At 42.6% G+C, this 144,179-nt stretch overlaps 1 protein-coding gene across 1 annotated transcript; it reads right to left on the bottom strand.

The window, feature by feature from the left end:
- Positions 1-61,421: 61,421 nt before the first annotated feature.
- Positions 61,422-114,803, bottom strand: LOC147438816 (uncharacterized). The gene is made up of 3 exons (XM_086484783.1): positions 114,521-114,803; positions 61,958-62,312; positions 61,422-61,857 (listed from the first exon to the last, which is right to left on the bottom strand). Exons 1-3 carry the CDS (start codon positions 114,732-114,734, stop codon positions 61,698-61,700), a joined length of 729 nt encoding a protein of 242 aa, XP_086340909.1. The 5' UTR covers positions 114,735-114,803; the 3' UTR covers positions 61,422-61,697.
- Between the last annotated feature and the right edge of the window lie 29,376 nt (positions 114,804-144,179).

Here is a 144,179-nt window from a genome sequence, read left to right as displayed (position 1 = left end):
TCAATGAAACCTTTTAGGGGCAAGGGGTTTGGTGCATTCTCGGTGATTTCAAATTTTTGTTTTTATATGAGAAACCAACGTATATAAGCATAATTAAATGGAAAATATAAGAATCACTTGTGAAGTATTAATTGCTATATACTATCAAGGGACTGAAGCTTTGGTGCAGCTTTTCAACATGAATTTTTTCACCAATTTCAAGAATTTGTTCTAGTTGTATTTAGCTAATTTCAAGAGGAGACTCATGTAAGATATGTACAGAATCGTTGCACTAGCCAAACAAGACCAAGCATGGGCAATCATGGTAGGGCACATGATTGACAAAGTGAATCTCTTCTCTCAAGGGGGGCTTGGAAGGAGCTAGGGATTCAAAAACAAACTACTAGCATCATGATGGGAAAAATTAAGGCTCGAGGAATTACATGCAAGCTTGTGTATAAATGTGTCAGAGCTACATAGACTCTAGAATAGGGGGAGACTATAGATATTTTATGACTCCATAACACACTGGTCCCCGTGGCTCTCAAAAATGAATTAGTAGATCCATTTTGGAGAGAGATTTCTAGGAAGATCAATAACAAAGATTAAGACATCTAGCTCATTTTGGGATGGCAACATCACTAGGTGAAAAGATGTAAACCAACTAGCGACTCAATTTCTCATCAACAAAACCAAAAGCCTGTAATTAAAATAGCCATCAAATATTTGAATCAAATTTTTATGTCTATCTGTGTCAGGCTGAATTTGAGCGGAATCCTAGCAGTGGCTTGTGGGATAAAAAATTCTCTAAATTGCAAACGAAGGAAATTTATTTCAATCTAATGCTTAGAAAATATTGATTCTACCCTCTCAATAAACTATGGCATAAGAAATGGCCAAAATAGAGGTGGAAAATTGTAGTCACCAACATTTGGGACCACTCGTAGCCTAAGAGATGAAGATGTTCCTATGGAAGGTGCTGTGGGGGGGAAACTCCAACTAGAAGTAAGATTCTAGACAGATGAATTGGATCACATAGATTCTCTAGATGCCAAGGTGGCAAGTGAAGATCTCTCAAACCTGGTCAAAGATTTCCTGGCTATAAGTGGATTGGTAGGCAAGGTCTGCAAATGGATATAGATAATAGAAGACTTGTTTTACATTAGTGATGATCGCTCCTGCAATGTGTAGTTTGTGCAACATTGTTTCTAGCAGCATGATCTTTTCCTTCATGACTATCGAATCTCATACTCTTATCACTATATTTGGTCGGGTAGTTGTGGTGCACAATTTAAACTTGCCCACATTGTTGTGCCATGGCACGTGCATAATGTGAAACTAAAATAAGTACCTCACTCTTAATGCTTTTGATATATGGTGCCAAATGCTATAATGTACATAGTGTGATATATGCTATACTTATATTATATAGATATATGCTATATAGTTATACTATACTTAAATAGTATATAGTAATTTTATACTTATATACTATATACTTATACTTATAGCTATATTATAATATATATATATATATATATATATATATATATATATATATATACACACACACACACACTATAGAGTTATACTACATTATATATGCAGTTATACTTAAATACAATAAAGCTATATTATGTTATATATGCATATAGTATATACTTATATTATATAGTTATACTATACTTATACTACATACTATGCATATTATATTTATACTATAAACTTAAATCGTACATAATATATTATATATGCTATGTTATAAATTACATATGGTATAAAATATAACTTATATGTATTTTTATCATTTATATTATGAAATATATAATTTAGATAATACTATATAGTAATTATAGTTTGGTTATAGTGAGTTGGACTATTTTTTCTTTGGCTGCTTATAGTGTGAATATACCTAGTTAGGGTTTACACTTTAAAACTGTGGGAATGAAGATAATTTTTTTCTTTTGGAGCACAAATCAAATCTCACAGGTATGTCGAGAAACCCTCTCTCTTTCTCTCTCTCTCTCTCTCTCTCTCTCTCTCTCTCTCTCATACTTGAGCAATCCCATCCTCTTGCCTTGTTGCACTTGCCATCGTTAACGGAAATCGTTACGATTGCAGGTGCAATGGATTTGATGAGCTATAATTATTTGCATGGTTTCTTTTCATGAAAATTTGTTGATGATTCAACGACAATCCAAAAAATGGGAAAAGAAAAAGAGGGGGAAGACGAGGGGGAGAACAAATCCCTCCCCCTTTTTTTCCATTTTTGGATTGCCGTTAACGACATTAGAGGTTAACTTTGATTATTTGCAAATTTCCGAAGTGAATACACATCATGAACGATAAAATTGCTCAAAATGCATGTTCAATGCGCAAAACAAAAAAACTGGGAGGCAAAGCTTCCCCATCATCCACATGCGTGTGGATGATGGGGGAGGCAGAGGCTCCCCATTATCCACATGCGTGCAGATGATGGGGGAGCTCTGCCTCCCCCTTTTTTTGCATTTTGAATCTTTTTATGCTTGAAGTTTTTCAATATATAGTATGTATATAATATAGAGTATAGAGTATATATATCATATAGTATAGAATATATAACATATATGATATAAAATAGAGTATATAATATATTGTATAAGATAAAATATAGTATTTTATACAACATACTATATATAGTATTATATACTATTTACTACATATTATAGTATACCACATATAGTGTTATATACTACAATCTACATTTTATAGTATAATACATAATTATATATAGCAATATAACATGAATAGCTATATCCTACATATATAGTATATAAGTATATATATAATATGTTATCTAAGTAGTATTATATATTATATAGTCTAGTTTATGTAATATATACTAAACTCTATATTATTGGTTCTATATAAACTAAGAACTATATAACTAGCAAGATAAACTTTAAATTAAACTATATCTATGTAAAAGATAGTATATAGTAAATATATTACTTAGCAGTTCTTTAATGTTGTAAAGAGTCATACTACATGAATTATTCATCAAATAATATTCAAGATGAAAAATAATGTTGATATGTGTTTTGTAGATAATGGCACCTAAGAGAAATAGCAAGAAAAGAAAACCTATGGTCTCTCCTTTAAGCAATTTTCAAGTGAGAATAAAGCTAAGGTCTGGCTACATTTTTAAAGGGAACTATCGATCAAGAGGCATCATCACAAGTCAGACATTTGGACACTCCACCCAAAAAAAAGAACCGGATTCTCAAAAGGTGTGTTTTTATTGATGGTGACGCTCAAGTTGATGAAGACTCCAACAATGTCGAAGATGATGTAGAGACCATAGGTAAATTATAAGTGTATGTTATAAATGTATGTTGATGTGTAGTTTTTATTATAAATTCTGCAATGGTAGATGGTTTACTGTGATGGACTTTTTTTTGGTTGAGAAAGTTGGTGATAAATAACCATACTAAAAATCCTTAAATTCCATGTGGGAGCCTAAGAAAGGGTGGACCATTTTTTTAAAAATTCATTACCATTGTTAAATGTTAGTGAACATATTGAGTATTGTTTATTTTTGTATTGAAGAAAAGGTCCTTAAATCTCATGTGAGAGCCCTATATAGGGTGTACGTGTTTTTTTTATAAAAAGTGGTTTCTTTACAAAGGAGACTCTGGAATAATTTTCATAAATCTTATACTTTGACTATCTAATCCTAATTGCACATGTTTTTAGATTGTACATGCTTGTCATTTGTTTTCACTATGTACAGATCGATGTGCACATTGAAGATCCTCATAACAATGAAGAAGATGGTGATCAAGAAGGGGATGTGGAGAATAAGCATTCCAAACACCTCGTCAAGAAAATTTTGCTTGGATTGATGAAAGATGTTCTGAGTCAATTCTATGTCAAGAAGAGGATATTTCCTCCTCCTGTTCCACTTTGTCGACTCATGGTGCATGAGGCTGTTAGATTTTCTAGAGATGATGTAGAATGGCTCATTTCGTCGTTCAATTTTGTTGGGTATTGAGAAACTATGGGAAATTTTCCCGTGTCAATTGGGGATTCTACAGAAGATACCATACCCATGACCGCAATGGATTTGGAGGAATGGGGGACTAGTTTGACGAAAAAGAAATGCTAAGTTTGAGAGAGCACTTGGGAAAGAGTGGTGGGAGCTCAAAGGAAAGAAAATTGGTATGGGATAGCAACCATAGGCTTAAAATTTGGTGGAAGAGAATCAAAGATAATGAGATCTTTCACCTTTTTTTCTCTTTTATTATTAAGCTTTGGTTTTACAAATGATGATTATTTTTTTCCTATGTTAGAGTACCTGGACAATGCTCAATACCATGTTAGTGTTCGTTGCCAATTCCTTGAGTTGTACAGAGCCAAAGAAGTGGAACTGTTTCCTCTTGCACTTCACACCTCCAATGCATAAGTTTGTTAATCACATACTAACTCTCATGCTTTTACAAACAATGCTTGTGTTCAACTCTTTGTTTTCTATTTTTTTACAGCATTTCTAGGGCACATGTCATGCCAAACATCACTCATGAAGTCTATATGTTTCAAAACTTTGGTATGGCAAATAAAGAGTCAATTCTTCAAAAATTGACATCTGTATGAGAGAATGGGCTAGGGTGGAGATGACTGTGGAGGCAAGGTGTCACCATGGTGCTGCACCATGGTACAACACTCCATGTGGATTGATATCTCAACTTGTGTGGAAGGTGATACCTACAGTACATATTTCTATATTAATGTAAAACTTTTTATGGTTTCAATAAAGTGTTTTGTATTAGGATGAGTTCACCGCATTTATGTCCAAAGAAAGAACAAATCTTGATGCACTTGGACTAAATGATGTTGAGAAGAAGAAGAGACTGAACAAGGCCACAAAGGTAGAAGAGGAATGGCTAAAAGATAGGGGAAACTTGTACCTATCAATTGACAATCCTCTTAATGGTGATGAGTTCTTCAAGTTTCTATTTAGCATTAAATGGGATGAGCCTGGCATGCTAAAGATCATTAGAGATAAGCTCTATTGTTTGACAAGCTCAAAAATCACTCCCGAGAGGTAAACAAGCTACTTGTTTCTTGTTTGATAATTATGTTCGTGCTATTTCATTTTTCTATATGATTAATTGATATGATGTTCTTATTTATTGTAGAAAGAATATAATTTTGCACCTCATGAGTCTCACTAAGTCTAAAGATCCACAATATCTTCAGTCTAGTGACTACAAACTTTTTAGAAGTTACATGAAAAAGGAAACTTATTGTGCTCACTTGCATGGGGAGGCTACAATTATGATTGAAAGGCTTCAAGTAGAAGGTCCACAAATTCCAGATTCTTTTGACCTATCCTACAAGATGAGCATGAAGAATCATATTTTGCAAGTATACATATGACCATTTTTTTAATAAAATATAGACATGTTTTATTTTACACAAGATCAACTTGAGTGTATTTTTTTATTGTTACTATGTATGTAGGATTTTATTTATCTAATGGATGCGGTGAAGTCTTTCGACAAGATGTTGGAACCTATGTTGAGAGTTATTTACAGGTTTGCATCTTTCCCTTGCACTCTTTGCAAAAAAAAGAGCATTTAATTTGTTTGCCATGGTTTTGTGATAGTGAGTCATTTTGAGTATGATGGAAAATCATTTTGTGTTTACAAAAAATCCTAAATTCCTTGTGGAAGCCCGATATGGGGTGGATAGTTTTTTTGACAATATGAGCTATTTGCGATTGTAAGTATATCAAATGATGTCTGTTTTTTGCTTGCAGGTAGTCATTAGAATTGTGGCGACATAAGCTACACATAAGTACTCATAGTTTTTAGTTTTGGGCACTTCATAATTTTGGCTTTGTCTTCATACGCATTTTTTGCAAATGGGTCTACAGTGAGTAATTTGAGTGTGGAGGCTTGGGGACAGGTGTATCCTAGTGAGGGGATGGTGTTCATTAAGTATTGTACGATTTACGTATGGTTTACTAAGTTTCATTCTGTTTGTGTGTATGTGGGTTGGGTGGTGTAGTTGAGAGCACTGAGATTCTAGATTATGGTTTAGCTAGCCCTCCAGAGTGTTGTATACGTGGGATGGTCTCAGCCTCACAAGATAAAAGTTTTCCTCCATGCACCTATCATGGCATTTGTATCCTCAATTGAAATTATGTTGATCTAGGTTGTGTTGCATGCACTTTATAGGTGGTGTGATTCGCTCCCACAACATTGGCACCACTGACGGGGATACAAGGACTTAGGTAGGTATTCCTACTCGTGTGATGGTTGCTTGCTTTAGTTTACGCTAAAGAAATCATTTTTCTCAAGTGGATCTGGAAGAGGTTATTCCGAGATCAAATAGATAGCCAGGAAGTGTGTGTCTTGTTGAGGGTAAATTTAGTTAGGATTTGTAGTATTATTAGTATATTATAGTAGTTGGTGGTGGTTGAGTGGTTTGTGAGGTGATAAAAGTGTTTTCTAGTCCGTGTGTGGCATTGAAGCGTTTTTCTACTCATAGATGCAAAACCCCATATGATGTGTAGGAGTAGCTTTAAACAAGTAATCTTATTTTGATCTAGAGCTATTCATTATTGATCTATTTGCTAAGTGCGTGTTTGCATTTGAAATCACAAAAAAGACTGATTTTCAGGATAACAATGCAATAAAAAATCTTTTGAGGATAAATTTTCATGATTGATTGATTTTGAGCATATGAGAGTTCATGTACAAGGGTTATGTGAAGAAAATCTGAAATTCTATAAACTTGGACATCATATGCATAGACCAAATTTGAAAAATTTGATTGCACCAGTGTGTTCAGAAGGGGGGGGTTTACCCTAAGTACACATTGAAACTAGAGTTTTGACCAACACTGGACACCCAAACGATAAACGACAAAGTGTCTGAATTGAAAATGAGAGAAACTTGTGATCCTGAGGGTTTTTGCATGAAAATTGGTAGAAGTTCCTGAAAACTAGTGCTAGAGGCCTGGGGATGCCTGTGAATGAATCTTGTCCGAAAATTCATCAACAGACATCATACGCGTCTGTTGTCAAAGGGGTGATTTTGATAGCAATTTTAAACTTTTGCCAATAAGCCCATCTTTTGCATGTTGTGTTGAGCACACCCACCAAATTTCATGTCATTTGGACTTATAGATTGAGAGTTAAGGGGATTTTACGCTTTCAGAGGATTTCCTTTTCAAAAAGGAATGATTTTGAGAAATTTTGACACCCAAAATTTATTTTGAGCATATATTCTTGTTGTACACACCAAGGGGAACCTCTGGTAGAAACAAAACTAGATTTTGAGCACTTGGACATCATACGCATATGATGTCTTCAAGACCGGATCTGAAGTCAAAAGTTACAACTAAGTACACCCTTGTGGTCTACATCATTTAGGAAGCATGTAAGTCAAATTTCATTAAATTTGAAGCATTTTTGGGCTTGCAAAGACCACAGAAGGATCTAGGCAAAGTAAAGGCTTGACTTGATCATAAATTTCACAAGAAAGTGGTTAACTTCAATTCTAAAACTTGTTGTGATTTTCCATTGTAGTGAGGAACCTCTGGAGTGAAATTCACTTCAAAATTACTAGCTAGACATCATACGCGTATAATGTCTAAAGGACACTTTTAGAGACCAAAATTGAGATCTAAGCATACCAGGGTGTTAAGCACCACAAAGCAAGCTCACATACCAAATTTTGTCAGAATCTAAGTACAAAGACAATATACGCGTATAATGTCTCATGCCAAGAAAGTCAAATTTCACTTTTGACCACATAGGAGGGTTGGAAATGATGTTTTAAGCAAGTTTGCAAAATTCCATGTCATTTTGAGCAAGAAGACAGTACGCGTATAATGTCTTAGGGGTCAGATCTGGGTCAAGACAAACATTTGGACATATCTCTGTGTCCTAGAGCATAAAAGAAGTCCCTAGCCAAAATTTCATTGCATTTGGATCTCATTTGAGCTTGTAAAGGCCACAAGATATATCTAAACAAATTCATGCTTGTATTGATCATAACTTGCCCAAAAAATGTCCAAATTGAATTCTAAAAGTTGTTGAGAGTTGCTTGAGTGATAAGGAATCATTTGGATAAAAGTCACCTCATTCTGCCACAAAAGACATTATACGCGTATAATGTCTCAACTGTCAAAATAAAGATCAAAATCAAAAACTGAGACTTGTAGTGGTTAGAAGACATCAATGGGAGTCTACAGTTTAATTTGGAGAAAATCTGAGGTAGGAGACATTATACGCGTATAATGTCTCCAAGAATAGGTTGAGTCAGGAAAAAAATTGTTTTGGCCATAACTTGAGCTTCTAGCATCGGATTCAAAAAGTTTTTTTATCAAAACAAAGCTCCAGAGTAGCTCTACAACTTTTTGTGTAAACCCTGAACAACAATCAAGTCATTCATGTTTAGTCAGTGCCCAAAAAAAATTCGTTTAAAGCCTCAAAATTCATCCGAAAGTTAGGAGTGTCTAAAACTGACAATTTGAGAGAATTGTGAGAAAACAATCGCGGTTTTGAACATAGTGGAGTGTGTTTTATTTGTGAGCTTTTGATTTCGAGCTTTTGCAATCAAAACCAATTTTGCGAGCTTTTTGATTTTAGATTCAGAGCCTTTTCTAACGACACAAAAAAATTAATCCAAAACAAAGACATCATAATATTGTACACAACAAAAAACATTTATCATCTTGCACAAATTGGCTTAAGATTTTGAGTCTCTTTTAACGATACACACCAAAAACATGTACAAGTTTCCAAAAGCCCTAGTTTTGAGCTTGTACAACCATCTAGATAGATACCACAAAGCATGCTTCTCTTACTAACAGGCATTCAAATAAAGTCTCATGTGTCTAGAAAAGCTACTCCACATCTAATACATAAGGGAAATCTCCTTCAATCCATACCTCTACATGACATTCTCTAAGATTTAGGTTCACTACACCACAGACTTTATCTTGTGGGTTTTCCCTAATACAAATGCAAGGCCTGTGGGAGTTAGTGCAGGCTGATGGATGACCATGTGCTCTTTTGGTTGAAGCCCTAGAATATGCACATACTCATAATACATGTGCTTACCTGCCAAAAATGCTTTATGTGTAGATTCTCTCTTCTGAAAATTGGGACAGGTGCAACTAGGTTCTACCTTAATGTGTACATCATAACAACTCCCTATCAATACCCGAAAAACTATGTGTTGTTCACTTTCTGGTTTGTTGTCCAAGAACGTTGCAACCATACTTGCAGCTGACTCCAATCTCTTTTGCGCTCTTTGGAATACCATGTCTCCACTTACGCTTCTTGCTACTGGAGCCTCCTTGTGTAAGAGTAGCATTTATATTGTTCATGCATCGTAGTGGTGTTGCAAAATCTGAAAATTAAAATCCACTTTGTACCAATATTTCACTCTCTTCCTTTGATAAGTTAGTTCCAATATCCATTTGCCAGAAAGTAGGAACGACATGTGAGAATTTAACTTGCCTCTGTACTTTTTGTGTGTGGCCTACTTCATAATTGCAGAACCATATCCACTGTGCAATTGTCTTGTCTTTAAAATTTCTCTCAAATAAAAAACAGGGAGCAACCATTCCCACCTGACGGCTCTGTAATTTGTTACCACAACTTTTCTTCCCTACCATTCCAAAACATTTCCTCATGAAATTGGATGGCATCCTTCATGAAGCCCACTCTTCGTGGTAAACTTTGACCTCTTGAATACACCTTGCTGAATACTCCCAAGGCTGCAATAGAATGCTCTCTCCTACTTCACTGTCAATGACAACATATACTTCTTCATTATCCTATCTATCAAAATGTATAATGTGTGGTCTCCCTCTGTTTTTGTACCGTCTTGCTTTTATTACATATCCAGGTTCATGTGAGCTTGTACCGACTGCACTTGTTTTCTTCTTCTTGATTTATGTGAGCTCCTTGATTTTTCCTAGCTAGCTATCTCACCAATTGGCGGTGAAGGGTGAAAAAGAAGATGTGTACAAGGACTCGCCTATACGAAAAAGCCTTGATAAAGGAGGTTGAGAAGCTGCTCATGCATTTAGTGAGAAAGATGGACAGAATTGTTAACACATTCTCTTAAGAAATCTTGCAACTTGATTTGTTGAAAGTGGACAATGTGTTAATGTATCAAAGGTCGCACTAGCCACGATCACCGGTACACCTCGTTTGAGTCAATGCCTAGAGGTGTGTAGTCGGGTGGTGGCTTTGATGGCTACCTTAACATCTGTTGAGCTTGTAGAACTTGAAGCTTCCCCTTTGAATGAAGAACTTCCAAAAAGATTCTCACCAAGGTTCTATTTTTTGGAAAGGCAAAATAAATCTATTAGTCTTTATTCAAATGATTCTAATAGACATACCTATGTGTTGTTCTTTTGAGAGGTATTTTTTTCGGGGGGGGGAGGGAGAAATTTTTTTTATTTTATTTTTTTGGGGGGGGGGGGGGGGGGGGGGGGGGGGGGGGGGGGGGGGGGGGGGTATATAAGCTGTACAATGTTTGGAGGCATGACATTGAAGAAACAAAGTCTCGAGAAAGATCAGTTGTATCTTCACGTAAACTTGAAGCAACACATTTACCACTCCATTGGAATTGAAAAGATCATCTAGCTCTGTAGTTGAAGGACATGTACCTAGCGTTGGTAGAAACAGCCCAACACATCACCTTAACTTGAGTTACCACATGCCGTCAATATGCAAGCATAGGTGATTGCATTTGGAGAGATGCCCTCGCTTGTCATCCCCGCTCAAAAAAATCCCAGAGCTTTTTGGCCTCATCCCTTTAGGGCATATCCCACAATCACTGCATTTCAAGAGATGACGTTCTAGATAAGAAGCTACTCAATCACTTAATGTGCTTTCTAAATTTTAATACACTTAATATACTTTCCAATGAAAGCATTGCCAAGCGCGGCATTAATACTCAAAAACACCGGACTAACAATATCATCCTCAATATTTTTGCACAAATCAGCATCTTGCGTAGTGCCACATCCTTCAATATCCAAGCATAGATGATTTCATCTAGAGAAACACCGTTGCTTTGCATCCATCAAAAGCACTCCATAGAGTCCTTGTCTTATCTTGACAAAATGGGTGTCAGGAGATGACATCCCAGAGAGGATCCTCCGTAAGCATTCTTTGTGCTTTCTAAACTGCAACAGATTTGGCATGCAAGTCGACCATAACATTGCCAAGCATTTGCTAATTTATATATAATAGCCCCTGACAATCAATATCATCCTGGGTTCTTATGCCCATGTCACCATCTTGCCTAATGCCACATTTTGCCAAGATGCAAGCATAGGAGATTGCATTTGGAGAGATACCCTCGCTTTTCATCCCCTCAAAATAGCCTAGAGGTTCTTAGCCATGCTCCTTTAGGGTTTACCCCACAATCAATGCATTCCAAGTGACAACATTCCAGATAAGAAGCTCCTCAAGCACTTGTTGTGCTTTCCCAAAACATACATGTCAATCAAGGCATTGTCAAGCACGACGTTATTTGTCAGCAAAAACTGCCTAATAATATCATCCTCAATCCTTTTGTTGAAGTCAGCATCTTCTATGCTGCCACATGCCTTCAAGATGCAAGAATAGATTATGGCAACTGGAGAGATCCCTTCCTTTGCATACATTGAAAGGAGTCATGCCCTTGTTGGGAATATCCTACAATTGGTGTGTGTGAAGAGATGGAATCCTTAAGAGGAACCCATTCAAGTGCTTTTTGTGCTTTCTAAAATACACCACATTGGGCATACATGTCGATCCAAGGAGCGTGCACCTGCCTGGGAATTTAGCATCATAGAGCACATCAAGAACCATGACTCCTTTGCCTTGTCTCGCAAGGACTCTCTGCCCCAAAACCAAACTCCAGGCCTTGCAAATGCAATGGAGCTGGCAAAGCTCGTGCACAAATAGCCATGAGAATATGTGCTCAACTAACATATCCGGAGATAGTGAACCAATGTTGGGCAAAATAAGAAATTTTGCATCCTCTTATTAGGTTGGTTAGTTGTGTGTTTGTGTGTGATGCATGGGAATGACGAACAAAACTCATAACAAATAAAAATTTTTTAAATGGGGAGGGATTAGAGCCCTCCCATCGTCCACAGACGATTGGAGGGCTCCAGCCCCTCCCCTTTTTTTCTGCTTGGCATTAGTTTGTGGGCATCAAGCTCAGGTGTTTTCAGATGGGGAGCTCTCACGCTAAGCTGTAGACCTCGGTTTGCTACATTAGAATAGACTAGGTTGGTGATTTCTCTTTCCAGCTTCTCGCCATAGGCCTAGCAGCACAAGCACCCTTGCACTTGGCTACCCTCCATTATATAGTCATTGCAGCTGCTCCAACCTGTTGATCCTGCTGTCAAAAGGGCTCGTCAAGGTTTGGGTAACCTGCAAGAGTTTTGGTCTGCCTTTTTTTCCCTCTCAGAAGCACCAATGTGTTATTTGAAATGCAGGAGAATCTGCATTTCTGAGTTATGATAACATAGATGAATGGTTCACCGGGAAGTTCCACTCAACCAGCAGCCTGGAAGCTATGCTAGGTGGTTGATCCTGCTGTTAAGAGAGATTGTTAAGATTTGCGCTAAGGCCTCAATGAGATTATTCGAGCCAAGATGGCTGCCCCCGCCCCCCTCCCCCTCTAGTGGTCGAGGCCCTTCGATTAATTAGATAGACAAAGAGGCAGGTAAGAGACTCTGTTCAAAATGACCTTTTGAGGTCCTTCTTTTGAGATTACAGGGCTTCAAGATGCCACTACCGTTGATGTTCATAATTGTGTTGGGCTGCAGAGCACTAAATCATCAGTCTAATAAGTGGACTTTGTTGAAAATCATTGGACTAACCATACACAATTCCTTTTTATTGTTTTTGGCATGCATCTTCTGCTATATGCTGCACTAAAATAGAAACTAGCTGTGTAGCTCTCACACCCTAGACCTTACTAGATTAGTATCCTTGATGCATAGTTTATGGGACCTCTCCACAGACAAATATGCTAATTAGCTAGCCCTTAAGTCACCTCGATAATGAGCACTATAGGGTGGACACAACATGTTGGTATGGGCATATGATAGCATGGTTTCAATCACATGGCTTTAACATGGATAAAATGCCTCCGTTTTAGTACTCCTTCCATGCACGCTCCCTATCTCTCTCACGGACAGAGATCACTAGACTTATATGTCGGAATTTGATTCAGCTAGATACCAAGAACACATGGATACAAGAGAGCATCGTCTCCAACTAATAAAGGAAGGATATGTGATCATAGTGGCCTAAAAGGATACTCATTTATCCTATGGGAATGAGCTATTGCATCAACTAGACATCAAGATTAGCAAATATAGGAGAGTACCAATAGAGGCCAGTATATGCCAGTTGTGTCATATAGTTCCAGAGAAAGAGTTACATCACATTTGTCATTGTCCGATATTCTATGAGATACGAGGCCACTTTCATTATCTATTCAGAGAGGGAAATCATTGACTCCCCGGAGGATATGCAACAACATCTGTACTACAATACAGGATTTGAGCCATACTATCTCAACATCCAGAGTACAGATGAGGATGGATTCATCACCCATTGTAGCTCTCTCTTGTATTGGGTACCATTGTATTAGTGATTAGTGATCACACATACCCCACCTAGTTCAAGCTAGTAATACTTCTAGATTCAATTTAGTATCTCTTTTTTTGTACTCATACATGGTATCAAATTCACTAGTATGTAAAATATTGGTCTCATAGGTCATTTTGGCCTTTTGAAGACGTAAATATATCATTTCATTTCATTTCATTTCTCTCCCTCTCTCCCTCTCTCCCTCTCTCTCTCTCTCTCTCTCTCTCTCTCTCTCTCTCTCTGCTCATCATCAAGGACTTGTATTGTCTTCACTATAGCATCACATTTGGCATACATATCCACTAAAGCATTGCCAAGAATGGTTCAATCCCTCCCCAAATAGATCTTGTTTCATGATATTGTCAAATATTTTCTTTCCTTTTTCAAGTGGTTGAATGCTAAAAAAAACCTTTAAGAAGTGACACATAGGTCACTGCATCAATATGCTTTGAATTGCAATGCATCTACGTATAGCAATTCAAAATATCTTGATATTTTTCATGTTGATCATACCCTGCAATGAGTGCAGACTAATGGACCACATCACAATTGGGCAACTCCTTGAACAATTGTTGAGTTTTAGAGAACCATATCTCGTATACATATCAAATATTATGTTGCCAAGTATAGTAGTTTTTTTTTAGCAGTCCTTGTCTAGAAATCTATTCTCATGAATTGGAAATCGGCATACATATCAACTAACAAAAGTACCCAGCACGACATCACTTCCAAGTAGCTCTTATGTAGCTTCATATGCCTCTAAGACACCTCAGTATGATTGGTGTAATATATTTTTATGGCAGACAACATATAATAATATAAAAGTAAAACCTTACATCACATGGCCTCCTCCCTAATTTGTACACCAACTATGGACATGCTGCTTCTTTTTTTATTCTAGTGATCTGAATATTTCTTTTGCTTTTTCTCTCCCTTAAGTGCTAGAGCATATAAGACTAGCAACCTCTAGAGGCAACAACCCCTTTCCCCTCTATCTGTAACAACCCCTTGCCATACTAGATGGCTATCTCCAAAACATGTTGCTCATGAAGTTCATCTTCCAATAAACCACAACAAGAGAAATGCTTCATGTCAAACTCCTCCCTCATGATGTAGCTAGTGGCTTCTACTCAAAATATTTTTATGGATTCAGATTACCCCTTTGGAACATCTGATGTGCATTTTACACCCTTGTAGTTCACAAGAAAGTTCAGTATTGATCTTTGACCATACACACAATAATAAGGTTGAGTAAGGACTTCTTTGCACACTGCCCTCTTGGCCCTTGTACCTCCACTATGTGCTAGCTCTCTCCTCCCTCTTCGTTCTTGACCTCCCTTCCCTACAGCTTCAAACTTTCAATTGACTGACATCCCCTCTTTTTGAAAAAAAACTAAACATGATATTCACTCAAAATACTCACAATATTAAAATGATCTCTAAAGTATGTTGTTTGCTATTCTTCAGAATATGATGTTCAATCAAAACTAATTAGAATTGGTGATTTTTTTAAAGTTACATTTTAGACTGATAAGAGATACATTCCCACAAGCAAAGCCATGTATGCATGTTACATTTGTTTGTTTGGTGATTGAAGAATTGTACAATCTAATCTAGACTTTTATCATGCCACACTAATATTTGAAGATATCATTAATGTAATACAAGCGTTAAAAAGCTCAAAAAAAATGTTTCAATTCCAAAAGCTCGAAAATGAAAGCTCGCAAATATTAAATCCCCGACATAGTGTAACATTGAATGGCCTAGTAACTTGTGTGTAGCAAAAATATTACAAGAACAAAGTGAGAATTTCATTAGAATAGATTCCTAATAAGCATAACAAGAGTGCTTGGGTGGAGAGAGCAACAAAAAGAATAACACCTAGTTAGATAGCATGAACAATACTTTAAAAGAGAGAGAAATTAAGCTATTGACAACAGTTGAGGACCGGATTAATATGGAGCCAGTCCCCCCTCCAAAAGGCTTTGTATTATAGGTTTTCCCCATCAAGAGAGAAATTTTACAATACAATTCTTTGTGTTCCTTCAATAACTAGCTAGTGCAATGAAGATGGAAGCTTCAAGCACTAAGCAAAACACTTGTAAAACACAACATCAATTTCCTCACGGTCTCAGACCCTAGACCTCAGACACCTTCAAAGATGGTGAGAGCTAGCAGGGTAGGAGAGGAAGAAAGAGTAGTCTTACAGGAAAGATGTACATCTCCTCATATAATCAATCATATTAGCATAGCATAGCTTAGTAATTAGCATGGTAGAGGAGATGAGCATGCATTGAATCTTGGCTCTTGGTTGGATTTGCATCACAAAGCCAAGAGTTGTTGGTGTAGGCCTCCCTTCTCACAAGCTTAGAGTAGGTGATAAGCTTTCCATTAAAGCTTGATAAGAGAGAGAGAGAGAGAGAGAGAGAGAGAGAGAGAGAGAGAGAGAGAGAGAGAGTTTCTTGCTTCACACATGAGCTAGTGTGAGTGTGTGTGGAATAATGCCTTGAAAAATCAGCCCCCTCTCTCTCTTGGTCGACCCTTCGTGAAAATTACTCATGCTGACACCCCATTGGACCTCTCCCAGCTTAGCCAATGAGAATTAAGTAGCATAATTGATAGCCTTCTGACATGTGCCCCCCTTTCTCCTTTTGTGAGAGATTTAGGTAATTAATTAATGCAACTAAACTCTTATTGGACCCCTTTGTCTCCTGGCCAATAGGAATCAAGCAAGCCATTGGACTTTGAATGCTCAATGGACCCTTGGGAGACTGTCCAATAGTCTTCTAGAGAGCTTAATTCTTATTGGTTCTTTTATTAAGTGTTTTTAAATAAATCAAACTAGATTTATTCTACCCTAATTCTCATTGGTCCACCTCCATGGCCATCCATAAGGATTTGAGTGCACCTTGTTGGCATCTGGGCTAGGGAGTTGACATGTGTCCCTCGTTCCCTTTGTGTAAACAAAGCTTGTGAGTGCGTGTGTGTGTGTGTGTGTGTGTGTGTGTGTGTGTGTGTGTGTGTGTGTGTGTGTGTGTGTGTGTGTGTGTGTGTGTGTGTGTGTGTGTTTCTCTCTCATCTCCTACTTTCAAATATTGCCCCCTCCTTTGTAGGAGTTTTGAAGACTTTTTGCTACTCACACAAAGCATCCAATTTCCCTAGTGTTTGACCTTTGGATACACCCTTTGAATTTTGGAACCTTAGCATTTTGGAAGTCTTAGTGGGATGAACCTTAGGGTCTTTGAAGCCCATTGTTGCACATTGTTCTGTTGCAGATGGCCCCCCCTTTGGATCCCCATTTTCCCTCCTTTGGATCCCTAATGATGCCCGTCTGCCAGCTTAACCAATATTCTAGCTTTTTCTCCCCTTGCACTTCCCATATTCAATGATCAGTTTAACATGAGAAAATCATTTTAGGAGAATTAGATATTACTTATCATGACATTACCTCTCTCTGAAATCATATTTGTCCTCAACTATGGGGTAGAGAAGATAAAGCCTATTCATTAGTCTTTTTTCTACCGGGTAGAGGATCCCTATCTTACCTACGAGATCATTCTAGAATGGATGACTAATCCATTTGGTGCTTGGTGGAGTGGGCAAATGGATTGTCTCTCTCTTGTCACTCCACCGGTGTGTTCCCTGTCTCGGCCAGGTTGGTTGTGTAATCCGAGTGGTGCCCCATTGTGTGTGTGTGTGTGTGTGTGTGTGTGTGTGTGTGTGTGTGTGTGTGTGTGTGTGTGTGTGTGTGTGTGTGTGTGTGTGTGTGTGTGTGTGTGTGTGTGTGTGTGTGTGTATCATCCCAAGAGTGTGTGTCGAGTCATTATAGAGGCGTTGTGTGTGTGTCCATCCCGCTCACATTCTTTTCGCGTCCCCACGGAGGATCTTCTTTGAGTACCTTCAGCTTTAGGATTACAGGTTTCATATTGCAGACTACAAGTTACAGGTTACAGGTTACAGGTTACAGGTTACAGGTTACAGGTATAGGTGATTCACACAGGTACAGGTAGCTAGAGTAGAGTGACACTGGCAAGTGGGAGTCACTTGCAGTTGACGTGGGTATGCATCATTTGGTGCCTATTTGAGCGCATTGTCTGGTATTGTACGTTACTTGTGGATACTTCCATTGTACACCTTTGTGGAGCCATACTTGGTTTTATTTGGCAGTCCTAGCCACTTCTGAGACTTGGTTTGGAAGATAGTCATTTCTGAGACTTGACTATACAAGATTTGCATAAGCCTTCGTGAGAGGGTCGATAGCATGAGGTTTTATTGAGCTGGGGGATTCTCAAATGTGAGATCCTTTCCGTGATACAGGTGGTTGGAGCACCCTTTTTGTGACCTCGCCATAGGCTATGTACTAGTGATTCCTACTTGATGCTTCGATTTTATTGTTGGCAGGTTATGCATACATATATAGTCTATATTTTGGGTTCTTACTGCTCTACTTCTTGGGAAACTCTGTCAAAATTTTTCCAAGTTGTGATGGCCAATTTTTTGGTCTTTTGATCCATTTATGCTGTTATGATGCTGAAATTCTGGCAAAATCAGAGAATAAGTCAGGTGTGCCTTCTTGGGAGCGGCATGGTTGGCTTTAATAGATGATCAAAACAGACCTCAATTCACTCCTTTTCATTTAGCACAAAGAATCTAGATAAATGTTCATGTGTCTAGGAAGATTTTTTTCCAGCAGCGCATAGTCTTTATGTTTAGGCCAAGAAGATTATGAGAGATACTGGAATGCCCTTTGCCTGTTGTAATTCCGATGATTAACTATGAAAGCTCATTTGATGTGCATGTGTTTGTCCTTATCTAAAGCTTGAGCGCCATTGAAGTTTCTGGGGATTGAGTCAGTCAAAAATTTTGGGTTCTTGCACGTGTGTTAGAAGGGTTTCCCAAAGCATCAAAACTTGAGTAGCCATGGCTTTCTCTTATCCGAAATTTCATGGAATAAGTGATGAAGATGTGGATGACTTTTTGGAAAAGATGGAGGTTGCCTGCATTAGCAACCAAATTCATGACCCGGCGTAGATGTTACGTCTTCTCCAAATTTGTTTGAAGAGTGATGCATGAGTTTGGTCCAAAGCATTTGAAGAGGAGTTGTGTGTGGCTGATCCACATGTAAGATTGAGTTGGGACAATATAAGGCATGGATTGTAAGTGGAGTTTGTGAAGACAGAAGATCCTGACAAAGTGTGGCAAGAAGTACAGGGTTTTGTGCAAAGGGAAGGTGAGCCAGTAGATGCGTACATACGTAAGTTTTCATTGGCATGGGAGCGGATGTGCAAGCTTAGCACCACAAGTACCCCCACCTGACATGATGAAGAAGGAAAGATTTTTGGCTGTCTTTGGCAGAATATACGCTGGAGAGTGGAACTAAAGAAGCCTAGAATATATGACGATGCATTGGAGGTGGCAAGGAACAAAGAGTGGAAGCTGAGGAAAATGAGCCAGTTAGGGGTGGAGTCTTCGCCCAAGAGGCCTGAGTTTCAGCCTATGGACTCTTTACAAGGTTGCATGCCAGGGGTTCATCATGAACCAGTGGGTTCTGTTACTCCTTAAGTTATACCATCAGTGGTCACTACAACAGTGCAAGATCATGGGCTCAGCCAAGACATGAGGCAAGTGGTAGAATTAATGAAGAATCTCAGCCTCAACCTGCTAGGTAATGTGGGAAATAATCGAGGTCCAAGGAGGTTTGCAAATCAGCCAGGAGGTGAAGAAAGGCCCAAGAATGGTGTTGGACAAAGAAATGGTAGAGTCTGGAGGCAGACGCCCACATGTTATAATTGTGGAGATTTGGGACACATCATCCCGCAATGTGATAAGCCACCAAGGATGGGGGGAGACATGTATCCATTGCCAATACAAGTGCTAACTAGGTCAAATGATTATGGCATTGAAATTAAGGGAGAAGAAGGAACCAGTGGATTAACCCAAGAGGAAAAGGGAAGACAAAAGTGATAAGTGTCGTCACCTTGGAGAAGGCATCAAAGCTAGAGGATACATTAGTGATGCCTATTGGGAAGAGGACCATAGAGGACAAGGAAGGAAGAATTTCCCCAGGTACTAGAAAGAAGAAGGGAAAGAGCCATGAAGGCAAGGATGTCAAGGCCGAGAGGAAAAGAAGGGCTTGTCGCAAGTTTCATGTTTCAGATTTTCTACTAGGGGATGGGCAATTAAGCTATGACTTGAAGGAGGATCTGACAAGCAGGAAGGCAGATGCTACTTTTGGGTAGCTTATAGAGATGGTGCCTAAGCTAAAGCGACAGTGGAAGAGGATGGTCAACTCAATGGACAAAGAACCAGAGAGAGGTTCAGTGAAGGTGTTGGCAATGGATGAGTTACGAGACATTTGCCCAATAGTAGATGTGTGGCACAAAAGAAAAAATATGGGACAAGGTTATGTGGATGGAAGAGCCCAAATATGTGTCATAACACACTCATGTGTTGAGAAGATGGGTCTTACAGTGACTGGGGTGTCAGGCTTTCGGATCAGATTGGCAAACCATCAAAAAGTAAAATGTTTGGGTGTTGTAAAGAGCTTAGAAGTAGAAGCATATGATGCAAAGGCAGTGGTTGATTTTCACGTGATGCCAGCAGGGTTGGGAGCATATCCTATTATACTGGGCAGACCATGGTTACGTGCAGTGGAAGCTGTTCAAGATTGGAGACGTGGTACGATTAGCCTCTATAGAAAGACGGGTGCCAAGAAGCTATATAATATGGACACAAGAAACAATTGGAAGAGCTTTATGAAGATGAGGACGAGTCTAGTGATGAAGACTATTCCACAGTGTTTGACAAGGACAGTGATAGTACTACCAGCAATGATGAGGATGTTGATGTTGCATTTCTTCTAATGGACAAAGAAACCCATGAGTCTAGTTTAGTTGCATTTGCAACTGAGGTTGAAGATGAAAGTGAAGGGCCTTATGAAGTGATTGAAGGGCTGATGCAAACCAAGGTTGAATCGTCAAAGAAGCAATAATTGATGACACAAGTGATCAGTGGAGACCTCTCAGCTATGGAGAAGGAGATATATTTGCACATGCTGGCTAGTTTCCTTGATTTGTTCATTACTTCATATGAAGAGATTAGAGGGTTCAAGGGAGAAGAGATGCATATAGAGCTGAAAGAAGGTGCTAAGCCAGTGCGGCAAAGGCTAAGAAGGATGGTTCAAGAGCAAATGGAAGCCTTGCAGGAAGAGGTGGACAAGTTATTGAAGGCAGGATTCATAGTCCCACTGGAAACCATAGAATGGGTGAGTCCAATAGTAGTCAGTCCAAAGAAGGATGGGAAGTGGAGAATTTGTGTAGATTTTAAACCCTTAAATGTAGCCACTAAGAAGAACCCATATCCTCTCCCATTTATCGATCAGATCTTGCATTCAGTGGGCAGGTTATGAGAGGTATAGTGTGTGTGATGGTTTTTCAGTCTATTTTCAATTGAAGATTGCTCTTAAAGACCAAACAAAGACAACTTTCATTACGCCATGGGGCTGTTATTGCTGCTACATGGTATTGCCATTTAGGTTGTCAAATGGACCCAAGAGAGAGCAAATTTGGTATTGGCATTATTCATTGGTACTTGTGTTAAAGCTTTTATGGACGACTTCTGCGTCTACAGCAAAAGGGCTGAACACCATGAGAAGCTACAGATGGTATTGGCTTGATATGATGAATGTGGAGGACAACTAAATTCAAAGAAATGTCATCTAGCACAGCCAAGGGTGAAGTTATTGGGCCACATGGTGTCAGAAAATGGCATTGAGGCTGATCCAGACAAGGTTAAGTCTATTATTCTTCTTCCATCACCTAAGAGTACAAAGCAATTGGCAACCTTTATACACAAAGTGAAGTACATGGCGCGATTTATTCCATTGTCTTCACAGCTCCTTTATCCATTACAACAAGTGGCAAAGCATGACCCATTGCAATGGGATGACAAGTGTGAATAAGTGTTTCAAGAGGTAAGGTGTGAGGGGGTATGTCAGCCATGCAGGCTCCTGATTGGGAGCAAGTGTTTTATGTAAATCCATCAGTAGGGGATGATGCCATTGGAGCCATGCTATTGCAAAAGGGGAAAGGCAGCCATTATATGAGGCCAATGTATTGTGGAAACCGAGTGAAGATAGTAGCAGAGAGAAAATTCTCGCAAGTAGAGCTAGTGATGGCCAGTGTAATATTTGCTTTGTCGACGATTTTGTCATTACTTGCTACCACGACATTTTGTTTTCTTGATAAGTTACACCTTTTTTCCACAGTTAATTAATGGCACTAACATGTCAAATGTGTCAAGAAATGGGTAATTGAGCTTCAAGAGTTTGAGTTCTCTTTTCTAGTGGAAGACAGTACAAGAGCTACCCTAGCCGATTTGTTGACCTACAAGGAGAATCCCCTTATTGTTAAGGAAGAGGCGGTGAGAAAGGTAGTCGAAGAGATGCCACAAATTAGCAATGCACATGTGTTGTTCTTTGATGGCTCATACAAAAAGATCCATGATGTGGCTTCAGGGGGTATAGCACTGTATGATCTAGAGGGGAAGCTAGTATGCAAAGAGGGTTCAAATTGGATGCTCATAGTAGCAATGAGGCTGAATATGCTACATTGGAAGCCGGATTACACATTTGTTTGAAGCATGGGATTAGCAGGTTGAGCATAAAAGGTGATGCCTTGTTAGTTGTGAAGCAAGTGTTGGGTGTGTGGAAGAGCAAGAACGCCTCATTGAAGGAAATGTGTTTCAGAATTAAAGGTCTGTTAAAAAAGTTTGAAGCATGGAGCATTAAACACATTGAACGTGCTCTAAATGGAGAGGCACATGAAGCAGCTCAAAGCACGATTGGGGAGCTATTTGTGTTGAGGACCAATTTACCTCTTTATCATGGCCGGGAAAGTTTGGCTCAGGAAGAGGAGTTTTTGCTAACAGGCATCATTCTAAAGGACATTCACAAGTTTAAGAAGTATGGTTTTGTGCATAGAGCATCCAGGTACAAATTGAATGGTGATGTCTTGTACATGAAAGGGGTTGATCTCGTGTTGAGACGTGTACCTTGGCAGGAGGAGCTTTATAGATTGTTGGAAGAGAATCATGAAGGCGCATGTGGCGGACATTTTGCTCTAAAGATCACCTTGCATAAGATCTTGTAAGAGGGGTATGTATGGCCTAGTTTGCACAAGGATGTTCACCATTGGTTTAGGTCTTGCAATAGGTGTCAAGCATTTGGGAAGAGAGTGTTGAAGCCAGAGCTACAAAAAACCATTATGGTGTTTGATGTATTTGAAAAGTGGGGGATTGATGCAATAGGCCCATTACCTATCACAAGCAGGGGCAAAAGCTATATTTTGACTACAGTGGACTATCTCTCTCTAGATGGGACGAGGCTACAGCAGTAAAACAAATCATTGCAAAGGATGTGGAAAAATTTGTGTATGATGAAATATGTTGTAAGTTTGGGGTGCCATTGGAGCTACTTTCAGATAAGGGGCCAGGATTTCGAGCTAAACTGCATGCTAGACTTTTTATGCGCAAGGATAAAGATTAGGCACCAGCATACAACTCCTTATTATCCGTAGTGTAATGGCTTAAATGAAAGATTCAATGGTGAGTTGGTACAAATTCTTTCAAAAGTGACAGAGCACCAAGGAAAGAATTGGGATTTGGAATTGCCTAGTGCATTATGGGCTTACCGTACTTCGGTGAAGACAGGTACAGGGTTTTCTCCATTTTATTTGGTGTATGGAAAGAAATCACTATTGCCTGTGGAAGTAGAGTTGCTTGCGGTCAAGATGCTAGAGAAGTTGCTTGGGCCGCCTGGTGATGCATTCAAAGAGAGGCTCTTACAGTTACAAGAGGTTCAACTGGATAGGATGAGTGCATTGGAATATTATGGGCAGATGCAGGATAAGGCTTTGTCAAAGATAAATAAAAAGATCAAAAGTAAGGGTATCAAGAAAAATGACTTGGTTTTGTGCTACAACAGTAATCTGGACAAGACATTCCAAAAGAAGTTTCAAATTAAGTGGGAAGGCCCTTTCAAGGTAGTGGAGTGTTTTTCGAATGGTACATATCAGCTGGCTAACCTAGATGGGATTTTTCATAAGATAAGGGTAAATGGATTGCGTCTTAAATTATATCATGCCAGGTTAATGATGGTGGAGCAAGATGAGTTGTCTATGGAGCAAGTAATGTTGGTGAGGGATGAGGAAACTTGTGACGCGGCGAGTCTCATATCTCTTTTTGCTGCTACTGATCATGAATGATCTAGCAGGCTAGGGGATGGGCAAATTATGTCAGGAGTTTTTTGGAAGAAGTGATTGCGCATATGTACATACACATGCATGGTGCATCAAATAAAGGATTGCCCATTTTCCAGAGCCAGGTGGTTACGTCGGACCCACATGTGTAAAGGTAGGACAGCATGTACATAGTGCATCGATTTTCATCATCAACAGTATCAGTGTGTTTTTTCTATAATAATGAGGAGTTGATAGTGCGTAAAACTTCTCGAGGAAGCTATCCGGGGGCCGATGACATGAGGTAAGCAGGTGCGTTAGATGGCATCTAGTGGCGTCAGGAGGTCGAATGGGGTCAAGACTTGCACGTGGAAAAGTACGGACACAACGTGGGTGTTTTCTTGTGATAATTGTGCAAAAAGGCCATCATGAGAACTGTATTTGGGTGCCACTTCGCGTGGGTGCGGGATGCTTTATTGGAAAAAGTCAAGTGCCAGGTGTGCGAATGAATGCAGCAGGGTGACAACTATGCACTACGAGGCCACTTTTTGGCCTGTTCGGGTCCGTTTGAGGTCAATTAAAAGGCCAAAGGTTCCCAAGTAATAAATCTAAGTGTGGGAACTGAAAAACCTGAGATAAGACCAGAAAAAAGGTGTAGAGAAGAGGAGGAACAACCGCAACTGTGTTTTTGTTGTTTTTGGAGTCTGTTTTGGCCATAAACTGCTCATCCGAGGTCGGATTTGAGCACTTTGACATTGTAGACTGGGGTTTAGTGCTATTCCAGACGCGATGGCGCTGTCCATTTTGCCAAATTCCTCACTATTTTTCTACTGTTTTGGCCTCTGCTCAAATTTGTGATTGTATTTGGCATATTTTACCCATATTGTGTGAGCTATTTGCCCCATTGGTGTTGGCCCAAGCTCAATTGTATCTAAACATCATAAATTATCCTCTTTTGAGCTGAGTTTTTTGGGTGTGTGTGTGCTCTCAATGTGGAGTGGGCAAATCGATAGTCTCTCTCATGTCACTCCATCGGTGTGTTCCCTTTCTCGGCCAGGTGGGTTGTGTAAGCGAGTGGTGCCCCACAGTGTATGTGTGTATCATCCCAAGAGTGTGTGTCAAGTCATTATAGAGGCGTTGTGTGTGTTCCCATCCCACTCACAACGTCTTCTTCGCAAACTTGATTCTAAGCATGCATACTACTTCATTTTTGTGCACAATAAAGAAAAAGAGAGTCTTATAAGACAAAAAATTTGTTCATTTTAAACATTTGTACATTTTCTTACTCTAGGGAAGCATTGTAAGAATTGACAAGGTTTAGGTTATCCTTTAATTGTATGCCTTGCATCCATCTAGCATCTTCAAAAGGATAATTCTTAAACTTAATAAGATATCGTCGGATAGTCTTACCGCCTATAATACCTTTTTTTCATGTCAAAGAATGGGCTCGGGCTGCAGCACCTCTTCTTGGTCCTCGATCTCCCAAAGGTCTTCAATAGTTGCTTCTTGAGGTGCCTCTCCTTTGTAAGGCTTTAGTAGGCTCACATGAAAATCATTGTGTATGAGCCAAAGGCCGGGCAACTTGAGTTGGTAGGCCATCTCATTGATTGGTCTAAGAATCTAGAAGGGACCATAGTATCTTTTTTTTCCTAATAACTAATATCTAATTCTCCTAAATGATTTTCTTATTTTAAATTGATCATTTAATATGGGGAAGTACCAGGGGAGAAAAAGCTAGAATATTAGTTAAGCTAGCAGACCGGCCACAGTAGGGATCCAAAGGAAGGAAAATAGGGATCCAAAGGGGGGGCCATCTGCAAAAGAGCAATGTGCAACAATGGGCTTTAAAGACCCCAAGGTTCAACCCATTAAGACTTCCAAAATGCTAAGGTTCCAAAATTCAAAGGTTGTGTCCAATGGTCAAAGCTTAGGTAAATTGGATGCTTAGTGTGTGTACCAAAAAATCCTTAACAACTCCTACAACAGAGAGGGTGAGCCTTGTAAGTAGGGGACGAGAGAGAAACACACACACGCACACACTCACAAGCCTCCTTTACACAAAGAAAAAGAGGGACACATGTCAACTCTCTAGGCCAGATGCCCACAAGGTGCACTCAAATCCTATTGGATGGCCATGGAGGTGGACCAATGAGAATTAGGCTAGAGTAAATCTAGTTTAATTGATTTAAAAACGCTTAATAAAAGAACCAATAAGAATTAATCTCTCTAGAAGACTATTGGACAGTCTCCCAAGGGGTCCAATGAGCATTCACCAGCCCAATGGCTTGCCTGATTCTTATTGGCCTGGAGATAGAGGGTCCAATGAGAGTTTAGTTGCATTAATTAATTACTTAAAGCTCTCACGAAAGGGGAAATGGGGACACATGTCAGAAGGCTATCACTTATGCTCCTTAAATCCTATTGGCTAAGCCTGGAGAGGTCCAATGGGGTGGCAGCATGAGCAAATAGCAAGAGGGATCGACCAAGAGAGGGAGGAGACTGAATTTTCAAAGCCATTATCTGACACACTCACATAGAAGCTCATGTATGAATCAAGAATAATCTCTTTCTCCTTCTCAAGCTTTAATGGAAATCTTATCACCTACTCCAACCTTGTGAGAAGGGAGGCCTACACCAACAACTCTTGGCTTTGTGATGCAAATCCAACCAAGAGCCAAGCTTCAATACATGCTCATCTCCTCTACCATGCTAATTACTAAGCTATGCTATGCTAATATAAGTGATTATGTTAGGAGATGTACATCTTTCTCGTAAGACTACTCCTTGCTTTCAATCTACTCTCATACCCCGCTAGCTCTCACCATCTTTGAAGGTGTGTGAGGTCTTGGGTCTGAGACCATGAGGAAATTGATGGTGTGTCTTATAAGTGTTTTGCTTAGTGCTTGAATTTTCCATCTTCATTACAGTAGCTAGCATTGAAGGAACACAAAGAATTGTATTCTACATTGTCTCTCTTGACGAGAGAAACAAAGTCTTTTGGAGGGGGGACTAGCTCCAAGTAGTTCCGGTCGTCAACTGTTGTCAATAACTTAATTTCTCTCTCTTTCAAAGTATTTTTCATGCTATCTAGCTAGGTGTTATGCTTTTTGTTGCTCTCTCCATCCAAGCACTCTTGTTATTATCATTAGGAATCTATTCTAATGAAATGCTCACTATGTTTATGCTATTTTCCGCTACACACAAGTTACTAGGCCATTAAATGTTACATTGGTATCAAAGCACAAGGTTTCTCTTTTCTTGCTCAAGTTGGGAGGTACTCAAGCTAGCTATAAATGGTTGGTACTATATATTGCAATTGAGTAAGTAGAATAGGGATTTTTCAGCCTTGCAGTGTGCCTGCCTTTGTGAAGATAATGGGGCATCACCATCGAGAGTTATGGTCTTAATAGTGGAGTCCTACGAGGCTTGCCTACAGCCTAACCACTATTGAGCTATTAGAAGCTTGACAGGAGCCGGTGCTGTTTTGGTGTGAACAATCCTCTCTTCTATTCCTTGCAATTAATGGTATTCGATCCACGGGTACAGTAGCTTGAGTGCTTTTTCTAAAGGGGTAAAGAGGAGTAGCAACTAGGGCTTGAAGTGCAAAAGTACACCTTAAAAGCTTACACCTAAAAGTTGTTAGAATGGCTGACAATAGTAAAGAGAGTGAAATTAATGTTGATAACTTTGATTTTGCTAATGAGCAAGCTACTAATGATGCTCCTATGCTTGTTAACTACCTTTTTTCTAGGCTTCAACAAGCCATGGGAAATCCATCCCTCCAAAGTGAAGTGCAATGGAAGCTCCATGCTCATGGGATTCTCCAAGCTCCCCACCATGATGAGAGAGCACCTAGGAAGCCTCCTTGTGAGCCTCCCAAAAGGGGTATCTCTCTAATTTGGGAAGAAGAAGAGGATCCATACGAAGGGCTCAAAAATTTTCTTCTTTATGACGCACCTTCCCAAAGGAGAACTCAAGAGCCCTTACTGAAGGACCGAGAAAGAAGTGAGTCTCTTTCCACCGCGACGGAGATGGCTCCACAAAGACGGCAGGCTAAACGCTCTCCATCACCTCCAAAATGGAGAAGACCATCGCAAAGTTCTCCACACCATAATTCAAAGAGGGATGACAAAAGGCAAGAGAAGTAAAAGGTGAGAAAGAGGACACCCTCTTCTCCCTCTTCTTCATCCTCTTCCTCTTATGAAAGTGATGGTGCAGACAAAGAAGATCAAGGCAAGAAAAAGGCGAGAAAGCGGTCACCCTCTTCGCCATTTTCCTCGAATTCTTCATCTTCTGATTGCGAGGTTTCCATTGAAGCTCAAACCTAAAATACAAGGTAGTCACTAAAGCTTACACCTAAGTGCAAAGTAACCATTAAATATTATCTTAAGAGTGCAAATCTACCTTGGAAGCTTAGCTTAATGATGCATAGATACTCTTAGCACTTAACCCTAATTGTGAGGTTTCCATTAAAGCTTAAACCTAAAATACAAGGTAATCACTAAAGCTTACATCTAAGTGCAAATTTACCATTAAAGCTTAGCTTACGAGAGAAAATCTTCCTTTGAAGCTTAACTTTATGATGCATAGATACTCTTATTACTTGACCCTAATTGCAAGGTTTCCATTAAAGCTTAAACCTAAAATACAAGGTAGGCACTAAAGTTTACACCTAAGTGCAAAGTTACCATTAAAGCTTAGGTTATGAGTGAAAATTTACCTTTGAAGCTTAACTTAATGATGTATAACTACCATTAATACTTAACCCTAATTCCAAGGTTACCATTAAAACTTAAACCTAAAATGATGCACATAAACCTTCCTAGTATTAAAACACATGGATTAATTAATCCTATTAGAAATGAAGATTACCTCCTCTAAACAAGAGGGAAATGGGGTTGAAGTCCTTCTTGAAGAGATGTGAGGCTCAAGGAGGAAGGAAAGGGATTTAGGATGAAGAGGAAGGAGAGAGGAGCTTCTTCACAAAACCCTCAAGGGTTTGGCCTTCAAGAGAGGGAGAGAGCAAGAGCAAGGTTTAATGGAAACCTTGATTTACTTAAGCATAATTTTGAGCATGGCAAGTATGCAAGTAGCTTAGCAATAATGTGTGTGTAAAATTACAAAGGAGAGGGGGTGCTTATATAGGAAATGGTGGGTATTCTTTTCTCAATTCCTATTGGACCCCAATTCTCTTCTCGAATTTCTATTGGATCCCAATTCTCGTCTCAAATTGGACCCAATTCTCTTCTCAGTTGCTATTGGACCCCAATTCTCTTCTTAATTCCTATTGGACCCCAATTCTCTTCTCAAATGCTATTGGATCCCAATTCTCTTCTTAATTTCTATTGGACCCCAATTTTCTTCTTAGTTCTTATCTCTTAACTTTATCTTTCAATCTAGTTAGTCCCTTTTTCTCCCAATTCTCGATGTAGATCAGTTCCCACGCGATATTTGACGAAGAAGTATAAAAATAATCTTAATCTTTTTGGAAAAATATAGGGATGATGTAATTTCTTATCCGAAATATCCTTGTCTTTTCATTCTGGAGTAAAGTCTCGTTGTTCGCTTGAATTCTTTGTCGGTCTTGCTTTTTCTAAATTATTTTCCAAGCTGAAAAAGTTCTGAATGGTTCTAGGGTTTAGGGAGGGACCTTACAATTCAAGAGCCCCCACCAAAGGAACGAGAAATAAGTGAGTCTCCTACCACCTCGGTGGAGATGGCTCCACAAAGACGGCAGGCAAAATGCTCTCCATCACCTCCTAAATGGAGAAGACCATCGCACACTTCTCCATACCATATTTCAAAGAGGGATGACAAAAGGCAAGAGAAGAAAAAGGCAATAAGGAGGTCACCCTATTCTTCATCTTTTTCATCCTCTTCGTTTTATGAAGAAAGTGAGGGTGCAGACAAGGAGGAAAAAGGCAAGAAAACGCAAGAAAGAGGTCACCCTCTTGTCCATCTTCCTAAAATTCTTCATCTTCTGAAGAAAGCGATGGTGTAACTTTTAAACCATCAAAAAGAAGAGGCCATAGGAAATCCGATGCCGTGTGGAAGAGGTCGTCCAGGCTCAAGAAGTTCAAAGAGGGAGGAAAGAGCATCTCTTTCCTTACCTACAATGGCACCTTTTGTACTACGGACAAAGTCTTGGCCTTTATCCAACAATTCGATGCAGTGTTTGGAGATGAGGGCTTCACGGAGTCCTCTAAGCTGTGCCATGTAGCCATGCACTTTCAAAAGTCTACCAGGCAATGGTGGCCTACCCTACGGGCCAACGGTGAAGCTCCACGAACATGGAAAGCTTTAAGAGCTTCCATCATGAAGCAGTTTTTGGCCACTGATGCCAAAGACAAAGTACTCACCGAATGGCGAAGCTTGAAGCTCTCTCCCTATGATTCCATTCACAAATATGTAGACAAGTTTTGGGATTTACATCTCAACGTCAATGTCTTCAAAAAGATGGATCTTGGAGGGCAAAAACAACAATTTTGTGCGGGCTTAACTGAAGAAATGGCGGAGTATGTCAACTCCCAAACACCACGCACCAGATCAGTGGTATACACCATACTATGGTGGCTTCTTGAATCTATTTTCAAACAAGGGCTAAGAGAAAACCTAAGCCCACAGAAAACAAGGGTTCCAATGAGCCTAAGGGCAAGGACAATGTCCAAAATTCTCCTAAGGGCAATTTCAATAACAACAAAGGTAAGGAGAAGGAAGTTTGCAAAGGCAAAAATAAACTCTCTCCTAAAGATCTTGAGTGTTATCGCAAGGATAACCGTTGTTTCAAGTGCAGTGAGCAAGGGTATGTGTACCACGCTTGTCCCCAAAAGAACACCCACCATGAGCCTCCTAGAGCTACCTTGGTCAAAATCCAAGAAGAGGAAGCTCACTACAAAGGATCTCCTCTATGCCATGCTTGGGGAAAGGTAAGAGAACATGATGCTTTTATTATCTTTGACCCTGGTTCTACTCACAATTTCATATCCACAAAGTCGGCCACGAAGCTAGGCATCCAAGCCTATGAGATGAGAGATGTCCTACCCGTAGATGGTGCTTTCAAGGGGCAAGAAGCTTCAGTCATTCCCTTAATCGGGAAATTGAGGTTCCATGTCCAAAGCTATGTGGACAAAGAGGACTTCTTTATCTTTACTCTCAAGCACGAGGATGTAATCCTAAGGGCACCATGGTTTGATCACATGGCTGCCAATGTTAAATTCCCTGAAAGGAAAATCTACTTTAAGTACACGAAAAAAGATATGAACATAGATGCTAAGGAAATGGGTAACACCATACCATTGTACATACGCAAAGTCAATAAAGAGATCTATTTCCGTGTACATGATTTTTATTAAATATTCTCAAAATGAATCTAATGCTTTAGCAAAATAAATATAAACAATCACAAGGAGTTAGAGTTATCCAATTTTCTCAAGGGGTTTCAAGATGTTTTTATTGATGACATTCCTTGTGAACTACCTCCTAAACGAGGCAATGATGACCGTGCAATTGAACTTCTTCCAGGAAGTTCACCACCTAATAAACCTCCTTATAGAGTTTCTCAAGCTCAACAAGAGGAGATTATGCGGCAAGTGCATGAGTTGGTTGAGAAGGGCATGGTTAGGCCTAGCTTATCTCCATTTTGCTCGCCCGTGTTATTAGTGCAAAAGAAAGATGGCACATATCGTATGTGTGTCGACTATAGAGCACTAAATTGGATCACTCTCAAGAATAGGTTTCCCATTCCACGGGTAGAAGACCTATTTGATAAGCTACAAGGGTTGACCTACTTCAATAGAATTGACCTAAAAAGTGGCTACCATCAAATAAGTTTAGTTGATGAAGATATTGTAAAGACCTCATTTCACACTATGTTTGGTCTTTAAAAATACATTGTCATGCCTTTTGGCTTATGCACGAGCCATTTGAGGTCCAAAGTGACGCTTGTGGTGATTGCCTTGTAGCTGTTTTGATCCAAGAAGGGCACGTCATAGCCTATGAAAGTCGAAGGCTCGACCCTGTTGAGCAAGATTTGGGCATATATGAAATGGAACTCCTCACAGTTCTACATGCCTTAGACTCATGGAAGCACTATTTATTGGGGACTGCTTTCATTTTGCGAACGGATCACCAAAGCCTTAAGTACTTCATGACATAGACCAAGCTCTCCAACAAACAAAGGAGGTGGGAAAATTTCCTTTCACAATTTCATTTTCATATTGCTCACATTGCTCGCAAGCATAATCAAGTAGCCGATGCACTCTCAAGATGGCCAAGAGTAAATGCGGTTTCCATAGCAACTCACAATGATCTATCTTCTATGATAGTCGAGTATGCTATTGATCCCGATTTTAGAGATGTGATTTCAGCCCTTGCACTAGGGAAGAAAGAGAAACCATTTACCTTACAAGATGGTCAGTGATGTATGAATCTCATGCTCCTCCTTATGTGGGGCATAGAGGGATTTAATCTACCCTAAAAGGGATTGAAACATATTTCTATTGGCCTACCATGAAAGCAAACATACAAGAGTATGTTTTTAAAATGTGTGGTATGCCAAAAGACAAAGTTTGATAGATGAAAGCAACCTGGATTGCTTCAACCTTTGCCAATCCCTAATTCACCATGGGCTACCATATCCATCGACTTTATCTTTGGAAATTGCCTAAATCTATCCATGGGAATACGAGAATATGGACGGTAGTAGACAGGTTCACTAAACAAGCTCATTTTATACCTGTCAAAAAGACTATCAAAGCCCATCAAATGGCAACCCTCTTCATTTCACAAATCTTCAAGTACCATGGCTTGCCAATGTCCATAGTGTCGGATAGAGATCCTAGAATGACCAGTAATTTCTAGAAGGGTCTCTTTGAGAATTTAGGGACAAGGCTAAATTTCTCTTCGGCCTATCATCCAGATACGGATGGCCAAAGTGAAATAGCTAACCTAACAATTCTTGATCTACTAAAAGCCTATGTAACGGAAGTAGCAAAGATCCCAATGAGAGAAGTACTTACCCTTAGTGGAGTATGCCTACAATAACTCCACGGGAAAAGCACCTTTCAAGGTAATTGAGGGAAGATCAAAAATTCCCCTGCTGCTTAAGGTACACGGGAAGATATTCGCTACAAATGAGTATAGCAGAGACCTACAAGAATCTTTCCAAAAGATTAAGGGTGCTATCTCTATCCACAGCAAAGGCAAAAGGTTGTTGTTGATAAGCACAGAAGAGTCCAAGCCTTTAAAGAAAATGATTGGGTCTTACTTAAATTTCCCAAGGCTCAATTAAAGCACACAACGGGCAAGAATCCTACGGGACACCAAAAGCACTATGCTAAGTTAGCAAAAAGGTACTAAGGTCCCTTCCAGATTCTAAGACCAATCAATGAGATGGACTACCAACTAAAGTTGCCCAGCCATTGGCTCATACACAATGCTTTCCATGTGAGCCTACTAAAGCCTTACAAAGGAGAGCCACCTCAAGAACCAACTATTGAAGACCCACCGCAGATCGAGGACCAAGAAGAGGTGATGCATCCCAAGTCCATTCTCCGACATGAAGACAAGGTATTAAGAGGTGGTAATACTATCCGACGGTATCTTATTAAGTTTAAAAATTATCCTTTTGAAAATGCTAGATGGATGCAAGGCATACAATTAAAGGATAACCTAAACCTTGTTCAATGCTTACAATGCTTCCCTAGAGTAAGCAAATGTAGAAATGTTCAAAATGAACAAAGTTTTTGTCTTACAAGACTTTCTTTTTCTTTATTGTGCACAAATGTGCAGTAGTATGCATGCTTAGAATCAAGTTTGTGGAGACAGCGTCTTCCAAACACCAAGTAGAGCTTGTCACTCTACTATGGAGGATTGATAGGACTAATGTGCAGACATGCTTGCAGCAGCCTTAGGCTCTCAAGCGCCAAATGGATCAGTCATCGATCCATTCTAGAACGATATCGTAGGGTAAGATAGGGATCCTCTACCCCCTAGAAAAAGGACTAATGAATAGGCTTTATCTTCTCTACCCCATAGTCGAGGACGACTATGATTTCAAGAGAGAGGTAATATCATAATAACTAATATCTAATTCTCCTAAATGATGTTCTCATGTTAAACTAATCATTTAATATGGGAAAGTGCCAAGGGAGAAAAAGCTAGAATATTGATTAAGCTGGCAAACATGCCACAATAGGGATCCAAAGGAGGGAAAATAGGGATCCAAAGGGGGGGCCATCTACAAAAGAGCAATGTGCAATGATGGCCTTTAAAGACCCTAAGGTTCAGCCCATTAAGACTTCCAAAATCCTAAGGTTCCAAAATTCAAAGGTTGTGTCCAATGGTCAAGCTTAGTAAAATTGGATGCTTAGTGAATGTGCCAAAAAAAGTCTTCAAGGCTCCTACATAGGATGGGGCGAGCCCTGTAAGTAGGGGATGAGAGATAAACACACACCCATACACTCAGAGGCTCCCTTTACACAAAGGGAATAAGGGACACATGTCAGCTCCCTAGCCCAATTGCCTACAAGGTGCACTCAAATCCTATTGGATGTCCATGGAGGTGGACCAATGAGAATTAGGCTAGAGTAGATCTAGTTGAATTCATTTAAAAACACTTAATAAAAAAACCAATATAATAAAGACTCCCTCCTACGTTTCTACAAACGGTGCATACTCTTGCAATACATCAACATGAAGATGATGTGTGTTCTTTCTTTGGGTAAGTGTTAAAGATGAAGGGGCTGAGGATTGCAAGTTCAAATTAGTGTTTTCATCAGGAAAAGAAGCGTTCTCCATTCCTAGAGTTGATAGACAAGAAGACGGAGACTCGAAACTCATGAAATATCTCAGGTTTTGGGAGGGAAGGCCATATTCTCAAGTTTAGAGTTGATAGAGTTCGTGTGGCTTATGTTTCTGGAGGGAACGCTTGTAAGTTGGCATTTCAAATCATTAGTCATACAGTTACTTGGATTCCTGACAAGAGAACGAAGGATAAGAATGATAAAGACGGCGGCTACCTACCAAAGAATGTCATTTTGGCTTTTTGTTGCGTAGAAAAGTATCACATAAAATGCACAATTTAACATTTTCATTTCCTCTCTCTAAGTCGATGTGGCACTTCTTACAGGGCCCAAAACTGAGTCCAACTTTGTCCTAATGCGGAGCATTGGAAGACTTAGGAATCCAAATCTCTTTATGACTTTTGAAACTCCTTTGTTGACTTTTCTTAGCTTTGAGGTCTTGTTGAGCTCTTGAGATCTTCATGCAGGTTTGGTGTAGTTGCAGTTGGCTTGTGGTTTACTGGTAGCCAAATCTTTATAGCCTGTCTAGATCCTTTGTGCAAGAGGAAGATTATTTGAAATCCATCTTTGTTTTGTATCCCCTTGAGAGTTGTGGTTTAGAAGCAGCTCACAGAGGAGGTTGCTAGTCTAACTTCCAAAAAAGCTATTAGACTTACCTCCAAAGAAGAACATAAAAGGTGCTTGGAAGCTAAATCCAGCCTCACTGAGAAATAGCTCAAGGAGTTCAAGAGGGTGAGGTTGATATCCAATGAGACCTTCCTCCAGCCAGAGGCCGCTAATCAAGCATATTTTTTAAAGGGCATTGAAAATCAAGAATAACCAGAGCTCCATCCACTCACTCACAGATGAGAATGGGAATGCTACACAAGAGCAAGATGTAATGGCTAGGATGATGCTTGATCATCTAAGCCAAATCATTGGCCAGTCAAAGACCTGCTCTCAAGAAGTGGATGAAGCCATAGAAACCTTTCTTGAGAGTGTCAATAGGAAAATTCCCCAACCTGAAGCCAATCGTCTTGAGATGACCTTTTTTTCTGAAGATGAATGCTTGCCTGTGTTGCAAGCTCTTGGTAAGGAGAAGTCCCATGGATGGGATGGCCTGACCACTAAATTGTTCAAGGATTTTTTGGATGACCGCAAGGTCTCAATCACGTGTATGGCTAACCAAGCTTTTGTCAAGGGATCATTGGACCTTAGTGAGAAAAGAGGGCTTATCCAGCCTATCCCAAAATAGAATTTTTGCTCGCATCTTAATCGCTGGTGTCCCATAACTATGATGATTGTGACATACAAAATCATTGCCAAGGTAGTATTTCTTAGAATTGTCCTCCTCCTGGACAGATTCATCTCCCCTCATTAGCACGGGTTTTTCAAAGGAAGGTCAATATATGAAAATATCTAGACAACAATGGTTGGCATTGAGTACACAGCCTTCATGAAGCAGGAATTAATTTTGCTTTAGATAGACCTAGACAAGGCTTATGATAGGATTATGTGGTCCTTCATTAAAGATGTCATGAAATCACTAAACTTTGGGCCTCATCTTTGTCAGCTTATACATATTTTGGGTGCACGCAGTCAATCTGATCTCTTATTCAATGATAGAAGTGTGGTCTCCTTTGAATCCAAAATATATATCAAGAAAGGATGCTTCATGGCGCCTCTTCTCTTTGCCATTGCTCACATACTCTAATAAAAATCCTCAAAGCTGTTGCTATGCGTGGGGAAAATCAAGGTTTAACTTTGCCTGGTAAAGACCAGCTCCTGGACAAGATGTTTGTGGATGACTCCTTCCTCGTTTTGTTGAAAGACTTTCCTCAAGTACTCAAGAATGCCCTAGAGATTGTGGAGACATTTGGTGTGGCTTCGGGGTCAAAGTGTAGTATTGAGAAGTCTAGACCAATCTCGTTCACAAAAAATGACTCGTTTGACCCATCGGTATGGTCAAGGGAGATTGTGTCTAAAGGAAGGATTTTTTGACATCAGGGATCCCCCTTGGGGTTGGAAGTTACACACAAGCAAAGGTTCCAGTGGGTCCTGGACAAGATCCATAGAAAAATGAGAAGGTTGGTCCAAGGTGGCCTTCGAATTCTCAACCCTAATGTTCATGTTGAGGTCCTGTGTGCCAAGTTTGTGGTCTCAATCGCAAAACAAGACTTATCTTGGGCTATCATGACCAAGGATATGATAGACAAGGTAAAACTTTGCTCTAAATGTGGTCAGTGGAAAGGGATTGAGGTGCATGACAAATTATTAGCCCCGAGGTGGTCTAGCTTGAGACTAGGTGGCATCACACGAGAGCTAGTGCAAAAGTGCAATAGAGCAACATGGGTACTAGAATGGGGTGAACTGACCAAATACTTGCAGAACTCCATTTGGCATCGGTCCCCTTGGCTATCTAAACCTGCAAGTGTAATCATGAACCCTTATTGGAGAGAAACTGCAAGAAGGATGAACAATAAAGGACTCCACTTGTTGGGCCACTTGCGGGATAGAAATAGCAACTGCTAAAAATCCTCTAACCAGGTGGCTACCTAATTTCAACTTAATGGCACTGAGAAGCTACTTTTGTCAACAGAGTTATAGGAGGCCTGGACAATATTTTGATGTCGGTCTATGAATCTACTTTTGAGTGGAAAGCTTGGAAATGACCCATGAGTAGCCAATTCTCTAAACCTCATACCAAAAGGGCATTTACCAAGCATCAATACACAAGGTTGATTGGTTTAACCCTTTGAACAAGAAGTGGAAGAAACAATGCTCGAAGGCTCAACGGGTTGAGGTCACAAAGAACATTTGGAATCCACAGTGGCCTTGTTTTATGAAGATATTTCTGTGGAAGGTACTATGGGGGTGGTCCTTGTTCAGGCATCAAGATTCAAGCACGTGGTATCGGGTTCAATAGATAAGTTCAGGGTACAGATTGGCTAGTGAAGACCTCGCCCACCTTTTCATGAACCGGCTATTAGAGACCTAGTAGGAAAGATGTGCAAATGGATGTACAAAGAACGTGGAAGATAGGGTTTTTCAAGAAGGATATGTGCCTTGGTGGGAAATAGTTTCAAAGTTCTGTACTTCTAATCTGTATTCAAATTGTCAGATATTATTTCTTCAGTAATATCTGGAAGGCCAAGAATTGTCATGTCTTTGATAGCGACCACTTTGCGGCTAGCTTCCGAGAGATTGTACAAGAAAGTAAGGAGATAATATATGTGGTTGGTAAAAGGAATAACTCGGATGATTGGCTTAGGGTGACTCTCGCCATCCGGCGAGAGCCTCATCCTTTAATTTTCTCCACCGTGTTTTGCATCTTAGCCATACATGAAAGTCTTAAGTATCCATGGCATAGGATGACCATCAAGGAAAGGGTTGATCAAGTGGTAAGCATGTCTTCTTATATTTAATAAGTGGACACTTACACTTGTAGAGTTTCAAATCTTTCAGTGGGGCTTCATCAAGGTTACTAAGGGCTTGCAATACTCTTTAAGTTCTTGGTAGATCTACAGAAGCCAAGTTGTATAGTCTATCATCCATGAACCATTTTGGTCTTTTATCCCAATTGGCAGCCACCAACACTCTATATAAAAAAATTTAGCCAGACCAACCAAATCGACAATCTATATTGGCTTGGTTTAAAAGGTTATCTCACCTCCTCCACTCCTTATCGAGGTTAGGGTCCAGAATTGTGGGGGCTCACTTTGTCATTTTACGTGCCTTTTTGCCTGCATTAATGAATGTTTGTCTGTATTCCAGCTCAAATTTCTATTTTGTCATTTCATCGCATTTATGGATGATTGCTCACCATAATTTGCCTACATTGATCCATAGACAACATACAACATGGTTGGATACCAATCCTTGAGAACAAAGAAGGCCTACTATTAAAAATAATAACCAAATAGAAAATCTAAGACTAGAAAACAAGTGGCACTTTGTACCACTATCATTTATTTCCATGATGATTTATCTCAACATTGAGATATTTTTCTTACCAACCAGGTACTTCATTCTCCAAGTGTTTCAGTAGTGTGTCTTTCTTAGCAAGCACCACCGCTCATGCCATACAAATCATGTCAGTGTACAATGATCCCACAAACCCTTTCTCATTTAACCTGCACAATTTGAGCCACACGGTAATCCAATAACCACAATGGACAACTAATGTGTTTTGTCTTTAGTTTTGCATTATATGTCACTTATTTAGGTGAGCAACCACTGTGAGGATCTCATTGAAATTGCTTCTTGAGGCCATGACAAGCACACCATGCTTCTTGTGGTATTTTGGGTCATGACTATGTACTAAAGGGCATCATTTTCATTACAAGAGACAAGGCATAGATCATAAGCTGATTAGGTTAGAAACTACATTTACGCTTATTAATTTTCTCCTTTGGAGCATGAAGCCGGTGGTTGCCATCCCAAATAAACAACATCTTTTCTTGAAGGTCAGAACAATATGACTCAACAAGCTCCCTCTCAAACTCTTCATTGATGTGAGCTAGATTGGATACTACTTTACGATCATTTTGGCATTCACATCTTGTGCAAGTTTGTTCTAATCATCCATTGAAAGCACAAAGAAAGACTACAAAGAGGCATACCCATGATGATTGAATTTGTCCTTTGTATTTGACACAGAAAATTCATTCTTGATGATCATGTGCCACAACATAGAACACAAGCTAAACACTTCAATGGAAAGGCGGCCATTAGGAAAAATATGGACTCTCCTAGGGCCCTTTTGATTAGGGAAGGGTTAGTGGAGGACCAATGAGAGGGCTCTTGGGATATCACCTATAGCCTAAGGAGAGATAGGGGGGTAGCCTATTTGTCCCCCTCTTCAATGCTTGATTCCTAGAGAGAAAGGGGAGGTGGACTAGGGGGGGGGGGGTAAAAAGGGGGAAAGAGGTGTCATAAAGCTTAGAGAGGGACCCTTGACAAAAAGGGACCCCAAAAGAAAAATTGCGCAGGTCAAAAAACCCTAAAAATTTGAAATTTTTGAAAAGTCTCAAAAATGACCGTTTCCCCTCCAAAATTGCCCAAAACATAACCAAACATCAAAAAGTCACTTTTTCTCTCCAAATTCCCTCTCTCCCACAATCTTCTCTCCCCTGCCCCCTCCCCTCCCCTCCCCCCTCCATTCTCTCTGTGATGTGCAGCCCACCATAGCCCAAAGCTCATCACTATCCTCCTCTTCAGTTGTCCCCCCTCCCTCTCCTCACTCTCTCTACAGTCAACCCCACCATAGCCAAATGCTCACTCTCCATCCTCTCTATCTCTCCCTCCCCTCACCCCTCCATTCTCCACAATGAAGCCCACCATAGCCCAAAGCTCATCACTATCCCACCATAGCCAAAAGCTCACCCTCCATCCTCTCTATCTCTCCCTTTCTCCCCTTTATTCTCTCTCTACTGTGTAGACCTCACTATCCTTCTCTCCAACCCTCACCCCCCTCGCCCTTCCCAATCTCTCTCTGTTGTGTGGCCACCCGACCTCTTCTCAAGCATGTCCACCCATACCACACATAGACGGCCCAAGTTGGAGATACAAAAGGTCATACTGCACAACACAAAGAGCTCGAAGGTGGAATGGATCCCACAGGTATTTAGCAAGGCTCATGGGTCTACATGCAACCGTTCAGTGTTGGTCCTCATGGAGTACAATGTCGAGGCATACTGGAACGCCATTGGAAGTGAAGACTGATGGCTTTCAAAACAAAATCTGGAATGGTGTCCATCACTCAACATGCGTATAGTGTACCTGAGATCCATTTGCAGAGAGCTTCAAACCAATTTGCACCTCATTGTAAGTCTAATGCTAAGTCATCTTATGGATATGTCCTCTTTAATTTGCATGTGTTCATATTTTTTGACAACGGTATTTGTGAACGTATTTTTTTATCCAGCTTACTTGCAAAGCAACCGCTTGAATGCCTCTCGAGTACCTTTATGGTTGTGCATGCTATAGATAAGAACTAGTCTATATAACTCAACAATGTATACTAATTTAAAATATAGTAGCTAACACCATATTTGTTGTATTACAGGATGTTATTGTAGTGGATGCTTGGGCTCAACTTGGTTTGGTGTCAAGTGGAAAGTGCGACTTCTCCAATCAGAACCTCATTCTAAACAGCCTTGCTAAGAGCATAGCAATTGCCTCAGTCTATATTCCATTCAATGTATTTGATCCAGTACATAACATCCCAAGCTATTATTGTAGACAAGCTACAAACTTTGTAATGAAACTACTTGAATAGAAAGCACTCTTGTTTCATTACATTTTTGTCCACTCTAGTTAATCTTCAACTATATGATGTTGTGCTTGTGATCAATTTTTGTTTCATCTAATCTTGTATGTGTATTGTGCTTCCTGCCAAATTTTTGGTGCTCATAAGTGATTGATCAAGTAAATTGATTTTTTGGTAGCAAGTACACCTTTGCAATGTGCCTGCATGTAGATCTAGTAAGCCATCTGACCTCAAAGGTCAGGTTTGATTCATTTTCTGTTGTATGAGCACTTAGAGTTTATCTCAAAATGGTGGCAAGCTTTAAATTCTTAGAAGAATCCCATACTCAAGACTAATCTAAGCAAGATAGAGCAATCATATTTCCTTGTGTTGCAGGCATAGACATGAACCTCCTTTGGCATTGAATAAACATTTAGTTCATGAGCACTCAGAGTTTATCTCAATATATTTGGCAGGCTTCAAGTTTTTGAAAGAATACACTCAAACCTAATCCAAGAAAGATAGAGCAATCATATTCCCTCATGTTTGCAAGCACACACATGAATCCCCTCTTGGCATTGTGCAAACACTTCATTCTACCTTTGCCATCAATAATGCAATGGCATGCTATTATGTTGTATTTGATATGAGTTTGTGTAAGTTCAACCATAAGCTTGTGTTCTTTGAAATCCCCAAGGAAAACAGAGTATGAAATCAAAATAAAGAAAAGAGAACGAACAAACAAGATAGAGATAGGGTATATATATATATATATATATATATATATATATATATATATATATATATATATATATATATATATATATATATATATATATATATATATATATACATAGATAGATGGAGGATAAAGAGACAGAAAGACGGATAGATATAGATAAATACATTAATATATAGAGAGATAGATGGATAGATAATTCGATAGATAGATACATAAATACATAGATAGATACACATGCAAATAAAAAACACAAAGATAGATACATAGATAGATAACTAGGGATAGAGAGAGAGAGAGAGAGAGAGAGAGAGAGAGAGAGAGAGAGAGAGAGAGAGACCCTTTTGGAACTCAAGGGCATTGCCCCTTTATTGAGGATACACTTTTATGATGGACAAATGACATGATACATGGATCAAACCCAAGACAAGTTATTCCTTGTATTGATTGCTAATTGAGTATGCATCATGCATACTTTGAGCCATCTGTAGTAGCAGAGAATGAGTAGAGAATGCATCATGCACATGGTGAGCCATCTATAGCCATTTGTAGTAGAGGATGAGTTTGCTTTTTCTAGATATATCATATGAGCTATAGTTTTGTAAAATGCTTCTTTGGATGGATGTTCATGGTTATCTTGTAGGCCCAAGGCCACCATGCCCAAAACTAAGCAAGCACAAAGAGTAGGAGGCAAGGCAGGGGGTGCATAGGCCTTGGGAGGCCCAAAGAAAGCCTGCCACAAGGGAGCGCATTTGGGCCTTCCATAGGTCTATGGAAGGCCCAAATGCGCTCCCTTGTGGCAGGCTTTTTTTGGGCCTCCCAAGGCCTATGCACCCCCTGCCTTGCCTCCTACTCTTTGTGCTTGCTTAGTTTTGGGCTCCATAGGCCCAAATGCGCTCCCTTGTGGCAGGCTTTTTTTGGGCCTCCCAAGGCCTATGCACCCCCTGCCTTGCCTCCTACTCTTTGTGCTTGCTTAGTTTTGGGCATGGTGGCCTTGGGACTACAAGATAACCAACAACATCCATCCAAAGAAGCATTTTGGGCACCTCCTATGGAAGGCCCAAATGCGCTCCCTTGTGGCAGGCTTTTTTTGGGCCTCCCAAGGCCTATGCACCCCCTGCCTTGCCTTCTATTTGTGCCATCTTGCTTTGTCATGGTTGACATGGTCCTACAGGATGTTCAAACTTCACTCAACCATGCAATAAAAGCTATCTCATACCATGGCGCATTGTAAGCCCCCCTTTGATTTTCAGGATAGTGCCCCATAGTGTGTATGTTGTGTTTTGGTCTTGAAAGAAAAAGGGGGTGCTTTGCTTGGTTGTACAAGACACTTTTTAGTCTCACAAAGGCCTACTAGTGAAACAGAGCTGAAGCAAATGGCCATAACATCCAAAAAAAGGAGAGATACAGAGAGAGATAATTGATTCTTAAAGAAGCTACCCATAAAGGAGCCAATATTCTATTAGTACAAATAAGTTTATGCAAAAAATAATTGATCATACATGGCTAGCTAGCTGTAAGCAAAGAGATATTGGGAGGGGGGGGGGGGGGGGGGGGGGGGGAGAGAGAGAGAGAGAGAGAGAGAGAGAGAGAGAGAGAGAGAGATAATAAAGGTTTTCTAAACCCATCCCATGCCTCTTTTCCATCCAATGCATGAATAGGCACCCTTGTCTCCTCTCCTAAACTAACCAACTAGCCCCTACCTTTGAAGCATTGGTTGATATAGTTTTGCATCCTCAAAAATGCTACCATGATGCAATTACATGGCCCATCTTGATGCAGGGTTATGAGTGATGGGTAATCCTCCCCACTAGCATAATTCTCAACATTGGTTCAATACTTTCTATATTAGTTATGAACCCCTAGAATTCACCAAGAATTTACAGTATTCATGTGACACACTTGTATAAGCATCAATTCCCTCAGTAAGAATCAAATATTTAAGGAAATTGCTACATGGAAAATAATTTTCAAGATCAAATATTTCATATATTAAAGCCATAGCGCTTGTTGTTACAAAACCATGTCCATTGTAGACCACCTAAAACATGATTGAGATTACAAAGTAAAAGCTATGTTGATAGCTTTGGGCATTATGGATACATGTTCACCATGTATAGAGTACAGATCTAAATTCTTCAAATGTTGCCTCAAATACACTCAAGTTTGAAACCAGTGCCCTTGTGTAAAGTAATATCGCCATTGCTTGACATACTTGACCTTCCTATGCTTGGGATCCATCTCTGTCTCATGGCTATGGAGTTTCCACCTGTGGTGCACGGGCACCCTTCTGTGTCCTTCCAACTAGAAAGTTTATGATGTGACTCCACCTTACATGAAAAAGAAATATTATGTTCCATAGCTTGCAAGAAGTTGGGTATGCTAGAGTCTTTTCCATAGCTTGTGTGACGGTTGTGTATTAGTGTTGTGGGATGCAATAGAGGCAAAGGTGGATGTGAAGACAACTATATTAGCTTGTAATCATGGTGGGCTTGGTTGATAGGGGAAGTTGAGTATGAGGGAAGAGGTAGGGTCAGGGGAGCGGATGTTGACATTGAAATGGAAGATTGAGGAGGTAGATGAAGAGGTAGTTGCTGTAGATCTTGGCTTACGGTAGACTTGGTATTTTTGAGGGAGGACAGTGAACAATGGAAGAGGGTACATGGATAGAAAGAAGAGAGGAGAGAGGAATGTGACAGTGAGACGAAGGGTTTAGCAGGTAGATGAAGAGGCAGATCCAGGAGTGTGTGAGAATGAGAGGGAGGGTTTAGCAGGTAGATGGAGAGGGAGATGCAAAATTCTGTAAGAGTGAGAAGGAGGATTTAGCATTTAGATGAAGAGGGAGATGCAGCAGGTCCTGGCTATGGTAGGCATGGCTACTTTGAGGAAGGGGAGTGAGAGAGACAAAGAGGAGACATGGAGAGAGAGAGAAAGGGATTTTGGAGGCAAAAAATGATGTTTTGATATTAGAATAGGTTTGGGGTCACTTTTTGGGGGGAAATGACTACTTTTGAAAATTTCAATAAATTTCAAATTTTTAGGGTTTATTTTTTGCCGCGTTTTTTAAAAAACATGAAAGGTGGGGTTCTCTTTTTGTACAAGGGTCCCTCTCCCTCTTTATGACACCCCCTTTTCTCTAGGAGATGCTGAAAAGCTACAGAGAGAAGGTAGCCTCCTAGTCACTACTTACCCCATCTTTTCTAGGCTTGAAGGATAGAAAATGACCTACCAAAATAGCCCCCATCATTTCCTTTGTCTCCCTTAATCACAACATACTTCCTTAAAATTAGGGATTCTTACAAGGCCCATGGAGAGTCCATATTTTTCCTAATGCACTGGCAATCTAAGACTACAGGGACTCCATCATGTAACTCTCCACCCAACCTCACCATATATATGCTCCTAGCGTGCTAAATATGGCACCCCTTGATGGCATGTGAGTTGTGGCCCTTGGCCCTGGCCCTTGGCCTACTCGGTCTTATCCTAGGCATGACATTACTCCCCCTTCGGAGAAGCGTTTTCGTCCTCAAAGACAAAAGTGGTGATATCTTCATAAGAACACTAATGTTTTCTACAGTGGTATCCTTCATGGATCTAGCTGTCACTTTGATTGAAACATGGCTCAGTAGAAGGTTCAATGAAATCAATAAAAGTATCTTGAGTTTTCACATGTTGTCCCTTTGCAACCGTCATGTGTAACTGGCCCATATTTGCCAACGTATCTTATCAACTTTATTTAGAACTCACTTGAGTATGCTAAACGAGTTATCACAACAAAGATGTACCCCAAAAAAGTACCTCTTTTCTCTTTCCATGAAAGTGAGTGGTTAACTTATCAAATAATATAAGTCCTTGACTTGTTATCAATCTGCATCAGTAAACAACCCCATCGTAACTGTTGATTGAGGTTGAGAGCCTCATGTAAACATGAAGAGACTAAACTTAGCCTCGACATGCTTTTCCTCATGGTAAGAAAACTCCAATTGGAGAAATAAACTTTCCAATAGGAGTGCTTCGTGCTAATGTACGTGCTTAGCACATCCTTTAGCAAAAGATTAACACGTGTAATCTGTCTATTCTCTCTAGATGACTAGTAGTACTGAGATGTATTTACCCATTGTTTACAAATAGTCTACCAAAGTGACTGGTAGACAGGGATCACAATTCTTTGCAACATTGCTCATCAATCAACAGTGTTAAGAACAACCATCTAGGTTAACTTTAGTGAACTGATCTACATGCACCCAAACCGAGTCATGATGCTAGTATTGGTGATTGATAGATCTATAATAAATCTCTTTCAAAAAGATATTGCACATAGGGTGCCAGAGGCTTTAGAAGCTACTAATGTCATTAATGTGCATGCCACTCCAAATCATCCTTTGCTAAACTCTAGGGCCCATAACACCTAGTGTACATGCATTTAACAAAAACAGATTTGAACCTGCATATACATAATCGTGCTTGCCAATGCTTATATGTTATATTCACGGTGCACATGAAAAGAAGTCAATAATTTCCACGCGAAAACCATGCTAGCATATTTGGACCATGATAGAATATCAAAGTCTATCACATCTAGGTGCCAAATGAAATAGTTCGTTAACAGAACATATCTTTTCTATGTATATAAACAACTATCTGTTAAAGTTGTTTAACAATACTTGTAATCTTAACAAGTCTTACTAAGTATCCGTCAATTGTTCCTGATACATGACCTTGTCATGTCTCTGAAGAGAAAAATGGATGAAAACATAAAAGCTTATACATCCTACTTGGAAAAATAAACAAAAAAATATTTAAAAATTAAATAAAACCAAATTAGATGCATGCCTGGAGGTTGAACATAGTGCTCACTTACATGTAGTCAAATGCACATAAGCAATCTTTTGCCTGCAAAGGTCTAAGAACACTAATTGAAAGACTAGTGAAAATCAAGCATTATTGCACAGGTAACCATGGGTGTTGCCTTTGCAATCCAAACACCTTGGTTAAAATTGAGAATGTCAAACCCCTTGGTTAGACTCTATATGAAAACTACTCAACCTAGCAGCCACCAGTGGCCAACACAGTCGACCGTGTCTTATAGTGCTTGGAATCAACTTTGAAAGTTAAACTTGTCCACTACCCCTTGGCAGACTGCGGGCTTCTTTCCTTGAAAGTACATCTATGATGAGATCAAACAACGATCATCAACACCTATGGAGTGATTATATAGTATTTGGGTCATACCCCAAAAAACACCACTCCTAGAGACATACTCAGTGCTAGAAGTAAGCAAAAACTCTTCTCAAGTTGGAATCTTATTCACAACTAGATCTCAAATAATCATATCTCGCCACGAACATGAAAGAATGATTTCTAACACCCAATAGAAAGTAGGCATGCTAGATTTTCTTGGGTTTGTAATGAGAGATTACCTACTTTAAGACTCTTAATATATTCATGTCGTTCCATGAGTTATTTGTGTGATAGTGAGGCCGTGCCTACTTGCTATGGACAGAAAGAATCGTCTAAATTGCTAGCACCTTGTGCACAAAAATTCCTTGTTGTTGTAATCATATACAATGACCACAAGAAATTATACCAGCCTAAACTCTTTTTGACAGAGTAGTTGATGTTTTAGCAAAAGTGTAAACCATGCTTTAGTGGACTGAGTCCACAATACTAGCATGTCATGCCTGCATGTTAAAAAATAGTCTGAGAAGCCCTTGGCTTCAATGATGGTCTCCACAATGGGAGCAAATTCCATATGTGGTCTTGCACGATGTGTACTAGCATGGATACATCAGAGTTGGTCATTGCAAACCATAACTTTGAGTTTATATCCCCTTATTTCCAAACTTATGTGCTAGTAACCTTGATCCTAAGTCAATGGATAGTCTTGTGGCAAGAAGAGAAACCTTGCTTTGTAGTAAGTTTTTCAAAGCACTTTGTTTTTCACAGCAAAGAAATCTTATTCAAATGAAAATTGCAAAACAAAAATACAAGTAGAACATGAAAATATGTGACTTTGTCGCCCACCTAAAATAAGTTGTCTTTGCTAGAATGTGGCTCATAGCCATGTCTACTAAGAAATTTAGAGTTGTCAAATGTACCTTCTATGCCATAGGGGCTTGATTCATACGGACCTCCAATAAAAAACAGGTAGAGATGTTTCCAAATTTTTCCAAGTTCGTATGCTATGAGCATAGTCCAAACTTTGGACGTTCTAGGCAAAATGCCCCAATTTGAAGCCTTGCTTCAAAGCTCACCTCAATTCATCGAGGAGATGAGACAGACTGAGTGTTATTGCTCTTATCTAACAGGCACTGATATCAACGCAGAAGAGAATCGACCTTGTCAAGTTTTCATAGAGAATCGGCCTTGCCAAATCTTACATGTTATTGAGAATCATGAGCATAGTCCAAACTTTGGACGTTCTAGGCAAAATGCCCCAATTTGAAGCCTTGCTTCAAAGCTTCACCTCAATTCATCGAGGAGATGAGACAGACTGAGTGTTATTGCTCTTATCTAACAGGCACTGATATCAAAGCAGAAGAGAATCGACCTTGTCAAGTTTTCATAGAGAATCGGCCTTGCCAAATCTTACATGTTATTGAGAATCATGAGATTGCCCAATATTGAAAGAGATAGCCTGTGAAGCTTAGCTATCAAATATCATCGAACTGTCAAAGTTTGCTTGACCTAAGCAATGTTTGCTTCTCAAGTTGGCAGTGTAGAAAATGCTGTAAAAATAAGAAGTTCAAAATTTGAAAGTAAAATTTAATGTACTTACCATTTGTTTGAAATAACCGCCCTCGGCATCAGAAGGCGTAGTATCCTTGAGTATGGTCGTCAACATTGGATTCAACTCATAGCTATGGATTTTGTCTGCCCTCCCCAAGCTGTACATGATTCTGGAGATACCATGCACCCAATACATATATATAGATAGGGAGACATGCCCCTAAAAGCCTTGCTTTTCCCCTCTATTTTACAGCACGAAGAGGATTCATCAAAAAGATAATGGCCGACATAACGCACAAGCCAGTTTCTTGAGTACCTTTATATGGAGCCTTGCTCCCGGGATGCATCTTATGGTATTTTCATACTCAAGACAGGTAAAGGAAAATAAATCCTACCTATTGTCGACCTTGTCGAGTGATATGCCGGATTAAAAACTTAAAACATCAATAGTAATTACAAAAACAAAGCGTACCTAGGTTTCCCATCATATCTGTCTTGCCGATAGTGAGTTGAGCATGAGCGTTTCGGACTTTGTCTTACAAGTCATCCGCCATGCCCAACTTTCTTTTACTGCTAGGCAACATTGCCTTGCCATTGAAATCCTTGGATGGGTTATCCTTGTTGAAGCCTTGCTCCTTAATCCAGACATAGTCACATGTGTTGCAAGGATAAACTTTCAAGTCGACAAATAATCGACCTTGTCAAGCTCTAATTTTCCAATGCCAATAAGAAAATTCTCAATATCATTTACGGCCATGTGTTGCCTGACCACAAAACCTCACTGGACATAAGCAAATTTTGCTTATCGTGCTTGTATTGTGGAAAGATCTACAAGATTCAATGAGTTCATAATGCAAAACTTTAAATTCAACTTGCTTACCGATTCCCACGAACCCTCTGATGAGTGTGTTCTGTCGAGATACTCAAAAAACGCCATGATTTTGGTTGAGACTATTTGTACTCAAGTCGTGCTTGCACGGGATAGGTACATGGGTGGCTTGTCACTTGGTGATCAGCTATGTCTTAAAATGCATGTAATTTTTTACCGTAGTACAATTACATGAAGGTTGTATCGAGGTATGGATAACCCATGCATATCTTCGACTAGGCATCCCTAGCCAATGCCTTGCCATGGTTGTGAGATACGTCTCATTGTAGGGGGGTGCCCAGAGTACGGCACCCTTTTTACCTTTTTTTGTGAATTTAACCTCCTAAATTATGAAGCCCCCTTAAAAAGGGTGCCCAGAGTACGGCACCCTTTTTACCTTTTTTTGTGACTTTAACCTCCTAAAGTATGAAGCCACCTTGAAACTTCCATGGCGTTCTCAGAAAAATGCAGAGACACACAAGAGTGACCCGTAAGTTGTTGCTCAGGTTGGGGCGACCCCTTTGGTACCATTCTCACTTCAAAACATGTAGGTCGCCGCTTTGCGCTTTTCGTGCTAGGGTTGTTTCCCGCAGAATGCTCCTCGTCAGTCCTGCAAGGGAAGCTACACATTGGCTTGTCTGCCGAGAGTGCCTTCGTCCTCAACCAGAGAGAGAGAGAGAGAGAGAGAGAGAGAGAGAGAGAGAGAGAGAGAGAGAGAGCGAGCATGCATATCCATGCGCCCTCCTCCAAAGCTCCCCTCTCCCTTGGGTCTAATACCAATCTAAGACCGCAGGGACTCCATCATGCAACTCTCCGCCAACCTCACCATATATAGGCTCCTAAATATGGCGCCTCTTGGTCGCATGTGAGTCTTAGCCCTTGGCCCTGGCCTATCCAATCTTACCCTAGGCCTGAGAGGCGATGATGGTTCTAATTAGTAGGTGAGGGATCAATTGGCATAGGGGCTACAAGAATGAAGGCCATGCATTTTTTGCGGCATCAATGAGCGGGTCACATACTAGTTGAGGATTATGGAGGCCTTCCAAAATTTGGAGGATGGTATAAAGATGAGATATGCTATCAACAATTCTTCAACTTTTGATGTTTGAGGAAGGGGAACATGGAGTTGGTAAGGAAGGAGTACACAATGCATATCATGAACCTTGCTATTTTGCAAAATTTAGGGTATAGAATTGGCAAGCTTGACATTGAGGGCCTACAAAATAACCAAGTGTCAATGCAACAACAGCAAGTTATGTGATTTTCTCTTTGACCATAGACCTAGACCTTTGTTTAATATGTAGGCTTATGCTCTTAAACTGCTCGCAACAAGCAACTCATGCCTTTAAATCAATAGTTTCACGTTTCCACATTCCTCCTAAGTGTTTTGTCCTACTTCACATTAAGTGTCCATGCACATGTAATGAATTTATTTATTTTTAGCTAGTAGGGGCTACCCAATCAAATCAAATAAAAAAATAGAAGGAATCAAAGCAGATACGGACGAGGGTGGAATAGGGACTTTGTCAAGCGACGCGGCAGCTAGACTAGAAGGGTGTGTGGGTGAGCTTGCGGACAGAGGAGCAAGAGCAAGGGCCACACAGAAGACGGAGAGGCCTTTCGCCTCGCAAGCTTGCAGCTGAACCTCTGCGCACCTAGGGAGGAGAGGGACTATAGATATTTAATATTCAAGGCTTTGACATCCGAGGGTGGCTGTGTTTTGGTCTACAGCAATTCGCAATACGTCATACCTCTGCACGCCCGTGTTCGACTCTCCAATCCCAGTTTTTAGAGGGCGACCCTCTATTGAGGGGTATGAGTTGCTAAGATAAAGAATCTTGGGACAAATGAATAAATAGAAGAACCTGCTAGTAGGTGCAACGATTTCTGAATACCTCTCAATTTCATATAGTTTGGATCATTAGGTCTCCCTAATCTCAAAGAAATAAAAATTATTTCAAAACATATTAAGTGCATAAGTGAAGGGTGAGTTTACGAAATGAAAAGACAAATGAAGGTGGAAAGTCAAAAGACGAATGAAGGTGAAAAGTAAAAAAAACCTTTGTGTCCATATAAAGAGGTGTTTCTCTACTCTTTCATTTTTCCTTTAGCATTTTTTTCTAAGTTCTCTTTAGTGTTTCTCTCTCTCTCCCTCCCTCTCTCTCTCTCTCTCTCTCTCACACACATACACATACACACAATGTTGTTTTCATCTTTCTTAAATAATATTGTTGCAAATCTATGTGCTTCATCATTGCATGTCGTTACGTGTTATAGATTAACGCATTGTCTTTCTTGTTTTTGAGTAGAATCTTTGAATTAGTAACATCGTCTTTCTTGTTTTTGAGTGGAATCTTTGAATTAGGAATATCTTTCAATTTCATATAGTTTGGATCATTATGACAATTCTAGTTCTAAAGATAATAAGCATGCATATGCTATCTCGCTTCAAACCGCTCATGAACTCCGATGTGTGCATGCAGGTTCTAACAATTTCTCTTCTTTCAAAACATCCAAAAGTTTTTTTCATTAAATAATGATGGTGAGGAAAAAGAAAAGTCTTATGACACTGGAAGGTCAAAAGGTTTTCCACTCTGTATAAAGAGGGGGATATGCAAGTTACTCCCATAGTCATTTAGTCATTGGTTTAGTTAGTTTTAGAGTTTCCTTGGTGTTTTGTCCTACTTCACATAAAGTGTCCCAGCACATGTAATGAATTTATTTATTTTGAAGCCATTAAGAATACCTTTTAATTTCATAGGGTTTGGATTAGTATGACATAATTTTAGTTCTAATAAGCATGCATATGCTATCCTTTCAATTGCATATGGTTTGGATCATTATGATATAATTTTAGTTCTAATAAGCATGCATATTATATCTCGCTACAAACGTTGAAAATTGAACCAAATGCACACGCTTATAGAAATCACACTTGGACCTACAAGCCTTCTCCTTGGGTAATTTGGATGAAATGTGATGTGTGAACATGGTCCGATACTCGTGCAAATAGAATCTTAGGCATAATCGTAGGGCAACATGGAGGATCAATGGACGCATTGACTAATAGATTAGGCATAGTTTGATTAGACAATTTATGTGGATAGTTCACCTTATGAAGGTTAAGTAGCGTGTGTATACACACACACACACGTGTGTACTTATGTCTATGTATATGTATGCATGTGTGAACATCTTACTATCTTACTATATTCTAATGCTCCTTGCACTGCCATGTGCCACATGGCATAAGCTAATGCAAGGAGCATTCTTGAAAGGGTGCGCACAAGGAAAGAGAGCATTTCGCAAGGTTCATCATTGTAAACTTACTGACAGCGAAAAGTTTATAGACGCAACGACCAACTATGTAAAGCATCCTACTTGTATGTTGAAGTCGTGGCGGGTGGAATCTGCATGCCACATCAAAGGGGTTAGCCGTTGCGGCAAGTTTTGTGTTATACGAGTATTGCCGGTTGCCTTCGGTGGCCTCTCTCTCTCTCTCTCTCTCTCTCTCTTCCGCTCCCCTTCATCTCACTTGGCGTTTAGCCTTCATCTCGGAGAGAGAGACACGTGTAAAGGGTTATGTACTCCGCCATATTATGTTAGTAGATGTGCGCATCGTGGCTAGTGGAGGCCAAGGCATTTGAATTTTCCCTCTCTCTCTCTCTCTCTCTCTCTCTCTCTCTCTCTCTCTCTGCGTTGTCTCTAGCTCTCTCCCCGTTGTTCTAATTCAAGTCGTTGACATTGCACCCTTTCCTCCCCTCCCTCCACTTCTATCCCTCTTTGCCGACTGCATATTGTCACCCCCACACTGGCCGACCTTCTACATTGTCCCTCGCACCTGTACACTAGGTCATCGAGGTTCGACACACTGTATGGCAGTCAATGTCAAGTGGCGGGCATAAAGGTGAACATGATTACAGGTTATAGCATCAATGCAACAACAAAAGCAATCTCAACAGTTTCTAGCGTCCTTAAAGATGGAAATCGTGCAGTTGAAAGCTGTGTTTTCCAAAATGATTTTTATGGACTGAGACGAAGAAGTCTTCCTAACTTTGCGGTAATGGCAGGATATGCACATGCAGATAAATTGCCGATGGTGAACACTTTGAAAGAGGGGCATGAAGTGGTTGTTGTCACAACCGCAGAGGGAGAGGATGGGCCCTTCCTTCGTGAGGCGAAGATAGGTCTAATGTTGGGTGTCCACGGGAATGTGTTTGCAATAGAGAATTCAGACAACATACTTATGGATGATAATATGGCATTAATTGTGCAGACAGTTAGATGGGGTCGAGACCTGTACTTCAATGTACAAAAGGATTTTCTCTACCACTGTGATCAATTGTGTAGCAGTTTTGTACAAGGTTGATTTCGCATTGTCTGTCCCATAGCTGCTTTCGATAAATCTCATTGTGGTTAAATTGGGTGTGCTTGCTCTTGCACGCGAGCCACCAAGCATGGATGTCCTGCATAAGCCTCTTGTCAAGATGGATGAGCAACTGATTTCCAACATCATGTGGTGCAAACTAATCTTACAAGCTTTCTTTCAAGTGTCGCAAGATGAGGCTAGCCCTACTTTCCTTTTATGCTCTTTCCTCAATACTGTTTTCTGATCTATTGCTTGGCACCCATTGTCTGCCGCAATGAAGTTACTAAGAAATATTTGTAATCATTTGTTTGTGAATCCAGCTCAAGTACTAGAGAATACTACTGCTATAAGGCTTTGTCTTCATTTGTAGGTACTCTTTTGTGGCTTTGTAAGGTATTTGGAGTTGTGGTTTGTAGTATATTGTCGTGTGTCGATCTCCTCTTGCAAGAAGTTTTGAACTAACTGAGGTAGTTTGAAACTCTAGCTGGTAACCGGATTTAATTTCTACCTCTCCTATATCCATTTCCCATAAAGCTAAGCTCAATTTATCGAGTGTTGATATAGGATAGACCTTCAAGCTTTAAAGACCACTAAAGAACTTTTGGCGTCGATTGCTCAATAGCACAATAAGTTCGTGAGTAGAGAGAGAGAGAGAGAGAGAGAGAGAGAGAGAGCCATGGTAGTGGTGAGCATGGAAGCTTTGGCTATGTCGAGGTCAAGCACAGATACAACGGCCGCAATGAAAGAGCTTCATGATCGTGACCCTACTGGGCATATCCCACAATCCATGGGAGGACATCTCGGACAACCAGCTCCTCAAGCACTTTTTGTGCTTTTTGCAATAGATGAAATTTGGGATACATGTTGACCAGGTCAATGCCAACTTCCAAGTATGAGGTTTTCTTTCGACAGCCCCTAACTAACAATTGAGTTCTTTTATCCATATCAGTGCCATGCATAGAGCCACATGCCTTCAAGATGAAGGCATAGGTGATTTCATCTACGTTTTCTTTCAACAACCCCTGATGACTAACGTAGATAATCATGCAGTCCTTTATCCGTATCATCATGTTGAGTGGTGCCACACTCGTTCAAGATGCAAGCATAAGTAATTGCAACTGGAGAGATTCCCTCGCTTTGCGTCCCGATGAAAACATCCAAGAGCTTCCTCGCCTTGCTCCCGTTCAACATATCCTACAATCAATGAATCTGGGCTTATCCTGGATTCATCTAGGTATATATATGATGTTTTCTGTAAAAGCGCTTGATTAACAATATCATAGTGAATTCTTTTGCCAATATCGGTGTCTTGCGTAGTTCCACACACCTTCAAGATGCAAGCATATTGATTGCAACTCCAGAGATTTCCCTTGGTTCGCATCTATAATGGAATTAGCCTTTTAACTTGAGTTGGAGCGGAAAGTGAATAACATATTGAGCATTTCCTTGAGCATTCCTTTGTGTGTAGACGTAGAGTGAGAAAGAAAGTGCTTGGATAGAGAGAGCAACATTAACATATTACTTCATTAACATGGCATGATCGATACTTGTAAAAGAGAGTGAGAGCTTAGAGAAATTGACACCAATAGAGGATTGGATTAGTTGGAGCCGGTCCCCCCTCCAATAGGCATTTGTATTATAGATTCTTCTATGACAGAAGACTTGTTTACAATACAACTGATTGTGTTCCTTGAGACCTTCTTGATGAGGTGAAGATGGCAAGCTTCACTCACCAAGCATTAGCATAACAACAAAAATAAACATGATTAGCATGAACTTGAAAAATGCTCGGCCTCAATCCCAAAACCTCAAACACCATGAAAGGTGAGGAGAGTTGGCAGGGAGTGAGGAAGAAGAGAAGTAGAAGTAGCTCTACAAGAAAGCAATCCCCCTTGCAAATAATCACTTATAGCTCTTGTAGCATAGCTTAGCATAGTGATAATGGAGATTAGAGAGATTGATAAGCAAGCATAAGCTTCTCTTGTGTGGATTTGCATCCATAGCCAAGAGCTTGTTGTAGTAGGCACTCCAACTTCTCAAGCTTGGAGAAGGAGGAGATGGAATTCTTGCTTCACAAGAGTGTGTGAAGAGAAGAATGAGAGAGAGAGAGAGAACTCGTGGGATGCTCAAATGAGAGAGAGAGAGAGAGAGAGAGAGAGAGAGAGAGAGAGAGAGAGAGAGCTAGGTCGACCCCCTTTCATAGGCTTCCCTTGAAGCTCATTGGGCCATGTAGCCCTCTAGCCAATGAGAGCTTGGCTCCCTTTGGGGCAAGTTGTGTAGTCTCTTGACAAGTGTCCTTCTTTCCCTCATGTGAGGTTGAGCTAGCACCCCCCTTGCTTAAGCACAACCCTTGCCTGCTTGAGCAGTGTGCCTCTACACCTGACATGTGGCCCCTTTCCTCTCATGAAAGTATGGACCCTTAGTGAGGTGCATACATGCTACTCATATCCCTCCTTTGTAGGGCTCGCCCCCTTCTTTGTAGCAAGTTCTTTGAACTTGGTAAGCAGGTAGGCCCCCTGCTTAAGCACAGCTCTTGCTTAAGCAAGCTGCTCCCTTACCTATTTCGACCTTAATTGCCTAAAATTAAAAAGTAAAGACTACGTCTTAAAACTTTTAACACTTACCTTTGGAGGCATTAATGAAGCCAACCCTAAGGTCTTTTGCTCCATTGGTTAGCCTTGCTCTTTGATAGACCATTTCTCATTTGAGCCCCTTTTCCACGGGCCCCGTGTTGAAATAGATCTATAAGCACATCTGTATCTTAACCCTTGTTCTCGTTTATTCTCCCACATTAAGTGATCAGTTTAATATGAGATAATCATTTGGGTTGGTTAGATATTAGATTTTATGACAGCATCTGTTGAAAATAGCCCAAAGCTTCTTGGCCCTACCCTTGTTGGGCATATACGAAAATCAATATACTTGAAGAGTCGACATCCCGGACAAAATGTTCCTCAAGCACTTTTCGTGTTGTCTAAAGTGCACCACACCTGGTGTACATTAGGTGAATTGATGCAAAAACGTTGGCTAAATTGATGTTGACCACTAGGCTGAACTAATACAACAACACTAACTAAACTGATGTTGACCGCTCGATTGAACTCATGCAAAAATGTCAAGGCTGATTTGCTGATGTTGAAGGTGTTGGCGATGGTGCTCATGATGCTCGAGGGAAAAACACTAGGGTACTAACGGGTACTTGGTACTTGATACTAGGTACTGATCTTTGGATGCTCCAAATGGGAACCAATGGGTTGCTTATATAGGCCTTTTAACCATTTTCCTTACCTAACTTTTATAAAAGCCATGTCAAAGTCCACTTATTAATAAATGACTAAAAGTGATTATCCATATACCTATATGTCCAAGCACTGCGGCTTTTTTGAACAACCCATAACTATTGCCACGCAAGTCACTCACCACCTAAGGATCACTATCCTCAACAATGGTGCAAATGTTAGCGGGTCGCTACGATCGAGCATCTGCAGTATAGTTGTATGACATTAACATAATGTCAATACACAGGGAAGTGACTCAGATGGGACACGGAGACTCTTAGAGGGTGTCAACCTCAAGAAGTGAACCTACGGAACGAAGCCATCTCTAGCACTAGCAAACTAGCAAATCTATCACTCTCTACTCAAGCAATCTGTCTATGTCCTGTCTCACCACTCTGAATCGTCACACCATTTCGACACTCAAAACAACGTCAAAATGCAATGAAACTTTAAGAGGAGGTCTAAGACGTCCATAGGCACTATCCTACCAAGTCTAGTTGCAATCCGATAAAGTATCAAAATCACAATCCATTATGATCAAGATCCTGAAAACTGCTACAGAACTATCCAGAAAGGTCGCCCTGTAGTTTGGAAACACTCTCCTATGGTCGAATAGTTCAGAAACACTCTCCTATGGTCGAAACGTCAAAAGACAATCATTCACGCACTCAAAATAGCAAATTTAGCTCGTCTACGCGTAGTTCCGAACCACAGCGAAATTGAGAATAATTACACTTAAATTAAAGAGCACTATACAAGGAGCACAATGCAATTGTCAGAAACGAATTTGGATCACCAAAGCTAAAGAAAAATAAATTACAAGTCGCATGAGAGTAGCCGCTCTCGGTTGTGCACTAAAAGCCTCCAAAAACCTTTGATAATTTTAAGTGTTGTGTTCAAAACTTACAAAATTAGGCTTTGCACATAAGGCTTCTTATGGCCAATGGCCGACTTACAAGGCTCAAACTCACAATTGGACTTTACAACTCAGGTTTTGTAAAAGCTGGCTCAGGGATCTTCGGGCTAAAAATTAGAGTTCCTCATATTTACAAAGCTTTCACGAAAAAATAATAAATGAGACCACAAAAATTGGCAACTTTATGAAGAGGTGGCTGACTAGGAGAATGCCCGACTAGTCCATCTGCTAACACTCTTGATACCATGAAAAATGCAACAAAAACCGTCTCTCTCTGGATAGTTGCCTTGCCGAGGCCTTAAAGCCCCCTCTAAATATCGAGCTCCATCACCTGTCTTGATCGAACACCACCCCATGTCAAGCTAGTGGACATACATAAAGTAATCAAGGCTACAAAGAAGCACTATACTCTAAAGGTAGATGATTAAGTAAAATGATTGACGTCTCTCATCTTCTTACTTGAATCACTTGCTCCATCTCTTGTAATTTGTTATAGTCTTGGACTTCCGTGCATCTAGAGCCTTCTAAACGTCAAGGCAACCCCTTTTCATAGGTGTCATCAATTGTACAATGTATATATTGCAAGAGATTCCCAAGGGACAAACATATCTTCCTAGGACGTGGAGCACTCATGGGATTGACTTAACGCCCAAATTCGCTCATATATCTTTGTCAATTGTACTTAAAAGGCGCTTGGACACATCCGGAGTATGACAAATAGTCGAGGATCTCGTTTCACTTACCATTTCACTAACCATCAAGATAAGGCCAAGGGTCTCCAACACTACCTTCCAGTCGTCTTAATTAACGAGTCATGCTAGTTAAAGGAGTCAAACTTTTGATCCTGAAGAGCAACAATAGAATCAAAAGCTTCTTGTCTACTCTAGTAACCCAGCATAGTGACTAGACTCTTACTTTGCTGCTGATAGTCATACCGTGTGTCGATGAGATGGTGTAACCTGCTTTTGGAACTCTGCTTGTTCTTCGACACGGTCAAGTGATGAGAATTCCCAAGGTTATGTCCGCCGTATACCAATGTAAGAAGAAATCTTGAAAAAAAAGCAAGAAAACCTCCCAAGAAAAGGTCTTCTTACTCCCTTGATAACAAACAAGAATGTGTGTGTGCGTACGCTCCAAGGCCCCATAACACAATGAATGTGGAAAAAATGGGTGGCCAGTCCCATACACAGCCAAAAAGACTTTCATACTTTCACCCCCGAAGTCCCCCACCCTTCAATTCACCACAACCAAGAGCAAAGAAAGTCAAAGCAAGCAAAACCGAGCAGATCCCAAGGAACTTCTTGCCTAGGAAGGGAGAGACGCTCCATCCACTCTATCCTCATGATGCTTATGCCTAACAGAGTCCACCAGAAAGGGCTTGCTTACAATCACTTCTGTGCAGGTCACCAACAGAGGGATGACAACACAGCCATGAAGGGGCCATGGGTTGTCATGCCCTCCACTGCAGGCTGAATGGCATCCCATGCAAAAGAGGCACCGAAGAGGGCTGATACAAGAAATGCATCAAACGAAACAAGTTAACAAAGAGAGAGCTTTTGAAAAGGCCTGCCGCTGATTATGGACGACGAAGTTGACTATGGCAACTGATGCCATAATCAAAGCAGAAGCCATCATGGATGCCCAAGCCACCATGGCGGATGTAACTATCGACTAGCCTACAAACTCCTCATCACTATGAGAATAATAGTATATTAATCGTGGGAGGTGTTTCACCTTCTCGACCTCCCATTCCTTCTTCCCCTACTGAATGGACAACACATCCTGACAAAAGGTGTCTCATAAATGACAAGGCCCATGAAATTAAAATGAATAGATAGCACCCACCAAGGGGGTTTAAGGTTCATGAACAAAGCATCTCACCTATCCAAGGTGGCTCCTTTGTGAGGCTACAAAATGCCCGCCCTTCCTCCCACACGCCCAAATCTAGCACAAGTGAGAGGAGGGGCTTCTACTTTATAGCTTTTTGAGAGGCACTATCTCTCATCCCCCTCTAAACCGCTAGCACCAGAAAGATGTGGATTACTACCAAACCATAATGAACACCAGCCAGTATGCACTGATACGCAGTCCCAACCAGCTTGCACGGCCCCAAATCCCGATCTCAAGAACAAACCCACCTCTCCCTGTCCAAAACCAAATAACCAAGGAACATTTCTTTACAAAAAGCCTCTGGTAGGTCCACACAAGCGATTTGGCATTGTGTATAGTGTCATCCCTAGCTAGGTCTCCATGCTGCCTTGAAAACCCCCTTGCCCATCTTGCTCCAAACTCAGGAGTGTTCCTGGCGTGCGGAGTTGCATTCAACCAACACCACACCTCCAACGTTGTCTTGTACTCGCCACTTGGCCTCTCCAGCCACCTTTACATGCCCTGAACAATTTACTATCAGCGACTGAAGCGTCACCACCTTCGCAGTGAACTTGGCCATCCTCAACCGCGACCATAGCCCAGATAAACCACACACAACAACCTGAAAAACAGTCGCATGGCTGCAGTCGACTCGCCACCTTTACAATGCCTGTCCTCAATGGCCATCACAGCCCAGACAAACACCTCTGAAAAAAAGCACATTTTGTTGACAACGGAGTCTGCCTTGACAAAGACAAATGTGCTGAAGCTTTAAATCTTGGCTGTAAAAATGGCCAAGGTTGCCGCTTGCACAGGTTACAAAGCAGGTAAAGTGCCAGAAGAGAAACAATGCAGCGCTCCACTGTCGGAGCATCAACAACCATGCAACTACCACCGTAGAAACATGCTCAAACTCATTTCCATCAGCTCCCTGAGATGTCCATGGGCACTCGCCTAGGATCGAACTACGGGGCGCTCTGATACCATGTCAAAATAGCTCCAAGCGGAAGCATACAAACAAGACAGAATCAACCATGCCTGCAAGTAAGCAATGCAACCATCAATCCCGAGAAAGGCAAGGTAGAGGAGGGTTTGGCAGCCAAGCTTGAGATAGCACCGATAACTCTTTCTAGATGGAACACAAGTGATAACAGTAGCGCATTTATATATTTCTCTGGTGCATTTGCCCTACCTAGGTCCTACTTCAAAGACCTAACATAACTAGGTCCAATAATTGGGCTTTGACATGAGATGCATATACACAGCACCGATCTCTAGTACTAGCTAAGCTCGTAGGTAACCATCCCAATGAGGTTCATCATTCACAACATCACCGTCAGAGAGGTGAGGCCAGGTCTATGGGACCCAAGGCCTTCCCTGGTTTGAGCAAAGTCCTTAAGAGCTGTTCCCCACATAGGAGATCCTGTGCTGAATGATCAGATGTTGCATCCGCCGACTCTAGTTTTGATGGCTATGAGATCCATGTCTTACTCCCAGCCATATGAAGCAATGGATGCCAACAGGAGGGCATAAAAAGCAATATGGGAGGCACTACAAGGGTATCCTGTTAACATCGTGAGGGTATCATGGATGAGCAATGTTCTACATTACATGCACACTCACCAATGTCTAGGCATTAGGTCAAACTTCACTTTTTAGAAAACAATAATGACACGTCAAGTTACACTGGCCTAGAGTTGTAGAAGCTGCCAAGCAATTACAAAAACTAGACACTAGGTTCTGCTGGCTGCACTTAGGCATTAAGACTTGGGAAAAGGTTTAAATGAACAGCGAGAAGAAAATTGCAATACCAATTTGTTGAAAATTGTTCTCTTGGCACGCATGGTCTTACTACAATATGCCTTAGTACTGACTCACCTTACATTGTTAACACAGTACAACGAAACTTAAAACGTTCCAAGAACACCTGATGCATGAAACTTTGTTGAGAGGAAGACAGGCTGTTGTTGACCGTCTTATCAAATCATTGGTATGTAGCTTCTCGTGAGCATTGTTCAGACTTTTAGAAACCTTTCTACTTTTGTAAGCCAGCACGCATTTTTCTGCTGCGTGCTTTGAGGCACATATTTCAAGAGAAACTTGGCCAGCTCATTGTTAATGCCTCGCACTTCTAGATATTGCACAAATCCTGACTTGATTTTATCAGAGAGCAGCCTGCACCAATGTCAATATGAGAGCTGAGACACCAAATAAAAGCACCCCAATAAAGTCTTGATGGAAAAAGAGAACAAATGGAAAGTTTAGGCTTACTCACGAGGTGTCTGGACCCTTGAACGGAGCTTCTTTAAGCTTCACTACATGATTCCTGAGAAGCACTTGCTCAATGCTCGACTTGTTGCCATATGCGCAGCAGACTATCTGCAAAAAAGGCTGATCACTCCCTACAGAAATTTTGATAGTCATTTGGACCATCTTTGTAGGCACATCAGGTGGAGGAGGAGGGCCAAATTCCTCTTCTCCATCATTTTGACCAAAATTTTGTTCATGAAAAACACAAACAATCTCTATGTCTTCGACTCCAAAGGTCCTACGTAAGACTACTTCCCGTGCATCAGGGTTATCAATGAGCTTGAAAGGTTCAGGGGGCTTGAGTAAGGCCTGTAAGGAGCCTGCAAAGAACAACTCTGTCAACATTAACAACCTCATTTTGAAATTGCTGATGCTTAGAAATATTGACACTTCAATGACATCTAATTGTAGCTTATGTCATGGTGTGTTGAGAGCATAGTTGTATACCCTCCTTAAATCTGAGTAAATATGTCCCATGTGGACCCCAACATGCTACCTATCTTTCTGAAAAGCTAAACCCTTTCTAAACCTCAAATCATGAAGTCTAAACCATTGTACATCTTTTCAACTCTCGGCCTAAAATTTGTATTGAAGAGAAACTCCTCACCAAAAGGCATGGAGCAAAGGAAGCCATTACCTCCAAAAATTGTACTAGATAATGCTTCTAAAGCTTACCTAGGAAACCATCAAGGTTTCCTTTTGAGCACTACACACAAACCACCTTGTGAGGATTGGACAGATAATACCATGGTATGAAGTTTGAAAGGACCTCCAAGGCCACAATGTAGAAGTTGAGACTGCAGCAAAGATCCATTGGAATACATACATGACAAAGTAGGATAATAAATGCCTCGCTTCATGACTTATTTCTTGTTGCTTATCACGAGACATCATAGGAAGGCAATTCTTTTCTGTCAGGTGCAACAAATGATAAACGCGACACAGGATCAGACACCAAATTTACAATAACACCACTCCTCTTTAGTGTTCTACTACAACAAACTTTCCTAAATGCTCATGCAAGGATGATGGTACATTCGATGAAGGCCACTTTGGCACCGGCTGTCCACTCTCAGTGAGATTTGTATCTGCTCCAAGCCAGTTGTGAAGTGAGGGTCTACTTCTCGTGAGATGCTAGATCTATGGCAAGCTATTGATGTCACAAAGCACCACAGGACATAAGCAAAGCAGAGCTACCAGAACCCTAGAAGCCGGTGCTCAAATCTGAGTCTAGACTCAGATACGCAGCAGGCTGTATGAAATTGCTGATGTAGCAGTATTTTTACGCAAGGAGCTTTTTGGTAGCTATACTTTAATTGCATATGCTTTTGGAGGTAAATTTTAAATTCGCAAAGCTTTTTAGTTTCTATTCAGGCTAAAGTGCCTATAGATTGAAGGATTATGTGCCACTCATTATATGCTAATTGTACGTACATCATGTCTATGGTCACACAGAACAGTTGTAAAATTCTATTTGCGAATAAGTAAGAAATATCACCAGGAGCGCTCAACCTGAGGGCCACTACTCTCTGAAAGAGAACCCCCTCTTCCCCATCGACTGAAGTGAAGTCCAATCCTCCGGTGTCACCCAAAACAGAATCCGCGCCAACAACGCCACCAAACCACAACTCGGTGTGGCTCTCAATGTGAATTAGCTGGGAGTGGCCTACTACCCAGGTCAAGGGATAAGTCTGTTGTAAGGTTACCGAGGGTGAGTGTAAGCAACTCTGAAGGTAGCAAACCAAATGATCAAGAGTGTAGAAGAGCAACTGCACTACCATCCAAGCCAAGCTCCGGGTGACTCCGGATGTAGTCGCGTGACAATATTCGGTCATTTGTGACTTCAAAAAAGAGGGTCCCAAAAATTATATAAAAATCAAGGGAAAGAAACCAACAACTAAAGTTAGTGGTTGTCACAACCTCGTGACACCTACCTTGACCTAGCCTGGTCACATGCCCAAGTTCTTGTACACGATAGAGAGGGGTGATGATTCTGATGTTGTGTTCATGATGAAAAAGTACAATGGGAGGAAGTTCATGATGGTCCCAGTTCTACTTTGGCGTAGGTGATGAGCCAATCAAGATACCTACCTTTCCCTGGATCGGCAATTGAATGGCAAGAACTTTGTCATTTGGAAAGCGACCATGATGGCGGTCTTCAACTCTTACGAGCTTCGAGGCTTTGTGTCAAGCAACTTTCAAAAGCCAAGGGATCCTTCGGTAGTGAAGCTATGGAAGCGTGTCAATGCTCGAAGTCGATCATTTATTATCCTCTATGGCACACCATCTGTCAATCAATCACATCCAATTGATGAAGGACACGAAGAAGATTTGGGATCACGTGCCAATGCTCAAATCCGATCATTTATTATCCTCTATGGTACACCATCTGTCATCAATCACATCCAATTGATGAAGGACACGAAGAAGATTTGGGATCGCCTTTCACCTTATACGATTAAGTTTATAGTAGCAAAATCTCCCAAATTGTGTGGTGAAGCTCTCGAATTGTTGGGTGGATTAGGAGGTAGAACTTGTGGCACAACTTGGGGCATCATATAATTCAGTAGCTTGGTGGAAGTTCGAGGTAAATTGCGTTTTGGATGCTTGAAAAGAATCTACTTTAGCTCGTTGACGAGAACCTTGGGTTGGATAATTCAATTAAGGGGTATATAAGGATATAAGGATTGCCGCCCCCCCAATGTAATAATCATCTAATTTGTTACAGAATGTGTTGGTTTTTTGAATTTGTCTCTTTCTCTCGCTTGTGGTCCACCTTTCACAAATATCTATAGTACGTGCATTCAAGAGCTATTTATAAAACCCCTGTACACACGCTCTTCACCATGAATTAAAGGACCCCTTTTCATTCATCAACTTTCATTTTTTATCTCTTGTACGTGTAATTCTTTAGCACTTTCAAAAATAAGAAACCCTTCCAAGTGAACTCTTACATATTTTGATGTGGACCCCCGGGGCTTGTGCATTCTCTCTCCATCTCTATGCTTCCGTACAGTGTACTTTGACAGAACTGCGCAACAATTTATGCCGACCAACGCAGATGCTACTGCGTGGCCTTCGACTCTTGTCGACTCTCCCATGCTTTGCTCTGTTCTGATTAGGTCAGGTAATACCGTTGCCCACACCACCAAGTTTGAAGAGGTATTGCATACTTTAGCGGCTCATGCTTTTCCATTGCCGCCACAATGTGTCATCCTCCAAACTGTCGCTGCATATGGCCCCTTAGAATGGCTAGTATGTTGAGGAATGTGGAGGTGTGCAAATCTATCCGGTAGTTGTAGTAAGAGAGAGGTGGCTAGCCGATATTTCTGCTCTTGCTTGCTCTCCGAGTACTGCCATTGTTAAGACTTATACCACTCTGCTGCTTCACAGGTCTAGGGCTAGTATGTCTCCAGGCTGGCCACCCATAGTCTAGGTTGTACCTGGTTCGACTGCCGGAGTTTGGGACCGGTCGTCCACATTGTCTGGGTGCCCTCATATATATTTCTTTTCTTGTTGGGTCGTGGGGGATTTTATCTGGCATTGCCCTACCTCCCCTTGGGCACCTATATATGGGGCCAGGGGGTACCCACTTCCATATCTCATCTGTCTGATCATGTACGGGTCTTCTTTTCATGGTAGCCATGGGGGTACTGATCGTCCCCTCTACCACCATACCTTGCGTTTGTGTTGATGTCTCTCTCTCTCCCCCCTCTCTCACGCTTCCGCACACGCACACTCACATAGTATCAGGGCTCAAGCATCACATGGTATCAGAGCTTCAGGCTCTCGATGATCCAAGAGCGCATTTCCGCATCAAGTACTCCTCCCAAGAAGAAGATCAGCCAGCGATCCAGTAAACTAAGGCCAGCGCTAGCGTTTCTGCGAAGTTTTGTCGCGGTAAAAGTGCAGAAGAGCCTAGCGTTTTCTACATTGCCTACCGTTCTCTGAAAACCATCATTGTTTTTGCAGATTAGCCTAGCGTTTTTGGCATCAGGCTGGCGTTTTGCAGTTGCAAGCATTGCTCTGCATCTCCCACTACACGTGCTCACTTCTCTGCACTAAATTGCACCAAAAACGCACCAGAACTGCCTAGCGTTTTCTGGACCAGATCTTCGTTTTTGGGACAGCTTGCGTTTTTACACCTTGCTGAGGTGTTTTAGTGCTGCGTTTGCAGCAGAGCCTCCTGAAAATCACGTGTCTGGCATCAAGCGCTGGCCTCTTGAGGCCATTCCATCGCCAGATAACCTCTCTTAGCTCCTGCATTTTTCATCAGACCTGTGTTTTTCTACAGCCAGGTATGTGCGTTTTTGGACAGCACAGCTGGGCTGCATTTAGTGCAGTTGAGAGGGAGAGCGCTATGCCCCGCCCTTCCCTAGTCTTGCCCCCATCCAACCGGTTCGGCATCCGGTGCCTTATCGGCTATGTTCCTCTTCAAATCGACAGATTTCAGTCATTACCCCTTGCTGTTTTTTCTGTTTTCAGCCCATCTAGGGCAGTGACAATGATTCACCATCCTTCCCTACACCCTTTGCACCGCTTTGGACCCTGCCGGGAGTGTACGAGCATGCTGAAAATTGCTGGACGGCAGCGTTTTCATCACCTCGCAGTTGCGTTTTTGGGTGGACAGTTGCCACATGGCTTGTGTTTTTCATAGAGGATGAAGTTACCTCCTCCTAGGACACCATCCGGTGGTGGTCCGTGCAGTGGTATCTTCGACATCGGCTTCATCATCTACGGTCGTATGATTCTTGGGAGATCCATTCATTCCGGCCATCATTCGGCGGTTGCGCACTCCAAAGGGGGTGGTGACTTGTGGTTTGCTATGGACACACCTATGCACTCATTAGAGGAGTTCACACGAGATATGGCCATGCTCATGGCATATGGGATTCCAACATTCCCAAAGAAGACACCACCATCTTGGGTGGACAGACACTTACCACTTGACCTCAACACGTTGCTTACATAGGAGCATCAACGTAGACTTAGGGAGATGATCTTGGATCTCTTCTTGCACAGGTTCATTGCTTGGATCTACAGACTGTGAGACTTCAGTGCTTTGGACTCTCTTGAAGTGTTTACCTGCAAGATGCGCGAGATCAAGCATCATGATTCCTCTTTCTCTGGATCCTTTGATGAACTTGCATCTGGTTTCCTTAGTTTGTCAGAACCCTCTGATTCACCAGAATCCTGTGATGAGCTATCATCTGGTTCCCTTGATTCATTCTCTTCACAGGAAGACTCTTGCCTTTTTTATACTATCCTATCCGTCGCATAAGTCAATGAGCTGGCATGCATTCCAAATCATTGCTTAGTCATGCCCCATGGAGTCAGACTTCTGGTTTAAAGCATAGTCTTGAATCTCTTTAGCAAATCATAGCACAACCGCTCAATCTGGTCTTTCAAAAGAATCTTCAACAAGTATCCCAAAATCTCTGGCAGTAGACATCCAATGTATCTTTCTCATTCATTTTCAAGTGATGCCAAGGCATGATGGCATCTCTCGCATATTCATCAATCTTTTCAAGTAAGATGCCGCCTTTCGCTCCCTGGAATGTTCTGAGAACCACGCTCCACAGAAGGCGACGTCAAACTGTTGTTCAACTCAAAGGCTCGATGGAGTGTCCTGCCCTGACTCCCTTCCTTGAACTCCTTGGTTTTCTTGTTGATTTGGTCATTGTCAAAAGAGGACGACCTCTTCTCCTTTAAACGGCTAGATGGTCTTCCATGCCTTCTAGACTTTGTTTCAAAATTCTTCTTCAAGAGAATCTTGTCTTAGGTGCTTAGAAATTGAAGAAGGTTCTTAGCACCCTCGAACAGTTCAAATGGTGTCTTTCCTGTGTGTCGTTGTAGGCAAACTCCACCAAGGGCAAATACTTTTCCCATTTAGTCTTCTAATCCAAAGAAGAAGACTTCAACAAATTCAAAACCATTGAATTGGCTATTTCCAAATTGCCCATTTGTCTGCGGGTGGAACGAGGATGAGAACTGCAACCACGTGCCAATGTTATCCCAGATTGCCATCCAAAACAACTAGTAGATCGGGGATCTTTGTCCGAAACAATGGACTCGAACATGCCATATATTCGAACAGTTTTGCCAAAGAATCGGGCTTAACTGTCTTATTTACTGCAGAGCAATGAGCCTACTTACTGGATCTGTTGATGACCGTCCAAAGATCATCATGCCCACTCTGTGTCTTCGAGAGATCAAAGATGAAATCCATTGCAATACTTTCCCAGGGATGGGTGGGAATGGGTAAATGCTGTAACAATCCCTTGTGCTTTATGCCTGTCAAACTTGACCTTTTGGCATACCAAGCAACTGGGTACAAAGGCGTCCACATCTTTCTTGAGTCTCGGCCAAAAGAAGTAATGCTCCACACCTTCCAAGGTGGTATCAATGCCGCGGTGACCTGTAAAAGGTGGACAATGGCACTTAGTCAAAACCTTTTCCCTCAATGGTTGTGTAACGCACAACATCATTTTCTTCATCAAGTAGCCATCGCGTATGGAATATCCCGCTACAACCTCCCCATTCTGTATTCGAGTGAATACATCGAAAATATCCGGATCTGTGGCGTACTGATCAACCATGTCCTCGAAGCTTCTATGATGAATCGCGAAAATAGCCAAAACTAGCGGCTTCCGAGACAAAGCATCTGCCACCATGTTCTTCTGTCCTTGAACATGGACAATCTGAAAGTGAAATTGTGACAAGATGTTAGCCCACCGCATCTGCTTTTTTGAAAGCTGCTTCTGTGACAAGAAGTAGCATAAACTCTGATGATCGATGAACACCATGAAATCGGCTCCGAGTAGGTAATGTCGCCACTGAGTAAGAGCATGGATCACTGCCAAAAGCTCTTTCTCATAAATCTGTGCTGTCAATTCTGACCTTGAAAACAATCGGCTTTCATAGGCAATCACATTGCCTTCTTGCATTAAGACTGTTCCTAGACTACGACTACAAGCATCACAATATACTTCGAGGCTTTTGCAAGTCCGGCAAAGCCAACACTGATCCAGTAGTCAATTTCTCTTTCAATGTCTGAAAGGCAGTCACCTCTGTGTGTCCCCACGAGAAAGGGACTCCTCTCTGTGTCAAAATGTGGAAGATACCTGTGCAAACTTTCGAATGAACCACCGATAGTAAGAACACAAGCCCAAGAAGCTTCTAAATTCATGAACATTCTTCAAGTCGGGCCAATTGCGGATAGTGTCATTTTTTGCCAGATCTATTTGTACTCTTTCTGTTGTGACGATGTGTCGCAAGAAATGTATTTCAGGCAAGAAAAACTATAAGGTGCAACAGAATGAATGTTTGAACTTTGCTCAAGATTAGTGCTCCGAATTGTGCTCAAGGTTCCTTTTATTCTTATGGAAGATAGAGCCTTCCGTTCTTAGTGAGAGAGTGCAATGATCACGAACAAGTGGATGGACATTGTGCGTGAAAGTGTATGAGACTAAGAGATAGAGAGAGAAGAGAATACGGCACCGGAGACGTTGTAAAACCCTCCTCTCAAGGCCCCACTCTCGTTGACAAGAGTGGTCTACTATTGATTGCATAAACTCGTACAAAGTGGATGCATGTGACTGATGCAAGTCTAGGCTAGATCGATGACGACGACCGGGATGGCGAGACCGATCTAAGGGCTGAAAACTGATGCTTTTGTACTGCTGTCCAATAACGCTACTGGCTGAAATCTGTTGCTTTTGTACTGCTGTCCAAAAACGCTACTGGCTGAAATTTGCTGCTTTTGTCCTGCTGTCCAAAAACGCTACTGGCTGAAATCTGCTGCTTTTGTCCTGCTGTCCAAAAACGCAATTGGCTGAAATCTGCTGGGACCAAAAACGCTGATGTGGGCTGCTCTTTGCGGGCTGAAATCTGCCGGTTCTGAGGCTGAAAATTGTTGGTTCTTTATCTGCTAAAAGACTCCATGCAAGGGGGCGATTTGGGCTTCTGGAAAACGCCAGAACTGAGATGGTCTGCCATGATGCCTTGATGAAAACGCTAGGGCTGAGGTTGTCCTAGCGATGCAATCTATGATGAAAAACGCCAAGGGCTTGGGAGGCTATGGCGATGCTTACTTGATGAAAAACGCTAGGGACTGGAGGTCTTGGCGATGAGACTTCTTGCTGATGAAAACGCTAGAAGATGGGGGATCTTGGCGTATGCTTGCTTGGAGGGAAAACGCCACCAAGGGGATCTTACTGAGAAGTTGCCTGTTGAGCGCTACCTCTTCTGCCAATTAGTGCTAGCCTAGGTTTGCTTATATACAAACTTACTCAATTTGCCCTACCTACTTTCCAACAAAAGTCACTTAAAAATAATAAGTAAAAAATGTCAAAAATAGGGAAAATAGGTTAAATGCACTGGAAAATTCCTCTGAAGGATTCTGATGGATTCTGATGAGAATGCTTATGATCATGCTGTGTGCAACCAGAGGATATGCATCTACACTAAGTGTCTGGGCATGCACGGTCTGCGAACAGACTCACAAAAGTGCTAGAACACTTCTTATTCTAGACCGACTGACTGAACTGAACCCTGGTCATGTTGTAGCTTGTCCACGGACACATAGGGTTGGATGTGTCACGTGACATCCCCTCCTTTTCAAAGTGAGGTACTGGTACTGAACTGTATGGCGTCGAGGGAGATCGCCAATAGCATCCGGAATCCTGGAAGGGACTCTGCGCCGGCCCACTCGAATGTGTGGGTCGTGCGGTACTTGAACTTCATAAAGGTCTGCAACGCTTGCTTCTTTGGGCTGCACCGAAAGCGACACAAAGTCTTCTGTGGCTCCTTCAATGCTTCAACTTTGTCGAGAGCCATGCTTCTTTCTTCTTCAAGAATCTCCATGGCTGAAAATTCCTGAAACCATTTCCAACACAAAACCATGAACATACCTATTCCATGTAAAGTGACTGGAAAAAATCTAGTCGTCCTAATAGACTGTGCATGCAATGTAGATGAACAAAGAGACGGAGTGTCAAACCGTTCACCACACACACGCAAACTATGAGATCGAATCTTGTCATTCTAATCCAAATCAATCAACTCTGGCAATTCACAACGGAAATGCCCATGCTTGGTGCTCATACTTGCATGTGCTCGTTCTACGAATGTGTCATGCGAAGGAAGAGACATGAAATGTGACTTCCTTACATACATACTTTTCAGCTTTTCATAAACAATCCGCATACATTCGTGATCATTCATGAGCGAAACGTGCTCAACGTACAATATGTCATGCCTATTCCGTACAATATATCATGCCTAGGAAAAGGGATCACGTAAAGATGTTAACGAAAATACTGGAAACGATCACGAATGAAACACTCATACAATGCGTGCTGACAAATCATTCGAACACACAGTACTTCCTGTAAGGGTTCTTTGGACCTAGGTTCGAGAGCCAAGATCGGTTCTTCCTGAAGGGGTGCTTTGGACCTAGGCTCAAAGGCCAAGATCGATCCTTCGTGATTGATCGAATCTGCAACGAGGTTAGCTTCGCTAGAAAAAGAATCAACTAACACATCATCCTTGTGAACAATCACATCATCTTCATGCAAATCATCAGGCTTGTGAGAAATCACATCTTGATCATGCAAATCGTCATGCTCATCATTATCATCCAAATCATCATGCTTATCATTGTCATTCAAATCATCATGCAAATCCTCTGTGTCATGTTTGGGAGAAGAAGGGGGTGAGAGATTCCTTTTCCTGATTCTGTGCAAAGTACGCTTGCACTTGAGAAAAAAGTCGCCACAACTCTTTCATGTGTTGGTAGCCCTTCTCTTGTCTTGCTTTGTTCTCGCGATCTATTCTGCTTGTCTTTCGTTGTTCTCACGATCAATTTTTGCTTGTCTTTCTTTATATATACCTTCATAAGTTCATAATAGTCTGAACTCACGAATTATAAGAGGAAATAAAGCACTCATAAAACTATAAAAGCAAGGAACCAAGAAAAGAAAAGAAAAACAAAAACAAACAAACAGGACAAATTAAATCACTTTGTTTGCTACGAAACAAAACTAGATAAAACAAAACATTATTAACTTAAAAATGTTTTTAGAAAAGGTATGTGTAAAATAAGTTCACACAACTTACTTGGCTTAAAACAGGTACTCAACTTTAAGCAAAAAAGGATGAGACATCTTAAAAACTTAATCCTAAAAATCAAACTTCACACAACAACTTCTAACGGAACACATTCTTAAGTCGTCACGTAAGCTAAATACAAAATCGAAAAATGAATACTACTACAAACCTACGAAGAGCAAAGAACCAAACTTGACATATGTGATCTCAACTTCGCTGCTTGTCCAAACAGGAAAATTAAGATTGTCTTTCTTTGGCTTCTAAGCGTGCTTGCTCGTGCTCATGCTCTATGACTACCATTCCTTCTTTGTATTCATGATCTATGGCTGCCCTTCATTCTTCGTAGGCCTTTCTTTCTGCTTCTCTTTCTGCTTTTCTTTCTTCGCGTTCTAATTGTTTTTCCATAAATATGTGCTCCAACTCCTCCATAGGAGTTAGTGCAATCCTTGGCGTAGATAGGGAAGGGGGAGGGTGGGGAAAATTCTTCTTCACCTCTCTCATGCTCGTCACCTCTAAGCGAAATATCCATTCCGCTTCGAGTGATGACCATTCTGAAGTCGTGGGTTCTTGTTAGGTGCAGCGGAATGAATGTTTGAACTTTGCTCAAGATGAGTGCTCCGAACTGTGCTCAAGGTTCCTTTTGTTCTTATGGAAGGTAGAGCCTTCCGTTCTTAATGAGAGAATGCTATGATCACAAACAAAGTGAATGGCCGCTGTGCGTGCAAGTGTATGAGACTGAGAGATAGAGAGAGAAGAGAAATACGACACCAGAGACGTAAAACCCTCCTCCGAAGGCCCCACTATCGTCGGCGAGAGTGGTCTACCTATGATTGCACGATCTGGTACAATGGTGATGCATGAGACTGATGCAAGTCTAGGCTATGTCGGCGTTGACGATGGTGACGACAAGACCGACCTAAGGGCTGAAATCTGCAATCTTTCTACTGCTGTCCAAAAACGCTATGGGCTGAAATTTGCAACTAGTCCAAAAACGTAGATTTGGGGGCTGTTTTCTGTGGGTCTTTGACGCTGAAAATTTGCAAGTTTAGGGTTGAAAACTGAGGTTTCTTTAGGCTGGAAACTCATGGTCTTTCCAGGCTGAATCTGCTATGAAGGAGTACGAGCGGAAGTGCGACGCGAGAGAAAGTGCGAGAAGAAGAGCACGACGATATGGTGAGCTCGCTCTACTGCAATGTGTAGAGCATAGTGAGTTCTAATTAGGTTTTTACAAAAGAACATGTGTACATACCTGGCGGCCCGCCCACTTACCTGGGCGACCACATTGGGCTTTATACCCCAACAACCTCCCACTTAAAGTCCAATGTGGTACTTCAAGTGTGAGAGAAGCTACTATACAAGCTAATATACAAGAGATGTAGAGAAGTGATGTACTACCCTACACCTAACTGCTTGCGAAAATGCGCAAAGCTCTCTGAGGGAAGTCCTTTTGTAAGTAGATCAGCAGGATTTTCTGTGGTGTGAACTTTGACAAGCTGAAGTTGCTTATCCTCGAGCATTTCCCTGATGAAATGATACTTCACATCCACATGCTTTGTCTTTGAGTGATAAACTGGATTGCGAGCCAATTGTATAGCACTTTGACTATCATAATATAACACAGGCATCTCTTCTTTGATTCCCAAATCTGTTACTAGTCGATTAAGCCAAATTGATTCTTTGCATGCCTCTGATGCTGCAACATATTCAGCCTCTGTAGTAGACTGAGTAACACAATCTTGTAATCTAGAACGCCATGATACTGCTCCACCAGCCAATGTAAAGACATACCCTGACGTAGACCTTCAGTTGTCTAAGTCACCTGCATAATCTGAGTCTATAAAACCCTTTACACTTAGCTCCTGACTCCCATAGCATATACGCATACTCTTTGTAGCTTTCAGGTATCTCAATATTCCTTTCACTGCCTCCCAATGTTTCTTGCCTGGGTTTGATATGTATCGGCTTACTACTCCCACTGCAAATGCAATGTCTGGGCGAGTAGCAATCATTGCATACATCAAACTACCCACTGCAGACGCATATGGAATCTTATCCATTTCAGCCTGTTCTTCCTCAGACACAGGACAATCTTGTTTGCTAAGTTTCACATATCGTGGCAATGGAACACTCAATGCCTTTCCCTTCTCCATATTCAAACATTGCAAAACCTTGTCAATATACTCTGTTTGAGATAACCAAATCAACTTCTTTGATCTGACTCTCTCAATGCGCATACCAAGTATATGACTTGCCTCACCGATGTCTTTCATGTCAAACGATTTTGCCATCTTTGACTTCAAAGCTGAAATTTCTTCCAAGTGCTTGCCAGCAATCAACATGTCATCCACATACAAAATAAGGATCAGCCAACTGCCATCCTTAGCCTTCTTTGTATATAGACAGTGATCGAACTCACTACGTTTGTAGCCTTGAGAAAGCATAAACTTGTGGAATTTATGGTACCATGCCCTCGGTGATTGTTTTAAGCCATAAAGACTCTTTAACAACTGGCATACCCAATCTTCCTTGCCTTTCTCAACAAACCCTTCTGGCTGTTGCATGTAAATTTCCACATCTAAATCACCATGCAAGAACGAGAGAGAGAGAGATAGAGAGATTGCATGGGAAAGTGTGCCAAGTGGCACACTTACTTTAAAATTTAAAAACCATTCAACTTTTGACTTTAAAAAATCCTATGCTAGTTAATGAAATGTGCAATTAAGTGCACAATTGCACACATAGATGCAACAAATGAAAACGTTAGCTGCTCCCTAGCGCATTGCCGTGCCATCAATGCTCTGGCATTACCTGTTCGCAGTTGTCCGGCCATTTGGTCCAGCGCAAATCATTTAAGAATACTTTTAACTAACTTATCTCAAGGCGGTAAAATAATCAAGCCTTAAGGTTAATAGTCTAAGGACCCCATCTCATTCCTGTGCTTGCACTAGCGCGCGTAATTTTCTAAGCCTGAAATCTGAGGCTACTATCTACCCCTTCATTGAAGACCCGATTTCCCAATCGCTAGGGCTTCAGGGTATTTTCTGCTAGGGTCTCCCTGAGGTGCACTGGCCCAATCTTGGGCGCACATGAGGCCCCGGAACTGCTAAATCTATTCTGATATGCACACAACTAATTAGATAATTATTTTCTCGTAAATAAATTAATTATTTACAAAGTCTGACTTAGTTACAAGGGCCTTTAAATATGAGGTTAGGGCTCATTCTCTGGTATGCTTCCTGGAGAAGGTGCAGAGTCTGGAGTACCGGCTTGTACTGTGTTGATGCAATATAAAGAAATACTGAAAGGGACGCCAAGGTTTGGGGCCAATACTCTCTAGGGTGGAATTCCGCCACTTCGTGTCGCGTGCTCTCTCTCTCTCTCTCTCTCTCTCTCTCTCTCTCTCTCTCTCTCTCTCTCTCTCTCTCTCTCTCTCTCTCTCTCTCTCTCTCTCTCTCTCTCTCTCTCTCTCTCTCTCTCTCTCTCTCTCTCTCTCTCTCAGTTCAATCGTTATTTGAAGTGCTTACCCTCCTATGCACCAGTGTTCTGCCTGCGGCAGAGACTCAACTATCTGTGACCAAAACTCTGCTCGAGCACTCGCCACATTGGGCGCATAGATGTTCAGGAAGCCCACTAGGCAACCCTGAACCTGCATAGTAATCCACTGAGCCCTGCCTGGCATAATAATCCCTCTGCCCACAATGTCCTGCTGCAAAGAGTCCGCAGTAGTCATACATATCCCACCTTGGATGCCTCCAGGTCCAAAAGCAGCTGACCAAAAAGTATCATATCATCCACGCAAGAGCTGACCACAACGTCTAATGCGGCTCTCACATAGATGGTGCTCCTGAAGCATAAGGAGATCAATCTCTCTTCCCACAAGGCAGTGAAGGGGATCGGGGAGCACACCACAGACGGAGAGTGAGAGAGAGAGAGAGAAGGAGACACACAACGCAGATATGGGTGGGGAGACTCAAAGAGTGAGTAGTTTCCTATACACTTATGCTATGTATAAGGTATACAAGTCAGTGTGCACCCAGACTCTGGGCGGCCGGGCAAGGCACAGGCGCCTATACCCCAACAACCTCCCATTTAAAGGCGACTGTGCCTTTAAGCAAGGGAACCTAGTCTAAAGACTACAAAAGGTGAGAGAAAACCGCTCTCAACCGATGCCCACTGGTTGGCTGTGATCGTGTGCATCCGGCTGTCCTGCTCCCGTGTAAGTTTACCACCAGACGTACCGCACACGTACTGCAAGTATGTACGCAATACCTGCATATCTCCCTCGTGCACTATGCCATCATCAGTCAACAAACGACTGACAACCCCAACTACAAATGCTCCCACTGCAGCTGCGATATCCGGTCTCAAGATCAACATCTCATACATGAGACCACCGAATGCCGATGCAATGCTAGCGGGCCCTGCTAGCTCTACGGAGCATGCATCAACATATATATCCCTGGCAATAGGCATCTCTGACTGACGAGGCGTGTCAGCCACATGCATCTCCCGTCTGTCCGCAAAAGACGCATCAACTTGTCGTGCAATCTCATAGCACACCAGCTGCTCTAGGTGTCTGTTGGAAGACATATCCTGCACAACTATATCCCCATGCTCACTGTCGAGCATAGAAAGGAATGATTGCATAATCGCTGACGTCTCAGCCTCCTCTGCAATCATCCACTGCAAACATGACCACTCGATCTGCTGTGACTCACTAGAGCTCTCATGCTCTAACTCCGTATGCATAGACTCTTGCACAACGTCCTCCTGTCGTGACTCACTAGAGCAAGACCGCTCTACCTGTCTATCCTGCATAGAAGTATCTCGCACAACTGACTCTCTGCTTTGCTCAGTCACTAGCAAAGCATGCATGTCTGACTCTGTCACCTCTCTGTATGACTGCTCAAGTCGTGCCCCAACTGTGTGCACAACGAGCTCACTATTCTGCACTCCATGCAAAGCACCCTGCAACCCATGAGCAAAAGAGACTCGCCTGCTCTCTCGCTCTCTACCTGGCTGCGTGATCACAGAGACAACACCGTCTCTCGCGTGATCCACATGCAATGGGTAACCTGTACCACTCCTGGCACCTCTCGCAATCACTAGCGAACCCAAATGCATCACAAAATCTCGCTCTCGTAGCGAAATCTGACATCCACAATCTCTAAGCTGACCAATCGAGATCAAACTCACTGTCAAATCTGGTACATAGCGCACATGTCGTAACAAGTAAGATGCACCACTCGGTAATGACAGTCTCACATCTCCTGCACCTGCTATCGCATGCACCGATCCATCGGTCAAACGTACACTGCCAAGCATCCCGCTAGAATAGCTACAAAACCATGCACGATGCGGCGTGACATGAAACATAGCATCTGCGTCTAGCAACCACTGCGAAGGGAGTGCACTATCCACATGTATAGCATCTCGTGCATAGCTCGAGGTAAAAGTGACATCCCCGTCACTAGTTTACTTCGACACTACATCTGCCTCAACTGTCAAAGCAACTGAGTCCATGGCATCACTACATACATCTCTGAGACTGCCATGTCTCCTACGATGTCGCATACGACGAAAACAACGCCGTCTAACGTGTCCAGAATGACCACAATACCAACATGTCACCTGTCGGCGTGCTCGTGAATGTACATGTCTCACACGAGTCCGTGATGACTCAGATCTATCATACATATCATGTAATCTGCGCCAAAGTGCTCTCGAAGTAGTCTCATACATAACAAGAGCATATACAGATTCCGCAAGGTGCAAAGAGAGCGTAGATAGTGCCATCTCCTCTAGCTCCTGCCACTGATCATCAAACATGTTTGAAGGTCTACCTGCATCACCACTCAATGGTCGATGCAACCCTCGCTGTGTCAATGCATCAAGCATACACTCTCTCCATGCCGCAAAGTCTGACCCATCAAACATGCGCATCTGTGAGAGGTCACAATCTGATCGATCACGTGTCTCTGCCATGAGCACAATGTAGCAAACTAGAAAGCAAAACCACCTCACCAACAACACCTGGAAATTGTCTACAAATATGGCCAGAAACACAATGTAAAACCTGTGAGACACACTCCAAAATAGAGCTCCCGCAATGTCAATACAAGCCTCGCATGCTCTAGTATCACACTGCAATCTGTGAGCTAATCACCAAGCCCACACTGTGCCAGTGTGCGGTATCGATGCATACACACGCACAAATCTCCCACTTGCAGAGAACACCGCACGCAAATGCTGAGTGCCACCCGCAATCTCTACCTAGATCACATAAATGATACGCATAAAACTCTTGGGAAAATTTCGCCAGAGTTTCGACGCACAATGGCTATCAACACAAAATAACCATTGTCCTGCAAGCTCAATACAATGAGCAATCAATGCGCATCAAACTACACTCAACATACATGCATAAGCTCTGCAAAACTATGGCAAACAATGCTCGAGATCACAAGACTCTCCCACCTGAGAGCAAACCACTGTCTCAAGCAAAGAAAGATACACAACTCCTCACTCTTGTGAGAGTGGATACAAAACACAAAACTGTGTCCAAACTGACAAAACCTATCAAAGTGAGAGTAAACACTCGATCACAAACTATGGCGAGAATCTGGGAAAAATCCGACAGAATTTTCCCTGAAAACTGAGCAAAAAACTCAAGTACAATCTCTACCATAAACCATAACACTACTCAATGCCAATGAGTAGAAATGCCAAAATGGCTCCACATTTTCACATACAATGGCAATCCGCACTCAACGTACATCAACAGAGTGACTGTGCATAAGCAAGCGCCAAAAGATTTGAAATCCGGAAACTTGATCAATGCGAAAACAATGCTCTCAAGAGAGCTCACTGGCACTTGAAAGTGCTCGCCAAAATGCATGTATGATGGGCATCAACCATGCGCCATAACCATATGCAAACCATTCGCAAAGACCATGAATCCAAGCACAAAATCACTGCCAAAGTATCCTGTGAAAACCAGTGAAAGAAGCTCCACCTGTGTGCTCCAAAGACCTGCGTCTCTCAAGAGACCGCTTCGGTGGTGTGTAAACGCCTCCGTACTTCGTTGCCCAAGTCTACCAAAAAACCCTCAAACCACAAGCTTAACACAAGCTGCAATTGCATCTTCAGCTCAGAATTTATACACTCAACTTCAAGCATCTCCCGTGCTTCCAAAAGTGCATCAAACTCGCACACAATGCGACAACAGAAAATCTGGAATTTTTGTATACAGTCAGTCTGAGCTGAATATCAGCAAAACGGTGAGGAATTTGCAAAAAGTTTCTTCTGCAAAGTTGTAGACCACGTCGAAATGGATGGGCATCGCGGACAGAATTCTCAGATCTGCATTCTACAAGGAGAAAAACGAATCTGAAAACTGTGCTGCTGCGCACACAGTTTTAGGGCAGCACCTTCACTTACACACAATCTTCCACACTCCTTTCTGAGCTTCCACAAGAGCATACATCACTCTCAACTGAGCTCACAAGCTCCCATTGCATTCTCACAGCAAGTCTTCTGCTTTCTTAATCTCTCTACCGTCGAGAGAGAGCGAGCTATTGCCTCGAAGTTCTCAAAGCCGTCGTGCTCTCCGCTGTCACCATAGCTCTGATACCAATTGAAGGGGATCGGGGAGCACACCACAGACGGAGAGTGAGAGAGAGAGAGAGAGAAGGAGACACACAACGCAGATATGGGTGGGGAGACTCAAAGAGTGAGCAGCCCCCTATACACTTATGCTATGTATAAGGTATACAAGTCAGTGGGCGCCCAGACTCTGGGTGGCCGGGCAAGGCACATGCGCCTATACCCCAACAGGCAGCGATGAAGCTCCTGATGCAGTCGGCTCCACTGACGCTGAAACTGGGGTCCGCCTAGTCCCTGCACGTTCCATGAGATGATCCTCATGGGGAGCGAGAGAGAACAGATGCTGCCGCCGCAGCTAGACAGGCTATCTTCGAGGCTGGCTTGGATGGGGAGTAATCCGCATCCGAGCGTCCTCTAGATAGGCGTGACTGTAACGAGTGCCTGGCCCAAGCCCAAGCAGAGCGAGCCGTACGTAAAGCAACCTCCTCTGTCCAGGAGTCCTCATGAATGTAAACATAGCATGGCAAGCACTGTGTATCGGCAAAGAAGTAAACCGCAACGTGTCTACATCCTGCTGAATCTGGAGGTGTCACCGCAAACTTGGCCAACGGCCACAAAGTCTGAAGCATATCTGTAACTCCTAGTTCTCCCATGTGGTGAGAGAACTCTAGGACCTGTGTGTGCAACCATCCCAACAGTGAGTCGAGAGTCCACTCAGTCTGGTCCCTGCCGCAAAGGGGAAAGGAGAAGCCAACTGCCGAGTCCAAGGCCTCTGTCCCTCTAGCTGCAAGGAACAGAACATGGACCCTGAAGCAGGCTGCCTCATGGTTTGCCGAGGGGTCGCCGAGAAAACGAGTGAAGTCGTGGTCGAAGAAGTCCCATCGGCGTCGGATGTCAATGCTCGTTAGACCACGAGGGATAGCTACAAGGGGAGACGTCTGTACCTGTAGAGGGGGCCGCAAGAAAGGTTGTCCCTCTCTCGCCAAGCGACTCGTGCCAAAGGCACTGCCAAGAGATCTCCTAGCAGCCGGAGAACGCCCTGCCCCCTGGGGCGACTGTGGAACTGAAGCGGGGGGGGGGGGGGGGGGGGGGGGCGAAGGAGCAGGGGGAGTGGTGGAGAAGAGGGGCGGGGGAAGAGGCGGCAAGAGCAGGAGGTGGGAGGGGGGGGATGAGGAAGAGGAGGAGAACTCTGGGGGGGGGGGGGGGGGGGGGACTGTCGAGGTTGAAGCTGGGGCAGGGGTCTCATCCTGCTCAGAGGACCAAACTGGTTCCTCGTGGGAACCCACTGCTGCTGAGTAGGCGCCTGAGGACCACTCTGAGTGCCAGGTTGTCGCTGTGGCCCCTGTCATCGTCAACCACGGACCTGCTGCCATCCCTCCTCCACTGGAGCCCTAGGCTCGGAGGGTGGCTCTGCATGTGTGCGCTGTGTCTCTGTCTGTGTGCTGGCCAGGCCTTGCAGGCTGGGACTGAGGCTGTGGTGTAGGTCGAGGCCTCCTCCGTGGACAAGCCTTCGCTAGATGGCCCATCTGTCGACAAATGAAGCACTGGTTCGGGAGGCCCAAATACTCCACACTCTGTCTAAACCAACCCCCACTCACCCAAGGCAGAAGAATAACCTTCGGGAGCGTGTGAGTGTCTCTGACCAAAACGCGAATTGAGGGAATGCCAGCCACCTTGGCAGCTACTGAGGCTGCCGTGCGAGGTGTCTCCAGGACAGTCCCAATGGCTGAGCCGATCTTGGACAAAAGTGGTAAGTACTCCCTCCGCAACCCGGAAAGCAGACGGAGACGGGCATGTCTGTCTCCTCTACTAGAACATTCGAAGCAGGGTCGAAACCAAGTCTCCACTATCGAAAGTGGGCTTGTGCTACTCGGATGGTCAATGGACTCATGGCGATGACCTTGGACGCCATCTCGGAGGTCTCAAACTCAATCTGATAGTAAAATTGTCACCAGCGTGTGACTACTATCTATCCTTTTTGTTGATTTCTTTCTTATTATTTATTTACTTTCACTTTTTGGAAACACCCCTCGGGAAATCTAATTGCCCTGCATTGCATAGCTAGCGTGGAACTGTTCAGAGGGAGTCGAGGCCTGAGGGCAAGAGAGCACTAAGGTTGGACATGGACTATGGTTAGCCAAAGTGGGGTCATTGACTAGCCAAAGTGGAATCCTTTGCTACAGAGGCTACATTTCAGTTCTGGGTGTGGCTGCAGTGTACAAAGGGGGTCAGATGACCTAGAGAGATACAATGGCAGCATCTCCTAAAATTTAGGGAATTGCTATTTTGGGACCTGAAAATGTGTTTGCGTCATTACCTCCGGAATGACAAGGGGAACATTCTCTTACTCTGCCGTGAAGTCAACTGGGCAACCGATCGGGAGATTTTTAGGCGGCAACCCCGAAACGGGAAATAGGCTATAAATGTGCCAAGTGGCACATTTCTGTGCTCTTTCCTCATGCAAGAAGAAGTGGCGCTGGATTTATAGCTGGGAGGCTCATTTTTTGCAAGTTCCTGTCACAGGTTAAGAGCTATGGAGTGCTTCCTTTCCCTCTTATGTACAGTGCTGTGCCAGGAGTGATGCCATGCACGCTACGCACTGCCCTCTCTCTCCTCTATGGCAGTATGTTATGCCCCTCTAGTGGGCTTTTCAATTGACCAATGTATAGTTGTGTGGGTTCATGCGCGATTGCCGAGGCAAGAGCCTCTTGCACAGGTACTGGATTAGCTAGCGGCTAATCCCCCGCAAGTACAGGTGAATTCGGAGAGGTTTCACGCCAGAAATCTCGTCCGATTTAAAGGGCAAGTAGCCCTATAGGTGCGGGAGCTCGAGGACTTGCTACGGATGCGACCGGCACGCGAAACGGAGCCCGAAACAGTAAATTACAGCCTGCTGTGTATTTTTGCAGGTTTAGGGTTTTGGCCCTAAATGGACCCTAATACCCCCAGGAGGTTCGGGGACGTGAGGGGACCGCTGTACAAGTTATCTGGCGCATTTTCAGGGCTGAAAACAGAGAATTCAGCGTGCTGCAGATTCTCGCCAGGTTTTGCAACGTGCCCGTATGCGTCGGGAAAGTCATTCAATGCGTGGGAATACTGATTGTGAAGGGTCCTAGTATAGTTATGTTGCCGAAATCGGGCCGGAACAGTTGAAATTCAGCCAAGTTTGTGCGTGGCAGCTTGTAGGGAACCACAGCGTTTATTCCCGCTTTTAAACAATAAAGAAATACCGAAAGGGGCGCGTAAGTTAGGGGCCAATCTGGTGTCGGTCTTCTCATACAGGTGCATTCTAGCAGCCTGTATCCCTTTCCCCTTTGTTGTGTCTTGAAAGTACAGGTAAAGTGGACGACAAATTAAATGGGTGAAAGCAAATAAGGTTTAAGTCTAAAGTCTACCGCCCTTTTTGGATTGAACAGGCCGGTTTCATGGTTCCATCCCCGGGACTAAATCACTTTTTCCCATAGAAGTGAGCCTTGGTCAGTTTGGGCTTGAAGACACAGGGGATCATAGACTAGACACAGGGAATTGCAATTATGGTTGATAGACCAGATGATGTGACTGAAGAGGTTTCCTCTTCACAGGGTCAACAGACACATGAAATGGGTGAGTCTTCAAGACCACCACAGACGGATGATGATATATTCAGGCCCAGTTGGCTACTGCTGTGGCTATGTTCACACAAGTTATGTAGAAGCCGAGGTTTTTAGCCTTTCTGCAACCTCCTCTTCTGTCTTAGCAAGTTGGGTCACTGGATCATATTCAAAAGCCTGTTAAGGCTCAAGCACAGGTGATTCATACTGCAAAGTCAATGGAAACACCTGTGCACTTAATGGAGATTATGCGGTCTCCACAACCTGTGCCTAAGGTGCAAGAACAGGTGGTTGAGATGCTAGTCTTTCAAGCTGTACCAGTTCAGCCAGCCACTTTTCAGCAGCCTATAGCTGGTTCTGATGGGCAGGGAAGCAACCTACAGGCTATGCAACAAGTCTTCCTACCACCTTCAGTATACCCTGGCTATTTTGGAGGTGGATCGGTATTCCAGAGCATGGTTGGTCATGCACCTGGAAATCCCATGTATGGTGTCACGGGCATGCTACCAGGGTTTCAAAGCACTCAGGGCCAATTTGGGATGCCACAGGCAAATTTTGGTATGGCTGGAATTACAAATCAGTTGCCAAATATGGCATTTCTAGGTCAACTTAATTGCGGTCAGGGAACACAAATGAACCCTAACAGTGTTCCCATGTTTCAGTCACTTCCATATGACAATTTAACGCCGTTGGAGAGGCCAACTCCGTACAAAGAAGGTGGCAAAGGTGTGACTTTCACGACCTTTACAAGGTTTGATGACATGAAGAAGGCTCTCTCATTCCTCCAGCAGTTTGACAAGGCCTATGCAGGGGGGAACTTTACAAAGGCTTCAAAGGTCCGTAAAGCAGTCACTTTCTTGACAGGGAATGCGGGACAATGGTGGACAACTTTATTGCTTGAAGGGCAAGCTCCGTCCACATGGATTTACTTCAAGCGGATTTTTGCAGCAGCATGGTTATCTGATGACTTTGAAGCAGATGTCATGACAGAATGGCACCAGCTTAATGCTGCCACTTGCAGAAATCTGGATGACTATAATCGGAAGTTTTGGAAAGCTCTACTTCCAGTAACTTCCTATAGGTTTGTGCCATTGACAGAAAAGATTGAAAAATACTGTTGTGGCCTACCCAAAGGATTGAGAAAGTACTGCATGAAGACCAAAGTCACTACTTTGACGCAGCTCATCGAGGTAGCAAACACTGCCAATGGTTTGCTCAAGGGAGAAGATTGTGAATTCAATATTGGCGTCAAGGAAGAATCAGCCAAGAAAAATTCAGCGAAGAAGTATGTTCCCAAGGAGGTTCCTGAAGCGACTCAGGAGCTTGCCAACGCAGGGAAAGACAAAGCTACGGCTGAATCAGAAAGGGACCAGCGAAGAAATGGAAAAGACGTTTTCCTCGCAAGTCGGAAGAGCAAAAGAAGGTCGTGAGGTCAGAGAACAAATCCTTTATCTGTGAGCAGCCTGGCCACATTGCTTACAATTGTCCTCAAAAGCAAAGGCCAGCTGATTCTGAAGATAAGGAAGACAAGAAAGGAAAGAAGCCCATGGCTGGTCTAGTGCTAGATATGGTGGGAGACAAGCCAAATTCAGATGCAAGTGAGCTTTGCAGAGCATGGGGAAAGGTTAGGGATCAAACAATGCTTATATTCTTTGATCCAGGGGCCAAAGCCAACTTCATTTCCCCAGAATTGGCTTCAAAGTTGGGAATCAGACCTGAAGAGATGGGGTATACAGCAGAGGCAAGTTTGGCATGTCCTGGCCGTACAGAGGCTGTGATGCCCATCATTGGAAAGTTGCGCCTACATATCCAGTCCTATGTAGATGCTGAAGAATTTTACATCATGCCACTGAACGGATGTGATGTGTTGTTAGGTATTCCTTGGTTATTTCATGTACAGGGAATCATGGATGCCTACAACAAAAAGATCACTGTACAGAGCAGGGGAAAGACTCACATTCTGGATGTAAAGCTTAAAGGGGAGTCTATTCCCACTGTATCAGCTTCTGCTATTACTTCTGTAATGAAAAAGCATCTTTTTGCGTACTTGGTTTTTGCACGTGAAGTGTCAGATTGTGATGAATCAAATTTATGTGTGCTAGATAAAGAAAGGTCAATGTTTTTACAACAGTATAGTGACTGTTTTTCCTATTCATTACCGTCTCAATTACCGCCAGAGAGACCCGACGACCATACGATAGATTTGGTGCCAGGTAGTAGCCCACCAAATAAGCCTCCGTACAGGGTTAGTGCGGCTCAGCAGAAAGAGATAATGGGCCAAGTACAGGAGCTGTTAGAAAAGGGGTTGATTCAGCCCAGTTCATCTCTATTCTGTTCTCCAGTGTTGGTGCAGAAAAAGGATGGCTCATGGCGTATGTGCATCGACTACCGTGCACTGAACAAGAATACAATCAAGAATAGGTTCCCTATACCTAGAATTGATGATATTCTGGACAAATTAGAAGGAGCAGCTATGTTTAGCAGGATAGATCTAAAGAGTGGGTACCATCAGATCCGCATTAGATCAGAGGATGTGCACAAGACTGCTTTTAGAACCACGTTTGGCCTTTACGAATTTTTAGTGATGCCCTTTGGTCTCACATATGCTCCTGCTACGCTCAATAGGATGATGGACAGAATTTTCCGTCCACACTAGCAGTTTGTTGGTACATTCTTTGATAACATGATAGTCTACTCGAAGAATGAAGAGGAGCATAGGCATCACTTGGCCATTGTGTTCAAAGAGCTACGCAGTCATAGATTGCTCATCAATGCACAGAAAAGTGAATTTTTTCTGGAAGAGATTCACTTTCTGGGACACATTGTCTCAAAGGATGGTGTCAGAATGGATCCTGCAAAAGTTGAAGCGATCAAGTCATGGACAGATTTGAAGACGGTGCACGATGTCCGAGGTTTCTTGGGACTATGCTCCTATTACAGAAGGTTTATCCGAAATTTCGCTGAGATTGCTTCACCTTTACATGCTCTTCAAAAGAAGGCAGTCACCTTTAGATGGACACAGAAAGAGATTTCAGCTTTTAATCTTTTAAAGGAAAAGATGACTTCACATCCAGTCATTGTGTTGCCAGACCTTAGGAAGTCATTTGTGGTCCAGTGTGACACCTGCGGTAGTAGCATTGGTGCAGTGCTAATGCAAGATGGCAGGGTAGTAGCCTATGAGAGTAGAATCTTGCAAGGGCCAGAAAAGACTATGCAAGTCTATGAAAAAGAAGTGCAGGCCGTGATTCATGCGCTCTTAAGTTGGAAACACTACCTGCTAGGTGCAGACTTTGTTGTCCAAACGGACCATCAGACCTTGCGATACTTCTTGACACAGACAAAGTTATGCAAAGTTATCTGAGAAGCATATGCGATGGGCAAATATCTTGTCCATGTTCCACTTTTAGATTGTGCATGTGGAAGGCAAGAAGAACGTTGTGGCTGATGCCTTGTCAAGGAAGCCATAAATTTCAGCTGTGTCAATTCCTTATCATCATGAACTTGATGATATGAGGGAACAGTATGGAAATGATGAAGATTTTGCAAGGGTCTTCGAGCAGCTAATGGATGGACAACGTCATGAACACTATCTTCTCAAAGATGGGTTCATGATGATGCATGGCAGATTGTGTGTCACAAAGCCATTGCGACGCAAAGTTATGGAAGAGAGTCATGTCCCACCGTATGCAGCGCATCGTGGTATCGATGCTACAGGTAAAGCGGTTGAGACATTCTACTACTGGCCTACATTGAGAAGGGATGTGGATGCCTTTGTGCGAGAATGCCTAATATGCCAGAAAGTCAAGTTTGACAGGCAAAAGGCACCAGGGTTATTGCAACCACTACCTATTCCAGTTAAACAATGGGAAAGTATTGCTATGGATTTTATCTTTGATCTTCCGAGAACGCAGACAAGAAACGATGGTATTTGGACCATCATTTGCAGATTCAGCAAGCAGGCTCATTTTATTCCTGTCAGGAAGAAGATAAAGCCAGATCAGATGGCACGCTTGTTTATGAGCAATATTTTCAAGTATCATGGCATGCCACAGTCGATTGTTAGCGACCGTGATCCACGCATGACAAGTTTGTTCTGGAGAGGCTTGTTTGAGAATATGGGCACAACGCTCAAATTCTCTTCGTCATTTCATCCTCAAACAGATGGGCAGTCAGAAGAGGCAAATTCTACTGTCCTAGATCTGTTGAAGTGCTATGTGTCAGAGCATAAAGGAAAGTGGGAGCAATATTTGCCATTGGTGGAGTATGCATACAATAATACAGTGCATTCATCAACTGGCAAGGCACCTTTTGAGATAGTTGAAGGTGGCAAGAAAGTTCCTTCTATACTGCATACAAAGGACAAGATATTTGAAGCAGATAAGTATGTTCAGGACATGGATGAAATGTACAAGAAGGTCAAAGTGGCCTTAGAAAAGACTCAGGCAAAGCAAAAGAAAGCAGCTGATCGTCACCGTCGTGAAGTGGTATTTTCACTTGGTGATTGGGTGCTTCTACGCTTTGAAAAGGCAAGGTTAAAGAAGATGAAGGGCAAGGAAAGACTGTTTCCAAAGCTTAGCATGCGTTACTATGGGCCTTTTCAAGTGTGCGACATAATCAGTGATGTTGCATATAGGCTGAAATTGCCTGACAGTTGGAAGATTCACAATGCGTTTCATGTGAGTCTTCTCAGACCCTATGTGGGTGATGTGCCAGAAGATATGCTAGATGAAGATCAACCGGAAGTTGAGGAACTTGACGAGATCTTGGTCCCGGAACAGATTTTGGCACATAAAGAAAGAAAAGTGAAAGACAAGGTTACTAGGCGTTACTTGGTAAAGTTCAGAAACTATCCACCAATGGATGCTAAGTGGATGGAAGAAGGTGAACTTGTAGAGTCACCAACTGTGTTATCACTTTACCTTGAAGCCTTCGATTTGCTTGACCCTTTGAGTTTCAAAGCTACATGGATTGTCAGTGTGACAATGGCTTCTGAAACAAATGATGTACATGGTATTTAAAGTGAGCTCAAATCAAATACATGTTACATGAATGTTAGAGCTGTACAGATTGTCAGTTTGGCAATTGCTCTTATGGAATGTCCAAAAGTTTGCTTAGTGCTATAGAAGTGAGTATTTCTTGTCAGTTTGTCGAGGATACAGTAATTGCTTCTATTAAAGGGTACATATGTAACTGCATTCTTAAACTCTCGGTTTGGGTATGCTCGAAAGTGTTACTGGGCCCAACGTGTACTATAAGACAGTGGCAAAATGTGGCTATCATTTTGTCATTGGAAAGTTAGTGACTCAAAGCAATGGCAGAGTGCGAAGCTACCACTATGTCGATGGGACAGGGTTCACACGCAAGCAATATATGTGTCGACGAGGTGTTGAATACACCAGGGTTGACAATGAGCATGTATGTGTCGTACATGTGTCGACAGGTGTTGAATACATTAGTGTTGACTGTGAGCATGTACGACATAGATGCAAACGAGGACGTTTGAGATTTCAAGAGGGGGGTATGTCACCAGCGTGTGACTACTATCTATCCTTTTTGTTGATTTCTTTCTTATTATTTATTAACTTTCACTTTTTGGAAACACCCCTCGGGAAATCTAACTGCCCTGCATTGCATAGCTAGTGTGGAACTGTTCAGAGGGAGTCGAGGCCTGAGAGCAAGAGAGCACTAAGGTTGGACAAGGACTATGGTTAGCCAAAGTGGGGTCATTGACTAGCCAAAGTGGAATCCTTTGCTACAGAGGCTACATTTCAGTTCTGGGTGTGGCTGCAGTGTACAAAGGGGGTCAGATGACCTAGAAAGATACAATGGCAGCATCTCCTAAAATTTAGGGAACTGCTATTTTGGGACCTGAAAATGTGTTTGCGTCATTACCTCCGGAATGACAAGGGGAACATTTTCTTACTGTGCCGTGAAGTCAGCTGGGCAACCGGTCAGGAGATTTTTAGGCGGCAACCCCGAAACGGGAAATAGGCTATAAATGTTCCAAGTGGCACATTTCTGTGCACTTTCCTCATGCAAGAAGAAGTGGTGCTGAATTTATAGCTGGGAGGCTCATTTTTTGCAAGTTCCTGTCACAGGTTAAGAGCTATGGAGTGCTTCCTTTTCCTCTTATGTACAGTGCGGTGCTAGGAGTGATGCCTTGCACGCTACGCACTGCCCTCTCTCTCCTCTATGGTAGTATGTTGTGCCCCTCTAGTGGGCTTTTCAGTTGACCAATGTACAGTTGTGTGGGTTCATGCGCGATTGCCGAGGCAAGAGCCTCTTGCATAGGTACTGGATTAGCTAGCGGCTAATCCCCCGCAAGTACAAGTGAATTCGGAGATGGTTCACGCCAGAAATCTCGTCCGATTCAAAGGGCAAGTAGCCCTACAGGTGCGGGAGCTCAAGGACTTGCTACGGATGCGACCGGCACGCGAAACAGAGCCCGAAACAGTAAATTACAGCCTGCTGTGTATTTTTGCAGGTTTAGGGTTTTGGCCCTAAACGGACCCTAATACCCCCAGGAGGTTCGGGGACGCGAGGGGACCGCTGTACAGGTTATCTGGCGCATTTTCGGGGCTGAAAACAGAGAATTCAGCGTGCTGCAGATTCTCGCCAGGTTTTGCAAAGTGCCCGTATGCGTCGGGAAAGTCATTCAATGCGTGGGAATACTGACTGTGAAGGGTCCTAGTATAGTTATGTTGTCGAAATCGGGCCGGAACAGTTGAAATTCAGCCAAGTTTGTGCGGGGCAGCTCGTAGGGAATCACAACATTTATTCCCTCTTTTAAACAATAAAGAAATACCGAAAGGGGCGTGTAAGTTAGGGGCCAATCTGGTGTCGGTCTTCTCATAGAGATGCATTCTAGCAGCCTGTATCCCTTTCCCCTTTGTTGTGTCTTGAAAGTACAGGTAAAGTGGGCGACAAATTAAATGGGTGAAAGCAAATAAGGTTTAAGTCTAAAGTCTACCGTTCTTTTTGGATTGAACAGGCGGGTTTCAAACGTCGTCCGAGTATCTGTACGTCCAAGATCTTGCCCACCTTTGCGAGAAGGTGGGCCTGGAGAAGGTCACGCAGCTCTCTTCTGCTAGGTCAGGTGCCGAGAATCTTGCAGATGACAGAAGTCGCCTGCAAGCGCTCTACCTCTGCGGCTAGGCTCGCTTGCTTTGTTGGCGAAAGAGTAAGTCGAATGGTGGACTCAGCGGAGTCGGGCAAGGGGGCTTCGGACGAATCCCTCTGTGGCGGAGCTGGAGCCTCCATCTGTGTCTACTGCTGTGGCGAAGAAGCGGACGGTGAAGAGACTCTACAATCGAGCGCGCCGAGCACTGTCTAAAGAAACAATGTTGCCAGAGCCACTTGCAGGAGTCTTCGGGAAAGAAGAAGACGGGGGAGGGGAGGGAGAGCGGATAAGGCGGGATCACAAGAGGCAGGGGGGAGGGGGGGAATGGCGGCGCGAGAGGGGAGCAACGGGTGGGCTGGGGGGCAGCGGGCTGGGGGCGCGCAACAGGGGGGCGGGCAGCCGGGGCTGCCGCGTGCAAGGGCAGGCGGGGGCGGGGGGTAGCGTGAGGGCAGCGGGGGGGGGGGGGGGGGGTAGGAACGATGGCGCAGCAGGGAGGGGGGGCGTTCAGCAGTAGCGAGCGAGGTGGAAGACAAGATTTTTTACACTCACTTTACATGGAATAGGTATGTTCATGGTTTTGTGTTGGAAATGGGTTCAAGAATTTTCAGCCATGGAGATTCTTGAAGAAGAAAGAAGCATGACTCTCGACGAAGTTGAAGCATCGAAGGAGCCACAGGAGACTTTGTGTCGCTTTCGGCGCGGCCCAAAGAAAGAAGCATTGCAGACCTTTATGAAGTTCAAGTATCGCACGACCCGCACATCGGAGTGGGCCGGCGAAGAGTCCTTCCAAGATTCCGGATGCTATTGACGATCTCCCTCGACGCCATACAGTTCGGTACCAGATCCTCACTTTGAAAAGGAGGGGATGTCACGTGACACATCCAACCCTATGTGTCCGTGGACAAGCTACAGCACAAGGGTTCAGTCAGTCCAGTCAGTCTAGATTAGAAGTGATCTGGCACTTTTGTGAGTCTATTCGTAGACCGTGCATGCCCAGTCACATAGTGTAGATGCATATCCTCTGGTTGCGCACAACATGATCATAAGCATTCCCACTAGAATCCATCAGAATCCTTCAGGGGAATTTTCCAGTGCATTTAGCCTATTTTACCTATTTTTGACATTTTTCACTTATTATTTTTAAGCGACTTTTGTTGGAAAGCAGGTAGGGCAAATTGAGTAAGTTTGTATATAAGCAAACTAGAGCTAGACTATTTGGCAAAAGATGCAACAGGAGCCAAGCTCAGTAGGCAACTTCTCAACAAGACCCTTTGTGGTACTTCCCTCCAAGCAAGAACTTCATCCTCTAGCGTTTCCATCAAGCATCATAGCCTGGCGTTTTTGTACCAGCACACCATCGCCAACAAGTCCGAGCAGATAGCGTTTTTGCATCAGATCCTCCCGCAAGCAGATCACAGCACCTAGCGTTTTGGAAGTTCAACAACAGCTAGCGTTTTTGGACCAGCTTCACTAGCGTTTTTTGCAGACCAAAACGTTTGGAGATTGCAGCGTTTTCAGCCACAGCATCACAGTGATTTCAGAAATGAAGTACCTGCAAGATCAGCCCTAAAAGAGTAGCATGTTGGGGTATAAAGCCCAATGTGGTCGCCCAGCTAAGTGGGCGGGCCGCCAGGTATGTACACATGTTCTTTTGTAAAAACCTAATAAGAACTCACTATGCTCTACACATTGCAGTAGAGCGAGTTCACCATATCGTCGTGCTCTTCTACTCGCACTCTCTCTCGCGTCGCACTTCCGCTCGTACTCCTTCAACTGGTATCAGAGCTCAGATCGAGGCTCGGGGCAGCACTGCAGGAGGCTAGAGTCACCAGCTCAGATTGGAGTGAAATTCGACAGGCGAAGACACGGCCCCAAATCTCGAGGGTGTACCCGAAGGGCTCGGTGTCGTCAGAATTTCATTCTGAGGTCATCTCGGTCACCGGTCGGCTTCGACAAAGTTCTGCGCAGGCCATTTTCGACTACGTGGTCTCAGCGGGTGCAGATCCGACTCTGCAAATTTGGAGTTTTCGGCCTACGACTGCAGGTGCTGAGGATATCGACACTTCCAGAGTGTTGATTTGTGGCTGTCTACACATCGAAGGACGGCTCACAATTCTTGGAGGCGTCACATATGACACGGACGCATCTACACAGACTGTAGGCGACATCCACTAGTTCATCAGGTAGCTTGTGTTTGCTGCTTGATATTCCAGATTTCATCCTGACATTGCAAGTAGTTCCACATGGGATGTATTGTCAGAGATGATGTATGTTTGTTGAGGGGTTGCTGGCTGTGAGTTACGCAGCAAACAACCGCCGCAGCGGTTACAGCATATAGTGGGAAATTTGTGGATGTATGACTTTGTGGGAAGTCTATGTACTGTCAGATTTACTGCAACCTTTGTTGAGGGTCGAGTGAGGTTTTATTGAGCTGGGGGATTCTCGAATGTTGAGATCCTTTCGGTGATACAGGTCTTGGAGCAATCTCTCGAGCACCCTTAGATAGGCAGCTAGGATGTATTGACTGTGAGTTAGACAGTTGGGATTGCATCTTTGCTTTACTGCCGTTGAGGCATTGTCACAGTCTATGCTTATAGGACAGTGACAGGACAGTGAGAGACAGTACAGGTGCAGGACAGGTTTACCCGCAGCTTACAGTGTCAGAGAGACAGTGTTTTTTGAGCTGTTTTTGGTCTGTTTTTTGAGTACACCAGAGCCATTTTACAAAGGAGATTCTGCCAAAATTTATGCAAAATCTGAAGCTTTCTTGGTTCATTTGACAGGTTGATATTGGTTCAGAGGTCAGTTTACAGGGGAAACTCTGCCGAATTTTTCCCAGAAAAGTAAACTACTGTGAAGCGTAGCTATGGCTGGATCACAGGACACTGCTCTTTACAATATCAAGAAGCTGGATGGAACCAATTTTCCATTGTGGAAGAAGCAGATTTGGCACGTGTTGGTATAAAAGAAGCAGATAAAACCTATAAAGCTCAAGGGGATAAAACCAGAAGATATGAACGAAGATGAATGGAGCGAAATGGATGAATTGGCACTTTCTACCATTATGTTGACTTTGGCAGAAAGCGTTTACTTCAATGTAGCAGACGAGATGTCGGTTTATCAAGCATGGTTAAAGCTGAGTGATCTTTATGAGAAGCAGAGTGCAGCTTCATAGGTATACTGGCTTAAGAAGCTTGTTGACTTGAAGATGAAAGAAGGGACACCTATGTCCAATCATCTGAATGAATTCAACGCAATCTATAGTCAGTTGTCAGCTCAAGGTGTCAAGTTTGATGAACCTGTTAGAGCTATGTTTATGTTGATCACATTGCCGGAAAGTTGGGACACTTTTCGCACAGCTTTGAGTAATTTTGCACCTCCAGATGGTTTGAACATAACAGGTGTAGAAGGAAGTCTGCTTACTGAAGAAACCAATAGAAAGACAATGGACAAAGGCAAAGGAACAGCCTTAGTTGTGAGGGGAAGGACAAAAGAAAAGTACAAAGGTGGAAAGAGGAATCAGTCTCGTAGCAAGTCCCGCAGTGCTAAAGGCAAGAGTGACATAGAATGCTACCATTGTGGCAAGAAAGGTCACATGAAAAGAGACTGCAGAGAATGGAAAGCAGAAAAAGGCAAAGAGAAAGCTGAAGACCATGGTGAGAAGAACAAGTCCTCAGTGAAGATTCAAGAAATAAATGTGACAAACACTGTTGCAGAGGATGACAGTCTAGTGTCAGGAGACATCTACTTCTTGAAGAATACAATGGACTCAGCTCTTCTTACAACATCTGATGGAAATGCACTGAGTGACTGGATTATAGACCCAGGGGCATCACTTCATGTGTCTCTAAACAAGGAGTGGTTTACCTCTTATGTGACCACTAAAGATCATGTTCGGCTAGGCAATGGGCAGACATGTGAGATCTTAGGTGTTGGAGATGTTCAATTGAATTTTCAGAATGGCTCTTCTTTCATGTTGAAGAATGTGAGACATGTTCCCGCAATTACAAAGAGCTTGATTAGCACAGGTTTACTTGATGATGCTGGCTACGTCACCATTTTTGGACAGAACATGTGGAAGATATCCAAGGGTTCTATGACAATAGCACATGGAGTAAAGTCTGGAGGACTTTACATGATTTATGTATCAAATGTCTCTAAAAATGTAATCAATGTAACCGAGCAGCCGAACGTTTCTTTGTGGCATAGCCGGTTAGGACATATGTCCAAGAAGGGAATGGAAATCTTGTCTCGTTCTGGTTATTTGCCTGGCTTTTCATTTAATGATTTTGAATTCTGTGAACATTGTCTGTATGGTAAGCAAACACAGCAGCCACATAAGCATAGAAGCAGTAGAAGAGATACACAGTTGGCACTTGTTCATAGTGATTTGTGTGGACCTATGCCTAACCTATCTCTAGGGGGAGCTTCTTACTTTATGACATTTATAGATGATTACTCGAGGAAAGTATGGGTTTACTTTCTCAAGCACAAGGATGAAGCGTTTCGTCTTTTCAAAACGTTTGTGACACTTGTGGAGAATCAAAGTGGTAAGAAGCTTAAATGCTTACGCACTGACAATGGTGGAGAGTATGTTTCAAAGGCCTTTCAGGACTTTTGTGAGTCAAAAGGTATAAAACGTGAACTTACTGCTCCTTACAATCCTCCTCAAAATGGTGTTGCTGAGAGGATGAATAGGACCATACAAGAGAAGGTCAGAAGTATGTTGTCTAATGCACAGCTGCCAAATGGGTTTTGGGCTGAAGCAGTATCAACAACTGTTCATCTTGTAAATAGATCTCCTAGCAAGGTTTTGCAGAAGGATTCAGTGCGAGAGATGGTATGGTCAGGCAAAATGCCCTCATACAAGCATCTCAGAGTCTTTGGCTGTGAGGCATATACTCACGTTCCAAAGGAATTTAGGAACAAAATTGAGCCAAAGAGTACAAAGTGCATCTTTCTAGGCTATGGTAATTCTGGTGAGATGGGGTAAAGACTTTGGGATCCCAAATCCAGAAAGGTTGTCCGCAGCAATGATGTTCACTTTAATGAATCCAAATATCATTCTAAACCAGAGAGGGTTGAGGAGATTAGAAGAGTTGTCTTCCAAGAAGATGGACCTACCTGTGCAAGACAAAATGTCAGGGCTCAAGAGGAGCAAGGACAGGATAGAGTGGAACCACAGGTTGTGGCTGAGCCTGAGCCACGTATTGTGCGTAGATCTGGACGTGTCACGCGACCTCCTGATAGGTTTGTTCCATCTATGAACTATGTCATGTTGACTGATTGCAATGAGCCTTCATGTTACAAGGAAGCAGTGCAAATGAAGGACTCCGGGAATTGGGAATTGGCCATGCAGTCAGAGATGACAGCTCTGCATAAAAACCAGACATGGAAGCTAGTTAAATTACCACGGGGCAAAAAAGGCTCTACCCTGTAAATGGGTTTACAGGTATAAGATCACTGCTCATGATAGTCAGCCAAAGTACAAAGCAAGGCTTGTTGCCAAGGGCTTTAAGCAAGAACAAGGCATTGACTTTGATGAAGTCTTCTCTCTGGTGGTCAAAATGACTACATTGAGATGCTTTCTTGCATTGGTTGCCATATTAGATTTGGTGTTGCACCTTCATGCTAGCGCCCCCTCTTCTGGAAGGCTATAAGAGAGCAGCCCCTCCCCCTCTTGCCAGGTTGGCAGTGCATGTAACCGGCCCGTAGGGCAGTAGGCGTTGGCTTTCACCCGAAATTCTTTACTTTAAACACACACACAGAGCACTTTGCAAAGGAGACCTGTAACGGGAATTAACACTTAATCACACACACGGCTCGGAAGCTAGAATGCTCCGAGCAGACGCCGACAACCTGTAGGCCCCAAAATTGGCGCCCCTTTTGGTATTTCTTTATTCTTTAGAAGGGTAAATTACAAGGTAAGGTCCTAGGAATCCTTCACGTGTATCCACTTAGATACCATTTGATTTGGCCAAATTTTGGCAACATAACAGCCCCAAAACTTGCGCGAAACCAATTCCCCTGCTAGAACTCACTTGCACTGGCGTATACCCTCTAATCCCTGCCCAAAAACAGTAAATTCAGCACGCTGTTTTTACTGGTTTTTGCCCTGTTTTCAGCCCCAAACAGTCCCCGAACTGTCCTCTACCAGTGGGGCACGAATCCCAATGGTCTTGGCGTCCGTATGGCTGAAAAACAGTAAAATTACAGCGCATACACAACGCTGATTTTGCACCTGTACGGTGAGGTTATGACCCTCACCAGTGCCTGCTTTGAAGCAGCAGCTAGCTACCCCTGTTCCTGCTCAAGGAGGCTCTTGCCTCAGCACAAAAGCATGAACCCACACCACTGTACATCAGTCAAATGAGTAGCCCTCTTGTGGGGCATCACATAACTGCACGTAGGGGAGAGAGAGAGCAGTGTAGTGTGCAGGGCATCACTCCTAGCACCACACTGTACATGAGAGGGAAAGGAAGCACTCCATAGCTCTTAACCTGTGACAGATTGCATAATGAGGCCTTCCCAGCTTAAAAATTCAGCACCCATTTTTCTGGAAGAGGCAAGTGAATGAAAATGTGACACTTGGTGCATTTACAAGCATTTTCCCGTTTCGGGTTCGCCGCTTAAAAATATCCCAACCGACGCGTCAGTTGACTTCGCGGCAGAGTTATAAAGTGTTCCCCTAGTCATACCGGAGGTAATGACACGAACACATTTCACGGCCCAAAATAGCAGTTCCCTAAATTTTAGGAGATGCTTCCGTTGGGCTCCCCACTGGTCTTCTGACCATCTATCCTCATTGGGCCCGCATCCAAAAGTGCAATGTGGCCCAACTGTCGGATACTTTTTGTTGGTAGCCCACCTTGACTTTACGCCTTAATTGAGTTCACCTCCTAGTATCCACCAACTTGCTAAGTGCGACGGGGGGACCTATATGATCTTGCTCTGAGCCTAGACATCCTCTTACCAGACGAATTCCAGTGCCGACCACTTCCCGTCTGTGGGTGAATCTACCGTTCACATTGGCCATACAATGTCCGACCGTTTGCTACTTCAAAAAGAGGGTCTCAAAACAAATAAAATAAACCCCATTGGAAAGAAACCAACAACCAAGGTTAGCAGTTGCCACATCTCTGTGACATGGTTAATAACTGCCACGTCCTCGTGACATACCCCCCTCTTGAAATCGCAAACGTCCTCGATTGCATACCATAAATACACGCCATTGATGATCTTGTGCTATTAACACTCTTTTATCATCGCATGTATCCGCAAGAAAGGTCGTAACATACATAGATACAAATGACTTAATGAAACCTTCATACTTTTGCCATTTCCATCTATGGCACTGAATTCATATGTACATTTGATGTACTAGCTCTATCATTACCCCTCCTTTGCACACGTTGGGTTGGGGAATAAGTAGGCTGTAACCCAAAGGCTTCAAGGTAAAGCTGCAATACATTTGGTGACTCTGACAGTTCATGCTCTTCCATCCACTTTGCATCCATAGGCGGATAGTTCTTGAACTTCACCAAATAGCGTCTTGCAACTTGTCCTTTAACTTTTCTGTCCTTATGTGCCAAAACTTGCTCAAGTACCAGGATCTCATCAAGTTCCTCAACTTCTCGCTGATCCTCAACTGACATATCTTTTGGCACATCACCCACGAAGGATCTTAGAAGCCTCATGTGAAACGCATTATGAATCTTCCATGCATCAGGCAATTTCAGCCTTAAAGCCACATCGCTGATCTTGTCAAGCACTTGAAAAGGCCCATAGTAACGCATGCTGAGCTTAGGAAACAGCCGTTCCTTGCCCTTCATCTTCTTTAACCTTGCCTTTTCGAACCTTAACAGAACCCAATCACCAGGTGATAGTAGCAATTCACGACGGTGACGATCAGCAGCCTTTTTCCGCTTTGCCCGAGTCTTCTCCAAGGCAACTTTAATCTTCTTATACATCTCATCCATGTTCTCAACATATCGATCTGCCTCAAAGATCTTGTCCTTTGTATGCAAAATGGGAGGAACCTTTTTGCCGCCTTCAACAATCTCAAAAGGTGCCTTGCGAATGCACCGTATTATTGTACGCATACTCAAGCATAGGCAAATATTGTTCCCACTTGCCCTTATTATCTGACACATAGCATTTCAGCAGATCTAAGACAGTAGAATTAGCCTCTTCTGATTGTCCATCAGTTTGTGGATGAAACAAAGACGAAAACTTGAGCGTAGTGCCCATATTCTCAAACAATCCTCTCCAGAACAAACTGGTCATGCGAGGATCACGATCACTGATAATCGATTGTGGCATACCATGGTACTTAAACACATTGTACATGAACAAGCGTGCCATCTGATCAGATTTTATGTTCTTCCTGACAGGGATAAAATGGGCCTGCTTGTTGAACCTGCAGATAATGGTCCATATACCATCACTCCCTGTTGGCGTCCTTGGAAGATCAAAGATAAAGTCCATAGCAATGCTTTCCCATGGCTTATCCGGAATCGGCAGTGGTTGTAACAACCCTGGTGCCTTTTGCCTGTCAAACTTGACCTTTTGGCAAACTATGCATGCTCGCACAAAGGCATCCACATCTCTCCTCAAGGTAGGCCAATAGAAGAACGTCTCTACCGCTTTAACTGTTGCATCAATGCCACGATGCCCTGCATACGGTGGGACATGACTCTCTTCCATGACCTTATGTCGCAGTGGCCTAGTGACACAAAGTCTGCCATGCATCATCATAAAACCATCTCTGAGGAGGTAGTGCTCGTGATGTTGCCCCTCTTGTAACTGTTCAAAGATCCTTGCAAAATCTTCATCAACAGTATACTGTTCCTTCATGTCATCTAACTCATGATGATAAGGAATTGACACAACTGAAATTTGTGGCTTTCTTGATAACGCATCAGCCACAACATTCTTCTTGCCTTCCACATGCATAATATGGAAGTGGAACATGGAAAGAATGTTTGCCTTTCGCATATGCTTTTCGGATAACTTTGACTGTGTCAAGAAGTATCGCAAGGTCTGATGATCTGTTTGGACAACAAAATCAGCACCTAAGAGGTAGTGCTTCCAGCTAGAAAGCGCATGAATCACGGCCAAGAGCTCTTTTTCATAGACTTGCATAGTCCTCTCTGGCCCTTGCAAAATTCGGCTTTCATAAGCTACTACCCGTCCGTCTTGCATTAGCACTGCTCCGATGCTACTGCCACACGCGTCACACTGGACCACAAATGACTTCCTGAGATCTGGCAAAACAATAACTAGATCTGAAGTCAACTTTTCCTTTAAGAGACTAAAAGCTGAAATCTCTTTTTGGGTCCATCTGAAAGTGACCTCTTTCTTTTGCAATGCGTGAAGAGGCGATGCTATCTCTGCAAAATTTCTTATAAACCTTCTATAGTAGGAACACAATCCCAAGAAGCTTCTGACATCGTGCACAGTCTTCAAGTCTGGCCATGTCTTGATAGCTTCGACCTTTGCGGGATCCATTCTAACAGCATCCTTTGAGACTATGTGGCCCAGAAAGTGGATCTCTTCGAGGAAGAACTCACTTTTCTTAGGATTGACAAGTAACCTGTGACTGCGCAGCTCTTCGAACACAATGGTCAAGTGACGCCTATGCTCCTCTTCATTCTTCGAATACACTATCATGTCATCAAAGAACGTTCCAACAAACTGTTGATGCAAGCGGAAAATCCGGTCCATCATTCTGTTGAATGTGGCAGGAGCATTTGTTAGCCCAAACGGCATCACTAGAAACTCATAAAGACCAAATGTCGTTCAAATGCAGTCTTGTGCACATCCTCTGGCCTTATACGAATCTGATGGTACCCACTCTTAAGGTCTATCCTGCTGAAAATTGCAGCACCCTCTAAACGATCGAGAATATCATCAATTCTAAGAATAGGGAACCTATTCTTAATGGTATTCTTATTCAACGCACGGTAATCAATACACATGCGCCATGAGCCATCCTTCTTCTGCACTGGGAAGCAAAAGGGTGAAGAACTAGGCTGAATCAACCCCTTCTCTAATAACTCCTCAACCTGGCCCATAATCTCTTTCTGCTGCGCCACACTAACCTTGTAGAGAGGTCTATTTGGTGGGCTACACCCTGGCACCAAATCTACCCGATGGTCCTCAGGTCTCTCTGGCGGCAATTGCAACGGTAATGAATCAGAAAAACAGTCACTAAACTTTTGCAAAAAATGCTGACCTTTCTTTATCTAACACAGATAAATTTGACTGATCACTATCTGAGACATCACGTGCAAAAATCAAGTACACAGAAAGATGATTCTTTATTACAGAAGTGATAGCAGAAGCAGATACAATAGGGACTGACTCTCCTTTAAGCTTTACATCCAAGATGTGAGTTTTGCCCCTATGCTGTACAGCGATCTTTTTGTTGTAGGCATCCAAGACTCCATGTACTCGGAACATCCACGGGATCCCCAACAAGGCGTCACAACCTTCCAACAGCATGATGTAAAACTCTTCAGTGTCCACATACGACTGAATATGCGGACGCAGTTTTCCAATGATGGGAGTAACACACTCTGAGTGGCCAGGACATGCCAACCCTGCCTCTGCTGTGTACCTCATCTCTTCAGCTCTGATGCCCAGCTTCATAGCTAACTCTGGTGAGATAAAGTTGGCTTTGGCACCTGGATCAAAGAAGATGAGTGCCGTCTGATTCCTAACTTTACCCCATGCCCTGCATAACTCACTGGCATCTGTGTTGGGCCTGTCACCCACCATGTCTGGCACTAAACCTGCCGTGGGTTTTGGCTTCTTGCCTTTCTGGTCTTCTTTATCCTCTGAGTCAGCTGGCCTTTTCCTTTGTGGACAATTGATAGAAAAGTGACCAGGCTGCTCGCATATAAAGCATTTGTTCTCAGCCATTAGGACCTTCTTTTCCTCGAGCGACTTGCGCACAAAAGGCTTCCTTTTTTGTTTCTTTGCCTGCGCTCCAGAAGTCCCGGCTGAATCCTTGTCTTTGGTGGCCTTTTCTGACCCCTGTGACGCATCAGGAGCCGTTTTCACAAAGGGCTTCTTCGCTGAATTTTTCTTTTGCTGCCCTCCTTTGTCGATGCTCGAAAATCCACTATCCTCTCCTTTCAACAAGGCAAGACCAGTGTTCGCAACTTCCATAAGCTGAGTAAGGGTAGCCACTCTGTTCTTTGTACAGTAATCTTGAAGCCCTTTAGGCAGCCCACAACAATACTTCTCTATCTGCTCTGTCAATGGCACAAATCTGTAGGAGGTCACTGAGAGTAACGCTTTACAAAACCTCCTATTGTACTCCAGCAAGCTCTTGCACGAAGCTCAAGTAAGCTGGTGCCAATCTGTCAGGACGTAGGCTTCAAATTCATTTGACAACCAAGCAGATGCAAACATTTGCTTGAAGTAAACCCAAGTGGCGGGTGCCTGTCCTTGCATTAACAATGTCGTCCACCATGTAAGCGCATTGTCCTTTAAGAAAGTGGCAGCTTTCCTGACCTTCGAGGCCTTTGTAAAATTCCCTCCCGCATAAGCTGTATCAAACTGCTGGAGGAAAGTGAGTGCCTTTGTCTTATCCTCGAAACCACTGAAGGTACTGAACTTTACCGCTGCACCACCTTCTTTGTAAGCCTTCGGCTTCTCTAGTGCCCCCAAGTTGTCATACGGAATGGTCTGCAACATGGGCACTGTACTAGGCATCATCGGCACGCCTTGGCCACACATTTTGCGTCAGAGGTGCGATATCTGGCTGCTGTCCATAAAAACCAGCCATGCCAAAATGACCCTGTGGCACCCCAAACTGGCCGTGGTTGCTCTGAAAACCCTGCTGCATGCCGATACTACCATACATGGGGTTTGGCATGATGCCTTGCATACCCCCGAACACTCTTCCTGGCATGTACGGCTGACTTCCAGGCGCATAACCAGCCATACTTTGGAACACTGATCCACCCCTGAAATACCCAGGATGTACCGTGGGTGGTGGAAAAACTGAGTACATAGCCTGGTATCCAGCTCCCTGTCCATTCAAGACAGCATGTTGGCTCTGAAGGTGGCGGGCTGAACTGGCATAACCTGTGGAATAGGCGTTCTAGCCACCTGTTCAAGCACGGGAGGAACCTGCTTTGGAGCCCCCGACTCCGCAACATGCGAGTGTTCCCTTTCCTCCTGCGCCACATGAAGTACCTGGGCTTGAGCATCAACAAGCTCCGTACGCGACGTAGGTTGCCTATTTTGCTGTTGCACTGGTGGCGCTTGCAAGAATTCCATAAACCTCGGATTCTGCACCAGCTGCGAAAAGACATTCACCGCGGCAACTAACTGAGTCTTGAACGCATCATCCTCAAGTTGCCCTGTCATAAAGCCCTCTACTACTGGAGGGACATTCACGTTGACAGGAGGTACAGACTGACGTGGCCGTGAGCTCTCGCCAATCTCAAAAACCATAGGAATCTCCTGCCTGTCCTTTGAAGAGGAACCCTCTTCCATAATTCCCTTCCCCTTGTCGGCCATAGTGTAATCCCCGTGTTCCTGCACTGTGTGTCTTTACCCCAAACAATCCAGGCTCACTCTTTGAGGAAAAAGTGATTGATGTCCCGGCAATGGAACCATGTAACTGGCCCGTAGGGCGGTAGGCGTTGGCTTTCACCCGAAATTCTTTACTTTAAACACACACAGAGCACTTTGCAAAGGAGACCTGTAACGGGAATTAACACTTAATCACACACACGGCTCGGAAGCTAGAATGCTCCGAGCAGACGCCGACAACCTGTAGGCCCCAAAATTGGCACCCCTTTCAGTATTCTTTATTCTTTAGGAGGGTAAATTATAGATACCATTTGATTTGGCCAAATTTTGGTAGCATAACAACCCCAAAACTTGCACGAAACCAATTCCCCTGCTAGAACTCACTTGCACTAGCGTATACCCTCTGATCCCTGCCCAAAAACAGTAAATTCAGCACACTGTTTTTACTGGTTTTTGCCCTATTTTCAGCCCCAAACAGTCCCCGAACTGTTCTCTACCGGTGGGGCACGATTCCCAATGGTCCTCGCGTCCGTATGGCTGAAAAACAGTAAAATTACAGCGCATACACAGCGCTGATTTTGCACCTGTACGGTGAGGTTATGACCTCACCAGTGCCTGCTTTGGAACAGCAACTAGCTACCCCTGTTCCTGCTCAAGGAGGCTCTTGCCTCAGCACAAAAGCATGAACCCACACAACTGTACATCAGTCAAATGAGTAACCCTCTTGTGGGGCATCACATAGCTGCACGTAGGGGGGAGAGAGAGCAGTGTGTAGTGTGCAGGGCATCACTCCTAGCACCACACTGTACATGAGAGGGAAAGGAAGCACTCCATAGCTCTTAGCCTGTGAGACAGATTGCATAATGAGGCCTTCCCAGCTTAAATATTCAGCGCCCATTTTTCTGGCAGAGGCAAGTGCATGAAAATGTGACACTTGGCGCATTTAGAAGCATTTTCCAGTTTCGGGTTCGCCGCTTAAAAATATCCCAACCGACGCGTCAGTTGACTTCGCGGCAGAGTTATAAAGTGTTCCCCTAGTCATACCGGAGGTAATGACGCGAACACATTTCACGGCCCAAAATAGCAGTTCCCTAAATTTTAGGAGATGCTTCCGTTGGGCTCCCACTGGTCTTCTGACCATCTATTGTCACAAAACGGGAGCGTACACGAGCACTTAGAAAATCTGAAAATTATAATTCTTTGAAATCATGAGAGAAGGGAGAAGATCGACACAGTATTGGGGACCAGAAGATGGGCTGGTCCCCCCCCCGTTAAGAGTATTCTTTTATTCAGGGAGAATTCTTATACAAGCACGAGAACCCGAGGAAACCCCTACGTTCTGTAGTCTTAGACCCGAAGGTCGTGCTTTCCCGTAAAGGGCTTGGGCACAAGGCCGTTCCTTCCCGTAAGGGACTTAGGCGCGAAGCCGTACTTTCCCGTAAGGGACTTAGGCGTGAAGCCGTACTTCCCGTGAAGGGCCTTCCCGTGAGACGGGAGATTCCTGCAAAGCAAACCACACAAAGCAACAATTCTCAATGCATGTCAACACCTTATACCTGTCGCTCCTTGCTCGGAGAATCAACCTCCGTACTCAGTCGTCACGCGAACACTAGCAAATTCTGTGGCCCGTCTCTGCTCCAGAATCCCAGCGCTAGCACTCTCTGCTGCTTCCGGCATCCCAGAACTGAAACGCTGGCTACCCTTTTATAGGGTCTGGCACCCGGCGGGAATAGAGCCAAAAAAGCACGGCCTAGCGCTCCTAGAGAGAGGAGAGAAAATCGCTGAAGCTGGCGCTTTCTAGAGAGAGGAGAGAGAGATCACAGATTTCAGCCCTCTGCGTTGGTTTTAGCGCTGGCTTTTTTTTTTATATAAGAGCCTTGCCTGCTTTATTTTATTAATAAAGGGGCCGGTCACTTTATAAAATAAAGTGTGAACCTGTTCAAACTTTAAAAACTCACTCAGTTAATGAACACAATGCTACACTGACACATTCCAGGCGTCCCCGGGTGCAGTACACGACACAGATGCAATGCAGACACAGACTCCTCGCGGGAAAACATCTGTCCTCCCGCGACTGTTCCTGCTTTTCGTAAAAAGCTTCATTGAACCCATCTTTATTCTTGTGCTTGCGTTCTTACGCGTATTTTCTTACTCAGTTCGGATTTCCTCCTTAGCCTACGGGATGCCCCCTTACTGATGCACCCGTCACCCATCATGTGACGCATCAGAGGCACTCGTAACCCGGCCCTTTCCACCGAACTTACGGAAACTCCTTCGCGATGTTTACCGTCACCCATCAAATGACACATCAGAGTTGTCCGTTCCTGACGGCAGTTCCTGTAGCTACAATCTTTTTAACAGTTCTTAGTGCACATAATAAAATATCCTAAAAAAAAGATTTAATCATTAAAAATAAGAAAATAGTCCAATTAGCAACATCCCTCTGGCTTCTAAACAGTTGACCTCAACTGTAGTGCTTGGACATATACCTCCAGTATCTCGGGATAAGCTGCTAATTCCTCATGCGTCATCCACTGAGCATCTAGATTCGAATAGTTTTTAAACTTAACCAAATACTTCCGTGTTATCTTTCCGGATTTGAGAGACCGCTCCTGATGACTTACTATCTGCTCCGGTTGGAGTATTTCTTCTGTTTCCTCAACCTCAGGAGGTTCCTCAGCGCTAGGCTAGCTCGGAGGCGGTCCCACATACGGCCGGAGTAAACTGACATGGAAAGCATTATGGATCTTCCAATTAGGCAGTAGCTCTAATCGGAAAGCGACATCATTCACTCGCTCAGTGATCTTAAACCGCCCATAATAACGGGTAGAAAGTTTTACCACTTTCCCCTTATGGGACGCTTGTTTCTTAAGTCTTGCCTTCTCAAACTTGAGTAAGACTAACTGTCCGACTGTTAAGTCTAGATTCCTTCTGTGCTTGTCTACAGCTTTCTTATGCTTTTCCTGAGAGCGTAGGATAGCTCTCCTAACTTGCCTGTAGGCTGTGTCCAAATCCCGGACAAATTCATCTGCTGCAAAGATCTTATCCTTAGTTAAAAGGATCGGTGGAAGCAAAGGCTTACCATAGAGAATCTCAAAAGGTGCTTTCCCCGTCGATGAGTGTATGGTATTGTTATACGCATACTCGACAAGAGGCAAATATTTCTCCTAGTCAGATTGCCGGTCTGACACATAAGCTTTTAACATATCCAATACTGTGGAATTGGCTATCTCACTTTGCCCATCCGTTTGAGGATGGTAGGCAGATGAGAAATTCAGCTTTGTACCAAGATTATCCATCAAGGCACGCCAAAAATTTCCTCTCATGCGAGGATCTCGATCGCTCACAATAGAATTAGGCATTCCATGATGCTTAAAGATCTGTGCTAGAAAGACCCTAGCCATATGATCTGCTTTGATCGTTTTCTTGACTGGTATAAAGTGTGCTTGCTTGCTAAACCTGTCCACAATGGTCCAGATCGCGTCATTTCCAGTCTGAGTTCTAGGGAGGTCCATGATGAAGTCCATGGCAATACTTTCCCAAGGTTCGTTAGGCACAGGCAAAGGTTGTAGCAACCCAGGCGTCTTATGCCGATCATACTTCACTTTTTGGCAAACCAAGCATTCCCTGACATACTTATCAATGTCTGCTTTAAGGCTAGGCCAAAAGAAATATCTTTCCATTGCTAATGTTGTAGGGAGAATACCCCGATGACCCGCATAAGGCGAAGCGTGTGCTTCATCCATGATCTTCTTTCTTAATGGTTCCGCCACACATATAGCCTGATGGTGGTAGAGATAACCGTCCCGAATGGAATAGGGAAACTCATTCTCTCCACGATGTAGCTTTCCCCAAATGGTGGAGAAGTCTGGATCATTCGGATACAAATCCGGTAGTGCTTCTAATTCTTGGTGATACACCGAAGTGATACCGTTCACCCTTGGCCGCCTAGACAATGCGTCTGCAACTACATTCTTACTCCCAGCCGTGTGAAGGATCTGGAAGTGAAACATAGACAAAAAGTTTGCCCATCTCATCTGCTTTTCAAATAGTTTCCTTTGCGTAAGAAAATACCGCAAACTTTGGTGATCAGTCTTGATCACAAAATCCGCTCCTAGAAGATAGTGCTTCCAGTTGGATAAGGCGTGAATCACAGCCAAGAGTTCCTTTTCGTAGATTGATGCATGCAATTCTGCATCCTTAAGCCGTCTGCTTTCATATGCCACTGCATGGCCTTCTTGGTTTAACACTGCTCCGATGCAATCGCCTGAAGCATCGCAGCGAACCTCAAATGGTTTCCTTAAGTCAGGCACTATCAAAATAGGTCCATGGCTTAGCAAGTACTTGAGCCGATCAAAGGCTCCTTGTTGTCTCGATCCCCATCTGAAAGGAATCTTCTTCTTTGTCAAATCATGAAGTGGCCCTGCTACATGAGCAAATCCTCGGACCAACCTTCGATAATATGAACATAATCCCAGAAAGCTACGTACATCATGTACCGTAGTGGGAATAGGCCAATCTTCTACCACTCGGATCTTGGCAGGATCCATACTCACTTTATTGTGGGAGACTATATGGCCGAGATAGTGTATCTCAGAGAGAAAGAACTCGCTCTTCTTTGCATTCACATGCAACTCATGCTTTCGCAATTCTTGAAACACTAAGTCCAAGTGCTTCCGATGTTCCTCTTCTGACTTAGAGAAGATGAGTATGTCGTCAAAGAATACTCCCGTAAAAGCTCGGTACGGGCTGAAAATGCGGTCCATCATGCGATTGAACGTCGCAGGAGCATTGGTCAAGCCGAAAGGCATTACCAAAAATTCATATAGTCCAAAGGTTGTGCGGAAAGAAATCTTATGGACATCCTCAGGGGCGATCCGTATCTGATGATACCCACTCTTTAAGTCTATGCGACTAAAGACACTTGCACCCTACAACTTATCAAGTATATCATCAATCCGAGGGATCGGAAAGCGATTCTTGATTGTGATCTTGTTTAAAGACCAGTAGTCTATGCACATTCGAAACGTGCCATCTTTCTTCTGCACCAGTAGAACTGGAGAGCAGTTGGGTGAAGCACTGGGCCGTACTAACCCTTTCTCTAGAAGCTCGTTGACTTGCTTCAAAATTTCCTCTTGCTGAGCAAGACTCACCCGATAAGGGGGTTGATTGGGAGGCGAGCTACCCGGTATGAGATCTATGCGGTGATCTTCCGGGCGTACCGGAGGGAGTTCGTCAGGAAGTGTTTCCGGGAAACAATCCTTGGTACTTTCCAATAAATTGAAGACGCTTAATTTCCAGACTAGAGAGAGAGTCCCTACTAGGTTTATCATGTGCAAAAATCAAGTAAGCAGAAACACACTTCTTTATTTCTTTCTTAATGGAGATATGGCTTACAATTGGGAACTGCCAATCTCCTGCATCAGCTTGAATCTTTATTTTCTTACCCCCATGATCAAAAGTGAGGGTCTTTTCCACATAATCGGGAATAGGTGTCATGTGAAAGTGCCATGGCATACCCAAGATGATATCACATCCCTCGATGGGTGCCATCAAAAATGATTCCCGGTCCTTGTACTCGCCAATCCGAAGATTGAGTTGTCCTTGCACGGGAGTTGCATTGGTTGTCAACCCCTCGAATGCCGATCCGGATGTAACCGGTGTGCCAAGCTGAGCCGGTGTGAGGCACAATCGTTCCGCAATATCCAGGGAGATGAAGTTATCCGTGGATCCTGGATCATAAAGAATCAGTACTCGCTGGTTGTTCAAAGACCCCCAGCCCTTCAGAAGTTGACGCTTTCCTTTCTCCGTTTCTGTGTTTCCTTGAACATCTGGAATTGAGTTCGAGCTTGGTGGTGCGGGTTCCTTCCTTGCTTTCTCTTGCCTCGTAGAGGCTTGCTCTTGCCGTTGTTGCTTTAGAGGGCAGTCCGGTTTCATATGTCCTTTCTCGCCACAGTAGAAGCATCTTCCTTCCTCTCTGAAAGTTTGAAGTTGAGTAGGAGAAAGGTACTTAGTTCGCTTGCCAGTGCCCTCTGGCTTCTTAGAATGATCATCGTCTCTAGATGGAGGACGTTTTCTTCCTTGGCCCCCTTCGTCATCGTAGACCCCTCTTTGTCTTGCACGGTAAGTGCTATGCTCCATCTTTCTGGGTGTCCCAGTTGAGTGCAAATCCTCAGCAATGATTGCTGACTCCATCATCCTCTGAAGAGTATCATGCGGATACAATTTCATACTCTTTCGAAGCTGCGGTTGGAGACCCGCTTCGAACTTTCTTTTCTTTTCCTCGTCTGCAATCTTCATGAAGGGAGTGACCTTCAGAAGAACCGACCAATACTTGTCCACATAAGTCGTTACTCTTTCATGTTCCTTCTGGGCAAGCCAGTCCCATTCCTTCCGTATGTCCTGCTCGAAGTCAGGTGGAAGAAATTGTTCATAAAATTCAGATTTGAAGCTCTCCCAAGTTCTGGCCTGAGAACCTTCCAGAATCTTGGCTAACCACCAATTACTTGCCGTTTCCTTGAGGTGCATTCCCACATGGCGTAATTTGGATTTTTCTGTGAAGTGCCCATTGGTAAAGGCAACTTCAAACTGTCTGATGGACAGTGCTTTGGAGATGTCTCTCCGTCCGTTGTAGGTTTCGAACTTGATGTCCTTGTCGCCTGATTTGAAGACTCTCATGCGATGTTGAGACTTGCGACCATGCTTCTTGAATCGAGGCTTATCTTTAGGTTGATGTAGGGTAGTGGCAGTAGTAGCGGCTTCCTTCTTCCGACGAGATGATCGAGAAGTAGAGGTATAATTAGGAGAGTAAGATGGATATGAGATAGAGATGTCCTTGCTCTCGTCTAGCAGAGAGAGCGCTTTTTCCTGGCCTTTCCTTGAAGTAGGCCATTCATTCCGATCCGAAGATCCTTTGTGTAACTCGGCACGTTCTTCTTCTCTTGCCTCCTGTGGTCTCACGCCAACAGTGTTGTCTGGATGCTTGGCTGCATCAGTTCCATTCGTTTTCTTCATTCCGCCCAAAAGCTTTTGGACGTCTGGCAACAGTAAGATTTGTTGCAACTCCGCAAGCTGAGCTTGCACTTGTTGAAGTTCCTCTTCAACGCTTCTCCATTGGCTTGACATGGTTCTTCCCGTTCTTCCCGTTCTTCCCGGAATCGTCCTTTTCAGAAAAAGAGAGGAGTCCGAGCTCGGATACCACTGTCACAAAACAGGAGCGTACACGAGCACTTAGAAAATCTGAAAATTATAATTCTTTGAAATCATGAGAGAAGGGAGAAGATCGACACAGTATTGGGGACCAAAAGATGGGCTGGTCCCCCCCCCCCCCCCCCCGTTAAGAGTATTCTTTTATTCAGGGAGAATTCTTATACAAGCACGAGAACCCGAGGAAACCCCTCCGTTCTGTAGTCTTAGACCCGAAGGTCGTGCTTTCCTGTAAAGGGCTTGGGCACAAGGCCGTTCCTTCCCGTAAGGGACTTAGGCGCGAAGCCGTACTTTCCCGTAAGGGACTTAGGCGTGAAGCCGTACTTCCCGGAAGGGCCTTCCCGTGAGACGGGAGATTCCTGCAAAGCAAACCACACAAAGCAACAATTCTCAATGCGTATCAACACCTTATACCTATCGCTCCTTGCTCGGAGAATCAACCTCCGTACTCAGTCGTCACGCGAACACTTGCAAATTCTGTCGCCCGTCTCTGCTCCAGAATCCCAGCGCTAGCACTCTCTGCTGCTTCCGGCATCCCAGAACTGAAACGCTGGCTACCCTTTTATAGGGTCTGGCACCCGGCGGGAATAGAGCCAAAAAAGCACGGCCTAGCGCTCCTAGAGAGAGGAGAGAAAATCGCTGAAGCTGGCGCTTTCTAGAGAGAGGAGAGAGATCACAGATTTCAGCCCTCTGCGTTGGTTTTAGCGCTGGCTTTTTTTTTCTTTTATAAGAGCTTTGCCTGCTTTATTTTATTAATAAAGGGGTCGGTCACTTTATAAAATAAAGTGTGAACCTGTTCAAACTTTAAAAACTCACTCAGTTAATGAACACAATGCTACACTGACACATTCCAGGCATCCCCGGGTGCAGTACACGACACAGATGCAATGCAGACACAGACTCCTCGCGGGAAAACATCTGTCCTCCCGCGACTGTTCCTGCTTTTCGTAAAAAGCTTCATTGAACCCATCTTTATTCTTGTGCTTGCGTTCTTACGCGTATTTTCTTACTCAGTTCGGATTTCCTCCTTAGCCTACGGAATGCCCCCTTATTGATGCACCCGTCACCCATCATGTGACGCATCAGAGGCACTCGTAACCCGGCCCTTTCCACCGAACTTACGGAAACTCCTTCACGATGTTTACCGTCACCCATCAAATGACACATCAGAGTTATCCGTTCCTGATGGCAGTTCCTATAGCTACAATCTTTTTAATAGTTCTTAGTGCACATAATAAAATATCCTAAAAAAAAGATTTAATCATTAAAAATAAGAAAATAGTCCAATCCTCACGCTCTAACTCCAAGGCCACTCGTCTGTCTTCAGCCGTCGCTATGCGTTGGGCTTCACGTGTTTGCTCACGCTCAAGCTCAATAGCTACCTTTCTTTCTTCGGCCGCCAAGCGCACTTGCACACGCTCACGCTCCAAGGCTGCCTTTCTTTCTATGGCCGCCAAGCACGCTTGCTCACGCTCTAAGGCTGCCTTTCTTTCTTCGCGCTCGCGCTCTAAGGCGGCGCGTTGCGCTTCTTGTTGTAGATGTAAAATGTCCATCATCATCTTCACCAAAGCCTACATAGGATTTGATGCAAACCATGGCGTAGATAAGGAAGAGGGAAGGTCGGAAAAACCTCCTGATGGGGAAAATTCTTCTTCACCACCTCCATGCTCATCACCTTCACGCAAAGTATCCATTCCGCTTTGGGTGATGACAATACACTGAGATCTTGGGTACTTAAATTCGCGAGGAACTTGGGTTCTTGGGTTCTTGGGGTTCTTGAGTGCTTGAGGTTCTTGAGGTTCTTGAGTTCTTTAGCTTGCAATCGGTGTTAGAGAAGGCTTTTCTCTTACCCGAGCTCCACTCTTCCCTACGGGCGCACCTCTTGGCGGCCTTGCGCTCACACCAAGGTAGCTTTTTTCCACCTCACGTCGATTGGCCAGTCGCTAAGTGCACGATCTGCTCTCAATGAGTGAAAAGAGGAACAAGGGGAGGCCGGACAAGCCCTTCTTTCTTGGGTTACCTGTCACTCTTCAAAAACACGATTAGGAATCGACACGCCCAAGTGGACTTGGGTTCTGTGCGACCGCAACAAGCAAAAAAAATTCTCGTGGTTCTTTCCGTGAGTGATACAGAACACTGCCAAAGCTCTGATACCAATGTAAGGTGTAGCGGAAGTGAATGCTGAACTTTGCTCAAGATGAGTGCTCCGAATTGTGCTCAAGGGTTCTTTTTACTTACGGAAGGGAGAGCCTTCCGTCATAGTCACAAAGGACGCATTCCGGGACGGGGGATGGGGCTCAAAAGGCTTTTTAGTGTAAAAAAGAGGGCGGGACGGCAAGTGGGGACGGAAAAGTGGGGACAGGAAGCCCGAAAAAAGGACGTCCTCTGTGACTATGCTTTCCGTTCCTTTAGTAAGAGAGTGCAAATGATCACAAACAAAGTGAATGACACTGTGGCTAAGAGAGAGAGAGAAAGAGAGAGAGAGAGAGAGAAGAATACGACACCAAACGGTTGTCAAACCCTCCTCCAAGGGCCCCCCTCTCTATGGCGAGAGAGGTCTATGCTATTGATTGCACAAATCTGGTACAATGGTCTAAATGCAATGGACTTGCCAACGATGTCAACGACAATGATGACAACGAGACGGCTGAAATCTGAAAACGCTAGGGGCTGAAATATGCAAATCTGCTATCTGCTGAATTTTAACACTATGTCAGCGAGGACGGCGATGGCGACGACACGACGACGATACGCTGAAAACGCAGATGCTGAAATCTGCGGACAGCGGGCTGCACTTGAAAACGCTGGCTGATCTGACCGTGCGGCGAGGATCTACTACGGGTAGGTGAGATCTACGAGGTTTGGGACTGATCTTGCGGAGTCTAAATGCTGAAAACTGAAAACGCTGATGCTAGGGGCCGAAAATCTGCAAAACGCTGATGCTATGAGCAAGGTGCAAAAACGCCAGGCTGAATCTGGGATTTGTAAAACGCCAGGGCCGATCTGGGATCTACAAAACCGCGAGGGCTGATCGGGTACTGCTGATGAACAACGTCAGGCTGTAACTGAGCCAAAACGCTGGTCTTGATATGTTGTTGGCTGGAAATGCTAGGTCACCTGCCGGTCTTGCTGAGAGGTGCACTACAAGTTGTTGGAACTTCTGCTGCCTCTTCTGCCAGAAAGTGCTAGCGCTAGGCTTTTTTATATAGTAACTTAGCAAAATTGCCCTACACAGTTCCCCAACAAAGTCACTTATTAAATAATAAGTGAAAAATGGATAAATAGGGAAAATCGGTTCTGTAGACTCTAAAATGCTCATGATGGGTACTTATTGTCATGCTGATGATCATGTTGTGTGCAACCAAAGGACATGAAACTACTCTAAGTGCCAAGACATGCACGGCCTGCTCACAAAGGTGCCAGAACACTTCCTAAGTTGTCTTAAACCCTAGACCTGAAGTAGCTTGTCCACATACACATAGGGTTAGATGTGCACGTGACATTTGGGAGGCTAGCTCAAAGATCGCCTGGATGCCCCACTCTTCTATTTCTCCTTCTTACATTTATGTTAGCCCCTAAAGGTTCCTTAAGTACTCAATTATAACGGGGTCTACCTTGAGTTGATTTCACTCATGACTTCACTTATAAATTAGCTCCTTTTATGCATATTATTTGTGCCAAGACGATTCAGGACGGTGAGTGAGATTGAGCACAAAGACTACCAGTCTTAGGCTACTAACTAACGCTGATTTCCCAACTACTCCTTGGATAAATAGTTATGAAAAGAGAGTTTTGCATGGGTCCTACTATACTGATGGAAATTTCCAGAAATGCAAGTCCTACAAACAGTCATAAAGGTGCCAGTACACGCTCCCCTAGACTCACATAGTGTAAGGGTTGGCTTTGGGTCGTAGGAGCACATCGAGCCATGCGCACATGACAAAAAGGCTAGACAGAAACCATGAGATTTTAGAAGAACTGAGCAGATCATTGAACCTCGCTCCACACAGTAAGTTCAGCCACACCAGAAGTTGGATACAGGGTTGGCCGGGGGAAAGTTTTGAGACTGAATTTCTCCATTTACATGCAATTTACTGAGCATCTTGTAACTGTAAAATTGGGCATTACAGAAAGTCAATCTCCCCCTCAACTAGCAGAATTGATGACTTGTCTGCATACAAGCACTCCTCCTCCTTCAGTGTATTTACATGGTCCATCGTTTTAGGCTGACCATGACCGTGGCGACTGGAATAATCCAACCATCAATGGAGGCGCTCATTGTGTTTTCAAAAACAGGCTACATGTGTCTATAGCATGTCTGCAAGCGAAAAAAAAGGGTACTTACTTACTTGACTCTCATGCTCAATCTGGACTCGAAGGCTGCTGAGTAGGTCGCCTTTGGGCGAAGAAGCAGAGGCGATGAAACGTGAGGAAAGGAGACAGCATGGGGCCGCACGGGCGTTATGGGTTCTCTCACAAAGCAGTAAAGAGTAGGGAAACTGGCGAGGAAGCAGACGAGCTCGCCTGCCAAGCAACACCCTCCTGGACGCAGGAAACATGTCAAACCAGTTATTGCAGCGTTGCCATTTTCACAAAGCCCAAACCTTCAAGTTGGCATTAGCATTTGCAAAATCCCAACCAAAACCCAAGATCATCCATTAGCATTTGCAAAATAGCATGATGTGTATTGAACATTGAAGGCTTGGAACTCTAGTATGGAGATTAGTTGCTTATAGCAAAATCGCATCCTTGCGTGAAGTCAAGTGACAACGACCTTTTGATGGTCCAGTTAGTGTCGTCTGAGGTTTAGTGACAGTGACCTTTTTAAAATCATGCAAAATTGTGTCCTCATTCAAGTCTAGTGATATTACTCTTGGTGTTATCCTCGATAGCCAAGGAGAATTGAAGGGCTTGTTTCAATGTCTATCTATCAATACATGTGAAGTTGAATGTATCTTTAAATTGTATTTGATTGTTGGAGGCATTTGGGAGAAACTAGATTCAAGCTTGTACACAGAAAGCGACAAGTATATTACGCAAAAATTCATGAATTTTCAAATTTGGTGAAGTCTAAGTGGCCCTTAAATCCCATTGTGTGCTTGAGATACATATAAATCATAAATGAAAGCTCTTGTTTATAGTTTTTAACGAAAGAAAGATGCATTTTCTTATGGTTATTAACTGTTTGGGGTAAATGTGTCAAATTGTGAAAGTAGTATAACTTTCTTAGATTACCACGTGTGAGTCTGGAACTTTCTTAGATTACCACGTGTGAGTCTGGAAGGTGCACAATTTTAGTTCTACATATGTTGAGGATTGACAACATTCTTTGTGAAACCAAAATGGTCTAAACTTACTTAAGTGTGACAATTGTACTAACAATGCAAATTAAGCTCATTTGGCACACAAAACAAAGACAAGAAACACAACATAGAGGAGCCGGTTTTTGAGGTTGATCACAGTTTTGGTATAGGGTCAATGTGTCGAACATCTCGTACAAAACCATTGATAATTATTATTTAAATAAGGTATAAGGAGCAGCTGCTTTGATGGAAAACAATGCTCCATCCATCCTCTATCCCGTTGTCCGCTCTCTCACCCTCTCCGTGCTTGCTCTATGTAGGGCCAACAAGTGGTATCTAAGCACATAGACGGCTAGGCAGAGGGATGGACTCGATTTTGGGAACTTTGAGTTTGTTGTAGGAACGATTCTAATGTGAGTAGAGCTTTCAACTTTGAGTGTGCAGAGAGAATTAGAGGAGCTTGGAGCTCAGGTGGAGGTTTCATCAAAGAGAGAATTTGTATGCATCTTTGAATGTATGGAGTTTGTAGAGCATTAGGTCCAAAAACATAGAATCAATGTGATCTAAGAGTGGTCAACAAGTTAAACGCACAACACCAAAAGCACTTCATGGTTGTTGATTAAGGCTATAAATATTTCTTAATTGATCAAGTCAAAGAGCGTGGTCAATGTTAAAGCAGTGTATCTAGGTCATTGAGTAAGCAACACTACGATAAAGTGTAAGCATTGATCTGTAAAACAACACGTTTTTACTTGAAGGACATCAATTGCATAAATAGCTAATATCAATGTACTGTAAAGGAGTGGCGTATGCTCTTGTGAAAGCTCAGAAGAGAGTGTGGAAGACAGTGTGTAGGTGAAGGTGTCCTAAAAATTTTGTTTGTAGACGTGATCTACAACTTTTTTGAAGAAACTTTTTGCAAATTCCTCACCGTTCTGTTGGCTGACTTGCTCAGGCAATTTGTATACCTAAAATTTCAGGTTTTCTGTTTCTCATAGCGTGCAAGTATGATGCACTTTTGAAAGCACAATAGGTGCTCAAAGTTGGACACATAAATTATAAGGCTAAAAATGTACTTTAAGCTTGCGTAGAGCTTGAATTTTGAGGCTTTTAGTAGATTTGGACAAAGAAGAAGTAGGTAGAAATAGACAATGCAACTCATGTTTTAGTTTTTTTGAGCTCTTAATATGTAGTTTTCGCATAACTCTCTTATATAGACCTGGATATGTATAATCTTGGAGTCTAACCAAGGGGTTTGCACATGCTCCAGACACATTGGTAACATAGTTTTTTGAAAATCTCCATAGATTTTTTGAAACCATATTTGTCTTTTTGGTTTTATGTGTTCTCTATGTGGTTGAGAGACTGAGTCTCTTAGATTGTGGTTAGCCATAGATTGGCTTTGTTGACTTGCCTCTACAAGTGGCTTGTATTTCACACATGCTTCTAAATAGGTTATAGATCCCATATTTGGCAGTTATAGAGTTTTGCATCATACTTTTGATCTAATGTGGGATGAGTAAGAGAATTGTTTTGATCAAAGCTTCATGCATACTTGATATGTTTGCAGTTTTGATTATGTTATGCTTTACTGAGAGTGTTTTATCCTTGAAGTATTTATATCCATAGTTTATGCATGTTTGTTTCACTTTTGATGCAATTGTTTGGGTATCATGCTTGATACAATTCTGGCTTTGAGTATCACGTTGATACATAATTTTATGCGATCAGGTGTACGTATGGATACATGGATGTCTCTTGGATGTGGTGAATGATTTGTGCTCCCACTTTGATATATATGCGGTCTTTGGTATCTTAGACACTCAAAATGGTATTCGATATATATGGCAGTTTTTAGTCTACATTGATGACTCATAAGAGACAAAGGTATCATTCACATCAACATTTGATATGTTAGCATTGTGGTCACATTGGACCTTGCTGCTTTAGATATATGAGGCAACAATGAAGACGGTTGCATGATGCAGATTTGGTTATGACGTAGGATAGAGAGGCAGTTACAGTGGCTTAGTATGCTCAATGATGGTGATGTCACATTTGCCTCTATTAAATCTCCATCAAATTTCATGTCTATGGATCACACACTTTCTTTGCATTGGTTACTAGATGAAGAAGCTACTCTCCATGTCACACCATGTCTTGAATGTTTTAGTATCTTCTCTAGTGGGAGAATTGGTTGTGTGAATCTTGTTGATGGTTTAGCATATGACATTGTTGGTGCAAGAGATGCTTGTTTGTCATTGCCCAATGGTGCATCTTATACGCTTCGTCATGTGTGTTATGTTCTTGAGATGAGACAAAGTTTGATTTTAGTGAAACGGTTAAGAGGTTGTGGATATCATGTATTGCTTGGAGAGCAGTCTTTTTCGATGCATTGGGGTTCACTAGTGGTTGCAAGAGGTGCCAAGAGTGGCATGGTATGTAATGGAAATGGCCTATTAACTTTGAGAATAGAGGAATCAAGAGAATTAAAGAGAACGTTTTTGTGAGACTCTTTCAGAACGTAGAGGGTGAACTTATTTAGTGGTAGCAACTTAACCATAATACTTGATTAACTTGGCATGAACAATACTTTTGCAAGAGAGAGAGTTTAGAGAACATGACAACAGTTGAGGACCATATTTATGTGGAGCCGGTCCCCCCTCCAATAGGCTTTTGTATTATAGATTCTCCCATCAAGAGAGACTTGGTACAATACAATCTTTGAGTTCCTTGTGACCTAGGTGATGCAATGAATATGGAAAGCTTCACGCATCACGAGCATAACATAGACTTTGTGAAAAGCATTAACTATCCCCAGCCTCAGTCACAAGGCCTCAAACACCTTCAAAGGTGGAGAGAGCTAGCGGGGAATGAGGGTAGGGAAGAGGAATAAGAAGCATTCATAGGAGAAAGAAATAGTTTCTCACTTATCATCACTCTTCTTGCTAGCATACATAATAGCATAGTAATGAAGATGGAGAAGATGGCAACCTTAAGCATTGAAGCATGGATCTTGGTTGGATTTTCATTCCATAGCCAAGAGTGTTGGTGTAGGCTCTCAACTTCTCTACTAGCTTGGAGAAGGAGATGGAGCTCTTGCACTTTGCACTTCACACAATGAGTGTGTGTGTGTGTGTGTGTGTGTGTGTGTGTGTGTGTGTGTGTGTGTGTGTGTGGCGGGGGAACAAGGGTAGCCTTGGGACAAGTGTCCCCCTTTCCCCTTTGAGAGAGAGGACTTGATAAATGCAAAAATAATTAATTAAGTTAACTAAATTATCCTTGGATCCATTGGGAGGCAAACCAATAGGCTTTAGGCACACTATGAGGGAAACATGAAGAGAAGCTTGACAAGTGTCCCTGCTGCTTTCTAATTATCAAGGATGCCTTGTGTGAAAGGGCAAGGGAATTGACATGCTCATCACCACCCAGCCATGCCCTATATATGCCCTTGGCCTTCTAAATATAGGGACCCCCGACTGCATGTCCGTCCTAGCCCGTGGCCCTGGCCCATGGCCGTGACTAGTCCTACCCTTGTCCTGACATTACTCCCCCCTTGGAGAAGCGTTTTTGTCCGCGAAAACACAGGTGATGGTATCTTCATAAGAACACTAATTTTTTCCATCGTAACATCTCTCATGGATCCAACGGTTCATTTGAGCGGAACCTGGTTCAGTAGGAGGTTCAATGAAACCAAGAGTAACATCTTGATTTTCTACATTGTTGTCCATATCTGATGGTACCGGTTCCTATCCAAACATATTGCGTAGACTCCAGTAACTTGCTAACATAACTCATCAGCCAAGGTTAGTCCTTGACTTGTTCTCAATTTTCATCATCAGTAAACAACCCCACCCTAACGAGTGTTCAAGGTTGAGACCCTGAGTTATACATGAAGAGACTACACCTAGTCGCAAACATGCTTTAACTTATAATAAGCAAACTCTACGTAGAGCAATAAATACTTACTAATTGGATCGCTTGGTGCTAACATACGCACTTTGCATATCCTTCAGCACCAGATTACACTTTGTAATCTGCCTGTCCCCTTGGATAACTGACAGTACTGAGGTGTGTTCTCTCACGGTTTACAGACAGTCGTCCCAAATGACTGGTAAATGGGAATCACAATATCGTGTAACATTGTTGACGAATCAACAATGTTCGGAATAACCATCGTGGTTAACTTGAGAAATCCACAAACACCCAAACCGAGCCATGACCTCTATTGGGGATTAGTAGACCTAAAAGTAATCTCATAGAGATACTGCACATAGAGTGCAAAATGCTTCATAAGCAACAACTTGAGGAATATGCATGCCGTTCCAAATCAACCTTTGCTAAACACTAGGGCCCATAACACCTAGTGTGCATGCATTTAGCAAAAAACAGATCCGAACCTGTATATCCATGTGATCCTTGTCCATACTTATGGCAAATGTGATGCGCCTAGCACACATTAAAAAGGAATGTAAATTGTTCTGAAAAGAAACTAAATACTTTTAGTTGCAATCTTTTACAAGCTTTGCTGAAACGTCTGAACCATAATAGAAGGTTAAACAGTGATCACTTTTAGGTACAAACACTGAAACTTTTTCATTTGCTATATGTATAAACAACCATCTGTAATGTTGTTTAGCAGTACTTGTACCTTAACAAGTCATTCTAAGTATCCGACAATTTTTGGCCACGAAATTGATCCTGATATGTCGTGCTAAAAATGGTCTATAAAACAGACATGACTAGCACTTAGGGACTTTGTCGTGACACATATTTAAAATAGTGGGCGCCAGTGTCAGTCCCAGAGACTCATATCCTCCACATGTGGAATATGTCTCATGTAAGAATGTCTAAAAAAGAACATTCGTCAAGTACAAGATGTACTTGTGCGTGGAGGTAATTGTAAACACTCTACGACGGGAGTGAGAGGGACCCTCATTATCCTTGCTCCACACTAGCTAAACCGAACTCCTTGAGTCCCTAGACCATGTTGTATCCCATGTGACAACATGTGCCAAATCGAATCCTACAAGTGGATTCATAACAACATAATGTACATTGGACACTACGGCCCAAAATACTTGTTTTGACATGCCCTTGGCATGGCCCTGGGGATTGAATTGAAAGTTCAGTTACCCGTATTCAAATGCACATGAGTACATCTCTCACCTGTGAAAAAAAAAAGCAACTTTGCACTAGAAACCCTGGGTGTTGCCTTCGCAATCCAAACCCTTTGGGTAGAATCTACGTAGTCAAACCCCTTGGTAAGACCTTTTGTAGAAACTACTCAACTAGCAAGTAACGATAATCAACCTAGTTAACCTTGTACAGAATGATGAGAATCAACTTGAAAAGTTGAATTTTTCTGCTACCCCATGGTAGATTACTGGCTTCTTTCCTTGAAAGTAGAACTGGGATAGATCAAATTATGATCCTCAATGCCTATGGGGAGATGTAGCAATCACCCGCCGGGTCTTACCCCAAAACAGTATGTCTATAGACCATCCATAATGCTATAGAGGGAGCCGGAAATCCACACAAGTGAAATGCCTAGCTCTTATGGACAACCATGCTGTCTCAACCTATTGCTGCATCTATACTCCGTGGTAGAGATCAGCTGATGGGAGTTTAAGGTTATCAAAAACTCAACTCAAGCGGTACACTGAAAACATGTAGTACAAAATGACACACTAAACATCAATGACAAGACTCTTGCTTGTCAATTAACATCAATGTGTACTCCACTGGGTAGAGCTGTTTGATCTTGAGAACAATCATCCAAGGAATACCAACAATTGAGTCTTGCCCTAGATTGAACAATGGCTCTTAGCCAGCGTGTGTGTGGCTCATAGTCCTCATGGTAATTAGTGTTCAATCATCAAACCGATGAAGACTAATGTAGATGGCATTTTGCCCAATTTCTAGCTGAGAGTTAGAGCACCTTGGCTGAGGAGGACTCACCAGCGAAACATGTAGCAAAAGCTTCTTAGAAAGGGTGCATTATTCTTTGAGAGAAATAAGAGAGAGAGATAGAGAGTATGCTGGGCTGATGAACTTTCCTTAAGTTACTACCTTGTATGTACTGCGCCCATGCTTGTGTGCATCTTATGCGTAGCGTGCAGCTTATCCTATAAGCCTGCAACAATCTGACTGGATAACGCTCGCATTGAGAGAGGTAACACAAGTCACATCTTGTCTCCTATCGTGTAGGGGATCGTGACTGTACTTAACAATGGCTCGTTGCCTCCTAAGTCTTAGATTTGGATTCCTTGTAGTGTTGTGTGTTGACAACAACCAAAAAGCATGTTGAAGGAATCCAAAAGTTTCCTCGTCCTTGACAGAGTGTCTGGTGTTATAGCGAAAGTGTAATTTATGAGGCAGTGGAGTTGAGTCCACTTGACCAACATGCCTTGCATGCAAAATTGTAGCCCTTGGCTACTATGATGGCCTCAAGCGTGGGAGCCGAGGCCGTAAGTGCCTTGCACAGTCTGCATTGGTAGTGATGCATCATAACGTGATGTCACCACACAGAAAAGGGGAACAAATTTCTAATCGTAACAGTTCCCCAAACTGGCGGGCCAATGCCCTTGATACCAAATCAATAGGCAGTAGCGTGCCACACGTGAGAAGCCTTGCTTCATGCGAAATTGTCAAAGCACTTTGCTTTACACAATCGACAATATTTTCCAAATGAATTGTGTAAACATGGAAAAATAAACAAAACTGAATTTGGTCTAACCTGGTCATCCTGCTGTAACCAGTTGCTTGGAGATGTCGGAAGAAAAACTCGCTCCAAAACGGCTCATAGCCATATCTGTACAGACGCCCTCATATATCCTATACACCCGTCTGGTACGTGATGAAATAACCTGCAAGCATATTGTCAAGTCCGCCCAAGTTTGTATGCTCATAGCATAGGCTAAACGTGGGGAGTCGCAAAGCAAGATGCATAAATAGAAGCCGTGCTTCACATAAGTTCATCAAATGGATGAGACAAGAATGTAACCTGAGTGTTCATAGCTAACAGATGCTCTTGGTGACATACATAGGGAAATGGCCTTGCCAAATTTTGCTACTGATTGAGAATCATAACATTGCCTGATAGTGAAAAGATACTATCTACAACTGAGTTATCAATGTCAGCGATTGTCCAATACTGCTTGTTCAAAGCAACCTTTGCTTGACAAGTTGGCATTGTGAAAATTCATATGGTGGTCAACATTGCATTCGGCTTCTAGCTGTGGATGTCAATGTTTTTTCCACAATGCTTCATGTACCTATATTGCATGCTCCCTGGCAAGCTGCAATGGCTTGGAAACGAGTATGTATCCAATCCATGAAGCCAAGGAATCTTGATTTTCTCCGCCTTGAGATAGCACAACGAGGGAAGATAAAAAATTAACAATCTACGTGAGACAGAAAGCGGTTTATTGGGGTGTCGCTATAAGGAGCCTTGCTCGTGACATGTTTTTGATGGTAGACAGTTACTTGAAATTATACTTACCGGTCGTATTCGTATATGTCACAAGCCCTGCCTTAGTTTCCTTTGTATCAACCTTCAGTCTCCGACGAACATGGGGTGTCGAAGTATTGTGTACTCAAGCCGTGCTTGATGTTGATCCCGCAACCCAACAGTTGGTCGTTGGAAACAAAGCAGTCAACAAAAGCAGAATATGTACGGAACTGTCACAAGCCGTGCTTGTGCCTGCATGCAATAGCTACATAGCATGTTTGAAAATGTCAGCAAACCCAAAACAACCCAAAAACTATTGCATACCTGGTTAATCATGCAATTCGACCTGTCAGTCAGTGTGTCCATGGACCTCAAAGTGCAGCCAAGCTTACGGAGAAGCTTTTCAGCACCTGCCGATCGGTTACAACTCGCCCTTGACGACACCCTTGCTGAGTTTGAAGCCGTGCTCAAGTGCCGGGAAGCCTGTGAAGATGTTTATATTGCTACCAAAATATGGCCTTGCTATGTCATAAATGGAAGATTTTCAAAAATTATTTGGAAGAATTTCTGTAAGCTCCGACTTGCATGAGTGACCTGCAACCTGCACTTTGCCGAGTCCTTGGACCTGCTTGGTAGCTTGCCTTGAACGAGCCCGGGGTGGGCTCATGCCCTTAAATAATTCAAAGGGCCAAACCAAAATATGTCCAAGTATGAAAAAAAAAACATAACGAAATACCCTGTGCCCTGTGCAGAGCGTCGTTGCCTGCGCGATGGAGAAATGGAAGAGCGCTCTTGCTATGGACCGTCTCAGGGTGCGCTACAACAACGCGACCTAGTTAGCATGCCGAGGTGCTCTTGTCAAGCCCAAACTTGCTTGGTTTTGGTCATGTAAAAAATCCGCAGGTTCCCCGACTTAGGGTTGCTACCCACGGTCCTGAGGGCTACGATTTTTCCTCCCCGACTTGGGACAGCAGCACACGGTGCTTGCTTTTTTGGCTTCCATGCCCACCTCATCGAAGAAGAGCCATGCCATCGCTTGCAATTCCATGCACGACTTTTGCCATGGCTGCGAGAGAGATTGAGAGGGATGCCTTGCAAAAGAGATCGAGAAAGAAAGCGAGAACGAGAGGAAAAAGAGGAGCCATGCCTCGCCATGCGAGAGCACCACCTCCGAGATCCTCCTCCATAGCTGCTTTCCTCCCCTAAGCTCTGATACCATTGAAAGGGCAAGGGAACTGACATGCTCATCACCACCCAGCCATGCCCTATATATTCCCTTGGCCTTCTAAATATAGGGACCCCCCTTGACTGCATGTCCGTCCTGGCCTGTGGCCCTGGCCCATGGCCATGTCTGGTCCTACCATTGTCCTGACATTGTGTGAGGGTGTATGTGTTCTCTCTCTAGCCGCTACAATGAGGGCTCGCCCCCCTTGTGTAGGGATATGCATTGACTTTTGAGTACCTTACCCCCTCAAGAACCTTAGTCATGGATCATCTTAGCACCTTAGTCAGCAAGCACGACAAGCACCTCAAGCTTGGGTTGGGTTCCCACCTCAAGCACAACCCTAGCTTACCTAAGCTCAAAGGACTTTTAACACTAACTATTGGAGGTCTTTAATGAAGCTAACCCTAAGGTCTTTAAGCTCCAGTAGCTAGCCTTGCTCTTTGACAAACCATCTCTCATTTGGACCCCTTTACCATTGGCCCCATGTTGAGATAGATTTGTAAGCACATGTCTATATTCTAACCCTTGTTCCCGTTTCTTCTCCCACATTAAATGATTAGTTTAATATGAGAAAATAATTTGGATTGGTTAGATATTAGATTTTATGACATTACCTCTCCGTTGAAATTATAGTCGTCCTCGACTATGAGGTAGAAGAGATAAATCCTTAGTCATTAGTCATTTTTTCTTAGTGGGTAGAGGATCCCTTTTTACCTTACGACATCATTCCAAGATGGATGACTAATCCATTTGGTGCTTGGGAGACATAGCTACCGCAAGTATGTTTGCTCTTTAGTCTATTTCAATCTCCCAAAGTAGAGTGACAATGTCTACTTGGTGTTTGAGAGACGTCGTCATCACAAACATGATTCTAAGTATGCATACTACTTAAATTTGTGCACAATAAAAAGAGAATTAGTCTTATAAGACAAAAACATTGATCATTAAAAAGAAACATATACATTTTCTTACTCTAATGTAGCATTGTAAGCATTGACAAGGTTCATACTATCCTTAAGTTGTGTTCCTTGCATCCATCTAGCATCTTTAAAAGGATAATTTTTGAACTTAATAAGATATCTTCGGATAATCTTACCATGTTGTAGTACCTTGTCTTCATGCCAAAGGATAGCTTCCGGTTGTAGCACCTCTTCTTGGTCTTTGATTTTGGGAGGGTCTTCAATAATTGGTTCACTTGGTGGCTTTTTTTTGTAGGGCTTAAGTAGGCTCACATGAAAAGCATTGTGTATGGCTTTTTTTTTGTAGGGCTTAAGTAGGCTCACATGAAAAACATGAGCCACTGGTTGGGCAGCTTGAGTTGATAAGCCATCTCATTGATTGGCTTCAAGATTTGAAAAGGACCATAGTATCTTTTTGCTAGTTTAGCATAATACTTTTGATGGCCCATAGGATTTTTTCCCGTCGTTTGCCTCAATCGAGCCTTGGAAAACTTAACATGAGGTTGGTAACAAAAAAGTGTCCTTTCAGGGTTTCGAAAAAACCATAGTAGATCCACTCATTTTGTAAAATCCTTTCATGAGGTTATAGTTCAAGGCCTACTACATATGGAAATAATAAGAGACTTGTAAAATTTCTCATCTTTTGGTCACACCAAGTCTCCAAAGTTGATGGACCATTACATTTTCATCAAAACAGTCATTTCATACGTTTTTTTGTATAAAAATAAGATTAGGGATTTTTGTAGGACTTGAGATAAATTCCCTAGTTAACTTCAATGGGTTGGTGATCAGAACATATGATTTCTTCTCACTCACTATTTTTTGTTTTGCCAAAAGAAATAGGTACAAAAAAGTTGAATTTTTACCATTCTGCAAACCTATCATCAAAGTTTCTATAGCCACGCTGAATACAAATAATATATGCATGTTTTCTTAGTTCCCTATTGTCCTTTAGGTTCATAAGGAGCCATGGAGCATGTCAAAAGAATAATACATCTCTTACCAAGGGGAATCTTGGGGACAAAGATGAAGTGCTAAATACAACAAACATGAAAAAACTGGGTTCAACATTATGAGTTGTAGAATCCCATAGAAACTAGTGAATATCTAGCCAAATTTGATCCTTATGACTAGATATGGTTACTACCTACAAAATGCATATAGTTGTCACAAGAAACTAGCAATATTGAAAAAGCTATACTTGATATACTAGAATGTTTCATTTTCTTCTATAATAGAAAAAATCAGCCATCATTGTGTACTATGCAAAATATGGTATTAGGTGCCCCAAAACTCAAGGAATATTAGCTTTATGTTACAATATGGGACATAGAAAATCAAAACTACATTTGGATATCATGAAAGCCTCCAAAAAAATCATAGAAGAGCTAAAATTGGCTAAAAAACAGGATTTGACAATTTTTGCAATTTGGTCATAACTTACAACTTTAACATTTGTTTCTCCCATAGAAGCATCATGACATGTTGAGGACTACTAAAGATAGTTCTCTAGCATTATAGACCTCACAAACATGAATTCTAGAGTGGTATAGTTGCAAAAAGTTGAAAAAAGTTGAAAAAAGCCAAAAACAGGACCCGTTTTTTCACACAGTTTAGGTTGTGAAATGTTGTGCAAGGACAAGGTTAAAGATGGAATTGATATTCCAAAAAAATTTCAAGTTTTTTTCAGCTCATGAGACAACTTTCTAGATAGATAGCACCTCAAAATCCATTTTGAAACTCTTGACATAATTCAAGGAAAATGGTCACTTAACAGGACATAAAAGTGTCCCAGGACATAAAAGTGTCCCATTACCAACCTAGTGTTAAGTAATACACTTTGTAATCTGCCTATCCCCTTGGATAAATGACAGTACTAAGGTGGTTTTCCCCATGGTTTATAGACAGTCTTCCCAAATGACGGGGATCACAATATCGTACAACATTGTTGAGGAATCAACAATGTACTGAAGAACCATCTTGGTTAATGTGAAAGATCCACAAGCACCCAAATCAAGTCGTGACCTCTATTGGTGATTGGTAGCTCCAATCATAATCTCATAGAGATACTGCACATAGAATGCAAAATGCTTCATAGCACTAATGTGATGAATATGCATGCCGCTCCAAATCTGCCTTTGCTAAACATTAGGGCCTATAACACCTAGTGTGCATGCATTTAGCAAAAAACAGATCCGAACCTGTATATCCATGATCATCCTTGCCAATACCGATGGCGAATGTGATGCTCCTAGCACGCCTTAAAGAGGAATGTAAATAGTTCTGAAAAAGAAACTAAATACTTTTTGATGCAATCATTCGCAAGCCTTGCTAAAATATTTGAACCATAATAGAAGGCAAAACATTAATCACTTTCTAGGAACAAACAATGAAACCTTTTCATTAATAACTCATAGCCTTGCTATATGCATAAACAACGTCCGTTAATGTTGTTTAGCCTTACTTGTAACCTTAACAAGTCATTCTATGTATTCGATAATTTTTTGCCACTAAAATTGTTCATGATATGACGTGTTGAAAATGGCCTAGAAAATGGATTCGACCAGCACATAGGGCCATCGTCGCAACACATAATTGAAGTAGCAGCGCCAGTGTCAGTCCCAGAGACTCATATTCTCCACATATGGAATATGTCTCAACTAAGGATGTCAAAAAAAAGAACATCCTTCAAGTACGAGATGTACTAGTGTGTGGAGTTAACTGCAAACTCAATGCGACGTGCGTGAGAGGGACCCTCATGAATCTTTCTCCACCCTGGCTAAACCAAACTCCTTGAGTTCCTAGACCATGTTGTATCCCATGTGACAACATGTGCCAAATCAAATCCGACAAGTGGGTCCATAACTGCGAAATGCAAAAACTTATTTTGGACACTATAACCCAAATTTCTTGGCTCTTACATGACCTTGTCACCTCTCTTAAGAGCAAAAATGGATGAAAAAAGAGAAGATTATGCATCCAAATTAGATGCGTACCTGGAGGTTTAACATTGTATTCATTTATCCGTAGTGAAAGGCACCTACCCAAATTTCCCGCCTGCAAAGGCTTAGGAACACTAATTAAAAATTAGTGAATGCTACTAGTATTGCACATGTAACCTTGGGTGTTGCCTTTGCAATCCAAACCCCTTGGTTAAAATCCACATTATCAAAACCCTTGGTAACTTTGCAAGAAAACTTCTCACCAACAAGCAGTCGGCCCTTGGCCTATGTCCATGACCAGCCTTGGGTTTGCTCGTGGCATTACATTACTTTTGAAGTTGAAATTGTCCACTACCCCTTGGCAGTTTGTGGACTTCTTGCCTTGAAAGTGAAGGTGTGAAGATTCTAAGAGTTGACCATCAATACTTAATTATTGATTTAGTAATCACGAGCTGGGTCTTATCCCAAAACTGTACTCATATAGACACTCTTAGTGCTATAGATGAAATAGGAGATCCAATGAAGGTGGAATCGTATTCACCACTAGGTCTTTTCCAAACCTAAAAAAATCAGTAATCTTGGGTTTTTGTGAACAGTCGTGCTGTCTGAAATGATGAGTGCATCTATACACCTTGGTAGAGATAAACCCTTACGAGTTTAAGACATTTGAAAACTCCACTTGATCCTCACACTTACGGGGTGTAGTGCTGCAATAATGCACAAAAAAGCGCTAATGGTAGGACACTTGCGTGTCCATTAGAATCGATGGGTACTCCACCGAATAGAATAGTTCGACGTAGAAAACAATCATTGATGGATTACAAACAGATGGCTCTTGGACATTCCAAAATAGGTGGCAATAGATGGCTCTTATCCCTTTCTGTTGTTTCTTAGCCCTTCCTGTTACCGTATTGACATAGAAAGATTTCAATAAAATCATGCGTAGTTTCACCTTTCTCGCATAGAAGTTGGAAAGAGAGAGAGATAGAATGTTGGTCTAAGGAAAACTCCTTATTTGAATGTGTTGTATGCCACTTGCATATGTCCAGTGCATACCATGTCTGTGTCTTAGCTTATCCGATAAGTGTACAACAATGTAGTTGTACCACGCTCTCATAGAGAGAGGTACAATAAGTCACATCTTGAGTGATCGTGATTATATCAGGGTGCATATGTATGGTACTTTGCCTGTGATTAAACATAAACACAAAATGTTTTAAAATATCAATAACTAAGATCATCCTTGACAGAGTAGCTAGTGTGTATGCAATGATGGGTGTTGTACGGCCATCATACTAGATGCCATGCATACAAAGCAAAAATTAGAATAATAAGCCCTTGGCTTCAATGACAGTCTCAACTATGTGAGCTCCTAGTATACGTGCCTTGTACGATTACACGGGCAGGATACATCACAGTGCGTCGTTGCGTAAAACGTGAGCTTATATCCACGTAGTGCGAAAGATGTGTGCCATTATCATTGATCTAAAGTTAGTCGATCATACCTGTGCATATAAGAGAAGCCTTGCTTCACATGAAATCTGGCAAAGCACTTTGCTTTGTATAGAATCTTCGTATGGAGTCTGCCCAAGCACTTTGCTTTGCAGAGTAGACAGATCTTTTGTAAAATGAAAAGTTAAAAATAGACAAAACAAACATGACTTGATATTTACTAACCTTGGCGCCCACTCGTGACCAGGTTTTTGGTAGTTCACTCGAATCTGGCTCATAGCCATATGTACTGTGCGAGTGAGTTAGTGTAGGTATCATATACACCATCATGGGATGTAAAAACCTGCAAACATCTTGGCAAGTTTTTCCAAGTTTGTATGCTAAGAGAATATTCCAAATTGTGGAAATCGTGATGCCAAATACCCAAAGGGAAGCCTGGGCATAGAGCAGGAGTGAATTGGCGATGGCAACTGCTACATGCAGCTTCTGCCCACGTTGCAGTGACGAAAAACCTTCACCAATCCAGTGAGAGCTAAGTGAGCTCCTCAACGCTCAATTTTGTAGCCATCGACCTTCTCCTCTTTCCCCTGCTTAGCGGGCTTACATGCCAGTCACAAGCGCCCTTGGTGTATGCTAGTGGCTGTTCTCGCAGCAACCATCTCCATCCTGCTTCGACTCTACAGGGGCGGTTTCCCATGACTCGACCTGCTCCCCTCCTTCTCCTCCATAGGGCACCTGCCCATGGCCTTCACAGCTCGTCCCTTGCTAAAGGGCTTGTCCACGACCAGAGAGAGAGAGAGAGAGAGAGAGAGAGAGAGAGAGAGAGAGAGAGAGAGAGAGAGAGAGAGAGAGAGAGAGAGAGAGAGAGAGAGAGAGAGAGAGAGCACATGCAACGCCCTGCAAAGTCTTCCTCCCTCCTCCATAGCTCTCCCCTCCCCGGAGATCCGATACTAGTGAAAGGCAGAGGGGACTATCTACTCTCATACACCGCTAGCTCTCACCATCTTCAAAGGTGTGTGAGGTCTTGGGTCTGAGACTGTGAGGGAATTGATGTTGTGTTTTATAAGTGTTTTGCTTAGTGCTTGAAGCTTCCATCTTCATTGCACTAGCTAGTATTGAAGGAACACAAAGAATTGTATTGTAAAATGTCTCTCTTGATGGGAGAAACCTATAATACAAAGCCTTTTGGAGGATGACCGGCTCCATGTAAATCCGGTCCTCAATTGTTTTCAATAGCTTAATTTCTCTCTCTTTTGAAGTATTGTTCATTCCTATCTAACTAGGTGTTATGATTTTTGTTGCTCTCTCCACCCAAGCACTCTTGTTATGCTCGTTAGAAATCTATTCTAATGAAATGCTCACTATGTTCATGCTAATTTCCGCTACACACAAGTTACTAGGCCATTAAATGTTACATTGGTATCAGAGCACAAGGTTTCTCTTTTCTTGCTCAAGAAGGGAGCTCCTCAAGCTGATTATGGTTCCCGTTGAGCTTGCTCGTAGCTCAATAATGGTTAAGCCAAAGGCAAGCCCAGAGAGGCTCTATTATTAAGACTATAGTTTCCAACGGTGTACCTCAAACTAAGTCCTTCTCAACCAAGATAATAGATCCCTGTCCCACTTACCCTATTGCAATAAACAGACCTAGCCTTTCATGTAATGAAAATGGCCTATGAACTTTGAGAGTAGCGGAATTAGAAAATTAGGTGAAACACTTTTGTGAGGTTACTTTGTGAGCATAGCGGGTGAACTTAATTGATGGTAGCAACATAAACATGGTACTTAGTTAACTTGGCATGAACAATACTTTTGCAAGAGAGAGAGTTTAGAGAACATGACAATAGTTGAGGACCGGATTCATATGGAGCCAGCCCCCTCTCCAATAGGCATTTGTATTATAGTTTCTCCCATCAAGAGAGACTTGGTACAATACAATCTTTGTGTTCCTTGTGACCTAGGTGATGCAATGAAGATGGAAAGCTTCATGCATCACAAGCATAACATAAACTTTGTAAAAAGCATTAACTATCCCAAGCCTCAGTCCCAAGGCCTCAAACACCTTTGAAGGTGGAGAGAGCTAGTGGGGAATGAGGATAGGGAAGAGGAAGAAGAAACATTTCATAGGAGAAAGAAATACTTCCTCACTTATCATCACTCTTCTTGCTAGCATACATAATAGAATAGTAATGAAGATGGAGAAGATGGCAAGCTTAAGCATTGAAGCATGGCTCTTGGTTGGATTTGCATTCCATAGCCAAGAGTGTTGGTGTAGGCTCTTACTTCTCACAAGCTTGGAGAAGGAGGTGGAGATCCTCAACTTTCACCAAGCGAGAATGATCCACAGAATGAGTGTGTGTGTGGTGTATATTCCCCGAGCACCCCCCTTGCTTGCTTGGGGTGAGTTGTAGCTTTTACACATGTTTCAAGCTCATTGGACCCCTCTCCCCCCTAGCCAATCACATGCAACATGCATTCAAGTACATGGGTAGGCTTTGGAAAAGTGTCCTCCTTAACCCTTAGAGAGAGAGAGAGCTTGAAAATATCTAGATATTTACTGGATGGAACTAGAAGCTCATTGGACCCCTCATTAGACCAACCAATAGCATTCAAGCACACCATGTGGTTAAGCTTAGGGAGAGTCTGACATGTGTCCCATGTGCCCTTTGGGTGAGTGGAAGGTTAAGTCAAAGATTCCCCTAGCTTCGGGACTTTCATGCATAGGAAGCTTCTCAAGCACCTTCTTCATTCAGTTTGTAGGGTCTCTTTTTGACTCAAGCACCTTACCCCCCAAGCATGGGAAGCTTCTCAAGCACCTTCCTCATTAAGTTTGTAGGGTCTCTTTTTGACTCAAGCACCTTACCCCCTAAGCATGGGAAGCTCCTCAAGCACCTTCCTTATTAAGTATGACAAGTACCTCAAGTACCTTAGTCATCAAGCATGACAAACACCTCAAGCACCTTAGTCATCAAGCACGACAAGCACCTTAGTCATCAAGCATGCACCTTAGTCATCAAGCATGAAATCACCTCAAGCTTAGGTTGGGTTCCCACCTCAAGCTCAACCCTAGCTTGCTTAAGGTCAAAGGACTTTTAACACTAACCATTGGAAGTCTTTAATGAAGCTAACCCTAAGGTCTTTTAAGCTCCATTAGTTGCACGTTGCTCTTTGCTAGACTACCTCCTTTTGGACCCATATTGAGATGTAACCATCTCTCTTCTTGGTCCCCTGCTGAGATAAGTCTAGAAGCACTTATTGCACATTGCTCTTTGGTAGACCATCTCCTTTTGGACCCGTATTGAGATGCAACCATCTCTACTTTTGGTCCCCTGCTGAGAAAGGTTTAGAAGCACATGTCTCAATTCTAACTCTTGTTGCCTTTTATTCTCCCACATTAAATGATCAATTTATTATGAGAAAATCATTTGGGTAAGCTAGATATTAGATTTTATGACATTACCTCTCTCTTGAAATCATAGTCATCCTCGACTATAAGGTAGAGAAGATAAAGCCTACTCATTAGTCCATGTTACTTTGCGGGCAGAGGATCCCTTTTTACCCTTCGACATCATTCCAAGATGGATGACGAATACATTTGGTGCTTGGGAGACGTAGCTGTCGCAAGCATGTCTGCTCTTTAGTCCATATCATACTTCCAAAGTAGAGTGACAAGCTCTACTTGGTGTTTGGGAGACGTCGTCACCACAAACATGATCCTAAGCATGTATACTTTATAGATTTGTGCACAATAAAAAGAGAACTAGTCTTATGAGACAAAAACATTGTTCATTTAAAATGCATTTTCATATGCTTACTTTAAAGCATCATTGTAAGCATGACAAGGTTCATATTATCCTTAAGCTAGGTTCTTTGCATCCATCTAGCATCTTTAAATGAATAGTTCTTAAACTTAATAAGATATCATCAGATAATCTTACCGTTTTTTAATACCTTGTCTTCATGTCACACATTGAAGTACTTCTTCTTTGATCTTTGATTTTTGGAGGGTCTGCAACTATTGCTTGTTTTGAAGGAGCTCCTTTGTAACGCTTACATAGGCTCTCATGGAAAACATGGTCCATGAGCCTAATGGTTGGGAAACTTTAAATGATAAGCCATCTCATTGACTGGCTTAAGAATTTAAAAGGAACATAGTATCTTTTTGTTAGTTTAGCATAATACTCTTGGTGGCCCATAGTATGCCTTAGATGAGCCTTTAGAAACTTTAGCAAGACCTAATCATTTTCCTTAAAGGCTAAGGCTCTTCTGTGCTTATTAGTAGCAGCCCTTTTTTCCTTTGCTTTTAGATGGATATAACCTCTTTAATCTTTGGAAAAGATCCTTGTGAGTCTCGGCTATATTCATCAGTAGTAGCGAAGATCTTCCCATGTACTTTAAGTAGTAAGGGACTTTTGGATCTTCCCTCTTTAACTTCAAAAGGTGCTTTCCCCATAGAAGTATGTACAATGTCATTGTATACTTTATAAGAGGTAGGTACTTCTCTCATTGAGAACGTTGATCCATTTCCATGACATAGGCTTTTAGTAGATCAAGAATTGTTAGATTAGTTATTTCACTTTGGTCATCTATTTGTGGATGATAGACCGAAAGAAAAATTTAATCTACTTCTTAGATTCTTAAAGAGACCCTTCTAGAAATTACTGTGGTCCTTCTAGGATCTTTGTTCAACAATATGAATGGTGGAAAGCCATGATGCTTGAAAATTTGAGATCTGAAGAGGGTTGCCATTTGATGTGCCTTAATAATATTTTTGACAGGTATAGAGTGTGTTTTCTTGTTAAGCCTGTCGATTGAAACAATCCAAGTTGCTTCCCTCGATCAAATTTCAACTTTTGGTATACCATGCATTTTGAAACATACTCTTGAATGTTTACTTTTCATGGTAGACCAACAAAAATACATTTCTACTCCTCGAAGAGTAAACTATGGAATCCTTGTTTGCCCTGCACAAAGAGAAGTATAGGATTCTTACATGACTTGCTTATTGTATGGGTGGTTAACACATAGCCTATTGCCATTTGGAAGATAACCATCCTTCAAGGTGAATGGTTATTTTTTCTTCCCTATTGCAAAGGCTGAACTACATACTTAAAGTCTTGATCACTAGCATACTCATCTATCATAAAAGATAGATCATTGTGAGTTGCTATAAACACCACATTTACCCTTGGTCATTGTGAAAGTGCATTGATTACTTGATTGTGCTTGCCAACAATGTGAGCAATATGAAATTTAAATTGCAAAAGAGAATTTGCCCACCTCATTTGTTTGTCGGAGAGCTTTGTTTGCATCATGAAGTTCTTGAGGCTTTGTGATCCATTCGTAGGATGAATGGAGTCCCCAAGAGATAATGTTTCCACATGTTTAGGGCATATAGAATAGCTAGTATCTCTTTTTCATATTTTCTAAATACGCACTTATTGAAGTTGAGTCTTTCACTCTCATATGCAATGGCATGCCCTTCTTGAAAAAAAATAGCTCCAAGGCAATCACCACAAGCATCACATTGGACCTCAAATGGCTTTGAGAGATCTAATAGTGTCAGCACACGTTGAGAGAGAAGCTTCTTGCACTTTTGCAATCCATGAATACTTAATGTTCTTTTTTGTTAAGTTATGTAATGGGCCTGTTATTAGTGAGAATTTTTTTTCTATGAAGCATCTATAATTGCACACATATCTATGAAGCTTCATACCTCCTGTAGATTCCTTGGTTAGGCCATCCTTTTTATTATCTCCAACTTTGTTGGATCCTTACGGGTGCCATCTTTAGAGATAATGTGACCTAAATATTGAATCTCTTGTAGGAAAAATTCACTTTTCTTTTGATTAATGAAAAGCTTTCTCTCTCTCACAACTTGAAAGATTACCTGGAGGTGTCGCTTGTACTCTTCAAAAGAATTTGAATGGCCTGAAGATTTTTGTCCATCATGAGTTTGAATCGTCTGGAGAATTTGTCAGGCCAAAACTTGTAAATTATCAAATAGATCTTCTACTCGTGGCACGGGAAATTTATTTTTGATAGTGATCTTATTTAATGCTCTATAGTCGACACACATATGATATGTGTCGTCTTTCTTTTGCACTAAAAGAATTGGTGAACAAAATGGACAGGAGCTAGACCTCACCATCCCTTTTTCCACCAATTCATGCACTTGCCTCATGATCTCCTCTTGTTGAGCTTGTGAAACTCGATAAGGAGGCTTGCTAGGCAGCGAGCTTCCTGGTAGGAGCTCAATTGCATGGTCATCATCCCTCATTTTAGAGGTAGCTCACTAGGGATGTCATCAATGAAAACATCTTGGGATCCATTTAGGAAATTAGACAACTCTAGTTCCTCTCGATTCCCTTTATTGCAAGGATATGGTGTTCCCTAACTCATTAGCAACTACGTACATGCTCTTTTCCCTGTAGGTGAAGTAGATTATCCTTTTAGGAACTTCATGTTGGAAGCCATGTGGTTAAACCATGGTGCCCCAACAATAACATTCTCATGTTTGAGAGGGGAGATGAAGAAATCATTTTTGTCCACATGGCTTTGGACATGAAGCCTTAATTTTCCAATTAAGGAAGTAACTGAGACGTCTTGTCCCTTGATAGCTCCATTGACTTTCAATGCGTCTCCCATCTCCTGGGCTTGTATGCCTAGCTTAGTGGTCAACTCCGTGGATATGAAGTTATGAGTTGAACCAGGTTCAAACAAAATAAATGCATCATGCTCTTTCATCTTTTCCCAAGCATAGAAAAGGAGAAATCCTTGGCAATGAACATCCTCTTTTGGAGCTTCAAACATAGAGGTTCTATTAGTTTCATTGCGGGCAATTCTCTTGGGGCAAGGACGATAACCATGGCCTTGCTCCCCATACTTAAGACATTTGTGGTCCTTACAAAAAGCTTCTAGCTCTTTAGGAGAGAGTTTATATTTACCTTTGTAAACTCCCTTCTCCTTGGACCGATTGTTGTTGTTGTTGGAATAGGCTTGGTAAGAATTTTGGGCATTGGTTTTCCCCTTGGCACCACTTTTGCCTTTATTTTCCATGGGCTTGACATTTTATCTAGTCCCTTGTTGGAAATTGATGCACGAAGCAACCATGGTGTGGTGGATTAGTTTGGTGATAGAACCAGGCCATTGAGAGTTGACATTTTCGGCCATCTCTTTGGGTAATGCCCCACAGAATTGTTGCTTTTTCTCGGCAAAGTCTATCTTTTGAAAAATAGTAGCCTTGAGATGTAAATCCCAAAACTTGTCCACATATTTGTGGATAAACTCATGAGAGAGAAGCTTTAAACTTCACCATTTAGTAAGCACTTTGTCCTTTGCATCACTTGCAAGAAACTGCTTCATGATGGAAACTCATAGAGTTTTCCATGTCTTTGGGGATTCGTCATTGCCACGAAGGCTAGCCCACCATTGATGAGCAAATCTTTGGAAGTGCATAGCTTGGAGGACTCTGTGAAGCCCTCATCTCCAAAGGCCGCATCAAATTATCAGCAACACCAAAGGTGCCCTCATAGGTGAGAAAAGAGATACTCTTTCCTCCCTCTTTGAACTTATTGAGCTTTTGGGACCTTCGCCTTGTAGAGTAAGCTTTGCGATGTCCTCCCTCTTGTATTATCTAGGAGAATAGCCATAGCTTTCATCAATAGAGGATTAAGGTGAAGAAGAAGGAAAAGAGGGTGACCTCTTTCTTGCCCTTTTCTTCCTTTGTTTCCTTTCTTCCCTTTTGTAGTGATGAGGAGAAGGACTATGGGTTAACCGTTTCCTCTTGGGAGGAGTTGGCGATTGTTTAGTATGCTGTCTTCGTGGAGCACATCTTTGGAGGAACTTAGGGATCTATTACTTTCTTGCTCTTTGGATTCCTCGTCTCATATGGGAGAGAGTCTTTTTTTGGGGGTCTCATCAAGAGGCCTCCTAAGCTCTCTCTCATCTTGGAGAGGAAAGGAAATCCCATAAGCACGAGGTTGTTGAGTAACTTTGTCTTGCAAAGCGGGTTTTCCCATAGCTCGTTGCAACCTAGTAACAAGATAATCAACAAACATAGGGGCATCATCATTAGCACCTTCATGTACAAAATCAAAGTTGTCAATCCTCATTCTACTCTCTTGGTTATTGTCAGCCATGTTAATTAAACTTATGTGTGTACTTAGTGTATGATTTGGAAATTCAAAGCCTTAGTTGCTATTCCTCTTAGCCTTTGAGAATAGGTACTTAAGTATCTACACCCACGGCTCGAATTGGCTAATTTTAGAGAGTAGTGGAGTGAGTCTAACATAGCGAAGTTGCCGAGGGATAGCTCCTTTCGGACTTCTTATGGCTCAATAATGGTAAAGCTGTAGGCAAGTCTAGAAAGACTCCATTATTAAGACCAAAGCTCCCAAGGTGTGCACTATATCCCACATAGTGGGCTCAACAAAACCGATAATAGATCCCAGTCCCACTTATCCTAATATAATTAACAACCATTAATAAGCTACTTAAGGACCTCTCTTCTTAAGCAAGAAAAGAGAAAACAAATGCTCTGATACCAATGCAATGGAAATGGCCTATGAACTTTGAGAGTAGCGAAATTAGGAAATTAGGTGAAGTACTTTTGTGAGGTTACTTTGTGAGCATAGCGGGTGAACTTAATTGATGGTAGCAACATAAACATGGTACTTAGTTAACTTGGCATGAGCAATACTTTTGCAAGAGAGAGAGTTTAGAGAACATGACAATAGTTGAGGACCAGACTCATATGGAGCCGGTCCCCCCTCCAATAGGCATTTGTATTATAGTTTCTCCCATCAAGAGAGACTTGGTACAATACAATCTTTGTGTTCCTTGTGACCTAGGTGATGCAATGAATATGGAAAGCTTCATGCATCACAAGCATAACATAAAAATTTGTAAAAAGCATTAACTATCTGAAACCTCAGTCCCAAGGCCTCAAACACCTTCGAAGGTGGAGAGAGCTAGCGGGGAATGAGGATAGGGAAGAGGGAGAAGAAACATTCCATAGGAGAAAGAAATAGTTCCTCACTTATCATCACTCTTCTTGCTAGCAGGGAATGAGGATAGGGAAGAGGAAGAAGAAACATTCCATAGGATAAAGAAATATTTCCTCACTTATCATCACTCTTCTTGCTAGCATACATAATAGAATAGTAATGAAGATGGAGAAGATGGCAAGCTTAAGCATTGAAGCATGGCTCTTGGTTGGATTTGCATTCCATAGCCAAGAGTGTTGGTGTAGGCTATTACTTCTCATAAGCTTGGAGAAGCAGGTGGAGTTCCTCAATTTTCACCAAGTGAGAATTATCCACAAAATGAGTGTGTGTGTGTGTGGTGTATATCCCCCCAGCACCCCCCTTGCTTGCTTGGGGTTATTTGTAGCTTTTACACATGTTTCAAGCTCATTGGACCCCTCTCCCCCCTAGCCAATCACATGCAACATGCATTCAAGTACATGGGTAGTCTTTGGACAAGTGTCCTCGTTACCCCTTAGAGAGAGAGAGCTTGAAAATATCTAGATATTTACTGGATGGAACTAGAAGCTCATTGGACCCCTCTTTAGCCCAACCAATAGCATTCAAGCACACCATGTGGTTAAGCTTAGGGAGAGTCTGACATGTGTCCCATGTGCCCTTTGAGAAAAGGGTGCTTTTGGGTGAGTGGAAGGTTAAGTCAAAGATTCTCCTAACTTTGGGACTTTCATGCATAGGAAGCTTCTCAAGCACCTTCCTCATTAAGTTTTTAGGGTCTCTTTTTTACTCAAGCACCTTACCCCCCAAGCATAAGAAGCTTCTCAAGAACCTTCCTCATTAAGTTTGTAGGGTCTCTTTTTGACTCAAGCACCTTACCCCGTAAGCATGGGAAGCTTCTCAAGCATCTTTCTCATTAAGTATGACAAGGACCTCAAGTACCTTAGTCATCAAGCATGACAAACACCTTAGTCATCAAGCACGACAAGCACCTCAAGCACCTTAGTCATAAGCACACACCTTAGTCATCAAGCACGAAAGCACCTCAAGCTTAGGTCGGGTTCCCCCCACCTCAAGCTCAGCCCTGGCTTGCCTAAGGTCAAAGGACTTTTAACACTAACCATTGGAGGTCTTTAATGAAGCTAACCCTAAGGTCTTTCAAGCTCCATTAGTTGCATGTTTCCCTTTGATAGACTACCTCCTTTCGGACTCGTATTGAGATGTAACCATCTCTCTTCTTGGCCCCCTGCTGAGATAAGTCTAGAAGCAATTATTACACATTGCTCTTTGGTAGACCATCTCCTTTTGGACCCGTATTGAGATGCAATCATCTCTCCTTTTGGTCCCTTGCTGAGATACATCTAGAAGCACATGTCTCAATTCTAACTCTTGTTCCCGTTTATTCTCCCACATTAAATAATCAGTTTAATATGAGAAAATCATTTGGGTAAGTTAGATATTAGATTTTATGACATTTCATGGACAACTTAAGGACCTCTCTTCTTAAGCAAGAAATAGAAACTAATAGCTCTCATACCAATGTAATGGAAATGGCCTATGAACTTTGAGAATAGTGGAAACAAGAGAATTAGAGTGAGCATTTTTGTGAGACTACTTTGAGAACATAGAGGGTGAAATTAATTTTAGTGATAGAAACATAATCATAGTACTTAATTAACTTGGTATGAACAATACTTTTGCAAGAGAGAGAGTTTAGACAACTTGACAACAATTGAGGACCGAATTTATGTGGAGCCGGTCCCCCCTCCAATAGGCTTTTGTATTATAGATTCTCCCATCAAGAGAGATTTGGTACAATACAATCTTTGTGTTTCTTGTATCCTAGGTGATGCAATGAAGATGGAAAGCTTCATACATCACCAGCATAACATAGACTTTGTAGAAAGCATTAACCATCCCCGGCCTCAGTCTCAAGGCCTCAAACACCTTCAAAGGTGGAGAGAGCTAGTGGGGAATGAGGATAGGGAAGAGGAAGAATATAAATTCATAAGAGAAATAAATATTTCCTCACTTATCATCACTCTTCTTGCTTAGCATACATAATAGCGTAGTATTGAAGATGGCAAGCTTAAGCATTGGAGCATGGCTCTTGGTTGGATTTGCATTCCATAGCCAAGAGTGTTGGTGTAGGCTCTTAACTTATCTACAAACTTGGAGAAGGAGATGGAGCTCTTGCACTTTGCACCTCACACAATGTGTGTGTGTGTGTGTGTGTGTGTGTGTGTGTGTGTGTGTGTGTGTGTGTGTGTGTAGGAGAGTATACCCCCCCAAGCTAGCTCCTAGCTTCCTTGGTCACCCCCCTCTTCTAGCTCATGATGGAAGCTCATTGGACCCCTTCAAGCGTGGCCAATTGCATGCAGATTGCATATCAAGCAACAAGGGTAGTCTAGGAACAAGTGTCCCCCTTTCCTCTTTACTAGCCCCTTTGAGAGAGGACTTGATAAATGCAAAAAAAATTAACTTAATTATCATTGGACCCCTTGGGAAGCCAACCAATAGGCTTTAGGCACACTATGAGAGCAACATGAAGAGGAGCTTGACAAGTTTCCTATTTGCTTTCTTTGTACCAAGTGTTGGAGGCTCGCCATAGCATAGGCAATCTCCCACAAAATCTATCAATCCGGAGAGAGAGAGCATGACCCGGCTAGGGCTTGGAGGCATCACACAAAGAATGTGCGAGAACGTCATCGGATGCAAAGATTGAGAGGATTCAAGAGCGTGCATCCTCCAATGCAAATAGAAATCATCCCAAATCAACTAATGCTAATTGCACATTAAGCATCAATACAAGCAATCATCTACACACATCAAGCAACGAAGTGAAACACACTAATCTTGGAGTCTCTCAAGCACAACTCTAATTACATGCATTAACGAGTAAGCACACAAGATCGCATTCAAGTCGGCCACCCCAACCATGCCAATCATGGTGTGCAAATCAAGTCACACATAATCAAATTAAGCTCAAGGCTTCTTAAACCTACACATACACACAAGCAAACCATTAGAGGACAACTCTAATCCCTCAATCACGAGTCCGCCCACTCCGCTTAATCGAGAGAGTTAGATAAGAACTCCACTAATCGGAGTAGCTTAGCATAAGTAAGAGTTAGATTAGAGAAGATCAACACTTCAAAACAATGAAGGAAAGTAGAGAAACATGATTGACAACATAATCAATACTAGATTAATTAATAGAGGATTACACTAATTACATGTGATTAGCACTAGCCTTCTAAGCATGGGCATTAAGCTCAGAGGCTAGGCCATCAAGAGCTGCTCTAGGGAGAGAGTTCTCAAAAGGACCACTCTAGAATGACCTCTCATTAAGCATAGGGCTTTTTTATAGCTTTGGGCCTCAAACCCTTCAACTATGGGATAAAGTGAGCTCTCTAGCCTAGACTCATACAACTTTGGAACTCCTAAATGAGTCCAAGCCCTATACAATGAAAAGTAAATATTGTGCACTATGGAACATCCACAGCTTGGTACATAATTGGTGTAGCCGTTAGCCACTGCTGACACTCCCCCCTTCCTAATTTGGCGCACGTCCTCGTGTGCCGGTGAAGCAAGACACGGTGACATGGTAGAAAGCAAGTCCATGGAAGAAATGTTGAGCTGCAAAACATAGGAACAAGTAATGAGCATTAAAGGCCACCAAGAATGAATAAAACATGAAGCATAAATGAACAATCATGCAAAGTGATTTTTTGCTTCTAAAAGATGGGTCAATCATAGTCAAAAACTAGACAACATACAACAAAAAAATACTCAAACTATTGTGAAGATTAAACCACTTGAAATTTCAGTTTTATGCATGAAACAGAAGCAATCAATTATGACCCTAGGCTAATGAAAGTTAATAAACCTACTAGCCTAAAAACTGTTAGGAAAAAAGACGTAGCTAAATAGATAATTGAGCAGATTACTTAATAGAGACAGATAGATTTCACACACAAGAGATTATAGAGTAGAGAGAGAGAGAGAGAGAGAGAGAGAGAGAGAGAGAGAGAGAGAGAGAGAGAGAGAGAGAGAGAGAGAGAGAGAGAGAGAGAGTACACACGATATACGTGGTTCACCCAATGTGGGCTACGTCCACGGGAAAGCAGCCATTCAATGACTTTAGCACTTCAAAAGAAGAAGTAGTTTACAAAGGGGTTAAACCCTTGATAGAGCTCCCGCCTTGCTTAACTCTCACCACCTCACACTCACCTTGTTGCATCAACTTCACACTATGAAATGTGTGTAGAAATGGCCTTCTTTTATAGGCCAAAAGGGCTGCCCTCTCTTATGAGAGGCAGCCATGTGTAGCCGCCCTTGTGTGAATAAATCCAAATCGGACCCTCCAATCCGCCCATGTGTGGCCGCCCTTGAGAAGACAAGTCCACTTTTGAATTCAGCCACTGGCCATCGGCCATTGACTTCCGACCACCGGCCACCGGCCATTGACTTCCGACCATCGGCCATCGGCCATTGACTACCGGCCACCGGCCAACCGAGTGGTTGTTTTCCGACCACTTTCCGGCCGTCGTCCGGCCATAATATTCCGGTGAAAAAAAAGTCTCGGGGGCCTCCGTGAAGGAGTATGAGCGGAAGTGCGACGCGAGAGAGAGTGCGAGAAGAAGAGCACGACGATATGGTGAACTCGCTCTACTGTAATGTGTAGAGCATAGTGAGTTCTTATTAGGTTTTTACAAAAGAATATGTGTACATACCTGGCGGCCCGCCCACTTACCTGGGCGACCACATTGGGCTTTATACCCCAACAACCTCCCACTTAAAGTCCAATGTGGTACTTTAAGTGTGAGAGAAGCTACTATACAAGCTAAATATACAAGAGATGTAGAGAAGTGATGTACTACCCTACACCTAACTGCTTGCGAAAATGCGCAAAGCTCTCTGAGTGAAGTCCTTTTGTAAGTAGATCATCAGGATTTTTTGTGGTGTGAACTTTGACAAGCTAAAGTTGCTTATCCTCGAGCATTTCCTTGATGAAATGATACTTCACATCCACATGCTTTGTCTTTGAGTGATAAACTGGATTGCGAGCCAATTGTATAGCACTTTGACTATCACAATATAACACAGGCATCTCTTCTTTGATTCCCAAATCTGTTACTAGTCGATTAAGCCAAATTGATTCTTTGCATGCCTCTGATGCTGCAACATATTCAGCCTCTGTAGTAGACTGAGTAACACAATCTTGTAATCTAGAACGCCATGATACTGCTCCACCAGCCATTGTAAAGACATACCCTGACGTAGACCTTCGGTTGTCTAAGTCACCTGCATAATCTGAGTCTGTAAAACCCTTTACACTTAGCTCCTGACTCCCATAGCATATACGCATACTCTTTGTAGCTTTCAGATATCTCAATATTCCTTTCACTGCCTCCCAATGTTTCTTGCCTGGGTTTGACATGTATCGACTTACTACTCCCACTGCAAATGCAATGTCTGGGCGAGTAGCAATCATTGCATACATCAAACTACCCACTGCAGACGCATATGGAATCTTATCCATTTCAGCCTGTTCTTCCTCAGACACAGGACAATCTTGTTTGCTAAGTTTCACATATGGTGGCAATGGAACACTCAGTGCCTTTCCCTTCTCCATATTGAAACGTTGCAAAACCTTGTCAATATACTCTGTTTGATATAACCAAATCAA

The sequence above is a fragment of the Adiantum capillus-veneris genome, chromosome 16 (assembly GCF_014529385.1).
Source record: "Adiantum capillus-veneris isolate H3 chromosome 16, ASM1452938v2, whole genome shotgun sequence".
NCBI classification, from domain to species: domain Eukaryota; kingdom Viridiplantae; phylum Streptophyta; class Polypodiopsida; order Polypodiales; family Pteridaceae; genus Adiantum; species Adiantum capillus-veneris.
Note: the sequence above shows the minus strand (reverse complement) of the source record. Positions and strands in the feature narration are given on the sequence as shown.

Excerpts from the sequence above, each read along its gene's own strand:
- LOC147438816 (XM_086484783.1), bottom strand. The coding sequence starts at position 114,734 with ATGTTTCCTGCGTCCAGGAGGGTGTTGCTTGGCAGGCGAGCTCGTCTG. Across the intron at positions 62,313-114,520 it reads TGAGCATGAGAGTCAAGTAA|GCTCCTTACAGGCCTTACTC; the intron begins GTAAGTACCCTT and ends TGTTCTTTGCAG. Across the intron at positions 61,858-61,957 it reads TTCAAGGGTCCAGACACCTC|GCTGCTCTCTGATAAAATCA; the intron begins GTGAGTAAGCCT and ends ACATTGGTGCAG.